Consider the following 126,491-nt stretch of genomic DNA (forward strand, 5'->3'; position numbering starts at 1 on the left):
ACAAAATTATCTTATGCTTCCATATAATTCGATCATCATGATACAATTGGCCTTGACCGTTTTAAATGTGTTAATTGTCGGGGCAACAAATATTTATATAGATTCTGCCTTTTTTCTTATTTTTTGCAGTGCCAGTAATGGCTACATCCTCAACCCCCAGCCTCTGAAATGTATGGCACATGCTATGCATGTATCACCATCATATGAGTCTACAAGCCACAAAAAGTTTGGGCCTGGATTCTGGTACATATTCTGCCGATTCCGGTGCCTCAGCTGCACACCGTGCAGATCCAATATTTTCAGCAGTCTCCTGGCCTGGTCGTCTCTTGAGTCACTACGTTGCCAGCCCGAATGCATTTCAAATGCATCATCTTGTATCCATGGAGCATGCTATGTCCAACTGATCCTGGAGAAACATTGCTGTGTCTAGGAGATCTGAATGGGCTTTCCTTCTGAACAAGCGCAAAGTCTTCAGGTGCCTGCGTAAAGTCTACAAACTGATAATAATACCAACTATATGACTTAAAGACAGTACTATCTCCCAGTGAAAACAATGAATTACTCAGAAAAAAACAGATTTTTTTTTTAAGTGAGTGCAATATGCTTCCGTAGGATGTAGATGCAAATTTTACAATTTTCAATTGTATCTTTAATCACTTTGTTGCTTGACAGCCTGTCACAAAGACACATAATCAGTTGCCATTTCTTTAGTCGAAAATACCAAAGACAATGCAGTTTAACAGGGATACGACTGTGCTTTTTGCACCCACAAAGTGATTCCCAGAGAACCGTTGGCTGAAAACTTGCTGTATCTTATTTGCATGGTGTGGGAACTGGAAATGAGGAGGACATAGAAGACAATTGGGAAAAAAAAATCTTGAGAGATGCATCTGATCCTTTAGTTGATTCATCTACTGTTTGCTGAAGCCCCGTCTGAAATGGTCTGTGGGCAGTACATGGACAAATATTCTAAAAGTTTGGTTGGGATTGTTGCACAGTTATAGGTAAACTGAATCGTGGGATGCAATATCATGAGTCCTGTACTGGAACAGAAAAAAAGCAGCACTGTGGGGGTACAGCAAATTGCAGCCTGTATCCTCTGCACAATGTTCTCAACACCCACTCTGATTCTGTGCATTCTGTCCACCTGTCTAATCTTAGTGAAAGGGGACTGACAGGCCAGTGTGTGATATGTGGAGTGAGATTGCCCTCTGGTGGTACTGGGTCGCAAAACAGGTCGTTCTGCACCACGCATGCGCGGGAACCTGGCAGGACCATTTGTGTTGGGAAGAACTCTCACTCCCTCTGGGAAATGAGTGACCAAATCCCAGCGCCCATGAATTTGTCATGATTTGCAACTTTTTTTTTTTACCTGCGCCCTCGGCACAGTGTCTGGATACGACAGTTTAGGAACTTTTAATTCTTTTTGACAAACAAATGTGCTTGTGAGACATGGCAAGGGGCCAGTGTGGGATCCCTTCCGGTGAACACTGGAGAAAGGTTAACATTCTGCTGTAGACATTCTGCTGTAGCCATCCATTGTACACCTAATTTCCATCAGATCAGTTTGTGATTGCCATCTATGTGCCATCTATAGTTTGGAAAGGGCCCTCTCCTCTGTATTGTTGTTGCTCTTCTGGACTCAACACCAGTAGCATCAACTTCTTTAGAAATTAAAGGATATTCATATTGAAAGGAAGGGAGAAGCCATTCACTAGACTCTAAAGGACACAAGTGAGAACATGAACACTCTGAACATGAAATGCTAAACAAGTTAATAATTTGGCTGTAATACATTTCTTTACTAATTCTGGTTGCTTATTGGTCCTCTAAATGTATTACTTTACTGCTAAATTGTTCCCCAACTTTAACATATTCAAGCTGTTACTTATACAGTTAAGAAGATCAGCTTATATACATGTCATTCATATTCCCATTTAAAGAGATTCTCAGTCTATAATGAAATGGCACAAACTAAAGTACAAAAGTTTGAATAATTATATAATGAATTCAAGAGATGAAATTTTGGTTCTATTGTGTTAAAACTAAGTCAGCCATTAAAAAAAGGTGTTCTTTCTTGACTTATTGATCTTGGTGATGAGACTGCGGTGAAAAACTGGGCTGTGCCTGTGGGAAGCACCTGTGGGTTTTACTGTGGTCTGGGGATGTGAAACAAAGCCCACTTTTCAACTGTGCAAATTTATTGGATATTAGCTTAGATATTAGATATGCCTATATAGCCCCTAGTTTCAAACTTTATGGCACAAGAGATCAGGTCACCCACACAATATGGGTTTCATGGGAAGTATGAAGAAAGCACTAAGAGAGAAGAGTTCTGACTTGGTTCTGAAGGAGTAGCTTCTGCTTTCTTTTTAAGGCCATCATTCATCATCACCAATAGCCTATATATATGTAATGTCATATGTAATAGTCATATGTAATGAATTCCACTCCTCTGTGACGGTAAAATACACCACAGTTTTGTCTTAAAAAACTAAACTATTTAAACTAAAGGACTGATTCCAAAGTAATCGAAAGGATTCATTCACAGGGAAAAATTAAGGTCGTACAAACTCTGTATTCACTACACCTTTTGTCTGTTTCTTATAAAAGTAAAACAATTCGGGACAATACAATAGTATCTTCCTCACTGGTGAAGAGCTCTCAGCACAGATTTAACATTTAGATTTAGATTTTTAATTAATATTTAGATATAGATTTAGATCTGAGGTTTATACATGTTGTTACAAGAAGGTTCACGGTGTCGTTTTAAGTTCATTTTCATCTTAAACGTGAGAAAAAACATGTTAACACTTGGCACCCCATAGATATGTTATGAAGCATTAATGTGTTTGCTGTATTTATGTTGTAGTTGCCCCAAGCTAAGATTATCTGACATTTTAAGTAATTTTCATATGTTGTTTCATATAATTTTGAGTGAGGAACAAAGACTTAAACATTTACCTCTGAAATGGTATCTAGTCAAACTAGATGACTATTAAGTGGCAGAGAAATAAATTACAACAAAAATATCTTGAAAATGTACAAGTGCTTAAGTAGATCTCCTATCCACCACTACTTCTAAGGGCCGAGGGCTGGTGTGTGTTGTTACTTTTCTGAATACTTATTTTCGGTAACCTGCGTCACTATGATGCGCTCGTATCATTTTCAGTCAGTTGGTGGCAGTGTGGTTTTATTATTTGGTCTGAATGCTCTGCTCACAGACCCATCATGAAAGTCTTTATTCAAACCAGACAAAGAAGACATGATGCACACATTCTGATTTTGATGAAATTATTAATTTGAACAGACTGAAAGACATAGAGATCTGATCCACAGATCAGATCAGATCACACACTGGACACATTCTCTGTGGTGGATTTTATCTTCTGGGAAAAATCCAGTCTGCAGCTGGGTGATGAAGAGAACTGATTCATCTTCTTCATCTCCTTTGTCTATTTATTGCTTCAGTCTCTTTTTTGTAAAATTAAACAAAGCATTTATCTTTTAATTGTTTAACAGTCAACTGACATACATCTGCCCACTTTTATTATTGTACTTACACAATACAATCATATTGTACAGTGTGGCGAGTACGATTTTAATGGAAAAAGTAACTCACCATGCTCGCTCCATTATGTCCTTACAAGACTGTATCGAATGCAACCCTGACTGAGTGGCAACACCAAGCAGCATCCGTACTAGAGGAAGGAAAATAAAAACAAGTCATAATTGAGGAAGACACAAAAGGGTTTGTACTGTTTTCTCAGTTATGTTCAGTCGTCTGTTCCTATGAATGTATTCTGAAGGACTTCTTGTTGTTGTTGTGCACCTGCAATGACTCAGTATCATTCCACTGGAACATGAGATCTCTAGCCTCCACCTACACTAAACATGGTTATTTTGAAGGCATTGTGGGTCTGTTTGTCCTAACTGAATAACCTCAGCAGTATGGAGTTGATTGTATTCTGTGAAATGTGGACTGTGGTTTCTACAGAATCATGCTCTGACTTTGATGAGTCTCTGACATTTCTTCTTGCGTCATTAGTCAGATGTTTCAACATGAGGGCTCAGACGTCAGAACTCTGGTCATGCCTTTGTCTTTCCTCTTGTAGCAGCAAAACTGCAGATTAATCTGAAATGTGTGTGGATTTTATGCAGCAATTTTATGCAGCAATCTTTGTCGCTCCTAAGTGGAAAGTCAAAATCACAATTCAGTCTCTGTTTCCAGGTTTGCTGTGTTGCTTTTCCGGATACAAAAATGTCAGCACAGCTTGTTGGTTCAGGTCAGGGTGCCGAAACCAAATCAGGTCTGTATCTTGCCAAAATTCAGTACACCACATTTGGTCTATAGTTGGTTTTATTTATTTAAAGATATTTAAATTCTCAGCACAAACTGGCCCAGATCTATACACCTAAACCTTGAAGACTGGCAACTGTTACTGGGCCAGAACAAGCTCACCAAAAGTGAGCCGATGCCAGAAATCAGCTGCGTTATCTGTTGTCAGTACTTCTAATTCTAAATAGCATCCATGTGACACAGAGTCAGACAAGTAATGACTGCATCAGAGCGCTGTGTTCTCCTTTCACACAACATCAATTTGGCTCTGTGGCTTCCTCTGCTGTCGGCTCAGAGGCGCATAAACATGACCCCCCATTCCTCTCCTGAACATTGCAAACAGGACAAGGAGGCACAATGTCTGCAGCAGACCCACACTTATTGTTGTCACGACAGAAAATAAACTGTTCATCTGTGTGTGATGCACACACACATCTTACACCCAGCAGCACAGAAGACTTATTTTAACCAGCAAGGTTTCTAGCTGAGCACCCAAGATTAATGCCATTAGTTCAGCCCCCTCATTCTGAATATGGTGGACCTCTTGGATCATCTGAAAACATTCAGACACCCCACTGAAAATGTAGGAAATATCAACAAATCAACATGTTATCTTCTTTCAAATCATATTTATTGATGAAAGTGGTGTAATCGCACCACCCATGCAAACAACAACAATAAATTTGCTTATCTGACTACAAAAATGAATAAATCAATGAGACATTTCCTGTAATCATCTTCCAGTCTCTGACAACAACTGGCAGAAAGTTTTCCCCACTCCTCAATGAAGGCTTCTTTCAGCTGTGTGAGGTTTCTTCCATAAACACCCCTTTTTAAATCACCGCACAGCATCTCAGTGGCATTCAGATACAGGCTGTCCTTTCTAAGATTGGTAATTTCAGTGGAGTGTTCTGGTTCATTGTCATGTTACATGGACCACCTCTGATATTTTGTTAGATGGTCTCATGTTTTCTGCAAGTTCCTTCTGTTACAAGGAAGAATTCATGACTGATTTTATGTTGGTGAGCTCTCCTGGCCACAGTAAAGCACAGCAGCTGCATATCATGAGATTCACTCACATATATTTCAAAGCGGTAGAAGATTCTTTGACTCAAATGCCATCTTTGGTTCATGGCAAACATGTTCTCGGTTACTGTGTCAAAATAATAACATCTCAATTTAGATTGCCTAAAGCACATTGTTGTAGAAAATAGACATATATAATTTGCTCTCTTGCTAACCTAAGTAAGCAACAGTTTAAAATATTCTCCAATTGTGAATTATATTCCAGACAGTGGAAAGCCTGATTTAAATTCTTTTGATCTTTTCTTTATCCCTTCCCAGACTCATATGCATTCAAAATCTCCTTTCTGGCGGCTTCAAAGAGTTTTTTTTGGACCTCACCATAGTTATACTACAATAAAGAGCAAATCAAACTAAATGTCTAAGGTTTCAATAAGACAGTTAAAGAGATATGTTAAAGAGAAGGAGATGGATGTATGTGCAGACAAAATAAACATTAATGCTTCTAGCTGCGACTGCTGCAGAGACATGAAAAGCAGAGATCAAGGAATGGGAATTTTGAAGTTTAACTTTTTTTTGTTGTTGTACTCAGAATGACAACTGTTATGTTTATCATAACTGACACATCTTAGTGGTTACTCTAATCTCTGGTGTTATGGCACTGTTGCGTTGTGCTGCAGATGAAAGAGCATGTCTAAGAAAACCAGTCCCAAACACACACTAGAGGAATCTTTGTTTTTAAGACTAAGCTCAAAACTGACCTGTTTGAAAAACTTTATATTTAATGATTTTACTGTTTTTTGCAAATTGTAAGCAAATTGTGGTCATTCCTTGCCTGCTTGCCTTATTACAGAGTAGCGTTTTGCTCGAAAATGTGCTCCATAAATAGAGATTGATTGATTGATTGATTGACAGACACAATGTTGGCATAAGCTAATCTGTCTGTATACCCCCCATCATCCATTGTCTGGAGCATATTTCCTCTCACTATCTGGTCATTTTCTTCTCCTCTTAAGAAACTCTTAAGCCTCTTGAAAGTCCTTCTTTCTACTCCTAACAATTTTTCACTTTTCTTTTCACTTTGACAGCCTTTTTACGGGTTAAGATGTACGCTTTCATTTTCAGGGGACTTTTCTAAGAGATGTTCTAGATTTTCATCATTAGGAGCAACTCTTTGCGCTAAGATTTTTTCTGAATACGGCCCTGATTATCAAGTGTCACTTGAACCAGAAATCTGAGAGAGAACCGTTTTTACAGCCTGTGTGAGAGAGTGTGAGACTGCAGATGTCTTACTGTCATGCTACACTTACCCCATTAACCTTAGGCCACATAATTCAGCCAGGTTGTAGATTAGTTGCTGTCACATCAAGTCTTTGCTTTAGATCAGCCCTTTCATCTTGGATGTGCTCTCCCCTTCCTGCTCCACCTTAAGTGTCTTCCCTCTCTTCCCATCTATCCTCCTGATTTCTGCATCTCTCTTTAGCGGCTGTCAGCGAGATGAGAGAAAAGGCAGAGCAAGAAGCAAGAGCTCTCTGCAGGGACTCTGCCTCTCAGAGTGATAGGGCGGCTGTGATCTTTTCCTGCAGAATCAACACTGTTTGTGTTACTCCTATCTACACTTACACCCGTGGCATTTTTTGCTTTTATTGGTGCCATGCTGCAGCTTCATTTTGGATTTCATGGGGTGTGAAATGTCAAAACAACAGAATGGGACCCCATGCGCTCCTCTAGTCCACCTGGCAGAAAGTGATTAGAGAAAACAAGAATTCCACTCATGTTTTATACGTGGCACTGAAGAGATGCAGCATAATAATGGATTTCCAAGTGAGGGAAAGTCAGATAGACAGAGGGAGGAAATTGAAATATTACAGGCGAATGTGCAGGCAAACAGAATGATTACCACAGTGCTCACCACTCCATTCACTCACTCCCCATTCATCCCTGAAGCAATTTGGTTGAGAAATAGTGTTTCTTGCTGCTGCAGCATGGAAGTAGTGACATAAATGTACCGCTGAAACTGGTAATGAGTCGTTAAAAAAGAGATTTTGAGCTTTACTGATCTGTTTCCATACCAACTGTCTTGGCTGCGGGGATTGGATCCTCTAAATGTTTTGGGGGAGGTGGGAAAGGATGTAATGGGATTTTAGGAAGTGCCTCTGGGTAGAACCTCAACACACACTCAATACATATTTGACTGTGTGTGTGAGTGATTGTTTTGAATCAATCTTCAAAGCTCTTGCATTTTGCAGAAATGATTAGTGACAGGCGGAGAACAGCCATTTTAATTTGTTGTGATTTTTGACTGATTCTCATCCTTTTTCTTTTTGCCTTTTGTTCTGGACGCGAACACAAAAACCAAGGATGGGAGATGTGCTCACACTGAGGGGAGCTGCTGTGTTGCCGTGACAACCAGGCGTTTGCAAAAACCATCGGGATGCCAACTCTCATCCAGGATCACATATGGGCTTGCGTTTGGGTGGAAATGAGGGTGAGAAGCAGGCAAGCACACATACTGAGTACTGTACATACTGTACTGTCTGGCAGATATTGCTTTTATATTGCACAGCTGTTGTTTACACAAATAGAATACAATAAACAGAAAATTAGGAACAAGTAAGAAGGGGGAAAGAGACACAAATAGGGGGGGGGGGAGATGGCGATGATGATAACAGAAATTGGATTTGTGTTATCACTGAACAGCAACATCAAAGGCTTCGTTGGCAGTGGAAACTATGAAACTTTAAAGAAAAAAAGTTAATTTCCAAAGTAATCTCCTACCCTGGGGCTCATGGGTAAAACAAAACTCTGTGAAGTAGATGAATTTAGCTAATCTCTCTCACACAGCTTCAGGGGATCACAGAGGCATAGGAACAAAAAAAATCACCCAAGTGCCTGGTTTGGTGTAGAAATCTTTTGAAACAGAGACATCTCATGCATTCAGTTCTGTGTGAAGAAGGTGTCTGACCCTGCAAAAACAAAATAAATGTCCATTTTCTTTTTAAACCAGGATCTAGTCCGGGAGAAAGACAGACAGCTGTATTCACAGGTTGAAAAAAGAAGGTCTGACGGCTGTCTCCTGTTCATCAGTTTCTTGGATTTTGTGGATGAAAAGCGACATGACTACACGCTGCACTGATAGCAGACATGATGGATGGTGTGCGACAGAAGATGTAGAAAAGCCTTTCAGACTGAGCTGAAATGCTTCACTGTATCAGTCAGTCAACCAGCAGAATATCTGACTGATTTCCATGAAATTTGGTAGCTGTTCTCAGAAGATTAACATCTTCATTTAGCTGACTAAATAATGATACAAATATTGTAATGAAAGATGATTAAGAAAAAACAAAAAACTAGCAAATGTACAACATTGTACGACATTAAACATCTCCGTAGATGACGTTTGAACTGATAATTTTCTAAAAGACACTTGGTGCGTTGTCATAAATTCAAAACAAGAGCTAAAAAAAACAGTCGTGTGCGTAAAAAGGAGGACGTTGTGTTGCTGAAATTTCCAATTCTATTATTTTGTTCTGAAAAAATGGTGACATCATAATACCATTTTTTTTGTCAGTTTAAGAGGAAAATACAACAATACTCTCATGAAAATATGATCAAAAACTACAAATAACACAGATGATTTGGGTGGAATTTCATCCAAATGATGTTTTATTTTCAATTAATTTCAATCATAATGAAAAATTCTCAACACTTTAGTGAAAAGACCAAACAATTTAATATAGAGTTAAAATATTCCTCCGATGGCTAATATATCATACTAAGATGCTAAAGTTAGCTTGTGAATTCAGTAAACACTATGAATTGCTGAATATGTTGTGTAAAAATTCTCTGTGATAGAATTTTGAGTTGTCTCCAACATTATGAATTTAATGTTAGTATTGTATGACAACATTTTATTTTATTGTTGTGAGTGATAGCACTTGTTGTTAGCATTTTCAGTTGAAATATTCCATTTAGCATTTTACCATAGTCTATGCTGGTATTTTATTTTAGTAGTTTCTGTGACAGAATTTTCTGTTTCAATTTACAGTTATATAGCTTTATGTCAGCCACGACTTTAATAGCAGTGTAAGCATGCATGTTAGTGTTGTCTCTGATAGCATTATCAGCAGGCTGGAACAAGCTTTACAGTCTCTCAGAGACACATGGTTTTACACTCTAAAACCTTAATGTAGCTTGTATTATCATAGACAAGACAAGGAGTCCATAAAAAAAAAGATTAAAAAAGAAAATACTGGGAAAGTATTGAGAACAACTAATATTTAAACAAAATAAACTGTCAAGATAAAAATGAAAAATTATCAATTAATAGCAGAAGGCTAAATGCACCAAAGGAACATACTGGTGAAACAGACAAAACTGAAGGGGACAAACAACACGATTCTGATAAGAAAATAATAAAAAGTCATTGAGATCAAAATATCAGTCAAATATGTTGATCAGTTATTGGCAAACTACAACTATCATCCAGCTAAATTGTATATTTTCTGGGGGACTTTTGCTTTGCATTTCTTGTGAACCGATTAAATAAAGTGTGCTCAAAAGCTGGAAAAAGCTGAGCTGACTATTTGTTTCCAGTGCAGTCCAGCTGCTGAGTGAAGACAAAGCATCCTGTCAGGTGGCTCTGTTTTTATCTGTACTGATGTCAAATGCTTCCTCCTGGATCAGCTTCAAATAAAGCATATTCAAACAACACTCTCTGGCTATTTGTCAACAGCTATGATAAAAATGCATATTTTTTGGAGGGGTCTTGTCACCATCAGTCAAGTCTTTGCAGAGCTTTTTCTGCTTCACTGCCGTTTCTGCTTTTGATGTTGTCTCACAAAGCTAATTATGTTTTATCAGATTTACTGGAAAGAGCTGCAGCACAAAGAAGAGAATACAGAGCGTCTGTGGTGTTTTCCCACCAGACTATAAATTATTTCACATGTATAATTTTCACGTTCAAACTGATTAAAACTGAACATTTTTAAATAGTTGATGCTGTGGTTAAGGAAGCAACCATGCTGATCCTGAATCTCCAGTATTGTGAGTGATTCACTGACCTCTTTAGTCCTGTACTGAATCTGTCATGTTTTACGTTTTGACATTCTTGTTTTCTAGTTCTTTGTTATGTTTTCAGGTTCTGGTCATGTTTTTTCCCCAGGCACTTGGTCTCACTCAAGTCACCTGTTTCTGTTTACAGCTGCATGTCATCACCAATCACCTCCCCACTGTATATAGTTTCCTGGTTCCCCTCATTCATGGCAAAATCCTCACTTTACTTAAGTCCATGTTTTATGCCACGGTTTGTCAAGTCAGGTTTTGCCTCACAGTTAATCATAGTCTTGTTATTATTCATAGTCTTGTTTATTTAAATTCATAGTTCCATAGTCTTGTTTTGTTTGTTAACCATAATCTTAGTCTTCGTTCTCATAGTCTTGTTTATTTCTTTTTCTCGTTAATTTTGCCACAGTTCAGGTTTTTGATTATCCGGCTCAGCCGCCCGCGCTTTCTGTTTTGCCTTTGGAATAAACCTTTTATTTTTATTTTGAGAAGTCTGCATCTGGGTCCTCACTTCTTGCACCATCGTTCATGACAGAATCAAGAAATGTACAATTGTTTATTATTTTTCTTTTATAAGTCTTTCTTTTATAAGTGCCTTCAAGTCCTCACTCAAGTTAAGATAATATAATTAAATTATGTTCTATTATAGTGTCAGTTCTTAACCTCAAGGTACTTTATTCAGAAAAAAACATGCAAGTTGCCTTCAAGCAACACTTGTCAACAACAGGGAGAAAAACACTACATTTCAACAGGAAGAAACTTCAACAAATAGACTAACAAAAGGCAGCAAACTGCTCTGGTACCTGAACTCAGGTGTGGCTCAGGTGGTACAGTAGTTGTCTTCCAGTTGGAAAAAACTCCTTTAGGTTCTCCAAGTGTCCTTGGGCAGGGCATTGCACCTCACATTCCACATTATATGCCAACTGGTGTGTGATTCTAGAGATATATATATTCTACATATATATATAATCAGAAACACGGTATAAGTGTTTTTGTTTATGGGTAAACGAGGAATGCATTGTAAAGATCTTTGTAGAACCTAGGTAAGGTTGAAAAGCACATATTATGGACCATTTACCATTTTGCTGGTAAAAACAGAAAAGAAAAAATATAACATATTGGTATAATTTATAATGGTTTAGAGATATCACACAGGACTTATGAATGTTCACCTTTGTGACACAAAAACTCCACTTGCACCAGAGTCTCAGTATTTGTCGTCCAATCACATAAGTATAGCAAATGAAAAATTAGATTATCTTCAACTGATTTATTTGAAATTTTGGTTAGAATTCATGCTGAATTTGGATGGAAACGCCACTTATTGTTGCATAACAACCACATATCCACATGGCAACAGCATTAACAGCCGCAGCCTGCTCTAACAGTATAATATAGCTTCCCATAGCACAAAAACTCCTCAGAAACAACATGAGAAACACAACCAGAAGCCTAAAGACTTTGAATTTTATTGGATGACTGAAGAAGCCTAATTTACAGGGAGTTCAATCCATAATTTACAAGATCCACAGACTCCGCCACAACATCCCTGTGCTACAGCACAGGAGACCAGAGATTGCTTGTCTGTGCCCGCAGGTGGTTTCAGGGCTGTGGCACTGTGGTATATTTACAAAACTATACCATATCTTTACCATATTTCCCAAATAATATCGATGCTCTGTTTGCAAGTCTGCATGTCTCTTTGTTTGGGACAGAGTTTTTTCTAATTTGAAAAATACACAAATGACCACATATTGGCTAAAGAAAATTGCAGATGATGTCCATGTTTGGACTAAACATTCTTTACTATTTGAGAAGTGAAGTAACCTGCAGGCAATGCATTCATTTTTATGCACCTTTCTATAGGCTATGATTAACATCCGTGCCCTAGGCCATTTGTTTCCCAATTCATCCATATGTAGGACTTGAATGGAGGAAAATGCATTCAATTCTAAACAGGAAATGCATTCGTTCACTGGTTAAAGATGTTTAATCAGATGTGCTTTTTTTCTTCATTTTTTTGTCTCTTTTAAAAATGTCCCCTGTCCTGTTGATATAATTTTGAGTAGTTTATGAGACAAAAGACATCAAACAATTTTTGCTTGCCACCCTACAAGCCTGTTAATAGTTGGCTCAAAGTCTGATCTGATAATGCAAATACTATGATGATTACTGTGTGACCAAACAACAATGTAGGACTAAATCTGTCAAGCATCTGTTATGGATGTTTGACCTGATCAACCAACCTGGACAGCTGACACATTTGGGACTAATCTGGGGTAGTTTTGGCACTTATAGCTCAGTTAGGGGACTGGTGGACCAAATGCTAGTGTTATATGGGCCAGAGGTCATGAGCTGGGCCGAATTTGGGTTACGGTATGAGTTCTATACCCTAAATGTGGCCAAAGATTAGATAAATTGTCCTTGACATGGGTTACAGCAAGGGTAGTGAGGGTCAGGTGTGGTCCAAAGAACATACAGGTTTGGCCATGTCTGGTATTTGTGGCTGGATTTTATCCTAAATCATTGACGTAATCAAGGCCAAATGTGGGCCAAAGAAAACTGCAGATGTAGTTTGAGCCAAACAGTCCTTGCTATCTGGGAAAAGAAATAGGTTACAAAACAGATATTCAGTTTCATGTGCCTGTCTGCAGGCTGTTCATAAAAGAATTCATAAAAGAAGAGTCCATTGACAGAATTTGAGCCAAACTGTCCGCAGTGAAGCAGGAGCGAAATGACTACCCGCAGAAACCATCCTGTGTGTCCGTGAGAGAGAAAAAAGAGCCAAAGGAAGAGGGAGAACGAGTGGTATCAGGTTTTTGCAGAGCTCAACACTATCGGATCGGTGTGTGTGTGTGTTTTCCATCCCGTTCACATTGCCGCACCCTGTCTTCTGTGCGTAAAACCTCCCACGTACATCATCACACACCACGTTTCATCCAGCAGCGGGAGGAGGGCTCGGAGGAGAACGGTTCACCTCACGGACAGGTTGGTCTCAGAGATGGGAGAGGAGCGGCGGCTGTTCTGTTTATGACACGGAAACTCCGGGCGCGAAGGATGGCTCTCACCAGCCGGGAAATGTTGTGCTTGATCGGAACCGCCTGCCTCTGGCTGCCGCTGCTGGCGGAGGTACGTACGGTATCCTGTGTGATGATGAGGATAATAAGGTTGATTATTTTTTTCAGTACGGCCTGCTTGATTTTTTTTTCAATAAGCTTTTCTTTTTCCTTGAATCCTGTCCTGTGACAGTCACGCTTTAATGACCTGCCCCGAATTTGACAAACCTTACCCTAATTGGGCCAATAATTAAACTGATAATCACATTGATAAGACCTACAGCTGCAAGAATTAAGGGCTATGAGTAACCTAGATTTAAGAAATGGCCGGTGGATGTTTTTAAGCTTTAAAATGAATCCGACGCTGTTTCATCCAGGGTGCATTTCCAACAAAGCAGGTGCAGGTTGGGGCGTCAACGAGCATCAGATCCGCATTTGAACCTATCAATGGTGGCATGTTCTCAGCATTTTCCAATTAAGTGGACTCTATATTGATTCACACGCACGCTGAAGAGCACACATGCTCGGCCCCAGGCGCAATCCCGCCAACCACCTCCTCCTTTCCTCCTCACCCATCAGCGGGGTATCATGAACAGAAGCCGTCGGTGGCTCCTCTGCCCCTGAGGTGTTGTGGGGACGAACCCTGCACGCGCGGTTGAAGCTTGTCACAGCAATTTGGTCAAACTTGGAAATGTTGAAACAGAAAGCCAAGGTAGCAGGTGGTGTTGTCAGGTGTAGGTCAGAGCATGCTGAGTGCCCGTTGGAAGCACGTGAAGTAATTTTAAGGGGAAACTGTGTCATGTCTGATCTGTGAGCCGAAACAGCCGGCGATTGATAAAATAATGAGTAGTACATTCTCTCATTTCTATTTCATCCTCTCTCTTTTAAAGCTACTGCATTGAGAGGGTTTGGTGTTAATGTGCCGTATATGAGCTATGTGGAGTCTGTGTTGAAGCTATTAGAATCGGCAGGATTTAATTAGCCCCATAACTCTGGAAGCAGCCGTGCGTGTAGGACAAATAACACACCGCTGATGAGTTCTCCACCTGAATATGAGCCTTTTCATCAGGTATTTCCTGATGGTGGTGCTCTTTCTTTTGTAGTTGACATCAAAATAAAACATCAAAGTTGTTCACAGGTAAACAAGAAGGAACCCAGCTGTTAACATTTCAACATCAGTTCTCTGACTCTACTTCACTCTGAGTCATTCTTAATATCTGGACACCCAAAGGCTTTAGATAGCTTTCCATTTCATGTTGCTGCTCGCAGAGAATAAGACGAAAAGGTATTATTTTTTAAATTGCATGGCAGAAAAAGCATAGTTCATAAATTGTCTACATGCAGTCAACAGTAGATGTAAGATGTTTTGCATTGAATTTTTATACAATTTTAAGATTATTTCAGGACTTTCCTTGAATGCAGATTAAAATGTTTTCAACAGTTACTGCAGGATAATAAAGCTGCAGCACCTATTTAACACTGTACTTTCCTTATATTTCTGTTTGACCTCCATTAATTTGGTTTTGACATGCAAATTACCACATTTTATTAGCTGTGACATGCTGATTTTAATAGGAATTATTTGGCCAAAAATGTATGTAAATCTTATGTAAAAGCTGTGGTACTGGCTATAAAAATTAAGCGTCAGCTCTGATATCTTTAAGAGCAAATTCGGCCTACAAATCTCTATTTGTCTTCCGCTGTTCTCAAACAGCTCATAAACAGCTCCAATCAGCAAGAAGACTTGATCAGGAACAATCTTTATCAATGAATTTCCAAACCGAACTGTGTGAGTGTTGAATAGGAGGCTTTTAGCACTGAAGATTCACACTTATGACTAAGCGCTTTACTGTCAGCTAGATCATAATCTGATATCTGATTCATAAATATTAGTCTGCAGAGCTACTAAGTGTATTAGAAACGGTTTGCATTGTTGTCACAGCTGAACTGAAAGGGACAGCTTGGTTTAGAGAAACCCTGAATGTACTGAACACAGAATCAGTGTTAAAGCCGTATTACACACGCTGATGAAATCTGTATCACAGAGTGAAACTTTTAAGCTCTGATATGCAGTTGGAAACTGTTCATTTCTGTGACTAGGGGCCAGCTGTTTTACAGTCTGGGGCTCAAAATGGAGGGAAATTGTCAGTAAAGTTTGATCATCATAGCTGTCGAATTTAATCACAAAATACCACAAGCTGATTGGTTCCAGTGCTTGTTTTTTCATCTCCTTCATCTCCTTCTCCTTTTCGATTTTGTTCCGTTGGTCCGACAAAAGAAGCTGTTTGATAAAGTCAGATTGGGCTTTAGGACATCATGGTTAAGGAGTTATGGTGTAAAAAACATGTTTAAAAAAGTGGTTGCAGACCAACTAGCATATTTACTTTAAAGCTGTTCTAACGCACTGATACAAACGAGCTGGTTTGCAGATAGGACTGATAATAAACTGGCACATCAGACCAACAAAAACAACCAGAAAAAGCCCCCTTAGAAACAAGCTACCAATATAAACAGAAGAATTCAGTCTATTATAACAATAAATGTGCTTTCATCACCAATTTCAGAAGACTAGATAGAATCCTAACCAGTCTTGGAGTAAGACAAAACACTTTGTTGCTTTTTAATCAACCAATCAACCGACTCATTAGAGGCAGTCTCTGCCACTGCATTTACCCAGTGTTCTAAGTCTGAAGATGTGGCCAAATCTTTCAGTTCTGACAGCTGTTATCGACCCAACTGTAATAACAGAAAATTAGTATTTGGCATCTGCTCCTAAAAAGCACAGAACTGGAGTCAAAGGAATTACTGAACCACAGCAGTGACTCAGGACCTCCACAATCTAAAGACAGAATAGATTTATAATGTAGATAAATTTATAATAGATGTAGCATAAAGTGCATTAAAAAAGTTTTTAAAAGCTGTATCTGAAAGCATCACTTCCCTGAGCTGAAATGGACCAGCTTATTTGTTTCTGCCTCCCTGTCTGTCTGCATCCTTCTCTGTGGTGTGTATGTGTGCTTGACTTTATATGCTTATAAGGTCCAAAAAAAATTGAAAAGCTCTTGGTTCTTATGTTTTGTTGGGACCAACTGTTAAAGAGATTTTTTTAGGGTCAAAAATAGATAGAGTTAGGGTTAGACATTCAGCTGTGATGGTTAAAGTTAGATTAAGGGGTTGGGAATCCTCACAAGGATATCAAAGTAAGTTGATGTGTGTGTGTGTGTGTGTGTGTTTGCATAGCTATGCAGGGGACGCAGCTGTGAGGGTGTCCTAACAGATTACTGTCGAAATGGAGCCGTGTGATTGACATGAATGGACATATCAGCACCGATGTTCACTAGCACAGGTCACCTGTTCCTGCTCTAACATCATTAGGCTGAGTGCTTTCCCCTGGGAGATGTTTGCTTGTTGGTTTCTTACTACATTTGTGCATTTTTCTGTGTGTGTGTGTGTGTGCAGTAGTTTCTGGACAGTGACAGTAACAAAAATAAGAGAACAGAAGTCACCTGTGTGAAGGTGAAATGTGTTGTATTTCAATGCCCTCACTGCTGTTTTTCCACAGAGATGTGTGTGTATTTGTGTGTGTCCTCTCCTCAACATGGAACATCTGATACTGTCTATGACTGTACGTATAGACCGTCCACTTCACTTGCGATATACAGGGAATAAACTCGTCCACAAGTGCATATAATCTTCAATACAAAGTAGGAACCTCTTACTGCAATAGAAAGCACCTAATTTTTCTTCCTTGCATGTGAATTTAGATAAAACTCAAATGTATGCAAAGCTTTTCTTGAAGAATGAGTCAACCCCCTCTTTTTAAAGAAGAATTATATTTGTGAGAATGATTTTAGTATAAATGTGAATGTTTTGTGTAAAAATAAAGGCAGCAACCCTTCGAGGAGCTCAGAGCAGAACAGAGACATGACAGCATAGATCATGTGAACAAAGACCTCAAGCTGCCAACATAAGGAGCCAAGGCTGACACTGTGCCAGTGCGTCATGTCCTTGATGGGAAGATAGAAGTGCCACAAAAACATAATACATCTGTAAAAGAGTAAGAAAATGAATTAAGAAAATATACACAGAAATAAAGGAATAAATCTAGCAATATGAAAACATTTAGATAAATAAATGAATACACCCAGGACATATAAAGACAAGTAGATATACTAAGTGCATCAAAATATGATGCCAAACGGTTCTGACTAAGAGTTAATATGGGTTGATATGTGTCGTCGAGATGATGCAGTATGATGCAGTGTTGGATGTGTGGGGGTTAAAACACTGTGTAGTGACATTATTTCCATTAAATTAGTTTCTAAAAACACTTGCTGGGTGGAGCTGTCTGTTCACACATGTAGCATACAACAGGAGATTGTATGTGTCAGATCTGTTGTCACTATTGGAAATGTTCTGCCCGAGTTATGTGGGGGGAGTGTCACTTAAACTTGCTCCAAAGGAAATCTCGCTAAAGCCCTTTTGACACAGCGGTCGCGCTATATCATCATGTAGTAGAGAGGTGTGTTTGGCCACGCTGGCTGTCCCTTATGCTCGTGTTGAGTCTACTATTGAATCTCATGAACTTCAACCCCCCGATTCCACATCTACACCTTACAAACAGGACTGTGATGCACAGCGAAACAGCATCACACTCACCTTGAATGTTCTGTGTGAAAGAGACTTATGTAAAGAGTCCTGAGGTGACCTTTTGTTGCACATTAAAGCTAGATACATTCAACTGAACTGATTCAAGTAGCATGCCGCAGTCATGCTGTGTGTTTTAATTTAGTCAAGGACAAGAACCAAACCGACCAACTCTCTTGCTGTTCTTTGATTATATCTGACGAGTATCCTGATGATAGACATATTCCCTATGAAAATTCCCTTCTTTACCATCCTCCAGTCTGAAGCCAGCAGCATGATAGAAACTTCATCAGCACGCCCACTCTCTTGCTGTGAAGATAATTACCTGCTCTGTTTTATACATTAACTCAACCTGAGAACCAGGCCGGCAGGGTAAAGCCTCTTTAATATCCGCTTCCAGTAAATCTTACATTTGCTTTCTCACTAAAAACTCTTTCAGGGAAGACGTTAGAAAATTTCAGGATTTTTGAGCACGTGTGAAACTAACTACATGGCTGTTGTATGACACCCGCATTTCTTTGTTTTTTATGGATTGCTGTTGGGCTTAAAGATATCGATACTGAAGATTTGCTACTGTTCACAAATAAGCGAAATCATAATTATCATGAGTTCAATATGATTCTGGTGTTCAAACTTTTCTCTTTGAGATTTATTTTAAAAGAACTGTTGTATATTTGTATTAGTTTGGGAAGGATCTGACAAACGATGAATCCTCTCATACTGGTTATTTCACCATGTCTGGGAAGTAGTTGTTTAGGCTTGAGTCAAAGTCCAGCCCAGTTTCATAACTACAAATACGTAGAAATGTAAGAATAAAGGAGCAGAAACCATGCATTTATTCATATGGAAGCCTAATGGGCTTTTTATGATATAACACTAACCAACTGTAACTGCCAGTGAAGTGGAAAAGGTAAAAGCTGTTGGACAACATGGGGTTGGATGGGATGACCTAATGGTCGTCCCTTCCTACCTCCAGATAAGGGTTAAAATTGTGAAATATAGAATTTGTGATCATGTAAGATGTTGTCACGTAACAATTTTATTGCCCAGAAAATATAGAAATTGTATAATTTCGTACTTTTTATTGAGAAACTGCTACATTTTTAACTGTCGTAAACAGACGTATGACTGGAAGCTCTGTGTGTAACGCTCCTCTGCTTGTTGTGGTGCTACTTCACAGGAAGCTGTTAGGGGCCGTATTTAAGGGTATGAATAATAACCTGTGTGGTTGTAACAATTGGGGAACTTATTAGAAGTTTCTGAATCAACATGCAACATCTCATTTGTTCGCATCTGTGACAAATGCAAGTTTATCGATGCACAAACCAGGTTTTGATAAAAGAATGAATAAATGATCATGGTTAGATAAACGCACCGGAACCTGAGATGTTGTGACAGATTTCTAAGCAGTTTCCTTTACGCTTTACACTCATCATAACAGAAAATTGTCAGACCTACTGCTGTCCACACCTTGTTTTGTGCTGACATGCTGACACAAGCAACAGAAAGCATATATTTTGTCCAAATAAAACTGTCAAATATAGGTAAAGTTGATGAAATTAGATTCCAGTCCTCTATCTAACTTTCTACATGTTTTCTCTTCCGTCTGCAGGTGGTGGCTCAGGACAGCTACTTAAACGAGGTGCAGAACTCAGGTAGGTGGGAGGTGATACTTTCATTTACTCTTCCTCCACCCATCCATCCTCTCCTCTTTTGCCATTTCTCCCCTCCGCTCGTCTTTTTCCTTCTCCAGTTTAGCCCACATTCTGGCTCAAACACTCACACAAATCCTGTCGCCCACCACCTCTTCTGTGCTACATCCCCTGGCTCCCACACTTAGTGCTCCTGCACCTCTCCTCGCCGGCACCCCTCCGCTTCTCATTGTCCCTTTTTCTTTTCTTTCTGTACATCCCTGAGAGGCCATGATGATGATGACGATGATGGGGGTTGGGTGAGGAACTCTTCTAGCTCAGGCTCCCTTCCAGCGCTGTAATATCGGCGCTTTTAAACGCACACACACGTTGACAAATGGGTTGAATTTAGGTGCAATGCAGTTAGAAACACGCCATCCATCAGCGACACCACCTCAAGGCTCTTTAGCAAAGATCAGCAACTGAATGCATTAGATTTTGCACATAGTATCTTTCTTTGTTGAACAAAATTTAATCAAAATCTGGTTAAACCATGTAAAAGCAATTTCTTTCCGATTCCATATTTCTTATGTTTGGTGTTTTGTAAAGAAGATGCAGTTGCCACGCAGCTACCCCCCATACAGCAAGCCTGCGAGTGTAAACCGTGTCAAATACTCATTGTGGCTGGGAAATGGATTATAGGAGCAGGGAGACTGAGCGTTCCCATGGCGATGGGCAGGGTATGGTTGTCGTGGTGATGAGGAGGGTGTGAGCGCTGCGGGTGTTGAGATGAATTACAGCGCCTGACTGAGACAAACAGGACGAGGGATGGAGTGTAATTTACAAGTAGTGGGAAAAATGAGGAGGACTTTAAAGATGAGGCAGGCAGAGTGATGATGAAACGGAAAGACAAATGGATTACATAATGCTTTCTTACTTTATTCAAATTTCATCAAGATAAACATAAAAGTTTTATTACCATTACTGAGCAATACCTCTGAAGCTTTCTACAACACAATGACACAAAATAAATATGTTACATGATTTAGATTACATAAATATATTGAATATATGTACAGGAATGATTTGTTTTAGTACATCACATCTTGTGACCAATGTCTAAATGCTTAAATTGTTGGAGAACAAAAACAAACATCGTCACTCAAAATCACATTTTTCAAACAGCTTCCATCCGACATATAAGTGAGTCCGATCAGTCTAAATTCCCATTTGGTGTAAAATGATTCGTTTTCTTCTCTTTCACAGTAAGAAACTTAAACATGTTGCAAACATCGATGGCTTTCTTCTGTGCCACCGTGACTTCTCTGGAGCTCAAGAAACAGGAACGTTCTTGTGGACTGAGAGTGCAACAAATCAGTGTTTGTTCTTTGCCATCAGTCACTTAGATAATGTCGCTGAATCCACCAAAAACCCTGAAACGGCGTCAGAGCTGCTGTGTGAAGCACGAAGCTGAAACATTTAATCGGTGGAGAACATACACTAATTAATAGGAAAAGATGTAATGATTGACTGATCATTTCATAACCCTTTCAATCAGAAATGGCAGCATTTAATGGATCCACTCTCTCTGATGTGAGTGTTTGCATAATGCTTCTTCTTAATGGATGCGATCATAGATACTACCTCGTTTAAATAAAAAGTCACACATTCTTCTCATGATTGCTTTCTTATTACAGCAGCTTTCCACCTAACTGAGCTCAGCTGTTTAATATTTAAAGCTCATCTTTGTTAACTCACCCCGTACCACTCTCTTAAACAGTGAAATAATTAATGAAGGCAAAGATGTTTGCAAACATTTGTGTCACACTGCCGTCATCTCATCTTCGAGCTCTTGATAAAAACTCCGCTTGAATCTAAAGGCGTACGGTGAAGAACAGCAGCAGTGGCAGATGGTAAACGTTTGAAACTTGGCTTGACTTAACACCTTTGGGGAGTCCTCACCAAGTTCATGGGCTCAGAAATTTGACTTCTTCTGCTGCTTTGACTTCAGGAGGTCAGACAAAGGTCAGACTCTGTACTTCCACACATGATGGCGTCCTGGACTGTAAAGGCACATGCTGTCTGTGACAGAGCAAGTAGGATTAATCAAAGAGCTGATTACTTTCCTATAAAGGCACCGAAAAAATGAAGAAAAAGCATTATTTAGCTGTCAGGTAAACCACTGAAAATAAGTAAAGAAGAAGGCTCCAAAAGGAACAAAATAAAGGCAGAAAGAACTGATAGAATTACATACAGCAGTACTGTTGAGTGGTAAGTGCACAAAAGTGTCTTATGTCTATGGTATAAAGTACATAACGGGAAGAAACCAATCCCAGTCAGTGAGGAAGAGACACGTGATCAATACTAGAACAGCTACAGACAATTTTTTACTGGATTAAGAGCTTGTTAATAGAACTCTTTACTATTCTGTCAAGACAGAATAATTGTTGGGGCGATGGCCAATAGTAGTTTAAAAATGGAGCTAAGCTATGTGAGGCAGTAGTAATATGTGGTTTTCAATACTTTTCAATAAGTGTTTTTTCTTTTCTTTTGAGGTATGAAAGATGGTGAATTATCATAATATTTTTATTGCTCTGTAGGCTGCTCGATATATGGGTTAGCTTGTGTTTAAAGATTGTATATTTATTTGTTGTTTTGGCATCGTTTTCCTGTGATATTAAAGTGAAAAACAGAAATACAAAAAAAAAAATAGTTAAAAAAAATCACAGTGGTTTTGTCAAGAATAAACACGAACACGTCCACACGACCCCATGGAAAGCTGCCACATCTACAGGGTTTATGTTAAAGTCCATTTTCTGCTGCATATGCGTGTTTGACCGCCATTTGAACTGAAAGCAGTGTTTTATGTCCTCGCACCTGCGTGCTGCCGTGGAGTTCTGCCTCGAGGCCGCAGCCTGAAAGCAGCAAAATAAGAAGAAGCAAGGAAAATACGAGAAACAAACACATACAGTTCTACTGGACTTTGATAGATAACGAGGAAGAATTACTCTACACTGTATGCCTTAATAGAAAAAAAGTGAAGTCAATTTTTTCCATTTTTCAGTCTCTGAATCCTCTGATCACTCCGTGCGACAAACAGGAACAATTACCATTGGATCCAAGTTTGAACCGTACTCGTTATCGCAGGGGTTAAAGTATGGATAGAGCTCCTCAGTGAAGACGCACTCTTTAAAAGAGTAAATGGGTGTTCCAGTGACCACATCAACGAACGATATCTGACCTCTGTCACAGTCCACAAACACCCCCACCCTCTCTACTTTCCCCATGTGCACAGGCATGTCCGGAGAACTGAAGGTTTCAAACTTATCCTCCAGGAACCAGATGGCCCAAAGCCCACAATGAGAACTCCGAACAAGCGCCCCCCTCCTCTGCACCGACGCTGTAGCGAGGCCCAGGCACCACTCGGTCTTCTGACCCACGTTCACCTCAAAGTAAAACTTGCCCGACGATAAGCCCCCCTGTCCCAGAACTGCCAGATGTTCAGTGAACATGTTGGGTTTCATGGCCTGGTTTGCCCACAAACCCGCACCCATGTTGTACCTCACTTGTTTCCTATCGTCAGATAAACTGAGCAGGGGGTGAGCGGTGTCAGGATCGAGCACGACGTTCACTTCGTACTGCTGCATGTATCTGAGCACCGCATCATTGGAGGCGTCGTCGCTGTTGGAGAATTTATGTATCTCCGTGTTAATTTTATTCAGCAGCGCTCGCAGCTGGGAAAATGAGTTTCGCAAAGATTTGCACATGTGCTGTATCTCCAGGTGTCTGTTAAAGCTGATTGTGGACAGGTCCGTGGTGTGGGGCAGGAGGGATAGGTGTGGGTAGCTCTGGAGGAAACTCAGCTGGTCTTTAGTCTGCTTTAGCTCACTTAGCTTTGTGGCTGCCACCTGCAGCTCAGAGATCTCTTGTTCCATATCTCTAATGAAACCCTCTGCTTGTTCCTCGGCTGTTTTTTGCTTCTTTTCAACCACCCCGATGAGCTCCACCTGGCTCTTCTTGATCTCGTACTCCAGCTCTGTTAAGTCCTGAACGCTGCTCGTTATCATCCCTTGCGTGTCTGCCTTGCTCTGTGTCACTGAGTCCCTCGTGTTTTGCACCTTCCGGAACCTGTCTTGGATCATTTGCTGCACTTTGTCCTCAGCTTTCGCCAGCAGATCCCTCATCTTGTCGTACGCCTGCGGCACAGGAACCACGTCGTGATTCACGCGGTGCGACATGGCGCAGACGTTGCACAGCACAGCCTTGTCCTTTATGCAAAACAGCATCAGGAGCCTGTTATGCTTCTTGCACATCCTACTCTCCAAGCTCGCCACTGGTTCAACCAGCGTGTGTCTCTTCAGTCCAGAAGCTCGACAATGAGGCTCCAGATGAACGTCACAGTATGAACTCAGGCACTCCAGACAGGATTTGACAGCCTCTCTTTGAGCGTCAGTGCAGATGTCACACAGAACCACAGAGCTGACCTGCTGTGGAGATGTGCTCTGGATGGGAGTGTCTGTCATATTAAGCGACATGAACTGTGACGCCAGCTCCGAAATGAAAGTGTTGACCTTCAGATCGGGCCGTCTTTGAAAGGGCTCCTTACAGACGGGACACTGGCTGACTGGTGTGTCGTCCCAGTAGGATGTGATGCAGGACATGCAGAAGTTGTGTCCACATGGAGTGGAAACTGGTCGAGTGAACACATCCAGACAGATGGGACAGAGAAACTGCTCCTCGGTGAACAGGCTGCTGCTGGTGGCCATTTCTAAACAGCAAACAGAAAAAAAAGATCATATTAACAACTTAGAGGCCAGTTATTCTGGCTTTCAGCGGCACCTCTCACTAAATGTTTGTGTTCAAAGATATGATTTACAGACAAGGTTTCTATTAACATTTTAACAAGCATAAAAGAAGTTTGAATGTGTTGCAAGGCATATCTGGAGGACAATCGGTCTTCAACAGAATGACTGAATCTGCAGAGCACCACCTACAGCCTCAGAAACAGCCCCATGTTCCAGGTGAAATAAAGGAGGAAACAATCCTGGTGACTTGTTGGGGGGGACGTTTTGCAGGTGCCATGAAGAGGTGATAAAGGAGCGAGCAAAAGCTAAAAGGACAAGACACAAAAAGCAAGACCGAGAGGAGCTAGGAGCGAGCTCAGAGCCACCGAGTGGCCAAAGGAGTGTGAAGCTACCTGACCAGCAAGTGTTGCATCTGTAACGTCATAGAAAACAATAGAAAGGGAATAAGTTACACTTTCTGCTTCTTTCACTGGCATTTAGCATCACTTTTCTCTCTGGTGTCATTCAATGACAGAGGAAAAAGATTTTGGGTCATACCACAAGACATTTTAAAGCCATTGGAGTTTAAGTAGTAATAACTATTTGAGTTTAAAAAGAAAAAAAAATTCAATTCAGGCCTGAGAGTTAGCAGGGATCAAACTCTAACCCAACCTACTTCTTATCACCCCCAGCAGCCAAGTGCAAGAGAAGAAGGAAAGTAGAAGAAGAGTCGGGGTTTAACGCCATCTGTCAGGCCCCTTCAGCCCCCTCATTTGGCTCTTTTGTCCTACTCAACAGTGGTTGATGTAAATTTTATCACGAGCATTAACGTCATCCCATTGCAACAGGTGTGGAAACTGAAAAAGGGAAATGTGGCAATGGTACTTTTGAGGCCTTATTGTGACATTGTAGGTATTTCAGGACCTGCCATGAGATCATGTAGCCCTCAACCATAAACTTCATCCTGGTATCTCGGCTCACTTCAGAGCCTACGATTGCCCCCCCCCCCCCCCCCCCCCCGGTCTCTCCATGCTGCTGGATTTGCTGATAACAGTGTGTTAGATAGACTTCAGAAACCAATTCAGTAATTAATTGTTAAATACCGTCGTGTTTGGATTGGTTAAAAATCACATACTAGTCACACAGTTCATCTCCAACTCTGAGCCTAAAGCCACCTTCTAAATGAGTCTGAAAAAATGCTGAGAAAAGAGGGTGAGTAGCAGAGACAGAGAAGTGCGAGACAGAGTTTGCTCAGTGCTGAAGACAGTCACACGACTTCCCTGACACAAAGGGGGCTTTTGAGAAGGAGGGGTTTTCCCAGAATCTCCCTGAAGGAGATACGGATGTGCTGGAGGACCATGGCCTTCCAGAGCTCCACCGATTTCGGCTTTTGGACGTCACTTTAACCAAAACCTTACATTTAAACCCTCATTTTGGATTTTGGTGGAAATGTTTATATAAAAACCAGAAGCGGCGCATTTCATCACTGCTCAGATAGTTTACGGCTGTTTAGGTGTTTAACTGTTAAACCAATTCCTTGATAGCGATTTCTATATTAATTACGCTTAAGTACATCTCAAAAAAGTATATCTCGTGTTAACATATAAACCACGGGTTTTTACCGCTAAAAAAAGGAAAGAAATGTATTAATACCTTGCTGATGCAGCTCTCCATCTTTTTAGGGGAAGAAGCTTGGTTTGGCTTTTTATTTTTCATAAACTTGGCAGCACATCCCGTGTCGAAGCCATTCTTTGTTTGACTTGGTCGTATATTTTGGGTTATTGCTGTGCCGTTAGGAAAAATCTCTCTTCATCTTCAGCTGCTCTGCAGATGGCCGAAGATCTTCTGCCAGATTTCACTGGTATTTGCAGCTTTTCAAGGCTTCCTCCGCCTCACTCGAGGCACCGGTTCAGCTTGACGCCGCCATAACCTCTTCTGTTCTTTTGGTGATTTGCTGTGCTGTTTTTTTTTTGTGTCAAATACATCTATTGTAATGATGGTAGTAAAAAAAAACTGATAGATTTTCCACTTGGAGGTCTGGTTTGGAGGCTCAATGTTGCACATCGGGTTAAAGAATGAAAGAAAAAGCTGAGTTTTGCTTAATTTTAGACATAAAGACTGTACAACTTGTCTACCAGGATGTGTAAGTTAGACCAGAAGAACAAAGAATACAGGAAATTGTCTTCTCACCAGTTTGAGGGGGTGTGTCTCATTCTTAGCAGCGTCACCCTGTACTCCATCTAATACCTCGGATGTTCTTTTCCAAAACTTTCCAAAACTGAGAAATGTTGTCGAAAAGATCCCGTTTGTGATCTTAAAGCTCTTTGTCAAACCCCAGAGGTTGTTACAAACTGCTTAAAAAAATGAATGTTGAGTGTAAACATCAAATTTATGCTCTTTAAGTACCACTAAGAAAAACCATTTGTATCGTTAGCAAGTTAAGAATAGACCAATAAGATCCACATGTTGATTGTCTCATCACTGCAACTCCAGAGTTGGGTATATAAAACATCACGAGAACGCAACTCTAAGCACATTTAACTACCAGTCAATACGAAACTGAATACGATTATGGTTAATTATTTGCCTTTTTAAGCCAATTCCTTAATTGGGAAAAGAATGAGCACAATATGTGCAGCTCTCCTCAGAAAGAGTAGGAACCAATGAGATTTTTAAAAAAAAGTTATGATATAATTTTAGAGTCAATCATTTGTAATTGTTTTCAGGTATAATGTAGCAGTTTGTAAGCAAAGAGTAAAAAGAAAAAGAAAAAAATTATTTTGTAAGTAATTAAGTAAGTAATTACTCCTATTTTAGGGTTTTATGCTTGATAGTGTTTGCTTTAATGTAATAAAAGCTACGTTTGTTTTTAGATTTTCCTTTTAATGAACTTAAAAGTCAGGCACAAGATTATTACGAAATCATTTTAAAAAGTGTGGATAACATTGAGAAAACGTATTCAAAATTTAAGTTGATGCACACTGAAGCTTCACAATGAAGCGCAACAAGACAAAATAACACATAAGTAGAAGAATACCTGTTGAACACCACAAAGCCAAAGGGCTGTCAGACCACGTGGCCGAGAATCCACCTTTATCACGCTTCTTTCACTAACAGCTGCTGCCTGAAAACACGCAAACCTGGCAACTCACACCCACCTCAATAGTTTACGTTTTCTCCGTTTTGGTCTTCATAAATATATACATATATAAAAAGAGGAGCTCAAATAAAGACACCCAAGTCCTATCTATGTTTAAACTACTGTTTTGTTTTTTTTACCTTTTCATCTACATTTGCTTAAAGGCTGAAGTTCAAAGTTCATTGTTGACCTCGAAAACAGCAACAGAAAAGTGACATAAACACGCGAACTCCGTTGTTTCAGCGGTACTTTCAGATGTAGCTGAGGATAACGTGTGATGGGCGTCAGCTCCCTGAGTGGACTGTGTGGTCAATTATTTTATAAAGCAGACATTATTATTTGTATCTGTGCAACTAGCAGCATTTCCTATCAGACAGTAGGATTAAATCGGAGCTTCAAACAACATTACAACTTCCGTTGTAAAGAGTTAAAGGGAGAGTCTGGCTCAGAAATAGCTACTTACGTGTGTTGGTGTGGGCCTGAAGAACAGAAAATGAGCACAAAAATGATTCATGAGCTTTCGCTGTTTCCCAAGAAGCCAGCCAGTTTACTTTCAGTTTCCTCCGTGTCTCTTAAAGGCACAGGCGCCCTTTTTGTGTGTGTGGTCAGTAGCTGTTTCATGCTTGGACTCCACCTTTGAAGGACAGCTTTTGGATTCAGTTTGAGCCACAATGCCTGAGTGTGCTCTGTATTATTTTTAGTTCGAGGATAGATTTATCTTTTATTGTGGTACATTTCTCTAGCCCTCATGCTTTTAAACTGGACCCAGCGTGTCTGTGGTTGTGTGTTTCCGTGTTGGTCACAGGGTTGGTCACACGGTGTGTGTTTGAGGAGATAATGTTGCTGGATGGTAGAACTGTGTGTGTGTGTGTGTGTGTGTGTGTGTCACAAAGATAAGGGAGTGTTGCTCTGTTGCAGGAACAACTCCATCATTAATCACCGTTTATCTGCTGGTTTACCTTGAAAGAGTGGGACAAGTTTCTTGAAAGAAAGAAAAAAAAAACACTGGGATTTTTAGACTTTCAAATCAGTTCACACAAAAAACAAGAAAGGATAAATAAAGAGGAAGCAATTAAAGGGAAAATACAGTATGCACATTTCTTTTTGTTTCCAGGACAATAGGAAGTATGTGTCATTTGGCATAGCTCAGCCTTTTCTCCCTGTTTCTCTTCCTTAAAAATGGCTTCTTGACAGGCGCCCTTCCATGGAGACCATTTCTGACGAGGCTTCAGTGAGCAGTAGATGGCTTTACTCTAAACCTCTCTGAGGTCCTTTTGCAGACTAGCTCAGCTAGCTCTTTGGGGATCACCTTGTTAGTGTTAAAGTGCTATTTTGTGTCTGTCAAAGTACATATTATGTGAGTTTGTGACAGGCTGCTAGCAACAAAGTGTATGGGTTCTTTGCAAAGTTATCTGTTGTATATAAATTCTATGCTTGATTAATTCATAGGTCAATGTTAAGTGGTTCACAGATAACATTTCTCTGAAAATCAGGGACAAAGACAGTACTGAAAATGAGTGAAAAGGCAGCCAATGTCTAAAGAAATCTGTTGCTCAAGACCACGTTAAAAGATTAGCAGAAAGTCTGGGTTCTTGGAAGCAAATTTTTAAGGAATGAAGGGCAGCTAATTTTGGCAAAATACTGTAGATGTCATGGGAGACCGTTGTTATGACTGCTGTGGTTTGTTTATTTCATTCTAAATGTAGTGTTCAGGTGCTGGGCTGAGATTGGTTGATACTCCAGCAGCTCATCCTGAAGTTGATTTAACTCCACTAAGACTTTGAGATCACTTACAACATTGAACATCTACAACTCGTGCTGTTAAATCTTATCAATGTCTCCGGGGCTGCTTTAGACCTGAGGAAGATGGATCATTTTTGTGTCGTGGTCTGGCCACCTGTAGACAGGGCGTAACACTGAATAAAACAATGAACAAATCCCTTTAGAGAAAGCTTTGAATACAGATGGACAAAGATCCAGTGGTACTCTGTCTGTTAAACTCACTTTTTTTTTTATAATACTTACATTACCTCTCTTCACTCAGACACTCTTAAGTGCACAGCCCAGCTTGCTTTGTCCGTTTCATTAAAGCTTATGTTGATTTTTAATAAGCTACACCACACAACCTGCTCTACATTTTTGGCCCAATTCCGCTGCACTTTGATGTCAGCAGTTTCACTCTCAGTCTGTCTAATCTTCACTCTCGTTTTCCTCCTTCTCAGAAAAGCTTACTCGAAGTATCTGGTCACCACCATGTAACACGAAGAGTGGTTTTATGTCATGCTTAGCGTGGATCAGTAGGGGTGAATGCATCCGGCAGGACCATGCTGCGGCACTGGACAGCATATGAGAATCATCCATGTCAGCCTTTATGTTCAGATGAAATACAGACACGGGTGTAATGTGATTTGAAGGCCTATTCCACTCCTTTTTCCTCTGTGCTCCTCACAAACTGTCCCTCTTATCCTTGCTGTCCTCTGTGACCCAAATCCTTCTCATTTCTTCCAAAACATCCTACTCTCTCATCTTCCTCTCTATCTATTTATTCACTCCCCCCTCCTCATCTTCCTCTGTGTGCAGTGCCTCTGTCCTGCTCTGAGGGATTCACAGAGTTGGGTTACTACAACGGCACGGTATCCCAGACAGACTCTGGCGCCCCCTGTCTGAAGTGGACTGAGTTCCCAGACTATGTCATGCAGTACCCGGGCCGCGGGCTGGGGGACCACAGCTACTGCAGGAACCCGGACCGTGAGTCCAACCCGTGGTGCTTCTTCAGACAAAACTCAGGAGCCATCGGCTGGGCCTACTGCGACTGCCACCAAGGTACATCTACGCATACGTGGTGACAGTACAGAAACGAACAATTATGAAAAACACAGATAAGAAACAAAAGGTGTCTTTCAGGTGCGGCCCGTTTGGTTGGCAGCTCGTCCTCTGGCAGCGGCAGGGTTGAGGTCTACCTGAATGGCCAGTGGGGGGCGGTGTGCAACTCTCACTGGACGGACAGGGATGCCGGTGTGATCTGCAGGCAGCTGGGTTTTGGGTAGGAGTGAAACAACAGCCCACACACCTCTGCAGTGACGTCTGACTGCTGTCAAGACTTCGGTCTTACTGATTTTCTTGTTTTGTTTTGTTTTTAGTGACATTGGCACCGCACTGCAGCACTCCCAGTTTGGCTCCGGCTCTGGCCTCTTCCACTACGAGCGTCTGGGTTGCCGCGGTGATGAAGAGACCCTGAGTAAGTGCCGGAGCAGGACGTTCGTCACCAGTGACTGTAGCCATGGAAACGAGGCAGCAGTGGTGTGTGCGCCACCAGAAGGTCAGTGTGACTTCCAAGGTGTCATGGCAACCACACCTGAATATTTCCATATGCAGAGATTCATCCTTAACTATTTTTAATCTATTGAAATCGGGTCTTTCAGTTGTTGTGTCTGATGTCTGTTCCTGTGATGCAAATGAAACTGCAGGTGTCTTTCCTTGTCCCCTGTCAGGTAGTGGCCCCCCGCTGCGACTGGTTGGAGGCGAGGAAGACTTCGAAGGGCGAGTGGAGGTGTTTCACGCAGGACGGTGGGGCTCTGTCTGCGACGACCAGTGGGACGACAGAGACGCTGAGGTGGTGTGCCGACAGCTTGGCTTTGGGTACGCTTACACCGTCACAACCACACTAACCTTAATAGTTTGGCTCCAGGGGCCCTTAGACAAGAAGTTCACACATTGAATCACATTTACTGCAAATTGAGGATAAGTTAAAGTTATTTAATATTCTTCGTACTGTCTTTTTACATCATAATGCCTCCTAAATTCTCCTCCTTGTCTGTTGCTCACAGCTAAAAGCCCACTGGTTCCTACTGAAGACATAAATCTCGAGGCTTTGGAAACAGTAGATTCCAGCAGTCAAACAGGAGTAGAAAGAGCGGCTGTTAGAGACTATTTTGAGCTGTGGATTAATACCCATTTGGGTATGAGTTAGTATTAACAGCATCAGAGGGGGGTGTATGTTTACCTCACGAAGCAGATGGATTCTCACAAGACTGGTGAGATCACTCTCACCAGAGAATCTGCCTTGCCAGGCTTTAAACAAAGTATTTGTAGAGACCAAAGAGTTTCATGAGCCAATCAGCTTTGTCCTGCTCTGACAGTTTTGAGCGGGTTTAGGTACGAAAACATTTAGTAACGATGACTTCTGAAAAGCTGACAGTAGATGCTTTAAGCATCAGTTAGATCAAGAATGCAAAGTATTTAATCACAGATCAACACTGGAGGCTTTTCTTATTTATTGTTCCCCTGACCGGCTTTGACTCCGCTTGTGGTGCCAAGTCGATCTCGTTGGCTGAAAATATTGATAGATTGATGGTTTGTCCAATCAACTGCAACCTTCTGTAGCATAAACCCTTTTACAACCCGTTTCCAGTTAGTTTCCAGTTAGAGTTAATCGTCTTTATCAATCACTGGGTAGCATAGATGCAATGTAAACCGTAGAGCACGCTCAGCTTATCAATTATGTTGTGTGTGGTTACCATTTGAATATTAAGTTAAATACAGTAGATTTTTTATCAAAACACCACCTTGAAAGATTTACTTTTCTATTTATTTTTTTCTACGGTGGAGGTCGAGATACAATATAGGAGGAGATATGATATAAATGAAGCCCTCAGTTTAATATCTTGTATTTAAAACTAAATGAACAGCTGCTGCAAAGGGCTACCAGTCTTTCGCTAAAGTCTGATTTGGATTAAAATTGAGTCCTTTATCACATGCTCTTCAGAGAATTAGAGAGCCTGAGCTGGAGATGTTCAGTGTGAAGGCTAACTAGGAGAGTGCAGGTCTGCTGTTGGAGAATTCACTGGAGACCCTTGTGATTGTGCAGATTAGGTTTGAATCTGAGCTGAATCCTCACACTGACTCTACACTCTGCACAGAAACATCTCCAAGTGTCAAGCAGAGATAAAGTTGTAACTGTGAGGTGAAAGAACTCCCTCTGCGTTTAACACAAGGTTTCATTTCATCTCCTGCACCCTCAGAGGGACACCTTACCATCTGTTTGTGCCTGTAAATAATGGAAAACCTGACAGTGATGCACACGTTCCCACAGCTGCACACAGACTGGCACTCGTGTGTTTTGACTTTTTTTTTTTTTCTTATTTTTTGACAAAATGAAGCTAAAATGATAAAATGATCTGCTGTGATGTGTTTTAGTTTACTCTCTCTGCGGTGAGTAAAAGTGTCAAACGTTGACCCACTTTTCATGTTGGCAGATTTTGGACATAATTCAACAGCAACAGAGCAGATTAAACACACTCTGCTGACATTCTGACATTCAGACACGTCATTTGCAATGCTTTCAAAATGTTATTTAGGTAGAAGTATGTAAATGTATTAATTAAATGTAATCCAATGTACTCTTGGTATTAAAAAGCACTTAGAGGAACAAATCTGACATGCATCATTGTAACTTATGTTTTACTGTGAAAGCAGGATTTTTTACAACTGATACCACTTATTATGTCTTAAGGGTCAATGTGATAATCATATTATTCTTTATATTCTTCAAAAACAGTCGAACTCATCACATTAGAGAGGCAGCAACTCTGAAATATTTGTTGGAGCCTTTTAGTGTGGAGTTTGAATGGTTCCCTCTGTGATAGAAGTTGAAGTGGGTGATAGAAAATGAATGGACGGTGTTGGCTTAATCTCGTGGTCCTTACAGCACAATAACATCTGGTTTAATTGTTTTTACGCTTTTATATGCTTTAAACAAACCCTGATTACTTTAACATTTAACATCGCTCAGCATAGTTACATGTTGAGTCAAGCTACGTCTGTAGTTTGACTTTGTCATTTAACTGGACCACCATCCTCGTCCCAGTATACCTGCAAGTAAGTGGGATTGAATTATTGACTAAAGTATGTTTGAAGAAGCAGCACTGTGTAACATAAAAGTGTTTTATGGCATTTTTAACATAAATAAATCATGACCACATAAACCAACAGCTTGCTTGTAGCAATTCATACCACAGGGAGAAAGCTTTTATGAAATATATTTTAGTTTTGTAAAAGCAGAGTAGCACGAGAGCTGCAGGGAGAACTGAAAATAAGCTGAAAAGCCCCAGTCCAGACCCCACAGCTAGCTTATCTCAGGAGTTGCTGGCTCCCCATGTCTTGTCCCGCCTTCTCAACCAGAGCCAAAAGCTTGTCTTCTTGGGTTCTTCGCAGAGTTCTCCCGTTGGCTCGGTGTAGCTCCCTGCCCTAGATCTTTCAGAAGGCGGGTTGTTGAGCTTTCCACGAATCCCCTTGATCTGGGTCTCACATCCGATTCGCTCTTCCTGTACTTCACGACCAAGTCAGAGTACTTTGCTCTCATCCTTACGTGGGGTTCCTCCATTCCCTCCTTCTGCGGCACAATCAGCTCAATCAGCAGTGCAAATCTTCTTGGCACAGCCCACAACACCATGTCTGGTCACAGTGTGGTGCTGCAGATTCTCCTTCCTTAAGAAAATAGATCCACTGATGGCTCCCCAACAGGCTCTCATGGCTCTCCTCTTGCCTTCTTCTCTCCACCAGTTTTCTGAGCACCTGATTGTGCCACCATTGGAACTGACCCTGGGTCAGTGCAGTCTTGTATCCTATCAAAGTGCGTTGGAGGGAAACGTTAGTGATTGTGGGGAGGGGATAATTTCGTCGGCTGCCCTGATAAGGACACTGAGTCTGACTCCACCAAACAGGACATAAGCTAGAGAAAGGAAAATACCAAAAGAGAAGGTGTTATTGGTGTAAACAAATGATAATATTAATAAAACCTAATGATGAGAGCGATAACTCAACCAGTCCAAAAACTTGTTTCTTCCCAAACAAATGTCCTCAACATCGCAGAACTTTTGATAAAGACCTTTTTTTTGCCAGAAAATTCAGCTTGTGTGTGTGTGTGTGTTGCAGAGGTGTAGCGAAGGCCTGGTCGTGGGCTCACTTCGGTCAGGGTTCAGGTCCCATCCTGCTGGATGCTGTGAAGTGCACAGGAAATGAGCTGTTCCTGGATCAGTGTCCCCATGGTGACTGGGAGCAGCACAACTGTGACCACATGGAGGACGCTGGGGTGTCCTGCAGTCCTTATACAGGTAGCACACACACACACACACACACACACACACACACACACACACACACACACACACACACACACACACACACACACACACACACACAGCTTCTGTAGACCCTGGTGAGCTTAAAGCTGCTATTTATATCTGCCGAACATCAATAAATAATTACTGCATGAAGCAGCAACATCCTGTTTGAGACAAGCAGGAACCGGATTTATGGGAGCAAATCAGTTCCTGTAACTAAACTCTGATCAGTAATTGATCTGAAAATTAGACTTTGAAATCAGTGCGGCATTTATGAAACTGGATCTTGCCTTGTGGCTGCATAAATTTAGATAATTTTGAAACCGTTTCAGATGGTGTGGTGCGTCTGGTTGGAGGAGACAGTCCGTGGGAAGGTCGAGTGGAAGTGTTTCACAACGGGGACTGGGGGACAGTGTGTGACGACCACTGGACCCAGCAGCATGCAGAGGTGGTCTGCAGACAGCTGGGTTACAGGTAAGAAGACAAGATGGCTGTAGACAAGTTTTTAGTTTAAACACATTGAGACCTGAGAGAAACTCTCTGGTTCCTGATAAACCCCAGTTTCACTGTGCAGCTCAACAAAAAGAATAAAAAAAATTAAGGATTGCTTAGAAGCACAAAGGATGTGTGATTGTATAATATTGTATGTTAAAGCCTCACACCAGAACGAGTTTCACATAAGAATATGTGAAACAATAACAGTTTCCAAAAGCATTACATGGCTACATTTTTCTTTGCAAGTTGTAACATGTTTACAGTAATTTAATAAGGACAACACATCTCTTTCAAAGGAAAAACTATCTCATGCTTACCAGGTTCTCTCACATCTTTGAAAAAATGTATGTTTCTTTGATTGTTTGAGGTTTGCGGTCATTTGTTTATGCAACTCTCTTAAAGTCCCACTGCAACATTTCAATCAGGTTGAGGTCGGGACTTTGACTGGACCATTGCAACACCTTGATTATTTTCTTTTTCAGGCATTCTTTTGTAGACTTGCTGCTGTGTTTGGGGTCATTGTCCTGTTGATGACCCAGTTTCAGCCAAGCTTTATCTGTCAGACAGATGGCCTCACATTTGACTCACATTTACAATACTTATACAGAGGTTACAATAGTATACAGAGGAGTTTATGGCGGACTCAAGCCATAATCATCAGTGCTTGACAGCTGTTATGAGGTGTTTGTGCTGATATGCTGTGTTTGGTTTTCTAGGAACAAGGACAGAAGTGTTGCTGTTTGTTTAGACACAAATGTGCAAACCCAGGCTGTGCTGCCATGTGCTGCCTTTTTAGATAGAAGAGGCGTTCTCCTGCAATACTTCCTAACAAGCCATACTTAGTTTTCTGAGAGGTCAGAGATGTTGCTCTTGTGTCTTTTGCATTTTCTCTGAGCATTAAAAGGTCTGACCTTGGGGTGAACTTGCTGGGAGGTAACCCGGGAACATTGACAGCTGATGGGCAGCAACAGCTGCTTTTCTAAGACCATTGTTTGTCTTTCATTCTAGATATTGTGTTAACACACACCTGAATGCTCCAGACCAGCAAACTGCCCAAACTTCTGCTTTTATTGAGGTGCTCACACTTGCTGATAATCAGTTGATTAAGTACATTTGATGAGCAGCACCCCACTGCTACCTACCCTCTTAATTCCAATGGAGTATGGCTGGATTTAGTTTTTCATACACTGCTCCTGCATTTTTACTTAGTTTTTATTAAATAAATAATGACACTGTAAAATATGTTCGTAAAGTAAAATAGCATGACTCCAACCCAGTTAACAGCATATACTATATGAATTAATAAACTTTTTCTCCTGTTTTCTTCTGCCTCTCCTTCCTGATGTTTTCCCCTTCTGTAGTTATTGAATGCACAAAGCAATGCTTCTACTTATGTTGTTAATTTCTATTAAATTATATTATTTTCACCCTAACTCTTCAGTTAAAATGCTTCCCTATTTGCTCTTATTGGGAGCTGCCAGACTTTAGACAAATGGGAAGTGATCCAGTTTTTAAGGCAGCAGCGCCAACAGTAAAACCAGTTGGAAATGCAATAGCAGGCATTTTATTTAACACAGATGGTCTGAAACAAATATCAAACGATTCCAAAAGTTTTTCACTTATTTCAAATGAGAATTGCTTTGTATTTTAGTATTTTTGTGGTTCTCTCACTGTTTTTTTTGTAGTCACTGGAACAGGAACCATTTCTGAGCTCCAATCTGGACGTGGTTGTTACCGCAGATTAGGCATGACTGCTAGTTTGTTTTGTTAAAGTGAAAAACTCTGATAAACACTCTATAAACTTTAAAGTAAACTAACCTGCTCAGAGCTAAACAGCAGATAGATTTCCAGATGTCTTACCTTCTCAAGTTGGTTGAGATCAAAACAGAGCAAAAAGTAGGTGTCATTGGAACTTACTTTATTAATCCCACACTGGGCAGTTATTTGTCTATTACTTTATATTCATAATCTTAGAAATCTTTCATCCAAAGTGTGTATGACATGATTCTGAAAAGACTGCTGTCCAACTCTTCTGCCCCCTCAGAGGTCACGCTGAGGTTGTAGCTGATGGGACGTTTGGTGAGGGCGTCGGTCTGATCCTCCTGGATGACGTCCAGTGTGAGGGATCTGAGACGTCCCTTCTGGACTGTAAACACGGGATCTGGGGAAGGACCGACTGCTCCCACAGCGAGGACGTCGGTGTTTGCTGCAGAGGAAGATCCAGCCAAGAGACCAACGAAGTGCCAGTGATTGCACCTTCCACAGGTAAGACGTGATGATGAGTCCACTGAAATGAGATCCCAACCAGGCTACTCCCAACCAACTCTTTCTATTAACTGTTATCATTTTCATAGAGATTTTAGCTGTTTTGGGGATTTTCTCTGATTCCTCAAACTCACCACCTTCCTGTAATGAGCTCTCCTCTCCAGCCTTTAGATCTGCGTTGGTGCCAATTTCTTTGGATAAAAGTAAACATCTGATCTTCATAACAATAATGTGCATATAGCTATAAATATAGCTATAAATATAGCATGTAGCTATAAAGAGCACATTTTTGTCACAAGAGTTTGCCATAAAAATGTTGATTCACGGAACTCCATTGTAGATAAACATGTGCAGCTAATGTTGGACTTTCAAGCAACAATCAGGACAACTGGCTGCGTAATTCACATTTTGCTTGGTTAACATATAGTTTTCTCAGTGTTAACACTTGTTAACATGTTAACAGCACAGGAAATGAAGCAAAGTTTACTGTCTCTGCACTCCAGAGGTTCTGCTTCTCCTGTCGACATGTTGAGGCCATCAGAATGAGAATAGCGACTGAATGAAAGCACACTAGATGACATTTAACAATGTCAGTGAACGTAAAACTCGCTCTGTCATTGTTGACTGGGCTGTGTGGATGCTCAGACATGAATATGAATGCGAGTCTTTTCTTCCTGGCAGGTCCCCTGGTGCGTCTTGTGGGTGGCAGCAGCAGGAAGGAAGGTCGAGTTGAGGTGTATCTCCATGGTGACTGGGGAAGTATTTGCGACTCGGGCTGGAACGACCTGAACGCAGCTGTTGTGTGCAGACAGCTTGGACACAGGTTGATGTCTGTGTGTGTGCATAACAGAACAGAGTTCAAGGGAAAAAAAGGAAAGTGTACTAAATGACATTTTCTCTTCCTCAGTGGTAGAGCGGCAGCAGTCCGAGGGTTCGGTCAGGGGAAAGGACCCATCCACCTGGACCAGGTGAGGTGCACGGGGAAGGAGGAGTTCCTGGGAGAGTGCCCGTCTCTGGGCCAGAACATTCAGGGATGCAAGCGCAGGGAGAATGCAGGGGTGAGGTGTGACGTCACGCCACCGGAGACAGCGGTAAAGGCCAAGCCTGAGGAGCTGAGCTGTGGGCTGAGGAAGCTGGTGGAGGAGGAGGGCAAGAGGGGGAACCAAGGAGAGGAAAACATGCTCAGGTACAGACAAACACAGATGATGAAAGACTAAAAAGAGTCAAAGGTATGATTAAATATTATGAAAAAAGGCTAAATGAGAATTCAAAAGTTATTTCATGTCCTTTTTTAGTCGTTTATCTCAGCTACGATGTCGATAACATCTGACTGAGGTGACGCTGCATGATGTAGATCATCAGGCACAGCCAAAACTGTTCTATTTCTCTCTCAGGACCACGTGGCCTTGGCAGGTGTCAGTATGGCTTCAGTCTCAAGACAAAGCCGGCGGCCCCCTCTGCAGCGCCACTCTGATCAGCCCCTGCTGGGTCCTGACGTCTGCTGTTTGTCTCAGCAGGTAAATCCTGCGCTTAACTCCAAAACAGGTCCTTTACTCAGGAGGCATCTTGAGCATGACACATAAGTGCTTTTTCCACCTTTGGCTCTTTCTGTCTCTGGTCTACAGGTTTGGTAGTGATCCATCCAGGTACGTGGTGCGTGTCGGAGTGTCGGAGCAGACTCTCACCCCGGAGCGGGTGGTGGTTCACAGGAAGTTCAAGGGTCAGAGCGGAGGCCATGACGTGGCTTTGCTGAAGCTGCCCAGCACTAAGGGCCACTGTCTGACCTTTGAGCCCAACACAAACGCAGCATGCCTCCCTGCTGCTGATGCCACAACAGGAGAAAAGACTCCATCTTCTTGTGTTGTCATGATTACAACAGGCTGGACAGGACCAGGTTTGTGTTTTGCTCTTTTGCTGTTTTTAATGCCAAACTGTGTCCACGATCTGTCTAAAAATATGTGAGCTGTGAAGACTATAAAGTAGGTCCCCAAACCCAAATGTAAAATATGTCAAAACTTTGCACAATGACGTGTCAAACAACCAACAAACAGACTCTTTCATTGTAAATTTCCTCATGTTTGTAGTGAAACTATGTTTCTAGAACTGGAAGTGACTCCTCCATATTGTTTGTTTCATCTGGCTCACTATGCCTCCCTGAAGATTAATCTGAGTGACTCTGATGAGCTCCTGACTGGAACTCTGGCGCCACCATGTGGATGACATTTCATATTTTTAGTTTTTATAAACCAACAGCTGCTGGATAGATTTCCATGAAATTTTGCTGTCACGTTCCCCACAAAACCCCCCCAAAACCTACAACTTTCACCTCACATTTTCATCTAGCACCTTAACCTTGTCCAAAAAGCTGTACTTTATTTTGAATGCTGTTGTAAAAGTTATTCTAAAACAGACCTACATACAACCTCACACTGTTGCAGACTATTATACACTTGATGTGTGACTTAGCCTATTAGTTCATCGTCTGAATTGTTGACCAATCACGTCAGCATTTCTGACATCACATTTTTATTTCTTCCTAGACTCTGTTATCGCTTCCTGGGTCCCCCTGATGTCGTCGTGGCAATGTAAGAAGCGCTACGGCAACAGCTTCTCCAGTCACGGCACGCTATGTGCCGGCAGTCCCCCGGACACCAGCCTCCTCCATGGTGACGGTTGCCAGGGCAACTCTGGAGGTGGGTTGTTGTGTCAGGAAGAGACGGGTCGATGGATTCTCACTGGGGTTGTTGCCGGGAGTTACGGCTGCGCTGACCCCTCCTCTCCTGTGCTGTACACACGAGTCAGCCGCCTCATGAGCTGGATTGACGAGGTCATCGACACGCCGGGACGTGCAGAGGAGGCGCACACACAAAAACACGCAAAAACACAAATTGGTCTGACACACCCTGACAATGACCTCACACACATGTACGAGGAGCACGCACACAGCGAGGGCAAAGATGAGCACGTTCACGTGCACGCCAAGCTCAAACACACACAAAATGACATCGGTGAGATTAAGCCAAAAGACACACACACTCATTCACACACTAAAAGCACACACTCGTACAACATAGAAGATGCCGACACATACAAAGAAGTTGTGGTCTGATTGAGGCCGTGCCATTGGTTACCACCTGTGCCATGTGACCGCCTGTGTAGAGAAGAAGGAAGAGGAACGCAAAGAAACGATGCTCCCAACTCAAAGATTCATTCAAATCTGAACTCAGTGTTGTGACTCCCAAGTGTATGCGGCTGCTGACCGTCCAGCGATGTGGGCAGGTTGCCAGAGCGTGACTGGGGCTTTAGTGAAGGTGTGGGACTGATGGGAAGTTTAGGATGAGCCCGGCAGTGTTATCAGCGTGCCGATCAGAGCCTTTTACTGCTACCAAACAGCCAAAACAATCAGAGCAGCATTTATTTGAAGGACAATAGTATTTGCATTAAATATCCGAGGCACATGTTGAAGAAGAAGTCACACAATAATGTATGCTAATTTCACCTATTTATGTGTCCTCCGTGTGAGTTATAGGAAAATCGCAAAAAAACCCCACTGACAAACAGAACTTGTAGTATTTAAGCTGGCTGCGCATCATCTCTGCCCCTCTAACACGACTGATGTAGATAAACTCCTGCTGCGGGTGAGGCTCGTCCTGAGTTAGTTTTTATAAACATGCGTGTGGGTTTCTTTTTCAAACAGGGCTCATCTCTTCTCTTATACCTTTACTGGTGAAAGTGCTGTAGTTTATTTAGGAACCACAAGTAAGCTACTTGACACAGGGCCATACCACTGATTTAGCCCGTTTCTATTAATCTTTCAGTATTATGTTTATGGATATGTTTATGCATTTAGCAGACGCTTATCCAAAGCGACTTACAGGTAGACAGATAGGGTAAGGGGGTCTCTTCAGGCTCTTGTGATAGGCCCCCTACTGGAGACAATACCTTCCATGCAGGGGATTTGAAACCAGATCTCCCACATGAAAGGTGGCAATCATACCACTACACTATCCAGTCACTACACTATTAACATGTCAACAACTTTCTTGATTTCATACTAAGTGTGGAGATCTTCTCAAGAGCATTCCCTGTAATCTGTAAAACCTCTGACAGGAACTGTTAAATGTGCAGTTAATTTTGCCATTAATTTTTCATAGCTGAGAGAAAAAGCAGTGTTGTATTCTGATCAGTTAAATAGCATCGCCTCACAGGAATAACAGAAAAAAAGACACACTGATGCGATGGGAACTCATTTCAAGGTGCAAAAACATGCAAAAGCAGTGGTATGGTCCTTTAAATCTGTACAGGATGATTTTCTCCTTTCAAAGCCATTTTAAGCTGCCTGTTGGGTCATAGATATCTTTTTGTACTGCTTTAGATAGACACAGTAGATATATTCTCAGATAGATGGATAGATAGATAAGTAGCTGCAACTCCTGAGTTTAGATAGTACGTGTTCTAGATAGCCAACCTGGTGAAGTTAATGTAGTCTGTTCTGTTGTTCTCTGAGCAGATGTGGGATCCAACCAGAAGATGGCGACCTTGCTCTATTTTCACGGGGTAGTCTTATCAAATGACGAGGCCCAGATGATTCTTTTTATACCATTGCCGTTAGTGTATGAATTTGTGCTCGATGTACTGTGAACCACTGTGTTGTGAAGCATCTCGTAACCTGCTACTGCCCGTTCCGAGCCTGTTGTTCTAACCCTGTAGATAAACTCAAGCCTGTTCCTTCGCCTTTCTTCCTCAGGCTTAATGTTCTCCCTTTACAACCCCTGGCTAAAATGATGGAATCACCACATCTGGAGGATGTTCATTCAGTTGTTGTATTTTTGTCTTTTATGACAGAATGAATTCTTTGAGGATTTTACGAGTGAAAAACAATGTTCTTCATTAGCCACATTCCAACTTTCTTGTACAGTAGTTGACTGATCAGCTTTGCAGGTTGGAGCTTTGGCCCCGACCATTTCTTTTTTTTCAACTTGCGCTATGAATTTTTGATCAGATTGCGAGCCAGACTGTTCACCGGTCATGTCATTGAGCTGTTTTAATGCTCTTTGCTCAGTGACGGCATGCAATATCATCCTGAACAATGACCTCAGCATCACCAAAACTCCTTTTAAACGATGGAATGTGTCCATCTGTACATTAGCTGGAGAGATAATGGCTGCCATCTCCTCTGGTCCTTCACCTGACATTAACCCCATTAACCATCAGTGACTGTGGAAATGTGCTTGTTTTCGTCATCTTTATACGTTTCATTTGACCTGCACCAAACTGAGGTTCCAGCCTCAGATGCAGATCAGTGATTCGTCTCTGAATATCCCTTTAATCTAATCGTCCACAGTCCATGAGTGCTTCTCTTTAGCCCACTGTAACCTTGTTTTGTTCCGTTTAGGTGTTAGTGATGGTTTACGTTAGACTTTTCTTGATGTAAATTCCATTTCTTTTAGCCGATTTCAAACAATTTGGTCACAAACACTGACTCCGGTTTCTGCCCATTTGTTTTTCCTTGAACTTCTTGAGCATTTTCTATTTTCAGACATATTGCTTTGAGTTTTCTGTCCTGACATTTTGACGTCTTATTTGGTTGACCTGTATCTTTCTCCTCTCTTCCTATTTTGTTCGTACTCCAAATTTTGGACACAGCTGACTGGAAACTACCTACATCTTTTGCCACACTCAGAGTTGAAATGCCTTCTTGAAGGAGTTTTATGATCCTTCCCACTGTTACCACTGACAGCTATCTGGCTGGGGCCATGTTTCCTTTCACTCAGCCAGGTGAAACAGCTCGTTTGCTCTGCCAGCGCTCTCTCTACTGTAGACTGCTTTGCCTAGATAGACTTGTGCAGGTGTTTCTTTTTGAAATGTGAATTAAAAGGTGATTCCATCATTTTCCCCTCTACTTGATGTGAAAGAAAAATTTGCCATCAATTCTAGTGTATGTCATGTCTGTGATTTGTTTGTGTGCATATTATTTTTTTCCTCCAGCAAAATAAAATCCTCCAAGAGTGGTGAAACAATCATTTTTGCTAGCGGTTCCTGTAGGTTCATGTAAATATTGTATGTCTTCAGGAAGGTTAGGTGAGGATGCAGACTAAATATACTTTACCTGTGTTGAACCTGTCAGTTGTCCCTCCTCCTCAGTGTACTGTGCTGGATCATGGTTGAGTATTAAAGCATAAACCTGCTGAGAACATCTCCCGTGTGTTGCAGTGATCTCTTTTCAGTTTCAGATGTTCAAGAATGAGCTTTAACGAACATGTTTGGAAAGCTGCATTTGTCTCCAAACTGTGTACCCTATTAAACAGATGGGATTATAAAGAAAGTGTTGGTGAGTGGACAAGTAAGTGAGGTAGATTAAAGGGAGCATATCTGACGAAAAGTCAATTTCCTCTGATACGAAAAGAAACTCGCACAAAACTCATGGATTGTATACATTTGGTAGAAAAACAAAAACAGCTTACAAGCTCTTTATTGCCTCAAAGTAATTGAAAAGTAAATCTGCTTAGCTGCTCTTCTCAGTCACCCATGAGCACTGTTAATCCTTTTCTTTTGTTTCCATCTGAAAACAGTGGGATCAGAGGAAACCCTCATTGGAACGGATTGGCCAGTCTTTACTGAAAACTGTGGAAATGATTACTTACGATGAGCATAATGAGGCAGCCTTTTGGGATGCAGCTGATTATTCAGAATGGTGACCAAAACCATGTTGATGATTTGTGTCAGACAGACTGTGGTTGTTGGAATAAAATATTGATGACAGGGTGTGATTTTATTACAAATGCTCCGCATGGAAAGCATCTGTTGCTCCCGCTGTCAGTGAGTGGTTTACTCATGTTAGGTGAAATGCAGTTCTTAAAGATGAATTATTGATTAAGGAAACATTAATGGGAGCTATTAGACCCGCTCCTCTTAAAGAATCTTCATGGTTTTTCTCCACTTATATCATAAAATAAATCATTTAACTGCCCTTTTTTCCCACCTGCTGACAGTTTTGGTTTCTTGTAAACTTTCCCCCATTTCAGAGATCGATGTAGCACAAGGTAGTAAAGTCATAAAGCGCAGAAATACTCCACAGATGTGTTGCTGTTTCATAAATGAAAACACACAAAGTGTCACAAGTAAAGTGCACATGGTGAGTTTAGAGCAACAAGAGGGATTTCAATCACTTCTACAAGCTGAGACTTAACACTTGCACAGAAGCCTTCAGATCCTATCAAATGTACACAAGTCAAGCTGGTTATTCTGACCTGCTGACTGCAGGCTCTGAGGTTTGGCCTCTTATGGATGAGCACTCAAACACAGACATATAGTATTGTAGAAAACTCTTGAGCGACACCTCATTTCTTGATACATTGTCAGGAAAACAAGAGATGGAAATACAGTGTATAAGGCAAAAACAATTCAATTGTTCAAACAATTTAAAGGTCGGTGGCTGAGCAAACAAACAAAAACATATGTATTTCTCTGACAAACTGACAGGTACAAGGACTGGGTGAAAAAGCAGGCCTTGTCTAAAGAAAAACTTTGAGAGACCTCCAGAAAACCTGGCGATTATTGCTTTTTTAACAAAAGGTCTGACTCAATGGAAACGGAATATAAAGAAAAGAGAGGAGGCTCAAGACTTTTGGACAATATTGTGCATAAACAAGTGAATCCTCCACCCGCAGGGAGCAGCTGATGGCTGCACCAAGATGATGCTTTACGTGTTCGCACGGATAACTGCTGAGTCATTTAGTAAAATAAGGTTGCAGAGCACATGGACCAACTGCATTCACACTCTCACGTGATCTCACATCTGTGCGGAGCAGCAAATACTGCATGTGTTCCTTCAGCATGACAACAGGCAATACATTTGTGCCCCTATATAACATAGAGTCTATAGTTGGATGATACTATACAATCAATCTGTCTTATTTAATATGATTTTGCACAAGACAAAATAACATAAAAGGTCACATATCTGTCGCAGAGATTTAAAATAAAAGCTAACATAATTTCCAGGAAGTAACTGCGGTTTCTGTAGTGCTGCAGGCATGGCTTCCTGCAGCAGCCCCTTGGCTGAAGAACAGTTTCATGTTCAATCTGGCTGCTTCAACCGCATGTGGCCACAACATCTGCAAGGCCTGTGTCACAGGATACTGGGACCGCAGAAACCAGTGCCCAATCTACACGGAGACGTTAACCTGTAGACCAACATGACAGTCCGGAAGGGGGTCTGATCACGTGAGGGGAGTTTTGTCTTGAATGCCTCACATCTTTCTGCACATTTCACCTGGAATCTCACCCAAGACCTGCAGGCATGAAGACAAACACTGCTCAATTCAGGGGGAAACCGTACAACAGAATGTGCAAGAAGCACAGCGTTGACAGAAAGAGAAGACAGACAAAACACTGTACCACTGGAGATATAGTGAGACGAGCTGAGGATTCATACAACGGATGATCCAGGAGAGCAGCAAGAAACTTCCAGGGGCTTAAACAGAGAGTCCAAGAGAGACATATTGGACAGCGTGCAGGTGTTCACTGATCTCTCACTACATCGACTGAAAGAGTCCAATCACTGCTCATTTGGGTTATTAAGAAGAAGCAAAGGGCAACTGAGAAGAGAGCCAAGGGCATCATTAAAGCTCTTGAGCAAGAAATTAGTGCATAGCAGGGAAGATGAACAGAGCCGGAGCAGGTCTCACACACTGAAGACTGATCATCTTCTCTCCACTTCCTTAAATGCACAAATGACGAGCAGGAGTTCATCCTCCACAGCAGTGAGGAAGAGCAGATCGTCAAGGTTACCACAAAGTGTATTCTGGAAAATTCAGAAGGCTGCAAGATGAGAACTTCACTCTGAACACAAGTGCAGCAAAGAAGAAGAAGGGCTGTGACGCTGCACATCGTGCCTGCACTCTGATGATGTGAGGGAGGTGAAGGAAGGCAACAAACAGGCAAAAGAGGCCTCCCAATTACAAGAGATTCAACTGCTTGGTTCATCGGCTTTTAGCAAAGAGAGACTCCTCCTCAGGGAGCTTTTACTTTGAGTTGCAGGTGGAGGGAAAGGAAAAATAGGCCACTGGAGTTGTTTCAGCGTCTGCCGAAAAGGTCTCCAATATAAACTGAACAACAGAGCTCAGAGATGGTTTTAAAGCCAACACCTCCATCCGTCTTCCTCCTCACACGCAAACCGTAGGTCCGGATGCTTGTGGACTATGAAGAAGAAGAGGTTTAGTTTGATGATGCAGAGTGCAAGTCTCATTCATTACCTACATTTTTACCCTAAACCTCTACCTGTACTTACACTGCTGCATCGACAAGAGCACTCCATCGATCTTCACACCTGCACATCCCAAAGGCCAAGATATGCTGGTGTCACCAAATCTCATTAAGAGTGCACCAGACTTTCTAAATCTGGCTGTAACTCTCAGTCTCAAGCTGATTAGTTGAAGTCAGTAGTTTTAAAGGCAGGAGTCTTTAAAAACACATCAAGCTGCTGGTACTGGTGACTTTAGGTGAAGAAACAAGTCTCCCATTTTAGCTTTGATGTTTTTCTGATGTCATGTTCCCTAAGACATCCTTTGCAGCTTTGCCCTCACGTATCACTCAGACTTTTAGATAATAAGTCCGTAATTAAACAAAACAACAGAAAAAGTACAGCCAGTAAGAATTCAACTGTGGAAAACATACTCTGATAAACGGTTATTTAGATCTGGGTGCAAACTGGCCTGTTTTCTCACACTGTGTAACCCTCAGACTCTAGAGTTGTGTACTGCTAATAAATGGATTATATGCAGACACATGGGCTTCGGTCTCAACACTGACCGAGGACACAACCATATCAATTAACCACATGGTGGAACAAAAGTTATGCCTCACAACACTAATTTTTATGCCTTATTCAAACTTGCTGCTGTAGCTGTGGTCAGCTCCATAACAGGTTAAACTAATACAGATAATAATGTTTGTTCTTATGCAACTCCTTTGCAAATACCTGCCTAATTAGGTACTTTCTTGTAATTTATCATGTCTGGCAAAAAACTAAACTTTCTCATTAAAAATATACTGGAACAATTTCTCTAAAGACATAATTTTCAGAACAATGTTCTGCACTGTTACCGTTTAATATTTGAATTTGAATTTGTGAAAACGGCATTCCCCAAGGCTCAACCCTGAGGCCCCCTTTTCTTTCTTTTGTATGGATATTATTTGTTCTGTAACTGGGATTTGCGTTTATCTCTATGCTGATGAAACTATTTTATATGGCAGTGCAGAGTGTACTTGTACCCCTGTTGCTGTGAACTTCAGGCCTTCAGGCAGCGCTGCATTAAAAACAGACACGACCTATAATGGAAATCATTGTCAGCTCACCGTGCCATCTGCAAATGTAGGTTAAAGCTTTGTCATGCAGAGATGAAGCCACATGTGAACAACATCCGGAAACTCACTTAAAAATTCACTCAGGCAAAGTGGAAACTCTTCTGTGGTCAGCTGAAACTAAATTCAAAATTGTTTTTGGAAATCAAGGATGCAGCGTCCATCCTGCTAGTCATCAGTTCTCTGCTCAGAAGTCTGCATCTCTGCTAGCATGGGGGTACATTAGTGTATATAGGGGTGGCAACGTGCACATCTGAAAAGGCACGGCTCAAAGGTACGACTTTAAAGCAACTTGTACTCCCAACTAGATGATGTCTTTTTCAGGGAAGGCCTTGCATACTTCTATGAGACAATGTTAAAACACATACTGCATCTATTCCAACAGTCCAGGTGCTGGACTGACCCGTGTCAGATGTCAAAGGAAGAGGGGATGCTGCACAGTGGTAAACATGGATCTGTCCCAACTTTATTAAGACTACTTGCTGCCATCAAATTTATGGTGAGCCATCCTTTATCAAATAGCAAACTTTTGATTTGTTTGTTTTATGCTCTACTGTGAATAAAACACTGGTTTATCAGATTTACAAATCTTTGCTGCCTGTTTTAATCTACATTTTACGGAGTCCCAACTTTTTTGGATTTGGGGTTGTACATGCATTCAGATTTGTTGCTGAAGGAAAAGCATGTGGCTTCATCCCTCTTAGGAGAGGTTAATTAATGGCTCGAGTGGATGAATTTCAAAAGCAGAGTACACAGCAGCACAGTCTCGTCAAGAGCCTATATTTTGAGAAACCATGCACAGCTACTCAGTGGCTGCAAAATGAGGACAGCTTGTTGGACAAGCCAATCCATCCTGTTCCTGCTGGTGCAGCCGAAAGACGTGAAATGATCAGATAAAAGACTACTGTGAGCTTTTATAAAATATAACAGAATTATGTTAAATCTGAAGGCTGATGATGAGGTGAAGCTTTGAATCACTGCAGACGTTTGGATGAGCTCTGAGACGACAGACGGGGAAGTTTCTTTAAAAAAAAATCCTCAGCAAAGTCAAAAGTAATTTAAATTCAGGAGGCTCGTTCCGGGTTTTCTCCTAATTTCTTTGACACTAAAGAGTCAGAGGTCAGACAGAGCTAACAAGACACATTCCCCTGTGAGTTTCTCCCTTCCATGTCTTTGATAAAGTAAGTGTGAGTGTCAAAGTTAACCAACTATAGAGCTCTCCTCATTACTCAGAGAAAGCAGAGGAACCAGGGGGAGCTGCCCTACATCCAAGACGCGCACACGCACATCCTTAAAATAACTAGAACCATCATAAATAACAGCACAAAACCTTTTCAAACAAGCCCGAAACATTACTCAACACTTCACTGTGCTCAGTGCAGCTAAAACAGGAGCACTGGAGGACAAAGGAGGAGACGGGACGATGCGCAAACTGCCCCAACAGACAGCACTGAGAGTTTCCTTCTGTATGTTAATGTCCCGAAGGCTGCGCATGTTATTCAGAGCTTAATTTGACTTTGTTACGTGATGACAGACGAGTACGGAGGGCAAATATTGTGCCAGCTGTTGGTGTTTCGAACATCAAGCTTACCACAGGCACACAATCGAGAGCTGTTTTGTTCAACTCCGCAGCGAGTGCCCTCTTCCTGAAAGTCAACTTATCAGTCTTAAACTTTACTTTCAACAGTCTAACCTGTTAAAATGCATTTTAAAGTTCTGGTTTTGGTCTGACTAACACAGAACCTCTTTGATTCACTCCTTCAAACAAATACCAAATCATATTCATACCACACCCAAGTATTGTTGCATTTGTGGTTCCTCTGAAAGTGTTCAGGTTGATGACTGGGTCCAAACACATCAGGAAGTGACACAGAAATCAATCTTGAACAGGAGTGGAACACCTCGTTTGGTAAAAGGAATTGGAACGACCAAAAGCTTTTATTTAAATTTGTTTCCTCCCTCTGTTCGATCCTTATTGGGTGATTTCAGGTTGAGTTTGCTGGTGCAAAATGCTAAATTCTAGGCAAAATAAAAATAGTAAAAAAAAGAACTGCAGGAGAAAGGCTCATTTGTGGAGAATCACTGAAGAAACATTGCATCAGAAAGTACCAGAACTGCAGTTTTAGCAGGTCCAGAGAGCACTGACACGCCCCTTCTCATGAAATGTGTGATGTGAAGAAGGGATGACAAACCTGAAGCAATGAACGACTCCGGAGAGACAAACCAGTGCTGAAATAGTATTTTTATTAAATACTTTCAAGATCCAAGTTTGAGGAATAACAAAGCTATGATGAAGACCAACTAACACTCAGACAAACACTTGATAGTTGTCAATTCATGGTTGTATTTCATTGTACATCATGATCATGCAAAAAAAATCCAGCATCCACGTGAAGGCTGGGGGAGAAAGCGCAGCCCAATAGTATATCATTACAACGCAGGGAAAACGCGAACATCGAGGGCCTCATACCAAGCTACGGCTCCTGAATCCTTTTTTTTTGTTGCTTTTTTCAATTTTCTTTTTTTTAAATATATTTTCATGTCACCTATTCAACATTCTGGACGGAGAAAAAATTCATATTTCAAAAGATGCAAATATCATATATTAACACTAGCTCCATCCTTAATCAGGTAGGTACATGGTAGAAATGTGTAACTGAAACATGCATATAACTAGGTGTCCCGCTCCGGTTCACAACAGTGTAGGTCACACAAACCTGCACGCACTCACGTCAACGCGTACTCTCAGGCTCTCAACTGAGCAGGCACAATTTAAAACCACCAAGGGTAGATTACACTGATAAATAATTTAGTCCTGATCAATATCTTTAATTTCGTGTTGTCTTTACTTCCTCCCTCTTTTCCCTTATTTTTTTCCTTTCCTCCTTCTTCTTCTTCCTGTCTGCGAGGGAGAGTGCAGAACTCAAGCTTGGCAGATCGGCAAATTACCAAACGACAAAAGTTAACAGCAACAGCGACGACAACAAAGAAACTCAAAACCAGTAACACGGGAACAACAGAGAGGTACAAATAAACATCTCAAGAGCAGGGACGCGATCGAACACGAGGAGGTGGGCGGAGATACTGGAGGGAGGGGGTCTGAAGATACGACTGTCTGCCGATGGAGACGATTAAGCAGCACAACAAGGGAGGCGCCGGTCACACAGCAGCGATGCAGATATGTTACAAAGCCTAAACACACTGCCAGGAGTGTGTGGGTGCATATGATATGAAAAGGCGGCTCACAGCATTGTGGGATCAGGAGTTAAGGACACTATGATGAAGGTTTTTATGTTTAATAACACATGTTGAGCTGTGGGGGGGTGAAACTACTTCCATCGTGTTTGTTTTCTTCCCCATCTTCAGAAACAGTCGTACGGCCATGGGACTAGAGACGGTCGCCTACAGAAGTGTGTATTCACGTCAGCCATGAATGATTAAGAGCTACCAATATCTTAAGGAAGTGTTTTAAGGTGGAGAATTGAAATGTTGAGGAAACTGTTTCTCTTAAACTAAAGTGGGAGTCACAGAGGCCATGAGGGGGTTTCCCCAAATGCACAGGATGAGTGTCTCTTAGATACATGTACATATATTACACTTTTCTACATATATCTATACATACACTGTATTTACACAGTGATTATAAACAAACCAGGCTCTTGCAGAAAGCAGAGAAACAGAGTGAGAGGAAAGGTCAAAAGAGAAAATGCTTGGGGAAGGGGGGGATTAATGAGGGAGAGGCAGTGGGCAAACATGCAAAACGCAGACGCCCTTCCCGGCCCACCCTCTCCCTCCACTGCATATACACAAACAACAGGACGAGTTAGCTTTAAATTTGCACAATAAAATCCCTCTTTTTTTTAAAAACTGAGCTGCTTTAAAAAGGAGCCTTGATTATAGAACGAGTCAGAGCAAAAAAAACAAAAATGAAATAAAACAATGTTTTTTTAAAAAAGACAAAAAAAACAAACAAACAAAAAAAACCTAAGAAGGCTCCGTTTTTTTTCGTTTTTTTTTTCCTCACAGGAACGCAAACAGATCAGGTCGCTAAAAACACAACAAAACATGTAACCTCAAGTCAGACGTGTCCCGCCCACCGGCACGATCCCACCACAACATAACTTCTGTTCTGTTGGAAAACAAGCACACAAACAAAAACACAAACACATAAAAAGCCTAAAGTTCTACACTTTGGTGCTTCATGTTTTTGATATCAAGTTTCTCTCATCATCAAGTTCTCTGACTGAGCAAACTTGACTGTTTTTCCCTCTTAAATTCAGTTGAGGAAAATCTCCCTTCATCTTAACATCCAGGTAGCGAGCGCAACACTTTCTACCCGGTAATCCCTAAATGTGTCCGAAATCTCAGCTGCTAACTTCACTCTCCTCTCAGCTCCTCCCTTATTAAATAGTGATAAATGCTTGGTTGGGTTTTGGTGGTTTCTGGTACATCTAGTCATAATTTACACAGTATATTCATAACTCATACTCATAAACTGTCACAAGTTCAACTGTAAATCCTCTCCTCCCCCAGGACGTCTCATCTTGCGCGGGCAGAAAAAAGATGGCTGCCAGGGGAGGGACAGAGGGCAAAGATGCGCCCTCCAATCAGGCGCCAGATGCATGCATCATCCTATGGGGGCGGGTTCTTGTGTTCAGCCGGCCCCCAGCAGGTCAAAGGAGGGACAGGATTGGTTGGTAACGTGGAGAGGGATGCGATCTCGCCCGGCCGGGCTCCTGGCACTAGCCAATCCACGCAGAGGACACACCTCTTAAACACGCTCGCTGAAAAAAGACTGCCCCCCAAAACACACACTCCAGTAGACTGGAGGCTCAGGACCACTGAGGGAGGAGAGGAGGAGAAACATTAATGTTTTGCTGGTACAATGCTTGAAACTTTCTCAATAATGAAAACAGTTTAAATAATAACCTGGATTTATAACTGGACCAAATTTAATACTTTTGACCATTTTTCCCATCAGTTACATGTCTGTACGCATCAATTCTTAAAGTGGAATTCCGTAATTTGACTAAGAAAACTTGGTTATTCTTCTACAGTTGCTGCGATCACTAGCCAGAGTGCCAGGGGTTTTGAAGGCAGAGAGCAGAGAGGGAAGAGAAAAGAGGGAATCTGCACACTGTTACCGTCTACAGTTTCAAAATCAAGTCCTCTTTTGTCTCAAGGCTGCCAAGTTCTGCTTTAAGACATGCGTTTACAGACATCAGATGGGGCAGATATATATATATATATATATATATATATATATATATTTATTAATGTACACTTAACTACAAATATGATTTTATTATAAAATTTGTTCTCAAACTTCAAATCTAGAACTGCAACAAACGTGATCAAAAATGACAGAATTAATGTTTAAACAGTCAAATGGGATGTGCTTTGATGAAGGTCACAGGTCACCGTATCTGAAGGTGATGCAACAGATAACGGTGCCCGCTTTAATCCGAAGCCAACGAATTATTCAGACAAACAAAGGTGTGTTCAGCTCAGATTGTCTGATGCAAAGTCTTCAGGGAGCAAAGTCTGGACTTCTAGATGCTCATTTTCCACGAGTATGAAATGGATACCTGATCACTGAAGTGGTGCAGCAGGCGCGCCTGAGCAGTGGAAGTGAACATTAAGCCACTTTCCATCGCGACGATGCCAAACCCTGGTCTCCTCTGATTGGCTGGAGCGAGGGCGGCCCGTGGAATCCACAAACTGCGTGAGCCGGATGTAGGCGATGCAGGCGGCGTCCTCGCCAATCAGGTGCACGTGGGGGTTGAGCAGGGTGGTGTGCACCGGCTTGCTGTTCTTGCTCAGCACTGGATGTAAAAACAAATGTGTTCAAAGTTACTGTTTTATAACAAAGAGACTAAAAGCTTTTAAAACACACACTTAATCTAAACCGAAGAAATATTTAATCACAAGAGCCATTCTTTCCACGTGACATTTTGACAACTTTAAGCAATGAACAGAAAGTGCTGCAGCATCGTCTTTTTAAAGCTGAGGCGCAGCACTTCTATAGATGAATAATTCAGCAATGTTAAACCCTGCCAGTTTAGTTCACAGACATTGTTCAAACTCATCAGTTTCTGGTAAATCTCTGTTTAAATCTGGTGTCTGTGGATATGCTCCTGAGCCAGCGCATCGGTTGTGATGCGTTTCAGGCCTTCCAGAGTTAATGAAAGACAGAACAGAGGGGATAAAGATGAAATGGACTACAGCAACAGGGATGATTTATGGCAAAGAAAGATAAAAGATGTTTTGATGCCCAGTGTAAAAAAAAAAAACAGCATTCCATGGTGGGTTTGTGGTCTATAAAAATCAAACTGATGGATATAAGGATACATGCGTTGTACACACTAACCAACACTGGTTTCTGTTTCTTTAGTGCAGCTTTACAGCAGCAAAATTAAACAATGAAGGGATCAATTGAATATGGTAAAAAGTTTATCCTCAGTCTTTCTTAAGGTATCTGTTGGTATTAAGCTAAATATATCATTGCTATTTGGCAGAATGATCAATAACGGAAATCGTCAGTTGCAGCCAAAAGTAAAGTGTAACTCTGGAGTTTAAACATATTCTTGGTGTTCTGCGTAAGGTCAACCTGCTCTTTGTGTCATATACCACACTGTAGAAGGTTTAGCAGGTACAGCAAACAGTACCGTAGTATGTTCTGTGTGTACAGGAGGAGACTCACAGTTTTCAAAGTAGAACTTGTGGAAGTCCATGCCCTCCACCAGATTTCCCAGGGCCTCCGGTTCAAAAGAGGTGAGTCCAGGATCACAAATCCTCCTGAAGAACAGCACAGAAGAAAAGGAGAAAAACCAAAAAGTAAACTTAAAAGACAACTCTAACAGATCCTGTTTGAACATCACCAATAGTTCACATTGTCCTGCATATAGCATGTGGACTCACGTGTAGGCCTCAAAATCTCCATTGTTGATCGCTTCGATCAGCTGCTCCGTTATCTTAATAATCTCCTGTTTACGAGCTGCAGAAACAATGTGAGAAAGAGAAAAAAAAAAAGAGAAGCTGGTGAGAAGCCAGAGGAGACAACTGTTAACTGACATTTTCTCTCATCTCATCGCTGCAGCTCCTGCCTTCCTTCACACTCTCCGACTCAACACTCTTGTTTAACCTCATCGCTCAGTCAAAAGCAGCAGCGGCGCTACAGCTCGACTCCATCTTCTCGACTCCATCTTCTCACCTTCTGTGTGACAACAACTGACACTACTCTCTGCTGTGAGCCACCAAACCACAAACAGTTCTGCCTGTAGATACCACAGGCAAAAAAAGGGCCAACTTACCAGCTTTCTTCCAACACCAACTAAAAGAAGTGACGAATGAGAAGGACATGATGATAACAGACACCGGTTTGCTCATTTAGCCACATCTACCCACTGTGGAAGACCGCAGGGTGAGACTCAAAGCCCAGAGACAAGATTGATAAGATTTCAGTCAGAAATTTGCATCCGTTTAAGCTAACTCATTTCTTAACTCAAGTCCCGTTAAAGTTTAAATGGCATATTTATATTGTGTTTTGTATCTTTTTTTTACCTCTTACTAATACCTTAAATTAACATTTTAAATAATGTGCAACTGTTCCGTTTTAAGCCTGTGGTTTAAGCCCGTGTGTCAGTACAAGTCATTTTCTGATGAATGAGATGTTCAGGTAACCTTTCCACATGTCACAGATACGTTTTCCAGCATCAATAACAACTAATAATGAGACGTTTCAGCCCCATTTAACTGTCCTTTCCACAAAAAGCCAGCCAAAGCCAGATTTAGGCATGCCATGTGTAACATTGATCAATCTGAAGGTGAGAACGTCCTGCCAGTGAGGGGGTCACGTTCCTCAGCTTCATTCAGACACCTCTTCTGCATGTTTACGCTCATCAACCAGGTTGAGGAATAAAGCTTGAAAAAATGTGAAATAAGTTGATTTCACTTCACCTACTTCCCTTGGATTTCACCACCATATCTGTCTGTGTACACGGAAGTGACAGCAGCTTTTTCAAGTTAGTTTCTGTTAGTGTCTGATGCTGTGTGGGTCAAAAATAAAAAAAGAGCTAATAACGTTAAGAGAAACAAGAGAGGTACAATTTTTAGACACTACTTCTTTACGGAAGGGATCCACCTTTACTGATACTACATTGAAAGAGGTCAATGTTGTAGCACTGTTATGGAAAAGTGACCTGGCTGCTCATTCAGACATGAAGCGGAACCATTTAGACAGCATCGGCTCAATTTAGGAACCCATTAGCTATATCATGACTGTGCCTCCTGGGGACAATATTTTCAGGCTTCTAGTGTATACAGATAAAAGATAAGTGATATCCAGGCTCATACTTCCTGTTCTGTGGGTCGGTCAGTGTTTGAATTCAGATACATTTAAAAATAAAAACTCTATTGTCACGATATGATAGCTGATGGCTTTGAGATTCCATTTCAGCCAATGCCTTTGCTCTCAAATGTGCATTCAACCAAAGCCTGGAAAACACAACCGCTGAGCTGAAGTCCAGATCTGATCCATGTTGAGAACTGGTTGATTCTTCACTGCAGAGATATGTCATTACACCACTTCTTTGAACATCCCTCTGATGTATTCTGAAATTCTGTAGTGGACCACAGAGCAGGGAGATCGCTCGTCTACTCCACGGATCACAGTGTCCTTCTCATTTCCCTGCAAATTGATGTCTTCATATCCCAAATATGCGGTTAGACTGGTTTCTCAAAGGGTAATTTCAAATGTTCTTCAGTACCAGTGTTGAAAATGGAGACTATGAACGTCGCTCCATGCATCATATCAGGCAGCTTTTACAAACGCCGAATGGCAACAGTAAAAACCTTAAATGGACAGAAAAAGAAGAACAATGACCTTGTGGGCTCACACTCCTGCTTTGATTTGATATTTATGCTGGTGTAAAGTTTTAAAAGGAGATTCCTTGGATTAGGCAGACGAGATGCGACACAGGCTCTTCACAAAGTTTGACAGGGTATAGTCGGTCATTATATAACATTGGCCCCAGGCCTCCTTTGCTCTAGACCAGTAAAGAATTAGTGAAATAGTGACAGAATCCGCTATCCTGTCTGTTGAAACACAAAGAACTGGTGAGTACTGGCCCCGACTTGTCTTAGTTGAAAAAGCTATCTTGGAAGGCAGCTGGACTCTCACGAGATCAGAAGAGTCCCTCTTGCCAGCATTTGTGTCAATACACACAAGAACAGATCCATTAGTGTCAATGTGTGGCAGATGGAAGCTTCTACTCATTGACTGGATCCACTTCTTTGATGTAATTAGCTTAGGTCTGCGCTCACCAGCCTGCGACAGACAGATACTCCACCCAGTCACATGACAGTATTTTCCTAAAGAGCATGCCCATTTTCAAACTGTGTCTGTGGAGGACTTCACCAACTTCTGACGAATCAGGTCAGAATTAGCAAACAACGAACACCATATACAAAAACACCTGTATCCTCCCTGAAGTCTCTTCTCTGACCTACAACTGTTTAAAGACATGACTATAAAACATTTGACTCAAAGATGTCCTGATCCAACTTATAGAAATAGCACTTAAGAGATGAAAGGTTGTGCTGATCAACAGCTGCAGGGAGTAGAAGGCAGGGAAAGCAGAGTTAGTCGGTTAGTGCAGATGTGCTCTTACTCGGCTTAGTGTTGCTTTTAGCAGTGACAGTGTTGCTCCCTAGTGGAGCGGCAGGAATGGAGGACTGTGAGTGGTCAGAGTCGGGGCAGGAGCTGTTGCCTGTGCTGTTCCAAGCCATGCGCTTTACGTCATGCGGTGGAACTGAAACACACAATGGATGGTCAACAAACATATGGATGGACAGCAGGAAAGATGACAGATGTGCCACACACAACATGCACACAGTTCATGCGGTAAAACAAAGCTGATGTGTTCAAGAGGAATTAGTAGGAAATAAATCCCACAGATGATGTGGGCTCATGGCACACATGCAGATGGGTAGCATGAGGGCATGACGATAGCTGAAAGCAGCATCCGTGCAGTACTGATCTCGATGATGTAAAACTCATCTCCCTGTCTGCTCATATCTCCTCAGCTCTTAATGCTTTTCATAGATTAAAAAGCTTTCTATGATGAACTGCAGCATCAAGCGCAAAAAAAAGAAAGAAAAAAAAAGAAGAAAATCGAAGCCACTGCTTGAAATTAGCTCATATTATGCCTGTGGGGAATCTTGGCATGTTCGGGAAGGAAGGTAGGAGTGGAAAACAGGAAAGGAGTGAAGAGGAGGAGAATTTACTGTCCTTTAGTGCAGGTGCGTGTCAACAGCAGGAAGATGACGATTAAGAGGAGGGAATGTTTGTGAATGGAGGGAACAATGGTCTATTATAAAGAATAAGAGATTAGAAAGAAGATTAAGGAAAGTCAAGAAAATAACAGAACAAGGCTTTGGAGGAGGAAGGAGGAAAAATGTGAGGACAAGGAGAAACGCGATGTTCTATGGTGTGCATGGTTCCAGGAAGGTCAAGATGGGCAGCAGGGCCTGCCAGACCAGAAGGCCGGTTTAGGACACTCAGCTGCAAGGTAAGCAAGGCTTGCTCCAGCTGGAGCCTTCACATCAGGAGGACAAGGGGATATATGCAGTGGTCACCAAAAAACAAAAAAAAACACACACACACGCACGCAAATACACACAGATTTCAGGGTTCCCACAGTGGCCCTGAGGAAAAATGCTACAACCTTCCTGAATTAGGTCTGTGACCTGAAAAATCCCTGAAGCTGATGTCTGGTGCTACTCTCAACTAGTAGGTGATGCACAATATAACAGATAAGCTAAGCTAAGCTAAGATACACCAATCATCATCTTGAGTTAACATGCTAAAATCAAAAAAGATGCCAAAAAGCATCCAATTTATTACAACTTCAGTTTGTGCTTATTAGTTATGACACTGCCCACAAAACAACTGCTTCCATCTAGGAAAGAGGTGACAAAGCTACAGTGAAGTCCAACGAGACCACAAAACTAACTAAATGACGAAAATGCTGACCCAAGTTACCTGAGCACAAAAAAAGAGTCATGTATTACTGCCTCTCCGAACCCGTTTTATAGAGCAGAGTAAATGAGATCTAAGTTGTGACAAACTGAAATCATTCTAAAAAAATCGATCAGGATCAAATTCTATGTTTCCTGAGTTTCGGGATTTTCCTCAATCTAGAGCACAAAGTGAAAAAACTAAAACATGAGAGATAAATCAATATGCCATGAATCTGAAACCAGTGGGAACCCTAAAAAAAAGAAGCTTGGTGGATCAGAGTGAAAGGGGAGCTCAAAGATGTCAAAAGTCATTGGCAGTGACTACAAGAAGCCAGGGTGGGAGTGGGGAGTGGGTGGGTGGGGGTGTTAGGTCCTTGCCAGGGGCGACCTTATAGCTTCTGGTTGCCATGGATAAACTTACTGGCAGGTGAGCTTTGAGGTGAGGGCAGAAGTGGGGGCATCTCCTCTGCGGCGCTGCTCTGACTCAGCGCCGAACTGTCCGCTAGAACACACACACAAAATGCAGCCAGACACACAATAAATACAAAACGCACAAACACACACGCGACAGGCACACAGTCAAGAGTGTGAGAGACACAGGTTGCATCTCAGCACACCTGCCAATCACTACAGTCAAATACACTCACTTCACTAGATGGGAGACAGAAAGAAGAGTGCGGATAAGAGCAGGAAAACGGGAAGAAAACACTTGAATACCTTTCCTACCTTTCATTTCTTCCTCATCGTTGGTGGCGTTGCTCTCTGTTGATCCCTAAGGTGTAGAAGGAAAAACAGAAATGTACTGAAACAAACACACACAGGATTCAGGATCAAGTCCATCAGGGCGGTGCGATGTTCTGCGTCAGACTTTCAGAAGGAACCGAACGCAAATCTCACCTTGACTCCATCTGGAGGGTTGTGCACCACTGTGCTCTGAGATTCCTGCAAAGCAGAACAGGACAGTTAGTCTGAGGTATCTTAGCTCTGAAACTGTGCTTCTCAACTGGCCCATTTATTTTACCTCAGCTAAAACATGACATAAAATTGTCTTAGCTGCAGTCGTGTCCCCTTGAGAGCGGCTTGGTTCGGGCTGAGAGATTAATCAATGTTTTGATTTATGGCTGTGACTGATTCTTATTTTCATTATCCAATAACGTGCGGTTTATTTCCCTGATTAGTACATTTTTAGTCTACTCTATTAAGGTAAGAAATTAATTCAATGCTGATCCTAATTTCCCCAAAGCGCAGGTGACATTTTAAAATGCTTATTTAGACTCTTGTTTCACTGACCAACAGTCGCATACTCAAAGATCCAAGCTTTCCACATGAAAGTGGGACACAGTTCGTTGAATGGCCGGTTTTAAAACATCCCGTGTAGTCGTACACAAAGCCTACTTTGGGGGACCTACATCACCAGTTGAGAAGCACTCCAAAGCAAACTGTGTAATCCAACCACAGCACTACAGAATGTAATTCAATGCATGCTAAAAAGCACCATAAAACCAAAACATGCTAAATTGGATGAAAGGACATGATTCAGTTTGGCAGTATAGTCAGGATGTCAGTGGGGATGTTAATAAAGATAAACAGGTTAGCGCGAGAGAAAAAAAAAATGCTGGATGGGCTAAAAACTTCAGATGACAACGAAAGATGTTAGGATGGATGGTTGCAAGATGGTAAAAGGATAAAAGCACAGCTGGTTAGGTATAGGGTGTTAAGGATTATATGCAGATATAAAAACAGGGGTCATTACAGTATAAGACCAAATGCTGCTTGATACCAACAATTTTAGTTCTCTAAAGAACTTTACAGCTGCCTGTGCCAGGCATATGATCCTAACTGGCAGGTTCATGCTCCTTAAATATCTACGCAGGTGCACATGTACAGCCTGAGATTCAAAGTAATGACAATGAATTTGAATAATGTGAAAAAGTATCTGAAGTACTGGATGAATAACCAACTCAGGAGCACATGTGCACCTTGGGAGGGGTAAAATGTCGTGAGGATGGGACTGCCGGTAAGGGGAATGACAGTGCAACACCTCCTTGATGGTAGATGAAGGATGAAAAGCAGCTATGATGATGGAGAATGAGGCACATCGGGCTACTATGCAACAACTTGGAGGAGGGGGGGGGGTTAAGAGGCAGGAACTGACACTGCGGCGGCCTACTGTACCATCTGGGCGTTGGTTGCCATGTTGGTGTCTTTCAGGGCATTGATGGCGCTCACTATACTGTTCTTACTGTTGTTGGTAGAAGGCTGGGACGAGAACGCAAACACTCAAAGTGAACACAAAAGCGACACAAACATACACACAGATGCATTCGAATTACACGCCTTTTCGGGAATGGGGCTAATGTTGGTCGAGGCTCCCGGGGTGTTGAGAGCTAACAGGATAAATGAGAGGGTGAGTGCCACAGAATGGCCTCTAGATCATCCTTTTTACTGCCTCACTAACTCTCTATGCCTGTGCCACTTAACTGCACAGAGAGACCCCTGGGGCAGAGAAGACAGACAGGGAGGCGGGAGGAGGAGGAGAGAGCAGAGGCTGATGGGATACTGCTCGGAAAGTGAGCAGCAGATGTCTGACTGACACGGACGGAGGTTGAAAGAACAGAAACCACTGCAGATGAACTGACCGGAATTGGAAAAAGTTTGTTAAAACAGGAGTTTCTCAATTTTGTGGAGGGATTACGAGAACTCTGGGATCTAAAAACAAGCCACAGATAGTTGAGAAACCCTGAAGTAAGGCACAGAGGTAAACAACAGGGAACCTGACATAATTAAGAATGAAAAAAATATTACTTGGAATAAAAGGAAGAGAAAGTGAGCTAAACAGAGATGACGAGAGATAGATTGGTAGAAAAAAAAAAAAAGGGATACAATGGACAGAGGTGACAGGACAACCTTACCTTAGCAGAATCCGACTTCTTGTTGAGTAAACTTTTGCACGCTGTGAAAATACAGGGGATAGAGGGACAGAAACAGGTACAAAATTGAGTTTTACTGTTGACAACAGCTTCCATATTATCCTACCCAGCTCTTAGCTTCTATTGAAACCTGGATCTACAATTTATTATATCTATGAAACCCCATTAACTCCGCCTTTGTGACAAAGTAAGCAGAGATGTTTCCAGAGAAGAACATGCATTTAATCGATTTCTTGTGCAATTTTCCCTCGACTGAACAGGTTGCTACGCTCTGCAAGACCCATTCACATCTTAATCCATTCACTGCCTTTTGGGGATAAAAGAGAAACCTGAGAGCAAAGTAAACTTCCTCAATCCATTTCCTGTCTGGAAGACCCCAGCAGATCTAGAAAGAGTGTGATGGTCAGACTCAAACTGCCGCCAGGATTGGCGGTGATGAGCTAGGTTAATGTAAATCATTGATTTCCTTTAAGGGCTCCAGTCAGTTTCCTCTAAGTCTAAAGCTCTCAACTCTCTCTTGCTTCCTTTACTCGTTTTCTACCGACACACACACAGGTTCCAAAAATCTTATCTTGTGTTTCTTACCTTTCAAAATGAAATGGGAGAGGGGAAGAGGGGGTAGAGGGGGAGGGTTGTAAGAGAGGCCTTAGAATTTCACTACAAGAGGGTAGAGATAAGGGGCACAGCATTTACAGCAGCAAACAATACACAAGTGACAACTCATGCTCCTAAATCTTGGCTGATATGCAGCTTCTAGATTGGCCTGGCCATGCAGCATCCAGAGAGAAAAATATACATGATAAAAGAAAAGTTTTCATTCCATAACCCGGGAAGGTAGAGCTGATTGGTCACAGCACAAACGTCTGCTTTTGATATGGCTACATCTTCTATTATACAGCCATCAGGATCTGTGACATTCTCGTTCATATGCTCTCTAAATAAGGCCTCCCAATGGTTGAAGTCAAAATGATCGACTGTAGGAAGGCTGCACCACGCAAGCAACATACCAGCGTGGTGTTGAACAGGGGAGATTGTAATTAGAGAGCATCTGAAGGAGCATCTACTGAGAACATTTTGTAGGATTTAAACCACACAGGACACCCACATGCGAAAGGCAGCAAGGCAAACGACTTTCTAGAAACAAAACAAATGCTTCAAAACGCGCACACCTGTCGCAGTGTAACAGAAACAAGTCATTCAAGGAAACATCATGAGCAAACTGCCAAACCTCGACTCGGTCATACTTTACAAAGAAATGCAAGGAAGCAGTCATAGTAAAAGAGTGCTTGGATTTTGCGGTGATGAGTAACATCATCAGAGGGCCAAAAGAGGGCAAAAAAAATAAATAAAAAAGGATCTAGATGATTAAAAAGGAGAAGAGATGAGGAGTCCAATCTGGAGTGATGATGTCACACATTATTTGAACAGAAACTTACAAACAGGCAACTTGGTCCAGTCTCAGTGAGGAAGCCCGCATTCGGTGGGCTTTAGCTGACAATCAAAGCACCACAAACATCCCAAATCTCAGCACACCAATCACACACACACTAAGGACAACACCTGACTCCCTGTAGGTTTCTTTCTTCTGCCTACACACTGATCCTATGGAGAAATGTATGCACACTGTAGAGCAGAGCAGATTCTCTTGTCTGAAAGTGTGAGAGAATCCAGGCTGCTCTACACTGTCTTCTTCTTATGTATTCAATCCATGGAGCCACCATTGGAATCGCCAACCTTCACCATCCGTCTCCACCCAGCAAGATGAGAGAAGAGCCTGATTTTAGTACTTTCAGGACTGAGGGCATCACACTGGCTCGCTGCATCCTTGCCTCCAGTAGAAACTTTTGTGAAAGTACTGAAACAGGCTCCGAGAGGGGAAAATGAGACGTGGGATGCCTTTATTATCAAGAGATTAATAAGTGAGGCTGTGTAACAGTGATGGTTTCAACAATTGGCTTGCACAGCATCACTGACAAACAGCTTTCTCATCCTTTGTCTCAGTGCAAACCTCTCCCCCCTCCTCAACATCTGCCTCCATTGTCTTCCCCACCAGACCCAGGTCTGACGATGGCAGCACGCCAACCCAGCTCTTGCCGGCCCCCTGCAGTGTCAGTTCCCGCCCCCAGGATACATGCCCCTCCTCATCCCCTGCCCCAATCTGCCCTGCGCCCAGCCTTACGGGTGGCTGGGAGAGAGCACAGGGGCTTAGGGGGTCAGCTGGAATTCAGGATGGAGCTCGCTAGAAGTGACAGCTTAACTAATTTGGAGGATGTGATGGGGGTTATGAGGTGACGGCTGAGTGGTGGTGAGGTGTGAATGTGAAAAGCACTTTGGAGTGCAAGCTGAACTAAATTAATTAACATTTAGTAATGCTGATATTCATGACAGCACTCAGAACATCTGATGTCTTTGCAATACAGCAAAAACACATCCATGTTACCCTGAATAAGCAAAACCTGTGTGAGTATGCATGCATATATGTGTGTGAATGTTGATGAGGATGCTGGCAAAGGTTGCATGCAGGAGTTGAGGAATGGTGATGAGGGCCCACCCTACACTATGGACCAAAGATGTAGCTGTGTGTGTAGAGAGGAAGTGGATGGGCGTGTCTCTGGGACGTACCTTCCTGAGCCAGTGAGGCCGTGGAGGAGGCGGCAGCAGCAGAGTTGGTATGCTGCCGGCCCACTATTGGACAGAAATGCTACAGTTGGGAGGGGCTATACAAAATAGGCAGGTCTATCTCATGACGTTCAGTCATGGGCCCAGAAAGCTACTGGGTGTGCTGGCTGCAGCCCACATACATCCAACACTTTTATAGAAATGGGCTAAAGCAAAGATGTGCACCCCTGTCGATTTCTAGGCCCAGGGCTGAAATCATTAGCCATCGGCTGACCAATTACTTTGAGGCTGAGAACAAGGCTTCAGCGAAATCAAGTCACTCTCAGCAGACTGAGAGAAAAAGACAGAATCTTAGTTGGCACCTGTTTATCATACCCATAAAAAATCTAATAAAAGCCTAGGCTTCCTTCTCTCACACATGCAAACGCTCCGTGAGCAGCAGAAAAGAAGGACACATACGCACACACAGACACACAGAGACACACACACACACACAGACACAAGGAGAGATACATTAGCATTGACAAGGACGTAACTGGCACTCACATGTAAGAATATAACATTGTGGCCTGCTAACATACATCAGGATGCAGTGCTCTCGTAATGATTCAGAAATACATTATTTGTACTGTAACACGAATAAACTTTAACTTTCAATTCTGTTTAATGTAAGCAAGCAATCTGTTGTGCACACACAAAAATATATTGTTATTTTGAGGACGAGTGGGTGAGTGTGCATGTAGTGGGGGGGGTTAAAAGAGGTGCAGAGGACTCTATCCACTCTCCTTCCTCCTCTCCCTCTGCATGTGCTGCGTGGGAGGCTGAGGGCGAAGGGCACACCCACCTGAGAAGTTTCTGGACACCAGCATGGTGGTGAGAATGGCTCCCTAGGGTAGGAGAGAAAGGAGGAACGAGATGTGAAGGCGGAAGAACAAGGTTCGTCTTATTTAACAGGATTTCAGTTTTTCTTGGTGTTAATCTCAAACAGGACAACAGCATCTTTATCTTTCTGCGTTTTCATCAGCTGCAAAGTCTTTTGCAACAGTCAAATTCCATCGAGACTGAATCTTTTTCAATTGTCAAACACAAATCATGTTGCAAATCATTATAAACAAAGTTGAACGCAACTGTATCGCATCTCCAAGTCCTGTTACATATTCCTCAATGCAAATTAATTTAAATGATGTGAAGAAGAAACAGAACAGTTGCTACTAGATAGTAACATTAGTTTGCATGTGCAGCAGTGAATGCAAACTACAGCAACTACAGCCGATTGTCATTAAATGTTTTAATACTACTTCCCATAGAGGAAGAAATTGAGCTTCTCACAGGTTAAATGGCTCAAGAGATATGCAGACCCCTATAACTCCCAGTATTAGCCTAAAATATGTAGAACTTGTGTCTAAATCAGGAAACAATAGACCAGATGCCAGCTTCTCTTCAGTTTTTCTATCCTTTTCTTTAAAAGTGTTCCACTGAATTCATGTCAGACATAATCTGCCATCTCATGGTTTATTCTTCTAATCAAACTATGTGTCGTGGATTGTTATCATTCTGGAATATTCCTTCTCTGTCAGTCCTCTGCAGACAGGGAGTCATCTACTCAGTCGTTATTAAGGTTTATCCATTGGCACTCGCCTACAAATGTCATCTCCCTGACTTTGCCGTCACCTAGTATTGCATCATCACACTCGTGCACATCACGTCAGGACTATGCCTTCACTGTGGTAGTCCTGGATCAAGAGACGTCACCCCAAACATGATGGAACCCAACTGAGCAGCACACAATTAGTATGCACTCATCAGAGCCAAGTAAGTGCTCCAAACATGCCAAAAATAAAAAGGTTTTGATGCGGCAAAATAAAGGAAATAGTGGTTGATATTATGTAACTTACTTCACACTGAACTGTCACTCTGATTCAGCTCATGTATTCACTTTTCTTGCACTGAGTTTCTATAACAAGGCCTTTATTTTTAATACAGAACATAAGCATTTCTTCCATTTTTCTTTCTAAGAAACACTGCAAGTCTAAGAAATAATGCAATCATTCAGAGGTGAAACATTTTTTAAATCATATGACATTTAAGTGGTACGACACGGGGAAGCACTCAACTCTGTTGTGTTGTGTAAAAAGGCTCATTTATCCCAATGGGAGAGTTACCACATACAAATATTTTGGATGTGAGCGGAAAGTGAAGCCTCACATAAACAACGAATTTTCAAGACAAATGGGTGGCACATCAAAATTTCGGATGGCTACCTTGAGTTTTCGGCGAGCGTTGAACTTGCGGAGGCATTCGACAGTTTCCTGTCTGTGCATCATAGACGCCACTGTAGAACGGTGCTGTAGGAAGAGAGAACCACAACCCGTTAACAAACATCACAACACAATACAAATCTGTATAACATTCAACAAGTAGACCCTGGGAACTTCTTATTTGATCAAATATTTTAAGGCTATAATATGGTCATTTCGAGGTTGAGCTGTGAGGGAGTTATTTCGTGTTTAGATGCATTTCACCATAATGTTTGATGCCAGATGTTCTCTGAGCTGAGTGAGTGAATACTTACGCAGACCCATGGGTGTTTGAGGGCTTGTTCAGCAGTGATTCTCTTGGCTGGGTTGATGGTCAGCATCTGGTTGATCAGGTTCTTTGCTTCTGGAGTCACTGTGTCCCACTCCGGGGATGGGAACTGAGGTGAATCAAGTAACAAGAAGGCAGGGATGGAGGGAAAGGATTAGGGCAAATCCTTCAATGTTGGGTACTTACAAGAACAACATTTTATATATTTTCAAATTTGCAGAGCACATGTTTATGTTCCAGGTGTAGAAGAAATTAAAATTCACACAAACAGGCTGCAATGTGACTTGATTAAGCAGTGACTGCGAGAGGAGTGTACACCCTCTCATTCTCTCTCCATCTCACACACACCCCTCTGCAATGCGTCAGAAAGGCCCTGATAGGATCAATAGCTTTGGAACAGATCTCAATTGGACACTATTAAACATTCAAAAACTGCTTAGCAAACCCCTGCACTGCAGCCGCCACAAATATACACTAAAGACACACACAAAGCGCACTTACATCGTATGCCCCAGCTTTGATCTGCTGATAGAGTTTGTGTTGATCCTCATCCCAGAAAGGAGGATATCCAACTAACAAGATATAGAGAATAACACCTGGCAGAAAACAAAGAGGGAAGAGAGGGATCATGTTACAAACCTGTCTCATGTGCTTTACAATGAAGAGCATTCAGCAACAAGTGATATGAGCCAAAGCCGAACATAATACAAATTAAATAATAAGAACTATGTGAGCTTAGTTACTCCGACACTTTTAGCAAGATGCTGTTCGTTTTAGGCAGAAGTCAGCTCTTTAAAATTGGCTGCAAGGTTTTCAAAATCATTACAATTTCATCACTATTTGGCAGAAAATAATTGATACTCGTTGTATTTGGCTGTAAAATGGGTTAAACAAACAGTGACAGTGTCTAGTGTTTGTTTCCCAAGATTAGATAATATAAGTAATACAATAAATAGATAAACCAACTGGTTGCAACAGGTTAACTGTCCAGATGTGAAGCACCAACTCACCACAAGCCCATATGTCCACAGGCTTGCCATAGGGATCCTTCCTCAAGACCTCAGGGGAGAGATAACCAGGAGTGCCCGCAAACCCTGCCCAAGAAATAATTCAGAGGTGGTGGGTTTGATAAAAATCCTGATGAAAGATTCTTTTGTGCAGTTACATGAATGCTTCAAATGATAGTGACCTGTTGGAGTATTATGCAAGACCAGATTATGATAGTGCAGAGTCAAAAGCAACTGTCCATAAATCCTCTCATCTCTGTTGGAGAGTCAGCCAAATACTGGCAGCTCGGCTCTTAGCCGAGACAAAAATGACCTAAGCACGAACCAGAAAGTGGCGGCGAGTCTTTTGAGCAAGACCCTCCACAAATATTCTTTTGGCTTCTATGTGGCAGCAGGTGTGTTTCTTTGCAGACTTGTTGTGTGAAAGAAGTGCATTCCAGTGCATGGTCCAACACTCAGATAGAATATCAGATCAGGTAATTGTCCCACACATTTGATATGAGTGTGTCACTGCATGTGTTTTCTTACCAAACCAAGCCTGCTGGTCTCCTTGCACCTCAATAGCAAGACCAAAGTCTGCCAGCTTCACTGCGGCTCCCTTCATCTTACTGGCCAACAACAGGTTCTCAGGCTGACACACACAAACACACAAATTGTGAAGCAGAATGTAGGACAAGAGATCAAGACAGTGAGAGACAGATAATTCCGACCCTCTTCAGTAATGCTCTTTCTTAGAAACATTTATTTTTGATGTCTTTGACACAGCTTGTGTGGGGGTGGGGTAAAGGTGTGAGAAAACGATTGAAGAGAAAGAAGAGGTAGGGAGAGGATGGTTAGTTGAGAATCTCCACAACACCTTATATGGACATGGGTTTGTAGCCATAGAAACCACTCGGGAGTCATTTAGGCAGTGCTGTAGACTGCATGCTAAATGGAAACTGTACTTAGTGAGAGGCGGGGTGTGTGGTAGTGTTCTAAATGGCAGTTGTTTGGGCAGCGGGACATAAAAGGACGCAGTAAAAAGCCCACTCAGGATAAAAGGCCAACAAATCAGACGGGCAGTGCTCGGGGTAATAGCGTTATTCTGCAACACAGAGCAGGCACACAAATGCAAGAGCCGCCCACACGTCTCAGACATCCCTTAAGACTGTCCCCACACACGGTGCACTTTCTACATGAAATTGTATAATTTAATACATATTATCATTATTGTTCTTCCTTTCAAGATGACGATCATCACCTTAAACTGGGTTAAGTAGAAAAATGGAGGTCGCACTGAAGCTCTCTTCCTGTACTCTTTGTATCTGAGCCAATCAGCAATTCAGAACAAGTAAAGCCCCTCCCATGTTGCTTGACGGGTGGTGTGATGTCACATGGGTTGTCCTGGCAACTCCTGTGGCTATACCCTCACAAAAGCCCCCCCTCACATTAGTACAAAGTGTGTGCGTGCGTGTATTAATGTATGTTTGTGTTGTGCGAGTCCTTGTCTTTTCCTTGCCATAGGTGAGAGACAAACGCCCTTCCACGTGATCATGACTCAACATCTCTTTGCTCATGAACACACGAATGCGTGTGCATGTGCACATACACAGAGCTGCCGCACACAGAGTCCTGGTCAAGGACAGACAGGATGACAGATGTGACAACAGATAGAGGAACAGAGGGGGGAGTAAACGATAGAGGGATGCAGAGGAGAAAAAAAAAAGAAGAAAGAAATGGAAGCAAAACTGCAGAGAGGAAGAGAAATGGAGACGAGGCAACTGAGAGCCATCTGTGTGTTGCCATGGCCACGAGCAGAGGTGTGCGAGAGTGTGTGGTTGTTACGGTAACGGGCAGCCACTCACCTTGAGGTCTCTGTGCACAATATCATGCTGGTGGATATGATTGACACTCTCCAAGATCTGACTAATGCAGTGACTGCAGAGAGAAAAAGAGGACAAACAGAGAGATGTGTCAGCCACTGACCTTCACTGCAAAAACATCACATACTGTGCACATGATTTGTCTGTCATGTGTTTCGTAAAGCCTGTGGGATTACGGTGCGAATACAAAACTGATGCATTTCATTACAACACAGTTTAGAAATCAAAGAGAAAAAACAAACTGATATCAGTTGTGATCACCGTAAAGTTAAAACTAGATCAGTTCTACATTTGAAAGTAGCTGAAGTAAGATGTTTAGATCATTTGTGTGTGGGGGAGGTCTCTGAAGTTAGGAATGTAGAGATTAAACATTCAGTGAATTCAAGCACTATTCTGGTAGCTGTCATACTTTAAATGTTTTCCAGTCAAATGTTTCACAGCGTGAAATTTAAATGTTGGGTTTTTTTTAGACTGTATGCAAAGCCAGTGGGTATTCAAGTTAAAAATTGACAGTGCACTATATATGTACCGTAGCAGGGTTTCTGATGCGAAACACAAGATGAATTTAATGGAGCACCTTGATTAAATGAACACAAAAAGGGAACATTTTTTTATAGTTCCATTACTTTTAAGAGAGCATCGGCCCAAATAACAGGGGAGCGGACTACCCACCTGTGTCTTCATATATTGGTTATGAATCATGAGTCTTTGAACGTTCAGCAGCACAAACCGTGTTTAACACAGCCCACAGTTAACCTGAAGGAGTGTGTGAATGCTCCAGCTCTGCAATTTGTTGTCAAAGAGGACATATTTATGATGAGGATGTAAGAAAAAAAAAAAAAAAAAGGGCTTTTCCTGGATGATGAACTCAGACAAAAAAAATCTACGTGAAAATGCTGATGGAAACCCTTCACTTGCAGCTCTATAGTCCTTCACAAACCTAAGGACAGTTCTGTGTAGGGCTGTTGAAGGAAAGGAATTCACTCAGCTTGTGTAACACACCCTGCTCAGTCACAGACAAAAGCTTGCTGTGTTGGATGCAGAAGATGAAAAAGAGAGAAAGGAGGCGGTTGACACATGCGTACTTCGACAGACGCTGCACTGAACCGATGGAGACCTACAGAGCGTGGACAGGAGTCTTGGCTCGAGCCAAGGCAAACAACTGCCCCAACAAACAGGTTGGGAGAGGTCATTACCGGCGTTTCTTAAGTACAACCCAGCAAGCTACCTTTGCCACTGATGTTCAATCTCAAAACTGAATCATACTGTTTTTCTTGAGCATTAATCAAACATTCATTGCAAACAAAATGAGGCAAAATTAAGCGGGTAACTTTCGTTTTGAGATGGTGTTTTGTACGCAGTTTGTCAGTCAAGAACAGTGTTGTGAAACTGAGTTAGCACCTACAGAGCAGACTTCCTTAAGGCTAAAGTTACTGAACAATCGCCAACTGGTACTGGCAAAAAGGTTTGATGTGAGTCATTTCCTGTGTAGAGACAGCTAAACTTAAAAAATCATACAGTGCATAGACACTTAATGACTCAGTTCAGCCTTATTTTTACATTCATAGATCAGATATATGCTCTCATGCTCAATGTAGCGAGTTTCACTGACTATTAGGAAAGCACAGCCTCTGCCAGAGCAGTCAGTCCACATAAAATACATATTCAACACGGTCAAATTACGTCTAATCTTTATAATGAACACAAATCTCCACACGGTTGGGAAACATGAGCTGCACTTACTGCGAGCAACCACAAAGGTAGCTGGTAACAATAAATGTTTTAAACCGATTTTTTGAGTCTGAAAGGAGTAAAAAATGTAAGTAACTTTTTTTTTTTTTAAACTTTAAGGTCATGTCATTTCGGTGGCTACTAATATCATTGCCAGTATTTTCTAAATTGTTCAGACTAGTCTAATAAACAGGCTGACTCATTTTTAAGACTTTTTGTAATAAAAACAGGCAGGAGGACAGAGTGTGCTAAATAGGAGCTGAGAGACAAGTATATCACGGCACTTGTTGACAGGAGGATGCATTTCCTGACAAGAATACAAACAAATCAATTATGAGTGTGAGCACACAGGGACTCAGTAGTCCAAATAGGATGAGTGTGAGTACACACATATTCAATGGGATTAGACTGCATGCTTGCAACAATGTGTGTGCATGTTTTTGATGGAGCAGATCCACAGGAGATGCTTACCTGGCATCAGCCTCACTGTAGTACTCCCTGGCTACAATGTCCTCAAAAAGCTCTCCCCCTGTCACACTGGGAGGGGGAGGGAGAAAGGGGACAGACAGAGATGGGGGAGGCAAAAGAGAGAGAAGTTGTTAGCATACACAAACAAACCGCAGTCACATGCATGGATAAAATGTCACCATGTGTGCGTGCATAGAATATACTCACAGGTCAAAGACTAGGTAATGAAAGCCTTCCTCTGAAATGCTGTCATGCAGTCGCACTGCAAGAGAGGGGGGGGGGGGAGAGTGAGGCCAAGGCATAAAGACAGCAGCTGGATAAAAGCACTACGTTTTTCAGCATTGTTTGACAGTTAAATCTCTTCAGAAACTAAAGGTAAAATGAAAAAAAAACAAGAGGAGAAATAGATATCAAGTACGATCGTGTAGTTTTACTTTCTTTACAGTCACAGAGATACGGGAACGAGCAACGGCTGAGCATATAGCCATTTAATTCAGCAACAACTAAAAACTCACAATTGGGCTTCATTGTGCATGAAATGGATGTTTTTTTTTTTTTTTTTTACAGGCTTCACCGGCAGCACACATAAAGCGCAGGGTTAACTGAGGTCAAACGAAACGGGTAACTTTCGTTTTAATATGGTGTTTTGTACGCCGTTTGTCAGTCAAGAACAGTGCTGTGAAACCGAGTTAGCACCTACAGAGCAGACTTCCTTAAGGCTAAAGTTACTGAACAATCGCCAAGTGGTACTGGCAAAACAGTTTGATGAGAGTCTTTTCCTCTGTACAGGCAGCTAAACTTAAAAAAAAAACCTTAATGACTCAGTTCTGTGTGTAAAGCCACTGTACAACTTGAAAATATAAATAGAAGACTGGCCTATTTTTACATTCACAGAACAGATGCATTCTGCTCTCATGGTCAATGTAGCGAGTTTCACTGACTACTGTGGAAGCATAATACAGCTGCAGCTGCTGTGAGAGCAGTCCACATACAATACATATTCAACACGGCGTGAGGGACATTCAAATTACATGTCATCTTTATAATGAACACACATCTCCACACGGTTGGGATACATGAGCTGTACCTACTGCGTGCAACCACAAAGGTAGCTTGTGACAAAGCGTGTTTTAAACCTATGTGATGGTTGGCGGTTTGATGTTATCCAAATGATTACATTCACACCTTCATCACAGTAAATGGTTCTCATCTTTTTAACCTCTTTCTAGGTTCTACGAAGCGCTTTACACAGACACTCACACAGCATTTCATAACATATAAATGCACTTTTTCCTCTACGATCACACAAAGAGATGAACATATCAGAGACAATGTTGGGTTCAGTGCCTTGCCCGAGGACACTCCAACACATGGATGGACTGGGCATCAAAACGCAGACGTTCTGGTTGGAGGACAGCCACCCTACCAGCTGATCCACGACTGCACCAGTCATCCTAACAATATTTCAAATATACGTGGAGATAAAATTGACTCAAGTCACCTTTTGATTTCGATTTGATAGTTGACTTTAGACAGGAAGCATACTGAGGGATGGAGAATGGTCTGACATGCAACAAAAGGTTTACAGCTAGTGGAGAATCAGGATCTGTGTTTACATGATTTATGCAATCTCATGTTGCTTAACCAGACAGTAGCTGGCATCATTTTGTTTAGCAGCAGATGCATCACTACATGTATGAGACAAGCTGAAATCTGGGACCAAGTTTTGAAATGTTATTTTTGTGGAAAAACAAACAAAACAAGTCGGCTCTATGATTCCTGAATTACTGATATGGAGGTAAGTGAGAGCTTGGTAAGGAGGAGAGCTGTTGAATACCGTAATGAGCTCATACTGCCATGATACTGCGGTAACCACCCCAACCCTCCTGTCAACTTAACTAAACAGCAGCAGAATGACAAAGCAAGATGCAGGCAGCAGCAGCAGCAGCCAGGCGTCGGGTATGGGTCTGAGATACAGTTCAAGTCTAGTGACAGCAGAGAAACAGTTATCGTTATGTAAAGTGAATATCAGTTGTATAATAAGATGAAGTAGGATGTCCCTGCAGCAAGAAACGAGAGCGACTGCTCTTTCCTCCTCCTCCCATCTTTTCGCTCTCTCCATCTGTCTTCTACTCCTCCTGCTTTCGTGTCTCCATCTGTCTCTTTTTGTGCCCTCTTTTGTCCAAAGTTTGAATTCAGACGATGCCAAGATATGGCAAAAAGAGCAGAAAGGACAAGACAGGGAGGAAAATCTATACAGAAACTGGAAGATAACAGAAAGATCGGGCAAGGGGGCGAATGTGTGCCTGAGGCGCTGCAAGAAAACTAGGACACAAGGAAAAAAAGAAACGAGGAGAGCGGTGGGAAAGGTGTCACTGGCTTTATCATTTCACCCTCTCTGGACATCTTTATTAAAGCTCCATATTGCATTTAAGTTTCTATCTTATTCTTTTATTATATCTATCTTTTATTAAAAAGGTAAAGAAAAGACGACCAAAAATTAAAAACATCATACGCCTTAAGAAGCAGAAAAGAGATCGGCTCTTGACACAGACAGCAAGAAGAGGTCTTAAGATGCATTTTAATATAAAACGGTCAGCACAGCAAAAAGACAGCAGATTTAAACAAGCCTGTATCATTATTAAAAGTAATAATAATCACAATAAATACACCAAAAGAACAACAAATTACTCTCTGGCTCACTTACTACCCTATACCATCGTTTCATTACCGTCGGGTGCGGAGAGGCTCTAGCGTAATTTCACAACGACCCATTGCATTGTGGGAATGCAATTGGGAAGCACAACGCATGGCATGGAGAAAGCCTTTTCTGAGAGTGTGTGGAGATGGATGCATTTCCACTTTCCTCTTGAAACACAGTCAGTAAGTACCGTGTAGGATAAAGCAAACTGTTATTTCAGACAAAGCCAACAACTAACAAAATTCACAAGGTCTCAGTTGCAGCAAGTTAGCACAAAATAATGGTTTACAACCTACCAATGCCAGTCCATTGTGTCCAATAAACACCACAACATTTCTTAGCCCTGTGGAGTTACAGCAGTAACTACAAACAACCTGCTTATTGAACAGATTATTGGAAAATGAAGCCACCAGTAGAGTTTGGACATGGGCAAAGGTACTGCAGCACATGTGGACTGTCTATAAATCAATGGACTTACTCTGCTAACCACAATTCATTTTGCACTCAGTGTTTCATACAAGGCCTCATAAAGCTAGTCTATCATATTAAAACCATAATGAATTGTTGGTACAACTCCATATTAATTGAAAGAACCTTCCAAGCAGGACTCTTAAGACAGAGTGTTCATGAAGGACTTTCTCCAATGAGGAGAGATGGTGTGTGGCTGCCTGAAGAAAAAGTGTGTGCACCTAGTATCTTTTTTCTGTTCGATCTGTCTGAACATTTTTAGCTGAAAAATATCAGAACTTTTATGAGACGGTTCTGGTGTCACTTCTTTTCAGACAATTATGCAAAATGGCCACCCTGTTAATCAAGAAAACACATTTGGTTCGTCTGACCTGTAGTTTTATAATACATTAGGACAGAAATGATTACAACAGGGAAAGAAAACCCGGGACGCTGAGTTTTCTACCTGTTATTTATCTTTGTCAACTCTGGTTTGAATGTGGAAATGCAATTTGATGAGGCACTGTGACAAAGTGGTCAAATTAGCAAACTTTGTGGATATTAAATCTTTCTAAATTAATTGAAAACCAAACATTGTTGCTAGACTGCCACAGCTAGCACTGGGATGGATTCTGATAATCAGATTGTTTCGTATCTAATACAGACTTCCTTTATGTTATAATACTTGTAGCTGAATAGGAAAGTCAGCAGTAGATAACCTGCCAGGTTTTTCTTCTTTTTTTCTTCTGCCTTCTTTTTAAATCCCCATTTAAGTTGAAAATTCAGGTTCTTGGCATCCTCGTCAGTCCCTTTAATATCTGCACTGATAGTTCCAACCTCTGTCTACATGCTCCATATTACTTTTAGAAATAAGAGATGCATCCTAATAGGCAGCAGCATGTAGAACATCAAAATCATCCACTATCATGAGGTCAAATTTTCTGAATTAACCATGAGGTCACACAAGTTTAAGCTGCAGCTGGAGGGGAGCATTTGGAGGGGCTGTCAGGAACATTTGGAGCTCTCGTCTCTTCAGTGTGTAACACACCATCTTCACTGTCAGACCCAATCATTATTACATTATTCTCAGTAGATTTAGCATGTTGAATCAGCGTCTGGTCCATCAGTAAGAAACATCCTTCTGACAGGCTGTTCAGCTCAGATGGAGAATCTATGATTTCACCAGCTTAGAGCAGGTACTCGTTTCTTTTTTGTCACTGCTATTTTCTATCTGCTTCCACAGCAGACAGGCTGATAATGGTATAGATGGTACATCCCAGCTGGCAATAGGATGTGGTATTTCTGGTGTGTTCAAGTGCAGTTGTTTTCCTCAGACACTGGTGAAGTAAGGACATCCAGCTGGACGCCATTTTGTTGCTGCTAGTTATTAACATCAGTTTGGCGTTCAAGAGCCCGAAGGCCGCACACACGCTTTCTGTTTCCAGAAGCTGATTGGGACTCGGCAAACATGCATATGTTTCTATTCAGATCCATCTTTTGGGTAATCCGTTCCAGTGCTTCCAATACATTGGCTAACAGACATGTAATCAGTCAAGAGTAGAGGTGTGAATAAGAGCTAACTATCCTCCTATTCTGTTTCTTTTCCTGGTACATTTGCCCCGCCCCCTAGTAGATATTGATCCAGGCTCATACTTAGCTGGCGCACACGATGCAAAGTTAAATATATTTGGGCTGCATGCGGCTGGTCACAGAGGGAATTGGCAGACCCTCTCAGACTGATCCAGCGGATTAAGTGTTCGTCACAATCTGACAACAGAGCCAGAGGTTTCTTTCTTCCTTTTTTTAAAAATGTTTTAAATATCCTAATCCAATAGCATATTAGCAGTTCCAATATGAATTCTCTGTCGCACACACTTGGTAAAAGGATGAGCAAAATCACACATCTGGTCAGGAGCACAGAAACTCACCGATATTGGGGTGCTTCAGGAGACGGCAGATTCGGGCCTCTCTCTCGAGCTTCTGATGGTCTGAGCAGAAAAACAAAGAGAAATCACAGTTTAGATGAGTTGAATATTATTTTTGGCTTGACTGAAAATAATAATATTATACTACTTTTATGGAATTAGGTGGATTCAGGTGATGATAACCTTTCTATTTTTCATTTGAAAAATTTGAAGAAGAAAAAAGAGAAACACTTAATAACTCAGCATTACTGTAGGATAGATATACATAAGAAGTTAACCACTAAAACTGGTGCTGTACACCAATCTCACAGTTTGATGAGTGACAGCAAAGGCAGGAAGAGGAAACAGGAAAGTAAGTGTGCACCAAAAAGTATGTTTCTGTCAGAGAAGAAGGGTCACCCGTCACTTAACAACACTTTTACGAAGCCTTCAGTGCGGTATGATGAGTCCCATCAGCCAATTATTGGTAATTAGTGAGACTGAGAGCAGATATTTGAAACCAACAGTGCATGGCAGCATTACTGCTAACTGAAATTTCTTTTAGAAATCAATGTGCCCGTTTTTTGCACAGTAGACCATTACCTGTGATGTGTAACCAGTGAGACCAGTGAGAAAGCTTTGGGTGACAGAGATCAAAGCGCCACAACCCCACAGTGGTAATTAGACAGAAGCCATTTTAACACAAACACCAGATAATGTTTGGACTTTGTCCACAGTTGCCCTTTCACACATGCGTCGCACAGCAGGAGCTTCACTGAGCGGGATGTGTTTTCGCAACTTTCACAACTCTTCGTTGGCGCCTGTAAAAGCTCAGAGGAGGCAGGATATGATGCATACATCTGTGGGAATCGCAGTGTTTTGTTTAAAGAACATTGTGGACGGTAGACAAGGCTTCCTACTTATCTCTAACAAGGATAGTTTTTGCGTTAATGTCGATACTAAGTTAATGGGTATCCACATCGTCGATGGACAGATGGAAACACAAAAAACTATATGAAGCTGCACCCACTATCAGCATACAAACTCATTCGCTGGGAACTCTCTGGAATTTGCCCGTCCTATTCACACACAGATTTTGAGAGTTTGAGTTTGAATTATTTTATCTGGACTGGGTAAACCAAAAAGGAGAGAAGCAGTCACAGAAAGCATATCTAGAACAAGGCTGGATTAAAAAAACTGTTTCATTCTTGGAGCTAGATTTGATTGTTATCAATCACTTCAAGAGTGCTGCATTTGCCTCTAAACAGTAACCTGAGTAGAGTTTACTTAAGCATTCATGTAATTACGTGCTAAAGTGTACCGAGTACCTGAGTACTCATAGGTTGGAACGTCAACATGCATCATAGTCGAGTTATTGGCTTAAGTATGCCAGACACCACAAGCTGTGGACAATGTGAAAAAACATTGAAGACATACTGTTGCTTATAACTTTTTCTGTGGGAGACCATCATACATGTAAGTATAGCCAATGCACTGCACAGATGCTATCTTTACATTACCTGACCAACTTCAATCGTTGCAAAATCAGGATTTTATTAGAGCAGAGCAACAGTCTGGAAACGCTTTAGGTGACAGCGAGTAGACACAAAGTCAAAATGGGCCAATTTTCAGTCACAGATTCTCAAGTCTAGCTGTCTGAGAAAAGAAACTAAAAATGTTAATGGGAGCGACTCTATTGGGAATTTGACTGTATTAATTAACACATACACTTTATTGCTTTTATAAAAAGGTGCAAAAATTTCAGAGAAAGTGCGGATGCGCCTTGGCCCATTTACGTTGGATGTGTACATACAAGTAATTTGATCCTCAACGGCATATCTGAGTGCGTTAAAACAACTTTGAGACCCTCAATTTAATCTGATTTTGGTTGGAGTATAAAAAATGAGCTATTTTCTAGTGTCATATAAACATGTTCATAAAGACTAGCATCTTGGCTGGTGTGATCTCATTACAAGATGGTCTGTTGTGGAAACTATTGATTCTGTGTGTGGTATACTTGCATCCATGTGCAAGCATTTGCACATGGATGTTGGTGCATAGGACACCTAATATTTTTAAATGATCTGGTCAGTGCGGGATGCAGCAGCCACAAAAACATCCCGCAGTCATGCATGCAGCTGAGGTTGGAGGGCAGGTGGCGTAACCGTAAAAAAAGATCCAGCATGACTCAGTGTGTGGACGTGTGTTATCACTGTGGTTAAGCCAACTAACGCCACGGCTCTGTGGCGATTACATGACACAGTGACAAGCTAGCTAAGATTTGCATTAATTTCCCCAAAGCAGCAACAACCAAGATAAAATGCTCATGCTGTTCCTGAGCCATCAACTATCACCTTATTCAACTGATCTTTTTCAGCCGGTACAGGCATAACGCCAACAGCACATTATTATAATAAGAGCAGCATCCCTCTCCGCGTGTTACTAGACTGTCTCCGGCCGTCACGTCTACCCTTTCCTGGGCACGTTTTCTTTAGCTTGTTGCTGATCTGGGTGAGTTTTAAAGCTGCAGACAAGTGTTTTGAAGCAGTGCCCCTTCCTGGTCTTGCAGGTGTAGTTTTCATTCATCTTAGATAAAGCAAGCGAATACGAGAGAGACCTGAACCTCCTTCTAATTACACTGGTGACGCAGGATGGAGGGACAGTCAGAGACGGAGGGAGGATTACATGGAACGTCCATTTGCTAGAAGAGGATCACAGCTCCCCTGTGCGTGCGTGTGTGTGTTTTTGTACAACTGCCTACCCTGGTGCAGTGTCACTGCAGCACTCACTAATTCATTCAATCTCCTTATTTGTTGGTGTGAGTGTGTGTGGTAGTGGAAGACAGGAAAGAGAAGGCTGGAGGGTAATTACTGGCACTTCCTGCTGTTCTCTAATTGGCCATCTGCTTTGCCATGGGGCGGGCCTACAGCCATCTTACATCAGCTGAGAAGGATGGAGAGTACCCGACACACACAAACACATACACACCCCTCTATCTGCCACACAAAGCTGACACCCTAACTGAAGACTTGAGGTTTCAGTTCAATCTGTTTCAGGCAAATTTACAATCTCAACTGTGAGGATCGATGAAATCAGCCATTGTCAATACTGACAATGTATTTTAGGGATGTTGTTTGGCATTTTAAGGCCGACTTTAACTGAAGATCCCAATAAAGGTTCTCCTGTAGTGCCACTTTAATACTGCTCTGCTTTAATACTTGTACATGCACCTAAAGATACCGATCAGATGAGTCACTGAGGAATACAATATTGTTTTGTTAAGATGAGGAAATACCACAATGAATGCTCTTATAAGATGAAATGCAGCCCTTCTGTTTAACTATACAAACAACAAAAAAGGTTTCTATGACTTTCTTCTTTCACCTTTGTAATTTTACTGAGTCATACAGAAAAACTGCAACATGCAGGTATTACCTCAAGATTGAACTACTGTAATTCTTTATTATTGGGCTGTCCCAAACATTCTCTGCAAAGCCTCCAGCTGATCCAAAATGCTGCAGCCAGAGTTCTGATGAGAACTAACAGGAGAGATCAGATTTTTTACAGTTTTAGCTTCTCTTCATTGGCTCCCTGTTAAATGTAGAACAGAATTTAAAAAAAAAAATCTTCTCCTCACATATAAAGCTCTTTATCACCAAGCCCCATCATATTTCCTAATAGAGCACTTTGCTCTCAGACTTCAGGTTTACTTGAGGTTTCTAAAAGTAAAATGTGAGGCGGAGCCTTCAGTTATCAGGCTCCACTCTTGTGGAACCAACTGCAAATTTGAGTTCAGGAAGCAGACACCGTCTCTACCTTTAAGATTAGGCTTAAAATCTTCCTTTTGATTAAGCCTATAGTTAGAAGGGGGGCTCAGGTGACCCCCAAAACATCCATGACCTCAAATGTTGAAAATACGTTTGTATGCGAAGCAAATTATTTTGGATTTTAATGAATTTTAATTATGATTGTAATTCAATGAACTGGATTATAATATTGCATCTTTGAAGTGCCTTAAGATGACATTTACTGCTATATAAATGTACCAAGCAACACTTTTTTTGTACAATCTCAGCAAAGATTCGGAGTAAGTCCCACTGATATCACACAGTGATGTGGAAACATTAGAGACGGCTGATGGTCAGAGAAGATCTTCACCTGTGGGCTTAAACAACCACGTTTCTGCAGCAGCACTGAGGCCCTGTTCTTTTTAAAATCAAGTCATTTATTCTGGCACACATTTTAAAACAGATCACATATCTAATTTGTGCAAACAGATTCCATACTGTGTGCGTTACCAATGACTAATGAGTCCAGGAATGTGTTTATTATGGATTGTTGCGCTCTGTAGTGCTCAATCATTAGGATCAACCTAAAAGTTATCCCAACCCATTTGTATTAAATCCCTGCTGCAACTTAATTAATTGTAATAACCACTCTGTACTCCTGACTTGTATTTGATTTGGATAAAAGCATCGGTTTAATCAGTGTAATGTCATAAATTCGCACAGAAGTCTTCTTGTCTCTGTATTGCTGCAACTTTGCACACACTGTAATGATAAAAAGCTGATCCATGTCCAGGAGATACCATCAGCAGCGGAAAATGACGCAGGGGACAGTCGTGCCGTGCTGATTTAATGGGAAAACTGCAACAATGTGTTATTTTAGGGTGTCTTTGTCACGAGTTTATATTCCAATCTTTTCTTTTCAGTTTCCACTGCATTAGTAAAAAGCTTGACAGATGTGACTCCAGCATCCCTAATATTCACTGTCGAATATTTCCCAAAATGGGAATCTATAGTTTGGATACGGTTATGATATAACCTACCACTCAGATACTGCTATCAAGCTAGTAATAGAAAAACAAAATGAACCAAAGATCAATAACAGGTCATATTTAAGCTATGTAATGATACACCACACACAATCAATCTTGCACCTAACGCCATGTCAGTTGTTTTTCCTCCTTCTGTTAGCCAATCATGCTACAGACCCAGGTGGCGGTCGTAAAGGCATCTTCAGAAAAAAAAACCTCAGCTGCATTACGTTGCTACAATCTGCCTCCTCAAGTCAGAACTGAAATTTTATGTGAATGCACAAGTGATGGTCGGTTTAGTTGCCATAGTAACCGCAACACACAATATCAACATCAGTGGCCTGTCGGAGAGCGACTTTGAACATCGTTCATGTCTGCATGAAAACATTATGAAACAAGCAGATTGTTTTGTTTATTCTTTTATGAATTAATTGCAAGTTAGCTTACAACAACAACAACTTTCACAGCTGCATTCATCTCACAGCAATTTTGTAACCATTTTTCTTTCCCAGCTTTTCGTGGCTACGGCAACACTGCTCTGTAAATAGCTGCAAAGGAAGATGAGGTCTATATTCTTGAATGCTGCGGCAACGCAGAGTGGTCTCTTGAACTGGGGAAAATGACAAAAGGAGCAGTACACCAGCACTATTCACCTAGACATGTGGGCACTGATTCAGAGGCTTGGAACTAGGCTGCATGCAGTGCTTTGCTGCGAATATTAATAACAGTAATAAAGAGCCTTTGGCTACGAGAGATGAACAGTTAACCAACTGGATTGAGGTGTAAATGTGAGAAACTGCTGAGCAATAAGCACAACTGAACTGATTTTCAATGAGGCCATTATTCAGCCTAAAAGCAGTAACTGTAGGACACCAACAAAAAGTATTGAAGTAGTGCATTAAAGTGGATGGTCTATCTCACTCTGACTCTCGCAAACAAACGCACACACACCCACCCACCCACATGTACACATACACGGTGTTGCAGCAGACAATGCAGCAGCCCTCCAGTTTCCAGTGTCACTTCAGCAAGAAAACAGAGCATTCTTTCTGCACAGATAAACTCAAATTACTCCTACGCAGCATTTTATGCACTGCCATGTAAAACTAATATGTTGTGCATGCATGTACATGACATATTAAGACACATCACCTACTGATGGTGATGAGCCAGCATTGGCAGAAATCTGCATAACGCCTGCAGCTCCAGACTCTCAATCCTAAGACCCTCCCACGAGATGAACTGGGACATATGCACAGGCTTCATATACCGAATTAGCCAAAGCCTCAGCCTTTGGTCACAGTTAATAACAGGTTTAACTATCAAGAACATCCAAAGCCCCTCATCTGTTTTCATGTTATCTTACATACAACCTAAGAAACCACTTGGATTGTCCTGAACAGCGTCAGCGTTGGTATCTTATTGTAACCGTAACTTTCCAAGGCAAAAGTGAACATCAAGCAAAGACGATGCCTGTGCTGTAATTTTGAGAGATAGAACCGCTTCTTGATTTTTCTCTACCATAGTGCGCACCCTTTGTCTGAGAAAAACTACCTACGACAACAGCAACACACATGTGCAAACAAGCCACTCGTCTTGGCATTGCTTTCTCCTCGCCGCCATGACAACACAAAAAGGCAAGAGAAGACCTATTCCCTTTTAGGATCCGGTACTGATTTCAACACCAGCTTACCTGAAAAAACCTATTTGGTGTCAGCATCAATTTTTTGGGCCCTGGAAAAGAATGGCACGCTTGTCTATTGGTATCTGCTGGATGCATTCTCAAATCTATGAGTATGCTTTGCTGATGCTGACACGTGTTCAAACTCATTTATTGTCAGAATGTCTTTTATTTCTTTTGAAAGTCTGTCCTTCTGCTTTTGGGTTACTTTACAGTGTAAGCAGTGACTGCAGTAGCAATCTTTTCTGGAATTGAATTAGGCTTTTAAATATCTGAAAGGTTGTGCAGAGACATCTGCATTTGTGGAGAAAAAAAAAAAAGAGAAAAAGTTACTCTATACTGCTCTGGCTCAATGACACGTGGAGAGCTCATAAACGTTTAGCCACCATAACTTTTGCTGAACTTGTTAGGAGGTGATGACCACTGAACCAAATGACTATACTCACGGAGCTTAGTTCACACCGTGCTGAACACAGCATGTCCGGGGTTCTTTATCCTTCACTGGAACATGTCTTCCATCATCGATTCATATTCCACTGATTCAGTAATATATGTGGAAAATACATGCTGGATCCACATTAACAATGGCATGCCGAGAAATGTCTTAAATAATATCATTTGTATTGATATTCTAATTTGTCTGATGTTAATTACCCTACACTAAACAATTGTTGTGGCTGATGTAAAAAACACAGATCAGGAGATGAGGTGGTATCAGTGATACCAATAAAAAAAATGCCTTGATCAGGACCCTGATCTGTTACTTGAGATCAGACCAGGAAAGCTTCATATTTATATATTTTCCCAAGCTGCTTATAGTCAAAATCTGCAGTGCAAACACATACCACAGGGACCAACCACAGCTGCTGAGGTATGTGTCGGAGTAAAAATTCATTACATTTCTGGGGCGGGTACATCAGGCTGCAGGGAAGACAGGCGTTGGCTATGATGTACAGTGTGCACTCAATGCTGTATGCTATGCAACGATCTGACCTTTTAGCAAAAACTGCCTTAAAAAAACTGATTGGCTAAAGTCTAATCAGGTGCCTGATTTTTTTTTCTCCTATGATGTCAAACAAATTACAGCTCTGTTTTTAAAGATATTTTGATTGAATTAGCTTGTTCTTGGGGTCATTTTAATATTCAACTGTCATTCTTGTCTTTTGCCAAACAAAGAAGCCCCTAACATATCATTTCAGCCTAGACCTCCTGAACTGAGAATCTGATGTATGATTTTTTTTTTTATTCATTTATCCATTCCTTATCTAAGCACCTACTGTGAATTTTGCTGCCCACTTGCATTTATCTGACTATACCACGTCCAAGTGACTATACTGAGGCAAAATACCTACATCTATCCAACATCATATCCTCCCTCACATCCTTCCCTCTTTGGTTTCCTTACTTCCTTCCTTTCCCCTCCCCCCTCCTCAGATTACTGCAGTGTTTACCAGAGCTTTGAGAGACTTACCCACCAGGCCACGCGTGAGGCCACACTCACCCCGTCAGGCTAAAAAAAAACCTACCCAAATCCTACCGGGCAGCCTGCCTGCTCACGCAGTGGCTGCCTAGTGTAGATGGTGTGTTTTAGTTTGCATGTCTGTGCATGGTTTGTCAGCAAAGCCGCATTTTGTCATTTTTTTTTCTTAGCACAAAATTCCCTCCTTCCTTTCCTCTATAGTGTGCCCTTCCGTCTCATTTCATCATTTCACCTCACTTCCCAGGGTGTCACTGTGCTCTTTGCAAGACTATACTGCTCAACATCATCATCCTCTCATGGCAAACACACATATATACACATGCCTACACTGTTCTTCCTGCCTCTGCGAAGAGCCCACAGCTTTCTGCTGAGCACTTACTTTTCCTCGATAGGACATTAACACTAGAAGCTGCCCTATGTGGACACTTGATGGCAGGGATAGAACAATAATAGCATTACAACACACTCGCACAAAACAGACATGCTCTATTAGTAATACTCCCTGCTCCCTCTGTCTCTCTTTCACACACACACAAATGCCATCAGACAGACAACAACAGGGCAAACAGGGAGGCGCCTATGGAATCTGTGGGGTCTTAGTGGTTGATGAGATACATTTAGCATAAGTGGATTAGCCTCAATACAAACCAATCCCCCTTCACAGAAAAATGAGAGACGGGCAATGAGGGAGCGAGGCGCAAAGGTAACAGGAGGGTGGAGGAAAGGAGAACAAAGGAAGACAGGTGCGTGTGAACTCCAGAAAGGAGTCAGCACGTCTAATTTGCCAGGTACAGAGAGGAGAAAGCAATTAAGTGTGCCAGTCTAAGCCAAGGGAGGTCCTGACACAAAGACATGGGCTCACGTCATTGTTACAACAAGTCACACCAGGCATGTAGACGTCAGTGCTGACCTCTGCATGGAAGTGCACGAGCAAAGCAACAAATTAAATTCGATGCTGAGCAGCAGGAATATGACATATTCACAGAGGGAAGAATAAGAAAAAATTTCATGTGTCTATTAACCTCCTTTTAAAAGACCCTGCCTCCTTATACGAGGACGCTGGATGTTAATTGTACAGCGGCTGACCAACCCCACCACAGAGCAGACTCTGAGAATTTTTCTATACAACGATAAAGAAGTTGCTGATAAGAACTATCAACAGACCCAAAAACTGGGAAAATTTGGGAATTCTGTCTGTTGGCCAATAAAAGGATATATGTGGTACAACGATGTGGATCAGTGGACATTTTGCTAAGCAATAGCTATAACTTAACTATCTCTCCCTGGACATGAAAGGCAGAGTTGAAAATCAATGAGTTAAACTGCTTTGCAGCAATATTCAATTCCCAGGATTTGGCCAACTGTACGATTAGGTTTTTAATCACTAAAGTAGCCACAAAACTGCTGTTATGCTTCTTATTTTCAACAATAAATGACTTTTTATAATAATATCCAGAAACTCAATTGTCGGACAAAATAAAGAAATATTCATATTTACTGCAAACAAAGCGAGCATGTTTGTAACAGTGTGTGTTAGTGTGTGTGTGGTGTTACCATACCTCTTGCAGACAGCTTCTTAGTGTTGATAATTTTTGCAGCATATTCCTGTCCTGATGACTTCTTTACACACCTACGCACCACTGAAAAAGCTCCCCTAAGAACAAACAACCAAAAATTAGTTCCATTTCACATGCTTTATATCTCAGATGCAGAAAGTGTGACATTTGCTGCTGCAATCCACTCATGTGGCAGTGGCCCGTTTGTGTATGCATGCCAACAACTCAGCTCTGTCTTCTCTGTCACACCTTTTTTGGGGGGGAGGTGTACCATAACAGCATCAGTGTAGACGATATGAAAAGGTGAGGTAATCGACCAGTAGCAACATAACATCGGAGAAGATCTTGGATTCGAAATTAATGCTAAGCTGTAATGTGCACACAGTACAATGCAACTTATCGGCACAGAGTAAATTCAATGTGCAAACGCCAGCTCAAAGACTGGGCTCCATCGGGTCACATCAGTCAACACTTAATAAATTCACCTTTATAAATGTACTCAGATTCCAAAGGGGGGACCAAATATTGCTACTCTGAAGAGTTTCACATTGATCTATAGCAACACTATACTGCTAATGTTCAATTTTGAGCATTACACAAGAAGTTATCATGCTTTATTTTTGCATCAGCCTGTACACCCAGAACATTTCTAGTTCTACAGGTTTTTCTGACAGAGGAAGGCTGCTTTCTACTTCTCCCAATGATACACGGAGCACTGCTGCACTCTGGTCCTAGTTTCAATTATTCAACAGAAACGAGAGGTGACAGGTGACACAAGTACAAGCCGGTGCCGAGACGTTAATAACCTATGACAGCACAAAATGCGCTAACACACGGATGCAGAAACAAAAGTGACGGTAAGTGCTACGTCTCGGGAAGAATCATGGGTAGTGGAGGCCAGATCCACTTTGGAGGATGTGTAGGTGTGTACGTGTGTGGGCACACTGGCTGTGCAATCAGTGCCATCGATTACTGTCAATTATAAGGGACAGAGTGGAAATGGCAGCTGGATATTAAGGCCAGTGTATCTTTATAAGACCGATGCTGCCCTGCTGCTGATGATTTGGGTACAAGAAAGGGAGGAAAAAAGCTTTCAGGGGCCAAGAGCTGCAGATGATGCTGCTGAAGCAGAAGAGGCAGTGGTCTGGTTCACTTGCTGCTGGGACTGACCAGATTTTGGGGTCTGATAAGGATTAACAGTTATAAAAAAATTACACTTTATACATAGTATTTACATAGGTCCACTGATTCTTATACCTGCAATCTGTGGAAATCCTGCTTGGATTTTTTTTACGTAAAAATTAAGCACAAAAAATGGTGTTGAGATGCTGTCAAGGGAGCTGTTAGTGCTATGCAGGCGACCATTAAAGCCTCAGTTATAATACCTTTTAACATTTGTGATCGTCTCTATGTATATAAATATTGTATTACATTTTTCTGTGAACAGCTCTATTTCTTTCCTTTGGTTGAAGCCCATAATTATGTATGCGTCACAACACGATGAAACACTTACTCGATGGCAATAAAACTACAAAATCTTTATATACTTAGTCACAGAATTTGGAGTTACAGTCATCAAAATGTGGAGAAAACACACCCCTCCCTCCTACACAGTAAAACCTACATTGTAATAACAACTGCCAGCAAGTGACGATCACCTTTGTGTAAGATTCATAACGAGAAAGCACTTATTGATAACTTGATGGTGGGAACAGCTGGTGTGTGGGGCGTATCGGCGTTACAGCGCAAACCATAAACTAGCGCAGCCAAGACCGAATAACTTCCTCATTAAGTGATCTAGGGGTACGTAGCGTTGCTCAACACGGTTACACAAATCATCTACAGCTGCTAGGGAAAAAAGTGGTCGGCCTAGTTAGCTAGCGACCACAGCCGCAGGTATACCGAGCCCGCACGGAGCTGTCAGACCCGTGGGCCGGCGAAATGTCAGAGGGCTACGTCTCCGGCGTCTCTCGGGGCCCCGCTGACGGGTCCAACAGACCAGAAAACACCGGTTGGCAAACATTAAAGGGCGAACAGCTGTTAATGAACCAACCTCTGTGCAATTTATTCATCACCACTCGCGACTAAAAGGCGCAGTGGTAGCGTGCTAACTCGGCTAGTTTATCAATATCAGCATGGTAGCTCGTTGGCTAGTAACTGAACGTTAGTGCGCCGTCTCCCGTTATTGCGGGAGCAGCTAGTTAGCCAATAGCAGCGGTTATTTAGCCTAACTGCAGCACGACTACAACTGCTCCAGTTGATATATATATATACATACATATATATATATACATATATATTTTATGCACGGACAAATCACTAAAGTAGTCAACATGACTAGTCAATAAGCAATTTGTTCTAAATATCACCTGCTAGCTGGCTAAGCAGAAATAATGTGAGGCGAGGTTGCGGGGGTGGGGGACAAAAACGACAAGACAAACACGATGCACACTGCTGCTTACTTCCCGAGCTCTTCGTACAGCTGGTACTCGTCGGTAAACCGGGTGGAAGTAGCGGTGGTTGCCATGGTTGGAGCCGTGAGGGGGGAGCCCGAGCCTTAGGGTACGACGGCGGCTGGCTCTCGTACGGGGTCCGAGAGGGGGGTAGCCTAGCCTCCAACACTGGAGTACCTTTCTGACAGGCAAACAAGACTGAAGAGGAGAGAGTCGAGCTGAGACGGAAAGGGAGGGGCTGGGGAGACGAGGAGGAGTGGTGATGATGATGGTGGTGTGTGTGTAACCCGTGTATGTGTGCGCGTGTGAATGTGTGTGTAGTAAATGGGAGAAACCTCGCGAGAATTGGCTCGTGCAGCATGAGACCTGTCCGCTCAGCTCAGTGAAGTCATTGAAAATGTGGGGAGATGAGGCTGCTGAATGATTTTCCCCATTTAGACGAAATCAGCCATCTTTTGGAGGATAATAGATCTGCGTGAAATGACGTGCTGCTGAAAGGTGCACGACTCCGTGATGGTGGTGCAGATGACTGGCTAAGAAACAGCGTTCACACCAAGCTTCTGTCTGCTCTCATACAGTCATGTGATAAATTAAAATGTTAAGGTTTTACATATCCATACATAATGATGAAGCATCTGGTCGATACCACGTCCTGAAATTAGACAAATCAAACCTCAGAACAACAATGACAATACAAAATACATCCTTACAGTCTCCATAGGAATTCAGAGGGAAAGTAGCATCCAGATGCTGATACTGCACCTGGTTAACAGTTTTTCAGTAAGTGTGAGCAGCAATAAAAGCAAAAGTTTTGGTGGTTTGCTGGTCTGGAGCAATCAAGTATGTATGTAGAATCACAATGCAGAGGAAGAAAGACATCAGCAATGATCTTAAAGAAGCAAATGTTGCTCCACATCAATCTGGGAAAGGTTAAAAAGCCATTTCCAAAGATTTTTCACAAGTGGAAAAACATTCAAGACAGTTGTCAATCTTCCAAGAAGTGGATGTCCCAGCAAGTTCACCCCAAGGTCAGACCGTGCCATGGTCAGAGAAACTGTAAATAAAGCCAAGAGCTACATCTCAGACTCTACAGGCCTCAGTTTGCATGTTAAATATTTAGGTTTAGATCACAGGAGAAAACACACTCTCTCTAAGAAAGAACATGGCAGCATGGCTTACATTTGTAAAGTTGCATTTAAACAAAATGACACCCTGGAAAAATGTCCTTTCAACAGACCAAACCAAACTGGAGATGTCTGGTCATAATGCACTATGCTATACTGGAAAAAAAAATCAGTCACATTAGCACAAACACCTCAAACCATCTGTCAAGTAAAGCAGCAAATTTACAACAGAAAGGCTGAAGAAAGAAAAAACATAAAGGTGTTGCAGTAGTCCAGTCAAAGTCCAGACCTCAATCTGATTAATATTCTGTGGTGTGACCTTAAGAGAGCTGTGCATAAATGAATCCTGCAAACCTCAATGAACTGATGCAACACCGTGAAAAAGAATGGGCCAAAATTACTCCACAATGATGTGAGAGACTAATAACGTCATACAGAAAATGATTACTTTAAGTTTAGCTTCTAAATGTGGTTCTTCAAGCTGCTGAATCATGGGGTAGACTTTCACACTCTGCTGTATTTTTGCTTTGATTTTGTACAGTAGCTATAGACGGTGAAATATATGATGTGTAACTGTTAATCTGAGGTTAGATTGATCTAATCTTAAAACCTTGTGTGGAGTTTTTTTAAAAATAATTTCCACAAACATAAAACCTCAAAACTGGAAGAGAATATGCTTATTTTTCTAGATACGACTCTATCTTTCAAATATTGCAGGGAACATCCCAGCAGCATTTTACTGCACTGGTTGGGATACACCCAACCTCTGGGTCACAGTACACTGCAGCAGAGGCGAAGTCACAGACTGATTATGAAACAACAGGCTCCTGGGCAGAGAGGAGCACAAAAGCCCCCGCTTGTCCTTCAGAGAAGTAAAACACCCAAACTAAAAGAGACATATACCACAGACAACACAGAAATGATTCAGCATTGATTATTTCTTTATTTGACGTATAATTTATGAATCATTTTTGGACTGTATATCTGTGGTAATTTCATACTGATTTTTAAAATCTTTTCATAATTTGTCATAAAATAATTGTGGATTAAGTTCTTCATTGGTTTACGTTGTTTATAACGAGGAATTTGACATCTATTCACTGTCATTTTATGTCTCATTTCATGTCCAGTTTTAGTCACTTTGTGTCTGTACAATCGTTCTGTCTTTTAAGGGTTGTTTTAAGTTGAAACTTTATTGGCATGTAGATTTACACAAAATTACTCCTCCGCATTTGACCCATCCAGGTTGGCACCTGTTGAACACACACATGCACAGGGTCACACACTCATAGAGACAGATGCCATATTCACTGGAGCAGTGGGCAGACATTCACAGTGCCCGGGGAGCAGATTTTGGGGGCGTGGGGGGTTATGGTACCGCACCAGCTGTCAGTTCACCAATCTCTGAGCAGTGAGAGTCCAACCGCCAACCTTCAGGTTATTGGACGACCCACTCCTACCACTGACCGCCCAGTTTACATCTCTTTGTGGTAACTTCATCTAAGATTTTGTTCTTTTTTTTTTATGAGTGGTCATTTTCTTTTTCTCTCATTTCAGTCATTTTTTTTGTTTCTAATTTTTATCTTTTACTTCTTTTGTTCCCATTTGATCTTTTTGCTTCTCTTAGAATGCATTCTGTAAGAACACATAGTTATTTTGCATCTCTTCATGTTGTTTGGGTCTCATTTTAGTTGTTTTACATCTTTGTTGTCATTTGTACAAGAACTTGTCTCATTTTGGAAATTCTGTGACAATACTGCATCTAATTTGAAATTGTTTTGTATCTTTTGTGACATTTTGGGGCATTTATGAATATCTTCTCAACAATTCTATTTGTTTGGGGTTATTGTGCATCCCTTTACGATAGTTTTGTCTCATTTTGGTTGCTTTACATCTCTTTGTGGTCCTGTTTCAGATATTGATTTGTTTGCATCTCTTTCTTGTCTCACTCAAGCCCTTTTACAACAACTTGCTTTAATTCTCTTCGTTTAAGTCTCTTATTTGTTTAATTTAGTTCATTTTGTTTTTCTTTTTTGAGATGTATTATATTTCTGGAGTGACATCTTGGGCAGCCTGACTCCTTGAGCTTGTGGGATGTTCAGTATTTTGTTCATGGACAAACTATAACACAAACATACACAATGCATAAGTGCAGATCAATGCTGGTCTTGCTCTCAACACAGGCTTCTCTGAACAAATGATTTTTTCTTATAAATGAGGACATGCACTTTTCTGTGCATAAGAGAGATGGGGATAGGCAGTGGGAATAGTGTGACTGCTGTATCATGTTTCTACTGAAGAGTATGCACCTATGTTTTTCCACAGTGTGAGGGCTGTTAGCTTGGCGGCGCTAAAAGATGGTGTCACACAGCTCCAGAGTGCCTCACTAAATGTTTAATGTGGCATGAGTGGGAGGCCATCAGAGGACAGGCGGGTGGGGCTGCAGGGAGCTACAGAGCTTGAGAGTTACAGTTAGAGGCCCTTTATATGTGTGTGTGTGTGTGTGTGTGTGCAGCTGCCTGCTCAGCACTCAGCTCTCAGCTCAGAGGTGGGACAGCAAACAGCACTGACAAAAAGAAAGAGAGCAAAATTGTGATTTCACTTGAAAATCTCAATGCGTGGTTGTCAGCGTGGGAAGGCAAAACACTGAAAAGTTCAAATATTGTGAGGCCATATCTGCAAGTGCAGCCTGCTGAATCTGATGGAGAGCAGGGAAAGGAGGCCAGCATGTGCGTGTGTGTATGCTCGTGTGTTATGTGCAAGACAAATGAGCACTGCAACGCAGGATACTGGCAGGATACTGGCTCCCTCCTGCCCTCCTTTTCCTACGTGCTAACCCTACTGCCTCTCCTCCTCTTCCTCCACCTCCTCAGCCTCCACTGGAGTTACATAATGGTGAACTCCTCAGCCTTTGTTATCTCACACCAACCACACACTTCGCCTTGCCCACTTCATAAAAGACAGAAGAGCAAAGAAGGGAAGAGGAGTGAGAGGACGTAGGATGAATTCAGTTGCAATCAACACTTGAAGAAAAGAAAGTCTGTGATTTTTCAGATGTCCGTATTCTTACTGTCACGTTATTACTGTCAGACTTATTACTATCCTCATCTCTTGAGTAATTCATGGTCATTACACCGCACGCCATCACACTGTGATGTCAAACCACCAGCTGACTGAGGCTTCCCTCTCGATTTTGTAATGGAAAAGGTGACATGCTTATGTTGCCATCACTTACTGTTCCCATGCCACCTTGCAATCAAAAACAAAACAGTTGTCTGTAAAATGTCAGTGTCATTGATGTCCCTCTGAACCAGGACACTCAACGACTAGATAAATATGCTCATATACATTTCTGTCATGTTTAATGTGAGCTGTGATTGAATGGACATGCTGTGCAATGGGATAGGTGCATGTTTTACACTATCAAGATCAATTCAGACTTCTCAAAGTGAATCTAGAGCAGGAAGTTGAAATTTTTGTCTTTTTTTTGTAAAAAGTGCAGATCCAAAATATCTCATCTCTGTCTGCCACAGACTCTGTTTACATCAAGAAAAGATAAATAGTGCAATTGAAGCTTCAGTACCTTTAGTACGTTTTGGCCCGACTTTTCCTTTGTTGTGACTAATGAGGTTGAATACGCCATCTGTTACATCATCACAACAGAGAGGGCGGATGGGGCCAAGAGCTGAGTCATGACACTCCCATTCTCCAGTGCTTTGGAGAAATGATCTGACTGGGGGGAAGTGAATGAGTAACACTTTTTCTTCCTCCAGCTCATACTGTCGTGATGCCCAGGAACAACAAGCCTCTGACCCCAAGCTGCTGAGCGAGTTTGACGTTGACGGTCGGGGCTTTCTGGCACAGCACTTGGGTGTCTGTGTGTGTAGTGACTTGGACAAAAAAGAAGGCTGTGACTGATTAAATGTCAGCATGCTCAGCCAGCTCGGACATAATAAATAAATAATGTTACGTTTTTTTTAACATCAGCAGAAATCCCATTTACTTAGCCCCTGTTCTTAATGAGTATGGAGTTCCTCCATTCTAGCAGCACCGCTTGAAGGTTCACATCTTAATCAAGTTGAAGCTCACATCTGATTACTCTAATTTGACCATACGTAAATCTGCTTAATCTAAGTCTAAACCCATCTCCTACAGACTCGTCAATAACAGTGCTTCTGAACTGGCTGAAACACCTCCTTCGTGGTCCAAACTTCTATTCTTTTAGGTAATGACAACATCATGTAACACATTTGCATAATGTCTTTCTGTTGACTTGTTTGGGAAACATCCAACAAAGCTGGCAAATAACACAAGACTGGACCTCTTAAAGGGACAGGAAATAAGATGGAGCGTTAAAATCATGGTGAAAATAGATGCTTCAGTAATTCATACTATGAAAAGAATTATATGTGTCCAGTGCAGAATGTTTGAATGAACATTATAAAGGACTCTTTAAAAAAAAAGTCAGGTGCTCATACATACACTAAAGTGGTTTTTGCTTCCACCTGTTCATACTTAATGTATAAATACTTACTGTCATGTACTTCAAAGTTAGTGATGGATGACTGGAAACTCCAGTTAGGAACAACAATACAAAAACAAACGCTGAATCTCCTGTTTTAGGGTAATAGTCCTAAGTTTCTGCACAATGTGAAAGATATTGTGTGGAGGAGAAAAGAAGGGATTTCTCACTAGAATTACATTAACATTAAAGAGTACACTCCCTTCTCAGAGCATAAATATTAAGGATAAATTTAAAAATATAAATATAAAGGACAAATCTGAAAATATTTCTTTGCACCGAACAAAAATCATCACTTTCACCGATATTTGGACATATTTGATTGAAACAGGGCTTACAGATGAGAGGGATGCTCCTGAACACAATCATGACGTTTCCAGCGATGTGTTGAACAAAACTATAAATGGATGGAAAATTCCAATCTAGAAAATTCGGCTCTATCTTCTAGTTTAATTATCTAGCTTCTGAGGCTGGCCCTGTTTAGCAGAAATAACTTCTTGTAGGTGTTTTTTATATTTGTCTGTCAGTCTCTGACAGGTGCTTGCTGAAGCTTTTGACCACTCTCCATGCAAGATTCCTCCAGCTGTAAGATGTTTCTTGCTTGAATTTCCTGTCTCAAATACCACAGAACAGGATGGAAATATAGACTTTGACTTTGCCATTCCATAACACATTTATTTTTCTGAACCAATTCATAGTGAATTTGCTTGCATGCTTGGGATCATCATCCCTTAAAAGGTAACGTTCTGGTTCAGTTTTCAGACAGATGGTCTCACACTGTCTGCCAGCACTCTTTTAAATGATGCAGAATTCATACCCAGCCAACATTTGTAAATGTAACCCATGTTGGGAGTTAATGTAAAGAAAAAATGTCCCTATATGATGGTCCCAATTTCAGTTTGTCATTTTGTGCCCAAGCACACATTTCCCATGCACACATCTCCCTCCCTAAGTAGATCTTTCTCATGTTTGCCTTTAGTGGGCAGAAACAAGGTTCCGGTTTTGGGCGCATGTCTGCTCCATACACGTGTATAATCCATATCCAACCGACATACAGTTGGGCAGCTGAGACAGTGACAGCAAAAACAGCAAAAACAGCTTCTGGGGAAGCAAAACAGCACTTCTCAGCAGTTCTCTCTCTATATGATTTTTATCACCAGAGCACATTACTCCAAATGATCTGGTCTTTGCCAGTGTGGTCTTTGGCAAACAATAGTTTTGCTAAGTTTCTTAGACAGCAAGGGGCTCTCCCTCCCCTCATTTGGGCCTTCAGGCAGCGCTGCAGGAAAAATAAGCATGATTCTGTCATGGAAATCCCTGCACAGGAACACTTGCAGAAAAAAAATTCAGGAAGTGTTATCAGCTTGTTTTCAGCACTCAGTTCAAAATCTCTGATGGTATGAGGGTGCATTAGTGCCTATGTAACTGATAACTTGCACTAGGCCCCATCAATGCTGAAAGATGTAAACAGGTTTTAAAGCAACCTATGCTCTCATCCTGATGATGTCGTTTTCAGGAAAGGTCTTGCATATTTTAGCAAGACAATGCTAAACCGCAGACTGGATCTATTAAAACCAGTCTGTGGTTTAACATGGCTTCGTAGTGGAAGAGTGCGTCTGTGTGTGTGTGTGTTTTTTTTCTTCTTTATACAGTGTGAGCTCATTTTTTCCTTTACACTACTGTTAGCAGTGGCATTACAATGAATGTGACCAAATGTGTAAGGATAACATGAGGCAGTTCACAGGTTTCACCACTAGAGGTCATATGATTGCAGCGTCGGGGAGCGACTGCAGGTGTGAAAGTGAACACTTCCCACCTGAACATCTCCTTATTTATCACGATTAGTTGATAAATTGGAGTTGGATAAAAGATGAAGGGTGAGCTACAATTAAGGCTGAAGAAATTAAAAATGTAGCTTGCTTTAGAATCACTAATACATAAAATATGTCCTTCACTGTTTCATGTTATTAATGCAGTAGTTTTTTTCCAGTTCAGTGTCTTCTTTGGTGTTTCTGTAGTTTTGTGTGCATGTGTGTTTTTTTTCATATATTCAGTTTGTTTTTAATTTGTATTCAGGATCATCTCAAGCACATTCAGTTGGGTCATCAAACAAAATAGCGAGAAATGTTTAGATTAATATTTTATCTTTAACTGTGTGCTTTTTTGTTCTCCCTGTACGTGTAACATGTATGTAAGATTAACTGTTGATCCTAAATTAACCCTATGAGTGAGTGTGAGTGTCGTGGCTGTCTGTTTCTGTGTGGCCCTGTGATGGACTGGTGACCCATCCAGGGTGCACCCTGCCTCTCGGCCAATGGCAGCTGGGATAATCTCCAGTCCCCTGCAACCCTGAATTGGATCAAGAGGGTTTTGAAAATGGATGGATGTCTGCCTACAGGAGATCAGTGTATCCTCTTCTCAGTTGATTATTTCTAGTAGTAGAGACCTAACAATAGCACACAACAGTATATTTCTATGTTCTGTGTATTTCTCTCCATCGCGCAAGATATTATTTTACTTATATTACTGTTATAGTCATTATACTCTTCATGATACTGACATGACATCGTTATCTAATTAAGCCTGAAATGGTGTATGCTGTTATTTGCTGTTATGAGCCAGAATGCATTGAACTGAATTAATTCAGTCGCATGCTATGAGCATGTAGTAGAACCAGTAAAAACTGGGACTTTGCTTCCACCATGTGTTCAACTGACACAACTGCAGCATGCTAGACCAAAAATGTCAACTCTGACCTGATATCTCTATTCAACATGCACAGTGTCACACTTATGAGAGAAGATTCACTGTTTACATCTGATATTTTCAAAGGCAGTCCACAGTTTTGAAATTGTTCATCAAACGGCTGCTTTCTCTCATATTAGTTGACTTGTAGAGTGAGAGTGAACAATGACTACATCTGAGCAAATCATCGAAAGTGCACATGAACCAGCTGAATCAAGGATAGTGGAAGATGTTTCAGTGATGTGTGGCTCTGAAACAAGGAAGATGGATCTTGACACATTCCCAGATCCCAGCTTGAGAATGCTGCCAGAGAGGAGGCTGTTGATAAGCTCAAAGTTGGTTCAAGGTAAAATGCTGTAAAAAAGCAATTTGTAAAGCATCCTCTTCTACCAGTGACTACAAGACTTAAAGCTTAATCTGAATCTTAGTTGTCCGATCACTGCAGCTGTGTCGTTGCAGTGTGGCCACAGCTTCTCTTAGAGTGAGCACAAACACTGGAAAGGAAAAAAAAACTTGGAAATGCCCATTTTGGCAGTGTGTCACTCATGACCACAAGCCTTAAATTGTTTTCTCTCTGAAGAATTTGAGTGAGGACAACACAAAGGCGAGTTGGGTTTATGTTCCTGAAGAACACAAAAATGTAGATTTAGAATCATATCAGTTGAGCACTCATTTACTTTGCGCATGAGAACATCATATTGTCAGTTTTGTCGGCATTAGATTTCATGTCTCAAGTTAGTCATTAATAGCAAGGAAGGATGCTTCCTTTATAAATTGGCTCAGCGAGCTGGTGTGCTGAAGCGCAGTCTCATGACTGCTAAAATTATCCTGTCATTATATTTAACTACATCATTTTACTTTTATATTGTATAGGCCATTTGCTCTTCATGTCCACTTGGCAAGGTATAACATGTGAAAATTAGAAGTCCAAACTGCAAAGCTGCTGTCTTCTTCTTCTTGACATGGTCACATGCATGCTGTTTCAAACCTCCCAAGAATGTCCAAGAAATGCAGGTAGCTTTTGAAAAAGTTAAGCAAATTTTCTAAATCATTGATTGAACACATTGAGCTGCACTTGTCTATAACACCTTCAGAAAGGAAGAGGGTAAGTGCTTGTTTTTCTTGTAACCCACAGAGTCAGAGCTGCAACACAGAGAGGCGCATTAAGGAGGACTTTCAGGAGTTACATCTCTTATATCCTCAGGTCCAGAGCTGTGAGGGCATCGGCTCAGGACACCACCGGGGAGAAGTGGCAGTAGGATATAACACCAGATGGATGCTGGGAGTTGCTGAGGAGGTCATAGAAAAGAAGGAGGAGAAAGAAGGAAAGGACATAATCAAAAACAGAAGATGTAAAGATGTGAAAAGAAACACCTTAACACTCCTGCAAATACCAAACAGAACCAGAATAAATGGATCATCTTAATATACCTGTAAGTGGACATTTACTCAGAAGCTGTTCCGATCTTTTGCTTTTGTTGAGATTGATGAAGATCACAATGAAGATGATGATGACAGTGAATGGGAGGAAGAGGAGGAAAAGGAGGAAAATATCAGTGGAGGCTTTAAACAGATCGATGAGTCAAAGGTTTGTCATACAGTGACATTATAGTTTCACTGTGATCCCAGCATCATAAAGCAGATTTTTGTCTTTCTATAAATTGTGATGAATTCAAGAGCAGAGATCCACATTCCTTTCTGAATGATTGTATTTACCTTTACCTTACCTTAACTTTTGATCTGCCATATTTGTTCAATTTTTAATTTCCTCTTTACAGTATAAAACAAGGCCTGTCAATTCATTGTAAAACATCGGTTTGAGATATTTTTGGAACTTTTTGGATTTACATTTGAACATTTAAAATATCTGATCTAATTGTCAGAAACTGAGAAAGTTTCATGTATTACTTGAATAATGCATGCAGTATGGTAACTGTTTTTGATCAATACCAAATGATTCTATTTAGAAGATTGATGGATAATTTTCAGGGATGGGATGTAAGCAGGTACATTTACAGCTTAATTAATTATTTAATTACTGTGCAGTAATTAAATAATTAAAGCGTTTGTTTTTTTTTCTTTCGAGCATTTACATTTTATTCTACTTTAAACGTTCACTAAAATACAGTGCAGTGAGAAATATTGGCATTTCTTGTCCAATTAATTATTCAGCTGCTTTATGTAAAGATTTTACTCAAGAATACATAAATCTTTTGATGTTTAAATCAGAGCTTTCCTTCTTTAATTTCTATTTCCAATGTGTTTTTTGTTTTTACTTCTGATGAACCTGTATAACACAGTTGTTGTCTGGGTCACATTTCAGATGTCACAACTAATTTCAGTTTCATTTTCACATTGAAACTTTTGCCCCCTCAGCTTTATGATATGTTTCCATTTGAATAAATGTTCAATGATCCAATGCTCCTGAAAACAATAAATGGAAAATAAATCTCCTCCAAAGCACATTTCAGCTTTTAAATTCAGACAAAACTGAAGAGGTTGTCTTTGGACCTGTAGACCTGAGTCCTTCAGGATGAAAATGTTTAGCTGTATAATTAGTCTAGATGACATTTCCTCGACTTTCAGTACCACAATGAATACTTTGAACTTTCCAGTTAGGCGGGGTCTTAGGTGACCCCTTAAAAACATCTCTTAGTTTTGCTGCTATGGGCCGAGACTGCTGGGGGGCTTCCCATGATGCACCTCTCTTCACTCTGGTCTTTTTACTCTCCATGAACACAAAACATTATTGAGTCATTAACTTGCGTTTCTCTTTCTCTGCCGGTATCCCTGACCTGGTGTTATGGTGCTTGTTGTCCCTTCTTTCCTGTCCTCTCAACCCCCAACCAGTCAAGGCAGATGGCCGCCCTTCCAGAGTCTGGTTCTGCTGGAGTTTTTTCTGTCGCCTCGTGCACGCTCAGGATTGGATCGAAGAGAAGTTTAAACAGGTTTAGAAAATGGATGGATGGAAATTGAAATGAATCATTTTAAAACATTTCACTTTTATCTGGATACAATTTAGAATTACTCTAATGGAGTAATTATAAATGGTTGTATTGATACTTTCACATAAATAATCTGAATTCTTCTTCAATCACAGATCATTTTTCAATACCAATCAAAATCAACATAGATTACAGCTGTTTTTGTCAAACTCAATTCATTTAGCTGGAAATGAAACTTATGTGGTTTGTTCACTCAGCCTTTTAAATACTGCAGACAGGAAACATTGCTTCTTCTTGTTTTTATAATCACTCAAACAGGAAACAGGCGCCTTACAGTCAAACAGCAGCGTGAACACAACAGTGTGAATCAGACTGATGTCTCAGCTGTAGTAGTAAGTAAGTGTTTCTTTAAATTGTTGATGTGTTAGATCTTACTGCCCAAGACAGCTGTATTAACATTTTGTAAAAATGCTGTTTGTTATTTGAAGTAGTTTGCATGACTGTCCACATGGAGAGGCTGAGATGACGAACACCTGCGATGGCATGTGTCAGTTGAAATAATGAACGTGAGGATGATGAAAGAGTTGGACAAAAATAGAGCAAAAGATTGTTGCCGATAACATGGATAACGTTTCTGGGGGTGAGAATGACATTTATCATCTTTTGAGTAAAGAACTTCATATCACTGAGGAAAATGTTTCCAAACAAAACTGTAAAAATAAGAGTTAGCCTCACATTCACATTTTCACTCTGCCTTATTTTTGGTAACAAACAAATGAAGCTGAGTTTTGTGTTTTTTTCTCAGTGTCGGTTCCTTCAATTCAGGCTGAGGTGCATAATTTCCAGGCCAACTTCAAAGCAAAGAATGGGGGCTGCGTGGTTGCTCCCTCCATCATTGGTTCTTGCATCGACACCATCAACATCATTATCAAATCAACAAGCCAAGGTACAAGTATTGAAATACAAATAACCGACTGAAATGAGCACATCCCTGTGCATTAATTAAATGAATATCAAATCACTCCAATTTGTATCACATCTCAACAGCTGAATAACTTTCGAGTTGCAAGTAATTATGAAAGTAGTTGATTTTACTGTGTTCAGATCCATTTTTCTGTGCTGCATGGTGGTGTGGTGGTTAGCACCGTCACCTTAGAGCTTTACAGGTTCCTGGTTTAAACTCCAGCTGGGTCCTTTCTAAGTGGAATTTGCATGTTCTCCCTGTATATATGTGGATTCTCTCCAGGTACTGTGTTCTTTTACTTTAGCTTTCTATTTGAAATACCCCAAAAAGTATTCTACTGGATTCAAGTCATGCAGCATATTAGTCTTGTATGATTTCGACAGTGTGTTTAGGAGCAAGATTAGATATTTGTTTTTCTGCCATGCTGTCAGCCAGTATTTTGATAAATTCAGGCATTCACGGTGCCCTCTTCAAATATCATCCTCCAAACATCTTTCGCACTTATACGGACACATCATGACACTCCCACCTCATGCTTCACTGTCAGCAATATGGTCAAGTTTACCCCAAGTATGATCCACGTCATTTATATGCAATTTCATCATGGTCAGAATGTGCAGGGAGCAATTTTTTTCTCTTTTTCTTTTGGATGCACCCATAAAGGTTGACACTGTGCCATTTCTGTCGTATAGTCTGAGGTGCCACAGATACTTCAGTATCTATAGAAAATCCTGTTCTCCACCCTGTCTCTGGTTCGTTTTCTTGTGTTGCAATGAGTTTCAACTTTGAGGACTGTGTTTTCACTGTGGTCTTTGTAAAGTACTTGTTTTCAACTGTTCACAAGTGGAAAAATCTACTTACAATTATTCGTATGTGATACAATTTGGAGAAATTTGACCCAAAGGCAGATATTGTTTTGAAGTGTACCTGCTTCTGTTGTTAACAAATTAAGCTGGACTTTGGGCTCTACTGATCTTTCTCCTTTTTTTGCAGGGAATAATGATCAATCTAAAGAAGAACTGGATCGAGACAAAAACGGCAACTTTGGTTCTCTTCACTCACAAAGTGAGGTCTTCTTACTTTCAGCAATTTAACAGAAAAAAACACAGATTGCTCAATATAAGGAAAACCTAAATAATAACTTTTGATTGCACTATTATTTCCCTTAGATAATAAGATTGCAGAATGTCAGCGGAAACTGAAAGCTTCTCTGATAAGGAAGTTCAGTCACTTGCATGAGGGTATGGTGACAGATACAAAGAAAATAGCTCTCAACCGAATCTACACAGAACTCTACATCACTGAAGGGGGATGTGGTGAAGTCAACAATGAGCATGAAGTGAAACAGATTGAGACAGCTTCCAAAATATGTGTGACACAAGAGAAATCGATCCACTGCAACCACCTCTTTGCTCCTCTTACCGGACGAGACTTCCCCATCAGAACTGTGGTCACAAGGGGAGTCGCTGGTATCGGAAAAACTGTATCAACCAATAAATTCACTCTTGACTGGGCAGAGGGGAAGGCAAATAAAGACCTAGAGTTTGTATTTCCCCTCTCTTTTCGAGAGCTGAATTTGATGAAGGAGAAAACCTTGAGTCTGGCGGAGCTTCTCTGCACCTTTTTCCCTGAAATAAAAGACACAGAAATCTTTACTAACATTGACAACAAAATGCTCTTCATTTTGGACGGTCTGGACGAGAGTCGCCTCTCTATGAACTTTCACAAAAGTGAAATAGTGTCAGACGAGAGGCAGGCAACCACAATTGCGCTGATTATGACCAACCTCATCAGGGGAAAACTGCTTCCTTTGGCTCTTGTTTGGGTCACATCTCGCCCGGTGGCCTCCAGTCAGATCCCAGTGGAGTTCATTGATCTGGTGACTGAGGTGCGAGGGTTCAATGACCCGCAAAAAGATGAATACTTCAGGAAAAAAATTGATGACGAGGGATTAGCAAACCGGGTAATCGCATATGTGAAATCCTGCAGGAGCCTCCACATCATGTGCCACATACCAGTCTTCTGCTTTATGGCAGCAAGTGTTCTCGAGAAGAAGTTGGCAACAAAAGACAGTAAAGACACTCCAAAGACTCTGACTCAAATGTACATCCACTTCTTGTTTTTGTATGTTGAGAACATGAAGAAAAGGTTGCTTAGAAGAGGAGAGTCCAATGCTGACTGTGTGAGAGCGAACCTCCTTGCTCTTGGTAAACTGGCTTTTAAAGAGCTCGAGAAAGGTCACCTGATCTTCTATGAGAAAGACCTCTCCTTGAATGGCATCAAAGTCACACAGGCGTCCATGTTCTCTGGAATCTACACACAGATCTTCAAGGAAGAGATGATGATGTGTAAGGAGAAGATGTTCTGCTTTGTGCATCTGAGTGTTCAGGAATTCTTTGCTGCGTTGTATGTCTTCCTGATGTTCAACAATGAAAACATCAACGTCCTGGTCAAGAAGTCGTCTGCTTCACGCTTCTTTGTCCCCAGAAACTCATCAGAGCTCATCCTCTACAAGGAAGCAGTAAAAAAGTCTTTGGAAAGTGAAAATGGGCATTTTGACATCTTTCTGCGCTTCCTTTTGGGCTTGTCTCAGGAGTCAAACCAGACTCTGCTGGGATTTCTAATGAACGATAATAGAACACACCAAAGGACAAGAAGTGAGATCATTAAACACATAAAGGAGAAGATTAAGGCCAGCCAGTCCCCAGACAGATGCCTCAACCTCTTTCACTGTCTGAATGAGCTCAACGACCACTCTCTTGTAGAGGAGATCCAGAGCTACTTAAGCTCAGGCAGCCTTAGCAAAGCCAGCCTTTCACCTTGTCAGTGGAACACTCTGGTCTTTGTATTACTGACCTCAGAAGAGGAGCTGAGCGAGTTTAAACTGTGTAACTATGCCAGGTCAGAGGAGGGTCTTCTGAGGCTGCTGCCTGTCGTGAAGACAGCCCAAGTGGCAAAGTAAGTCCTATACAGTGATTATTATTTTTGGTATGATTAAAAATCCAACAAACTTCAAAGAGCGACTTAATGCTTAGCGAATGTGTTGTATTCATAATTTATGACCACACCGGTGGTGATAACTTTATATTTGCTTTGTCTTATTGCAAAGGATGTTCACTTCCAATTCTGATATTTCGAGCAAAAGTGGATGACAGTCAGAATAAATACATGTCTCACACTACCTTTCTTTTACAGTCTAAGTGCATGTTACCTCACTGCGGCCTGCTGTGTAAGCCTGATCAGTGTCATCAGCTCATCCCAAATTAGAGAGCTGGACCTTAGCAACAACAACCTGACAGATGCAGGACTGATGCAGCTCTCTGCAGGGCTGAAGAAGAGCAAACTGCAGACACTCAGGTAACACATTATCCAACCATTTCCCACCAAAAGTCAAGTCAAGAAATTCTTTTGGTAATTTCTTTGTTTGTTTAGACTGAGGAGCTGCAACCTAACAGAGGACAGCTCTGATGACCTGGCATCAGTCATCAGCTCTGCCTCTGGCCAGCTGAGAGTCCTGGACCTCACAGACAACGACCTTCAGGATGAAGGAGTGAAAAAGTTTTCTGTGGGACTGGGGAGTCCCCACTGTAAACTGGAGCAACTCATGTGAGTCCTCTAAGTGCAATTCTATTCCAGTACAGAAAGCAAGCGGACAAGCAAACTCATTTGGTACTTTCACTGTTGTGGAGATGAGCTACACTGATGATACACCCTGGTGTCTTTTTGAAGGTTGTCCTGGTGCAGAGTGACAGAAGAAGGCTGCACTTTCTTAGCTTCTGCGCTGAATTCTTCCTGGCTGAGAGAGCTTGACCTGAGCTACAACCATCCGGGAAACTCTGGCCTGATGCTGCTGTCGGCTTTAGTGGAGGACCCACACTGCAGTCTGGAGAAACTCAGGTAGTGATGCTGTCAGCTTGAGCTTCAGTGACACATCAGTTAAACATCAGCTCACGAGGGATGAATAGATATCTGATATGTAACATTTAAAGACTGTAGGTATGTTGAGAAAATTTGAGACATGTACCAGCGCATGCAGCATTTTTTATGGCCAAACTTAAAGCATTTTAAATTTTACTTAACATTGTTCTATGAATCATTCAATCATGAAAATACATGCTTCCAAGTGCTGTTTCTACACAAAAGAGATTTAAATTGTATCTTTATTTCCTTTGATATCAGCCGCCTGTCAAAAAAACACACCATTCGTTCCCATTTATTTCTTTGCATCGACAACAAACATAAAATAACATATTTGCACCAACAAGGTGATTCCCAAAGAGCTTTTTGCTGAAAACTTGGAATTTCTCTGCATGGTGTGTTCTTAAAAAAATGAGGAAACTGGAAAAGTGTTGGACAAAAGAAGAAACTATCTACAGCAGTAAAACATCCATCAAAGACCTGGAAAGAACCTCAATACATTCAACGCAATGTCATGAAAGACATTTGCACAATAAGGTATATCAAACAGTACAAGCATCAGAAAACGTGTGGCCTTTTGTTTTGTTTTAGTGTGGAGCAGTGTGGCGAGTCCAGAATCCAGCCTGGTCCAAAAAAATGTGAGTAACCAGCATAGTGGACTCTGAGACTTGAAGTGATTATTTGATACTAACATTTCTTTATATCTGATTTATCAGACACCATCAGTCTAACCCTGGATCCAAACACAGCACACAGAGACCTTTCTCTGTCTGAGGGAAACAGGAAAGCAACGCGTTGGACCAAGCAGTCGTATCCTGATCACCCGGAGAGGTTTGACTACTGGACGCAGGTGCTGTGCAGGGAGGGACTGACAGAGCGCTGCTACTGGGAGACAGAGTGGAGCGGAAGAGTCTGCATAGGGGTGGCCTACAGAGGGATGCGCAGGAAGGGAGAGGGTCACGACTGCTGGTTAGGCCGGAATGACTCCTCCTGGGGCCTGAGCTGCACCAAAGATGGCTTCAGGACCTTGCACAGCAGCGAGAACACTGCGTTAACTGCCACACCCAGCTCCAAGAAAGTAGGCGTCTTCCTGGACTGGTCAGCAGGGATGCTGTCCTTTTACAGGGTTTCCTGCGACGCACTCACCCTCCTTCACACCTTCAGAACCACCTTCACTGAACCCGTGTACCCCGGGTTTCACCTTGGCTGGGTGGACTCCGTAGTGCTATTGTGCAAATGTTAATATGCATGTTTGCTTATATTTTCCTGGGTCTGGAGAGATCAGGTTCTTCTACGTCTCCCTGAAGCTTTAACATTAGCACACAACATACACAAATTTTGTATGTATAGGATGATTTGAAGCTATTTGTGGCCATGCCAGAAAGGAATTGTATTTGGATTGTATTTATTACCATGAAATTCTGCACAAATTTCACACCCATACATTTGCTCACATCCGGCCAAGCACAACACAGTCATTTCTCTATTTCTGCATTAAAGCCCTCAGCAAATGTCTCAAATTTAACGGTAATCTAACGGTATTGTTTTGCAATCTTAACAAAATGTCAATCCTTTGAAAAGCAGGACTCTGCTGATGTTGAGATGACAGCTTTTCCTAATGTCTCCGCATCACGCCCACACGCCTCCCATCTTAGAATTGAGGGACCAGTAGATCATAATCTACGGTAGTTATTCATCATTGAAAGCATGTATGATTTTGATAAGAATTTAGTTCAATTAAGCGCTTGTGGATCAAAGGCACTTTGTGAAACATACCCTAGCAATGTTAATCCTCACATTTTATGCTGAGAGCGTACTAAGGGTTAGGTTTAAGCGAGGGTAAGGGGATGTATCATATAACTTGTGATTGGCAGTAAACCTGCATATACAACAGCATTTCCTCATCTAAGTGGAATTCCATTGTTATGGCTTCTCCTGTTATGAAATGTCCAATATGAGCATGTTAGCTCATAGCTCACTGCAACAATACACAGCTTAACAGTGCAAGCTATATTGAAAGTTGTTCACTTCTCTTTTTTTTAAAAAAATTGTGACTGATTTAGGTCTGTCTGGATATCTTTTAAGTGGAAAAATAAACTACAGTTGTATCTGGGACAGGATAGCACTTTTCATGGAAGTTAATCAACATACAGTCATCAGAATAAGAAGGTAAAACCTTTCTCAAGTCTAAGGTTTATTTACATATCACATGTGGAAGGAGTCCAAACTCTGTACAGATGGTTCTGAAATCTTTTACAGTCTGAAGAGCAACAACAGCTCTTTTTAAATCAGGTTCTCAGAAGTCTAATGTTGACAGCTAAAAAGTCATTCGGCTGTCAACATTATACTTTGGCTTTCCTTTAATCTTAAAATGAACAGCCAATATTAGAAGTTCCATCTTTCGTATAACATTTGTGCAGGGTGTAACATTTTGTCTTATTGTGTAACTTGATTTCTGCAACATCTGCAAAAAAATATATAAAATTCTAAAGGGTTCGTGAAATCAGCTTTGGGAGCAGCGTCAGCTTCAGCAGAGGAGAGAAATTTAAGGTGTAATTTCTCAATGCTGTGCTCCACAAAACTGCCCTCAAACTGAACAGAGTACTTTCCCAAATCCAATTTAAAACATAATCCGTCAGCAGAACTACTAACAAGAGGAAGTTAAAAAAAAAAAACGGGTTAAAACTGGATGCGTGGAGCAATATGAACAGAACGTGTTTTTTTGTGGTTAGAAATTCTGCAATGAGGACAAAAAGCTTCATGAAAGTGAGAATAAAGATTCAGTTACTTCATTTTTAACAATCATTTTATTAGCAGTCCCAGAAGGCAATGAAAAAAAAAAGAAGAATCAAAGAAAAAGGAACAGAAAATAAGGTTACAGTCCAGACGGTGGGTCAATCAGAATCAGCAAACATAAAGACGGAACAGAGGGCTGCGCACACACACACACACACACACCGAACACAAAGTCACATAGTTAAAAAAAAAAAAAAAAAAAAAAAAAAAAAAAAAGAACAGAAAGTGATAAATGAAGACCGAACCTAACCTCAAAACCTAATGTGTGTGTTGGCTGATCCCTCTGTTCCCCGGGAGAAATTCACCAGGACCGACCCCACATTCACACACACGCCTCACACACACACACACACACACACACACAAACATATCAAAAAGCCCATCATTCCCTCTTCAGTGAAAGCCATGATTTTTAGATCTGTGACAGCGAAACCTTCAAATGACCACAGCTGCTCAGGCAGGTCTTTAAAATTCTTATCTATTACTTCTGTACAGATTATAGATTTTTTATTTACACACTGAACAGCTTTTCAGCTCTTCAGTGCGGAGACTTTTCAAACCTTCACTCCTCTAGCTGTCGTTCTGTGCTCATGTCGGACATCAACTCCTCCGATTAATATAAAGTCTGCAGCACTACACATCATCGACATTTGTTCACATAAACTCATCAGGAGAGGAATTTCCATCACTGTGGTATTGAAGAGAAAAGCTCCAATGCCTCAGACTTTTAAATTAATCCGACTCTTTCTCATGACGGTAATCTGAGATGCACGTGGTTAGTCAGAATCCAAAAAGAAACCCGATTCAAACCACTCTGACGCGTGCAATTACTAATCGCTCTTATGCAGCAGACTCATTTTCAGTTGAGTGCACACTGAAAACAGATTTTTCATCTTACGATACTCACTTGATAAGCTATCTAAATGTTTTCTGCATTAAAGAGGTCATCCCAGTCCAGTCTGAGATGGACTTTAAATCACACGTTTGCACCTGGAGACACAGAGGGAGATTTAAAAAAAAAAAACGGGGCAAATGGCCGCTAATCCTTACATGTGAAAACAAACACACACGCACATTATGGATGATTGGAGCAGCATGGGGAGCGGGTACTAAGGCCAAGATTAAAGTGGATAAGAGACAGAACAGCATTTATTTAATTCCATTTTCATACATAGATGTTCGTCACTTTATCGGGATTCAATCTTATAAAAAGTGTTTGCTATTCGAGTCGTTAATGAATCCAAAAAAAAAAAAAAAAAAAACTTTCAGTGCTAGTAAGTACAGACAGTACAAGAACTACAGTTAACATCAGCAGTCTCTCAGTCTGTTGCATACATAATGGTTCACTTGTGTATATACATTACCCTTCCTCGTCAGTTATTCTGCTCCTGCTGTGCGGGAGCAGGTCTGAGGCAGAGTAAAGCTTAACTAACATCACATCCACAATCTCTTTTTCTCTCTCACACACACTCACACACACACACACACACACACACTCTCACATGCTGTCACACGTGATGTGATCTGCCAGCTGGTCTCTGGTGCTCAGCTGACAGACAGCAAGGAGAGATTTAGTTTGTTAGGTTTGGGGGGATAAAGCGCCTTCTTTCACAAGGGAGGGTCAAAGGTGACCAGGGTGGGTGTAGGTGTGTGTATATGGTGGTGCTCATAAGTGAAGGTGGGATATCTCGAGGCCTAGCTGAGAAGCTGGCGGATCTCCTTGTGCATGTGACACAAGAAGTCTACATATGACGCTCCCCCGCTGGCGCTCTTATCCTCCACTAAGAAGTGCTTGAATATCAGCTCGGCTCGGTCTTCCTGTTTCACCACCATCAGCTGCAAGACAGAGGGGAGAGGAGGTGAGCAGGGTTTGGCACCACATCTGAAGACGCAACACCTGCATGTGTCCACAGAACGGGAATCAAAAGGATATCCAAGTAGAACAACTTTTCACCAAAGTCACTGACTGACGAGGTTGTTCAATTATCATCTACGGACTGAGATGAAGTCTCACTTGGGTCAGAACATGCACATGGAGAACAGGAAAAAAATAAGTGCATCAGAATAAATGCCAATAGTTCCACGCCAACATTGATGCAGAATTATCTCGGCCAGTGTCACCTGCTTCACTAAATCGTGCCACAGCTGTTGCTCGCCATCTCCAATCATCTCTTATAGAGACCGTCCACTTAGAGGGAAACAAGATCAGTGCCCCACTAATTCATCGATATTAGTGCGTTGCCACGGTTATGTTCATGTGAGGGAAACACATATTGTGTGTAAACCAGTCAGTTGTGGAAGAAAAAGTACCGAAGCCCATTCCAGTAGATAAGAACCTACAGAAACAGGTATGCTACATTGTTTTTGCTACAATAAACTGAATCAACACAAAAACTTATGAGAGCATCACCTGATAACCTGAGAGACGTCCTCAGGTTACAGAGTCAGAGACTTGCAAGGAGGCCCTTGCAAGGTATGTACTACCTTCGAGGTTATTTTGTGTGGTACAGCGAGCCAATGGCAGGATTTAATTAGCAAAGTAATATGCTCCAATGCTGGCTTCTGCATTTTGAATGAGCTTGTGCCATCTGACAGATCGTTTGATAAACCTGAACACAGAGTTCGAGACATCAAACCTGATCGAAATGAACGCTTGAACCAAGTTCTCAGAGCTCATATAAGATTCAAAAATACTTGTATTTCTTTTACTCGTTAGGGGAAAAAAAAAACATTTTCAGTACATTTCTGTTAAAGTAAGAGAAGTTTTTGTGGATTTCTAAAAATATGTATCTAGATACATTTTCAGTCGATCTAAGTTGATCGGAAATGAATGAACAGAAATCAAGACGCCCAGCCCTGGAGAGAACATATAACAGGGCTGGACTAAAAGCGTAGAAAGGCCTCAGAGAGGTGATAAGGACAACAGAAAGCTTGCCTTCATGTATCGCGACCGCTGTGCTCTGAAGGAGTCAATGATCTCTCGAAGTCTCTGAGAGAAGGGGTTGTCCAGAACGGGCAGACTTGTCTGAAACACAGAGAAGCAACACTCAGGGACAAATCTCTGCCAAGGGTGCTGATCAAATCTGGGACAAAGCGATCAATATTTCATTAGAAGAAAAAGAATAAAACTACTAAGACAGCATGATAGAAACATTTCTTGTTCATATAACTATAAATTAGAAACATTTCTAAACAGATTTAAAGTGTTTCAGCCACTAAAAATCATGTCAAGTCATAAAATAATCGAGAACCAGCACTCATTTGGCCTCTTTCAACTCTGCCCATTTAACCCAAAGCTAAAGTTTTTGTTCTACAGTGAAGTCGCTGCTGGAGAGACGAAGGTGATTCAATTTGTCTTCCCTCAGACACAATCCAGCTTTAAACCACCAGCAGTGGCTCAGTGGGCTAAGCGGAACAAACCATCTGTGGGGCGGATATGTTTTCCCTCACCAGATTTGAATCGATCTGGCTGAAGCTCGGTGTGCCAAAGACGTTGAGGAGCAGCTCCTGCTGAACGCTAGCTCCCACCCACAGGAAGAGGTGGAGACCCGTCTCCAGGAGGTAAACTCCGCCCTTTGACAACCTCTCCTCAGAGTCCCTCACTGCCACAGGCAACGAACCGCTCTCCAGCTTCATCTAAAAAGGTTGAGGAGAAATCATGAATTCAACGTGATGCCATCTACTGATCAAACGGCACATTTAAGCCCAACATATTCTTCTAGTTAATGAAGACCAATCAAATTTCAGGTGAGTATATGGATAAACAGTGTGGTCATTTTATGTTAGGACCACAATTCCTCTTCAAGGGGAAAAAAAAAATCATAAAAACTTGTTGAAAAGTTGCTGAGACTGACATTTACAATCATTTTAATGATTTTTAAAGAGAATATGTCTTTTTTTCCAGCTCTTTGGCTCCACTGTCATAAACAGTGATGCGTGTTCATTTTCTAAGTGCCGCTGATTAATGAGCGAGTTTTGCTTTCATTGAAGGCGTCGCTCAACAACAAAGCAGTGAGATTACCATGACTCCGTTTTTTTTGCAGCGTACACAAGCAGGCACCCAAGAGCTTCGATTCCCACTGGACACGCCTCTATCTCCAAGCACTGAATGAATGGCATCATTTCCCAGACAAGCCTTAGTTGCAGTCAGTCTTTTTTCTTAACATTTACCGCCGCCCATACCTCGATTATCACAACAAGCATGCATTTCTTTTTTAAACAGATGTTTTGAAAGGTTTTTGTATACGAGACCTCGCCAAATTCTTAATAAAACACTGTTGACAAATGAATATTAAAATATGAAAGTGTCCTTTGGGTGTGACAGCGTGTTCCTATGAACTGTTTTCACTCTGGTTTGATGGATCTTTTCTATGAGGACATAAGTTTGGGTAGAACAGCTTTATTTCAGAATCTTTAATCATAAATCAACTATTTAATTCCACCAGTCTATGACATTATAATGGTTCTCAAATTAATCTCATGGTTTGTTACACCTGCTAAAATGATCACATTTGACAGATATTCATGCTCTTTTTGCATCTCTTTCGCTAAAGGCTTTTAATTAAATCAGCGTGCTTGTTCCCTCTTTTATCACATCTCAAATTGCTCCTTACTCAGCCTGAAGCAGACCTGGAAGCAGTCACTGTACAGGTGCAACTAATGAATGAGACTAAACTCTCTGAACTCCTGTTTTGCACCTACATCATCATAGCTACTGCTCATCTCCTCTTCAGTGACAGTAATGCCAGGGCTTTACTCTGACAGACACATTACGCATTCTGGTTTGCAGCTCTTTTAGGTCTATCCGCAACTGGACCCGAACTTGGACGTGACTCTCCAGCGTGAACCATCTCCCTATGTCTGTGCAACCCCCACATGGCTCGCTACAATGGCTGCTAATCTTCAATAAACGGCCGAAGATATACACCGAGCCTTGTGCTCGGACGTTTTTTCCCCATGTGAGAGGTTTAGTTCACTGCTGGAGGACAGATTGCTCAAAAATTGGAGGACTAATGCTGTTTACTTGTATAATTTTTGTTTTTTTATTCTCTTTAATCAAGATTTTAATCAGTAAACAGCTGGTTTAAATTAATGTGTGCAAAGAAAACTGAAGGAATTATAAATATATGCTTTGAGTCTGCTCAAAAGAATTTCTGTCAGTGAAAATCTGATATGAGTCTCATCTCTGTAAAATCATTTTATACGGGCAAAGTGTGTCCTCATTACAAGCACAGCAATATGGACCCTTTTGTTTGTTCTGGGATTCAGGGCTCATCTAAAAAATTAACCACGAGTTGATTCCACCATTAGATTCCTCCAAGGTTTTATCAGCTTTTTGTGACCGAAGGGTCCGCAGGAGAACACCATGAGACAAAGTCTTTGTGGTCTCACCAGCGGCAGCAGGCGAGGGTAGAAAAAGACGTGGGTCTCGGAGACGTCCATGCAGCTGATCAGCTGCCTGAGGTAGGCCCTGTCGTCCAACGAGACGTCGGCTCCTGGCAGCAGCACGTCACTTTTCAGCACACAGTTCAGATAAACGGGGAGCAGCTTCATGCATTCTGGGAGAATCAGCTGGAAAAACAAGATGCCAAAAATAACCTTTCCAAACAACATGCAAATAGGGATAAAGTTAAACTTGTCAACCGAGTCTGACTTGTGACTCTTATGAAGATCTCTGTCAACAAAAGGAGTCAGAAATCTTATAGCAATAACAATTATTATTAATTAACATATAATTGACATTTTTTATGTAAACTACATGCACTTTTGGTGGTCTTGGTAGTATATGGGCTGATTCTTCCAGTACCTGACCAGCAGATGAAGGACTAGCACAGTTCTTTCTATAGCAAGCCAGAATCTGAGCACACTGGTTAACCAGAGTGTCTCTCACTGCCTTTGTGGGGTTGGTTAAGATGCCACGGAAAGCTGCAAGACATGAACATATGAACACAATTACTCAGAGAACTTTGAACAATTCATGAACAAACTAATAAACCAATAACTGGATAAAATAAGCAGTTGTTTGCATTGCAAACAAACGATCAAGTGCGACCACAGCTTTCTATTGCTCTAATTTCCTCGTTTAATTCTCCACTCACACCTAGTTGGAGTTCCGTTTGTCTTTGAGCCATGATTTAAACCAACACTGCTGACGGTGAACCAAAAAACTCACCGTATTTGGAGAGGAAGTTGATGATTGTGTCTGTCTCGCAGTTGCGGTAAAGGTCAGCCAGCTGAGAGCAGCAGTTGACCGACATGTTGTGAATGCGGAGACGCCGCTGACCGCTGCAGCTCGTGTACAGAACGGCACACTGCAGAAACAGGGAAACGAACATTAACAAATAAACATCTGCTGCGTTTAAGTTTTGCTTCTATAGTTCCGGTTCAGAGTCCTTCAAATCCTGCTGGCTGCCATTCCATCTTTCTACAAACGATTCAATTTAGCACCAATTACCTGAGTGACCTTAAGTCAGATCAGGTGACTTTTCAGCACTAAAGTTCCCCTAAAAAAACTGATTTGAAAGCATGAAGAAGATTTCTACTCAATAAGCGCACCTGCATGAGCGCCCCCGTCTCCTCGCTGAGCTTGTCATCGTGTTTGAACTCAACAGTGATGACCTTGTCACAGTCCAAACCTGCCAGCTCCACGTCGGTGGTGTTACTCATGTAAAACGAGCCGAAGAAGTCTGTCGCTCGGATACCTGAGGGATGGAAAAGGGGGACTCGTTTGTCTCAAGCTGCATCTCTCAGCCTGGATTAAATATGTTTTGCTTTGCGCTGCTGGAATCTTACCTGTGCTGGTTCGGACCCTCATAACGGCATCAAAGCCGACTGGTTTCTGAATGTCTCGTCTGAGGTCCATCAGGAATCGCTCCTGATCTGACTGAGCCTGGGATGGAGAGAACACATTGCTATTTCAGAGCATCAAAAGCTACACAATAGCATTATATAGTAAATAAAACTCCATAAACTGCGAACAATAATCTCCTTGATAAGACTGCCTACATATAAATGGTGCAGATGTGCACTGAGTGTGAGAGAGGAGGAGGGAGACTTTTGCTCACCTGGAAGTAGGTGTATTTGTAGATTGACCCTCCAGTGGAGACAGGAACCACTCCTAATGTCGCAACATCCACATACTGATTAGGGAAGAGGAAAAGATCCACACAACAGCCCTGTGCGACACACTCCTTAGCCAGGCTGTTGTAGAAACCAACCTGCGGCTGAAACAGAGACTGTGGAAGACAGAAGAAGAGGAGTGAGTGTGGAATAACAACAACAGCCGGAGCACAAAATTACCCCTGGCTGCGCTCGTGTTTACCTTCTCTTTGTCTGTCCCAATCAATTTCTTGTCTTCTCTGTTCTTTAGTTTCCCAGGAGCCTCCGCGATGGGCAGAGAGGTGTGAAACACAAACAGCTTCCCTGCACAGTCAGCAGCCTGCGGACATGAGAGAAAGCAACATCAGATCAGCTGCCACATGAGCAACACTACAAACATCCTGCTGTGCATTCAGATGGAAGAACATCTACCCATGCCATCTCAACTGCATTTCTAAGTAAATTCACTTAAAAAAAAAAAAACATTGGTTACGGTTTTATTTATCCTCAAACTAACCCAACACCCTCTTTACCTTCAGTGCCTCCAGGCCTGCCTGGATGACGGGTCCAAAGACCGTCTCAGTCTCCCTCGTGTCTGCAAACATCTCTGGGATCTGATCCAGCAAACTGAGTAACATAAATAATGTGTCATGAAACCAAATCAACGTGTCTCGTTTATATGTGAACGCCTGCTTCACGTCTACCTACCTCTCGATAACTTGCCGGCTTTCGTTTACGTTGACCAGAAAGCCGTCAAGCAGGGGCACAAACATATCCGAAACGTCCGACACCACCAGCATCTGGGGCTGCGCCAGGCTCGCCTTCACATTGTAGAAGTGCAAAACCTTGTTGTAGGTGACAAAACCCACCCGCACCACAGAGTCCATTTCTGGGTTTTCCCTGAATTCAGAAGAGGGGAGAAAAAGAAGGAGAAACGTAAATATTGCAGAGCATGAGGTCAGCAGATAAAACCTTGGGTGAGGAAATGTTTTGAATCATCTTTTCATTCTCCCCCGTATTTTCCTTTTCTCTCCAGAATGCTCTTTTCCCCCCCTGCTTCTTACCGATCATTCATTCAGTCTTGTTCATATAGGTGTTTGAGTACCTTGGCAGGTGGTCCAGCAGGCTTTTGAGTTCCTGGCACACTATGCTGACCATGCCGCTCTTCACAGCATTGTAGGATACATCGATCAGGAAGATGAAGGCTGGAGGTTGTGGAAGCTTGTTGTTCTGTTCGTGGCAAGAACAGGCATAAAAAGTGTAAAAAACTGGAACATACGATCCACACATATAAACTTTTCCTATCTAACTGTAACCGAATTCCAACCCTAACCATAAACCCATCTTAATGTGTATCTTATAGATATGACTTAAGACACAGCCACAGTTTAGTAATCAGGTTCCCAAAGCATTAATATGTCACCGGACGTGCTCTTTTTGTTCATAGGTACACAAACAGTCTTCTATAAGACCACAACAACACCAAAACACAGCTTATGAAATAATTTTGGCAGTCGTTGACTCTGAGCCCAATCGAGATAAAGGTGGTTTCAAACCACTTCCATCTGACATCTTACCTTACAATAGTCGACGGTGGCCAGGAACTCATAGCTGCCCATCGACAGCTCCGGCCGATCGTAGCAGTCCACCCTCTTACCAGTGTGGTCCAAATGCTGGAAGTAATGTGGAGGCACTGTGGGGAAAAAAGGACAATAGCATAACATCAATACAGTGAGCTTGTCTGAATGTTTTCACATCAACACAGCCACACACTCACCCTCTGTGACACAGCTGCAGAACCCACACTGGAAGCGGCGACCTCCCTCTATGAACTGCATGTACGGACACATGTAGGCCTTGCATCTGTTGCAGCGGATCGGACCAGACTCGCCGTGGTCCACGAGGTATGGTGGGGTCTGACAAGAGGTTCAGTCAACATCTTATACTCATCTGGAAATCTCAGGCTTACAAACGTGATTCAAATATGCTATAAACAAGTGTGGCTTCATCTAAAAGAATGGAAGAATTACGAAAATATACACCCACTTCCCCCCATAACTGCCAAATGATGCAACAAAAAAAACCCAGTCCAGTTCAGATGGATACTTGTTAGGATTGAGAAAAGCATGAGGCAACATCCCACAGACAAAAACTACGAGAGAAAACTGTCCAGCTGTTACAGCAGAGGAGACTGCTGCACTGTGAAACAGACCTTCCTTATGTCATACTGCAACAGCAGCAGATGAGAGAAGACCAGCCACGTCCAACCAGACTTTACAACATAAAGGAGACAGTGGAAAGGAGTGGGGGGGGCGTCACTCACCTCATCGAGCGGCAGCGTGGCGAGGGGCTTGATGACAGCAGCCAGCGGCACCTGAGACTGCTTGGCCATATCGGCTGTGCAAGGCACATTGTAGGCCGTACAGCGAATAAAGCTGGGACTGGCATTCCCTACACACAGACACAATCACTCCATTAATGTTACCGCACAAACAGGATACCTTATTCAGATTAAAGGCAAGCCCTTCACTCTTTTCAATTATCACTAACTAAATGTTTCAACAAAGTCATCTTATGCTCTGATATCCGTTGAGCTCATGTGAGAAAAGTGCCAGCTTTGGATGTTAAGAAGAAGAACAGACCTTGATCTTTGACCTGAAAGTTGGTGGTGACCAGTGGTGGGGCTTGACCCCTGACCCCTGTGGTGAATGGCTCGCTGGTCTTAGCCTTGTCATCCTCTATTACCTGGATCTAAATAAAGTGAAGGGATGAAGAATTAGCCTACTTAGCCCACAGTCTCAAGCATATGTTACATATTGTCCCAGCCCAGTTCTTAAAGTCTACAGGAACATTTAACATCCATGCAGCACAAAACTTTGCACATGCAGACTAAGAACGTCAACATCTGTAGGCTAAAGTTTCACAGTGAAGGTGATGCATGGCACAGATTCATGCTTGAGATGTTTTCAAACGCACGACAAAAAGTGTTAACAAAACCAAGTGAAAACCTAAAGAAATGAGGCAGGATTTTAAGAGACATGCCTTCACATATGAAAACAAGGGCAGGTCAAATGCTGTAAGCAAGCATGCAGGGCAAGGGGAGAGAATTAAAGAGAGCGAAGGCTGCCAAAGCTTTCTGATGACTGACTGAAGTTCTCAGAAGCTAACAAAAGCTGCACTAAAATGTGGGCGAGAGTTACGACATCTAGCTCATGTTGAGGTGGTTATTGAATTCACTTGAAAAATACATTTTGGGAAGTCCTTTCTTGCCAAGAGTGAGAAGACAGACAACACAAGATCATTCGCCAGGAGGCCGGTGGAGACTTAAACCGTCCGAGTCATTTTCCAATCAGTTGCTTTACAACTCAGATCTTGCGGTGATAAGACAGAGCTAGAACATGTTCCTTAATGACTTCAAGAGGTACAAGAAGGCAGACATGCATGTAAATGCCAGAATGCAGCTTTTCCCTGTTAAAAATGTCCGTGCCACGAAATGAGCAGAGTTACTTGTTTCACCTGTCCGTGGTTTTCATGTTTTGGCTAATCGGTGTATATTTCAGTCCTATGGCCAATCCATTTTGAAAAGGAGCTTAACTTTAACAGCGGCCATTTTCACATAGTTTTGCTATGTCGATGCAAAATACACATCCTGTATTCCGCCACATCGGCTCTTCCCTACATATACACAAAGACGTAATTTCAGCTCGCGAATGCAACTTAACAAGACGGGTATGTGAAACAAAGGAGCAATAATTCCACCTTAAATGGGCATTGTGAAAAGGGATATTATGCTGGCTTTGAGGGGTGAGGAGGAGGAGGAGTTAGTGCAATCAGGCAGAGAGGACAGGATGAGACAGAGACAGGCACACAGGAAACTTACTGGGCTGGGGATAGCATCTGGATCTATTCTATGTCTCGACTTCTGCACTGCCGGCATGTCAGATGCTTGCTTTACATTCAACAGTTTGTCCAGCAAATCAAGACAAAATAAATAAATACAAAGAATGAAAAGATTAAAAAAAAAAAAGGAGCGAGAGAAGACAAAACCACAGCTAGACTGCTGAGCAGTAGGCAGAACTGTTGTTGTTAAGGCAGAAACTGCTCAGTAGTATCGGTTAAAGGTTAGTGGTGTTGTAGAGTTTGACAGTCAAGTGCAAGTAGCTTTAAACTGAGCAGCAGCCCAACAAACATGCTAAATATTTCCATTTGAAAACGACGACTATAAAAAGGTTCCAACAGCACGGGAATATACACCATTAGTGGGGGATGTAATGTGATGTCCCAAGCTGAGTAAACGAATACTTGTTGCAGTTATTTTTAATATTTGAACAGGTAAGTGTGAGAAAGTGTGGATAAGACTACAGAGATGATTCACTTGCAAATATTCACTCTTACTACTCTTATTAAACTGCAACGTGAACTAAACAACAAAACTGACCTAAAACCTATAACAATTACCTTTCTATATGGCTTTAGTTATGTGATAATGTTACACATGAGATTTGTCATAAGCAGAGACAGACTCAGATGATGACACATGTTACTGAAATCAGAAATAAGCAACTTCAATACCATATTTTCATCAACTACGCCATAGTTAAAGGTGCTTTTATTCTGGACAACAAAGTATTGAGAGATATTTTTAATTTTCTATCCTCCACAAACACGAGGAGGACAGGTACACCTCTCAATATAATGAAGCTCAGTGTCACAAACTCGTTTCTGTATAAAAGTGATCAGAGGTCAGCGGGAGTTATGAAAGAAACCAAAACATTTTCAGAGGAACAGTATATGCATTCAACTTGCTTACCGGGCTCGGAATGGCATCTGGGTCAAGTCTTTTCTGTGCAGCTGGAGCAGGAGCTGGTGCCGGTGCTCCATAGTTTGGTTGTCCGGGATAAGGACCTGCATAACCCGGCTGAGGGCTTCTTACCTGCCCGAACGCACCTGGAGAAGACAAAAAAAACAGCTGAGCAGTGGAGAAAATAAACTGTTGTTTCTTTAGCTCGAATTTATAGATACAGTCTTCTCACCATTCTGTTGAGGGGGGTATCCTGCTTGCATCCCAGGCTGAGGAGGCAGCTGCTGCATGGGCCCAGGGGGGCCTGGTGGGCCTGGTGGGCCCTGTGGTCCTGGAGGCAGGTGATTGCTCTGAGCCATGGACGTAGGGGGCATCTGAGCTCTGGGAGGAGGTGGCCCTGAGTGGTAGGGGGATGGTTGGGATGGAGGGGGTTGCTGTTGTGGTGCCATGGGGCCAGAGTACTGGCCGGAGGCGGCTGAGGTGGGAGGAGGCCCAAGAGGTGGAAAAGACCCAGGCTGAGAGGATGGTGGAGATGCCTGAGGTTGGAAGGAGCCTTGGGCAGGCGGAGGTGGGCCTGTGGCGAAGGGAGGTTGGCTAACAGGTGGAGGTGCGGAGGAGAAAGGGGGCTGAGATGGAGGGAAAGACTGCTGTGCCTGGGAAACTGGGGGAGCAGTCATTTGACCGGGTGGGGGCACAGAACCAGCGTAGGAGGAGGGAGGAAAGGTTTGCTGAGAAGGAGGTGGTGGAACAGAAGAGGTGAACTGCTGCTGAGAGGTAGGGGGAAGAGAAGAGTTGAATGGCAGTTGGGAAGGAGGAGGTGGGCCTCCATAGTATTGCTGAGAAGCAGCAGGACCACTGGGAGGTGGTGGCTGGGTAGGAGCAGAGGACATCGGAGGAGGGGCCTGGGTATAGGAGTTCTGAGGTGGAGCCGAGTACGCAGTACTGATGGGAGGCTGTGAGCTGTGAGGTGGAGCTGCACAGAGAGCAAACAGTGTGATTCAGAGCCCTACAGTTAATGACAGAGCGCAAAAAAACTACAAACATCAAAACCTTTGCTAAGATGTGTGTATGTTGCAGGTTATTGTCAATTCACACAAATAATTTACATATCAGATGATAAATGCATCCAAATTTACCATATCCTGGCCCTGCAGGTGTTGGTGGTCCAGACGTGATCTGCATCCCAGTCATCTGGTTTGTGACCTGCTGCATTGTGGGTGTCGGGCCGTAGTGTTGTGGATAAGAGGGGTGCTGTCCTGACACGTTCATACCTCCCTGGCTGTACGGCTGAGACACAGGAGGTCTGCAAACACACATGTCACGTAAATAATTACCATCATTTCTGGATTCAGAGCTCAGGATGAAGAAAACTTCATTTCCAAAGCTGAAATTTTCCTGGTGAACAATTTCTTGGCCATGTATGCGGGAAACATTTTATATGAATACATATGTGGGGCAATGACATCATACAGTGAAAGTGATACAGCAGCTGGACGAAAGATGAAACCAAACTGTGGGAAACAGTTGAGGCAACGCAGTGCCACGTCGTCTCACGACTCTGTGACACCTTTCATCAGTAATAGATGGCCAAGCTTTCAAAATAACACTATCCTGCTGCATGTGGCCATTCCTCTACCAGTAACCTGGTTAAATGCATGCAGAACACACAGATCAACGGGACAGTAATCACAAAGCTATCTCAGAATTAACATTTGAAATAAGTAGCTAATATGTTAAATAGTGTCGCTAACTTTTTCTTCTTGACATCAACTGTCTTCTGGAGCAGTTCCAGACAGGGGAATAATATTCCAGCCCAATGAGCTCATCTGGCTGTTTCACAGTACATAACCCAGAAAACAAAGAGAAACAACTCGAAATATCAGCAGCAATTGGATTTTGGATTACAAGCCAGAGCAACAGGCGTCTATAAAGGGAGGACACTCAGCCCAGCATTGGTATGTGCTTACATCAAGCCGGTGTAATGGACTCAGCTGAGTGATGACAGTGTCGTTGGTTAGAGCAGCGACTTCTGCAACGCAGGCTTGCACTTACACACAGACAATTTTGCCTCTGTTACTGCAACCCTTACCGCCTAAGAGCTGTTTAAGCAGCAGATGAGCTTCCACCTTCTAATTTTTTAAGTAAAGGCTTAAGAATCTGGATAAATTGTACAACAAAAAAAACCCAGATATATATATAAAAAAAGATGAATCAACCAACAAATGTTACCTGGGTGGTGCCTGTGTCATAGGTGGGGGTCCATTTTGGATGTCCCCTGGACTGTGACTGTACTGATTATACTGTTGAGGTGCGGTGACGGGAGGGGGTCCAGAGGTGGGAGGACCTCTGACAGGACCTGCAGAAAAGCAAAAGAGATGACTTTTCCAAAAGATAACAGTTAATAGAGTCAAGAACCCTGCATCAGTCTATGTGATGTGGCTAGATCAGTGCAGTATAGCCGACAGCTGTGGCCAAACATATTTTTAGACTGAACTGATAACATTTCAAGGTTTTGTCCCTGGGGCAAGAACCACAGACCACATCATGCAACCAGGACAGCCAGAACATGGTAGTCAGTCAGTTTCATGACACAAATGTCCCCATTAAGGCTAAAAGTGACCACAAGACATGAGACACTTTCATGAGTCGTTACTGGTAAGTCAGTAAAAAAGCAGCTAGGAATCTATCACAGTTCGTGTGTAAAAATGCATAAAACCACAGGATATAAAATTCTAATTTGGAAGACTCATCATGTAAAGAGCAGTTTGTGTTTCTGTCAAATCAAAATGCCAGATAGTAACACGATTAAAATTCTTGTTGGCTGCTAAAGTTAATGTTGGTGTTAAGGCTCAAAAGGTGTTTTGTTGCACATTGTGAGAAAGAAACAAGGCATCGAGAATAATGCCTCCAGATATGTAGATGATTAGATCATTGCAGGGCAAATGAAGTGTGAAATGAGCAAGAAACAGAGGTGAGGCAGTTACCTAAGTCAAGAGGAGAGGAGAGGTCAGAGACTGGGTTGGCTGCCACAGCCTTAGAGGGAAAGCTTGTGAAAGGAGAATAACCTGGAATACAAGAAAAGAGGGAAAGAGGGCATATACAAAGATGAAGTGTAATGCCTGAAGTTTAATGAAGGAATGAAAGGGCAGCTGAGATTTAGATTAGTATGCACAGGTGCTGCGTGGTCGTCACACGTGTGCGATCACATGGTGGGAAGCAGGTAGGGACGCTCCACGGTTACGGGCTTTGTCACTCGCATGTACTCCTATTTTGGAGCTGTCGTTTACCTTGTGGTGGAGCCCCGGGCTGATAGGCTGAAGCAGGGCCGTTGTAGGGTGCATACGGAGCAGGGTATCCTCCATCCAGGGGAGCATAGCTGGGCTGACCATAGCCAGGCGGGGGCTGGCCGTACGGAGAGGCCATGGGAGTGTGCTGGTTTACATTCATCCTCAGTTCATCCCTAAATCTGAATTAAAAAAATATGACACAATCAAAACTCAATTGTTAATAGATTTCACCATTTCAAACTAAGCTTGTTTAGCCTGTTTACTGCTTCAGAGCAACATAGCACTAACAGGACACGTGCAGAGTGAAAGTCTTTGAGACAAAGATGCTAGTATAGATAAAGGCTGTTGGGTTTCCTTGAGTCTGAGTGGATGGTCGGTATTTCCAGGAAGTCTTCCTTCATTTGCTTGTGTCATGACCAAAATATGGACAGCAGACAAAATGCAATAACAACTCTGCTTGGAAAAGACAATTACTACCATCTTGTACTGGAAGAAGTTTTGTCCAGTGCAGTTTATTTTGGCTTCAAGATAAGTATTTTCTCTTTGCAAATATAAAACACATGGAGACCCAACACAACCATTTCTGAGGAGGGTTTGTCACCTGAACAAACAAACCAGAGAGTTAAGAACAACTCTTTGAGACCGAAGGCTTTAAGCTCCCGCAGTCACACAAGCCACACAGCCCTGTGACGGCTGAAGCTTTCCTGGTTCAGTGGTGGCACTATTATTATGGCATTATTGGCTTTTTGTGGTTTCACTTGGTCACACCCACAGGTTTCATATTAGTCCTTACTTTTAAGTTTACACAGGTGGACAACAACAAATGCTTAATATGAAAAGGAACAAACAAAGACACTCTACCAGACTGGGCTCAACCAAACCTGAAGCCAAATTACCCCAAGAATAAGGAAGCAAACAGACATTTAAAATCCTTGCATGCAGCACTTTCCCAGGTCTGAAGGAGGGGGTTATATACCTGATAATGTGTTATTGCCTGGGTACAGAGTTTACAAGCTTTAACTGTGACAGAACCACAAATGGTAACTTTTGACAAACCAATCAACTCCAGTATATCACATGTCAACAGTAACCTTGCTAACAGATGTGCACCTGCGGTGTTATTTATAGGCTTGGTTTCCGGAGAGTGGCCTTATCTATATGATAGAGAGATGAGTATCATCTAACAGACAAACATGGGCTAAACGAGCGGGTCCCTGAATAATTCAGCAGTGTAGGTGCCACAACGAGAAATACAATCGCAAGAGCTGTACAGCTATTTAGTAAGTCAGGCCTGCTAAATGACCGACATCGACTGTTCTGCCTCGGCTGCACGATACAGAAACCGGGTTATAGTCAGACAAGAAAGAACTACTAAAAAAAGGATAATATTTGAGAGGTAGAAACACATAGGACGACAGAAAGTGAGGCACCAAACACACGGAAGTCAAGTGTGACCGAGGAAAGGCTGTGAGCGTAGCAGTGCCGCAGTATAATTAGCTGGCTAGCCGGCTAACATTAGCAAGATAACATGTCAATCAAAGACAAAAAACAACCTGGTTCAAACACGGTGTTGTTAACTGTCGGGAGTTTAACAAGTGGGAAAACACAGCAGGGTTTCTTTAATCTATCCTTCTCTAATTACACGAGGACTAACTTAGCATGCTAACGTTAGCAACCTGAATCATGATGACAGCAGCAGTGGTTGAATCAGCTGTGATCTTCATAACCAGAGCTAGCAGATGTTAGCCGACTGGCTAAGCTATTAACCTCAAGCTACTTCTCCGAGAGCTAATAGCCGTGCTTTTTAGCATTCGCTAGCATTAGCAGACGCAGCGAAATCCGACAACCACCGTCGAGCCGGGCAAGGATGTCACATATGAAGCCGCCTCAAATTGAAACATACCTCCGAAGATGTGTAAATAGTAAGACTATCCTTTGTCGTGGCAAACGGTGAAACCCAGTGACCGACTAACTAAGAAGCCGATGTCGTCCCGGGGTGTTGCTCACTAATCCCTTCTCGGTAGCAGAAGCGGACATTCAGCGGAACTGCTGCAACGCTGTGCCACGTCCACATCCGGACACCGCACAGCGACTTCCTCCATGCTCTCCTCCACTGCCGAGCACTGGTTGAAGAAAGCAGTTCAACTGCATTTGAGCTGTACAATTGAACTGTCTTATATCTGAAGTTTCCAAAACATTCACACTTAGCGAAACTATGCATAGATGGACATATTAGTCAATGAGCCTGCCAGGCATTTGCTCAGGTGGCCTGGCTGCCTTATCCCATAAATATTACACATATAGATAAGTAACACAGTGATGAAGAGACAAGGCCACAAATGGTCAACAAAGACATGGAAGTGACCAAAAGATGACACCAACAAAGGCCTGTGATAGGTGTCAAATGAAACACTCAATAAGTCAAATGATCACAAGATATACAAAATAAGAAATAAACAACTATGAAGAGTAACAAACTGACCCATGTGAGACAAAATAATTACACTTTTAATTTAATATTAGGAGCACAAAATGGGGGAAAAAACACTAAAACATAAAGGATGTTAAATGACAACACATAAATGTCCAAATGAGAAGCTAAACAACCATAAAGACACCCAAAAGGATGCAGGACATCTGCAGGTTTAACAAGTGGAAACAATAACAAATTGTATCCTCTTTGTTTAAATTTTTTATATTTGTGTGTCAGCCTGTGTGTCTTCGCCTCAGTGGGAAACATTTGAGACCTTGAGTGTGTCTGCGTCCAGGGGCCCATTGTTTCAGAATCCCTCCATGTAGGGAAGACTGGGACCAATTGTGACATATTTTCCTTCATTACTCAAAAATTGTTTGAGGTATGCTAGTCAAATTTTAAGAAAAGGCCCAAATACATATGAACTGATTAATTATACTGTCAATATAGTCCCACCCTCAAAGATAGGACTAGCTTAAATTCATTGTACTTTATTTCTACATCAACATGGAAACATGAGGGTCTTAGATGGGTGCTTACAGTGGACCATGTGGTTCAGGTGTAATCCTCACACCAGCCATTTTGCATGAAATAGTGTCGAAAAACAGTAACAACTTAAGTTAACC

At 41.8% G+C, this 126,491-nt stretch overlaps 5 protein-coding genes across 23 annotated transcripts; 2 read left to right on the forward strand and 3 right to left on the reverse strand.

The window, feature by feature from the left end:
• Window positions 1-13,199: 13,199 nt before the first annotated feature.
• On the forward strand, window positions 13,200-43,760 carry LOC140277964 (neurotrypsin). Its single transcript, XM_072372827.1, has 14 exons — window positions 13,200-13,555; window positions 19,742-19,784; window positions 30,264-30,506; window positions 30,588-30,726; window positions 30,824-31,002; window positions 31,175-31,322; window positions 34,617-34,795; window positions 35,137-35,278; window positions 37,344-37,564; window positions 38,246-38,387; window positions 38,472-38,750; window positions 38,959-39,081; window positions 39,190-39,458; window positions 40,105-43,760. The coding sequence occupies exons 1-14, from the start codon at window positions 13,457-13,459 to the stop codon at window positions 40,671-40,673; spliced, it is 2,775 nt and encodes a 924-aa protein (XP_072228928.1). The 5' UTR covers window positions 13,200-13,456; the 3' UTR covers window positions 40,674-43,760.
• LOC140277965 (E3 ubiquitin-protein ligase TRIM21-like) lies at window positions 20,675-28,241 on the reverse strand. 2 transcript variants are annotated; one of them, XM_072372828.1, is made up of 2 exons: window positions 28,147-28,241; window positions 20,675-24,528 (listed from the first exon to the last, which is right to left on the reverse strand). In XM_072372828.1, exon 2 carries the CDS (start codon window positions 24,524-24,526, stop codon window positions 22,841-22,843), a length of 1,686 nt encoding a protein of 561 aa, XP_072228929.1. In that variant the 5' UTR covers window positions 24,527-24,528; window positions 28,147-28,241; the 3' UTR covers window positions 20,675-22,840. The 2 variants fall into 2 exon arrangements, with proteins under 2 accessions (XP_072228929.1, XP_072228930.1); XM_072372829.1 differs by lacking the exon at window positions 28,147-28,241 and adding an exon at window positions 26,198-26,487.
• Window positions 43,761-50,153: 6,393 nt separating the features above from the next.
• On the reverse strand, window positions 50,154-89,473 carry LOC140278111 (calcium/calmodulin-dependent protein kinase type II subunit gamma). 15 transcript variants are annotated; one of them, XM_072373027.1, is made up of 23 exons: window positions 89,202-89,473; window positions 86,743-86,837; window positions 77,231-77,290; window positions 72,362-72,416; window positions 72,158-72,223; window positions 69,938-70,010; window positions 68,622-68,724; window positions 68,097-68,180; window positions 67,588-67,682; window positions 67,073-67,195; window positions 66,762-66,845; window positions 65,345-65,387; window positions 64,504-64,566; window positions 61,864-61,904; window positions 61,127-61,210; window positions 59,849-59,893; window positions 59,669-59,723; window positions 59,373-59,453; window positions 57,601-57,741; window positions 54,851-54,926; window positions 54,633-54,727; window positions 53,518-53,754; window positions 50,154-52,770 (listed from the first exon to the last, which is right to left on the reverse strand). In XM_072373027.1, the coding sequence occupies exons 1-22, from the start codon at window positions 89,264-89,266 to the stop codon at window positions 53,522-53,524; spliced, it is 1,860 nt and encodes a 619-aa protein (XP_072229128.1). In that variant the 5' UTR covers window positions 89,267-89,473; the 3' UTR covers window positions 50,154-52,770; window positions 53,518-53,521. The 15 variants fall into 15 exon arrangements, with proteins under 15 accessions (XP_072229128.1, XP_072229129.1, XP_072229130.1 ...); XM_072373028.1 differs by having other exon boundaries at window positions 59,678-59,723; window positions 89,202-89,472; XM_072373029.1 differs by lacking the exon at window positions 64,504-64,566 and having other exon boundaries at window positions 89,202-89,472.
• Window positions 89,474-100,837: 11,364 nt separating this feature from the next.
• LOC140278667 (NACHT, LRR and PYD domains-containing protein 3-like) lies at window positions 100,838-106,947 on the forward strand. The gene is made up of 10 exons (XM_072373728.1): window positions 100,838-100,917; window positions 101,017-101,168; window positions 101,334-101,480; window positions 102,486-102,557; window positions 102,662-104,450; window positions 104,688-104,849; window positions 104,925-105,098; window positions 105,222-105,389; window positions 106,002-106,048; window positions 106,127-106,947. Exons 2-10 carry the CDS (start codon window positions 101,150-101,152, stop codon window positions 106,651-106,653), a joined length of 3,105 nt encoding a protein of 1,034 aa, XP_072229829.1. The 5' UTR covers window positions 100,838-100,917; window positions 101,017-101,149; the 3' UTR covers window positions 106,654-106,947.
• Window positions 106,948-109,337: 2,390 nt separating this feature from the next.
• On the reverse strand, window positions 109,338-125,450 carry sec24c (SEC24 homolog C, COPII coat complex component). 4 transcript variants are annotated; one of them, XM_072373724.1, is made up of 25 exons: window positions 125,296-125,450; window positions 123,393-123,571; window positions 123,090-123,170; window positions 122,335-122,461; window positions 121,242-121,408; window positions 120,338-121,078; window positions 120,115-120,251; window positions 119,185-119,253; window positions 117,947-118,055; window positions 117,628-117,755; window positions 117,082-117,220; window positions 116,882-116,997; window positions 116,410-116,534; window positions 116,013-116,204; window positions 115,838-115,931; window positions 115,528-115,644; window positions 115,271-115,441; window positions 114,999-115,095; window positions 114,762-114,907; window positions 114,379-114,517; window positions 114,013-114,131; window positions 113,598-113,777; window positions 111,657-111,842; window positions 111,142-111,231; window positions 109,338-110,042 (listed from the first exon to the last, which is right to left on the reverse strand). In XM_072373724.1, the coding sequence occupies exons 2-25, from the start codon at window positions 123,550-123,552 to the stop codon at window positions 109,902-109,904; spliced, it is 3,771 nt and encodes a 1,256-aa protein (XP_072229825.1). In that variant the 5' UTR covers window positions 123,553-123,571; window positions 125,296-125,450; the 3' UTR covers window positions 109,338-109,901. The 4 variants fall into 4 exon arrangements, with proteins under 4 accessions (XP_072229825.1, XP_072229827.1, XP_072229826.1 ...); XM_072373726.1 differs by lacking the exon at window positions 123,090-123,170; XM_072373725.1 differs by lacking the exon at window positions 119,185-119,253.
• Window positions 125,451-126,491: the final 1,041 nt, after the last annotated feature.

This window comes from Leuresthes tenuis, unplaced genomic scaffold (assembly GCF_036924035.1).
Source record: "Leuresthes tenuis unplaced genomic scaffold, fLeuTen1.0.hap1 SCAF_20, whole genome shotgun sequence".
In the NCBI taxonomy this organism is placed as follows: domain Eukaryota; kingdom Metazoa; phylum Chordata; class Actinopteri; order Atheriniformes; family Atherinopsidae; genus Leuresthes; species Leuresthes tenuis.

Excerpts from the sequence above, each read along its gene's own strand:
- LOC140277964 (XM_072372827.1), top strand. The coding sequence starts at position 13,457 with ATGACACGGAAACTCCGGGCGCGAAGGATGGCTCTCACCAGCCGGGAA. Across the intron at positions 30,507-30,587 it reads CTACTGCGACTGCCACCAAG|GTGCGGCCCGTTTGGTTGGC; the intron begins GTACATCTACGC and ends GGTGTCTTTCAG. Across the intron at positions 34,796-35,136 it reads GTCCTGCAGTCCTTATACAG|ATGGTGTGGTGCGTCTGGTT; the intron begins GTAGCACACACA and ends AAACCGTTTCAG.
- LOC140277965 (XM_072372828.1), bottom strand. The coding sequence starts at position 24,526 with ATGGCCACCAGCAGCAGCCTGTTCACCGAGGAGCAGTTTCTCTGTCCC.
- LOC140278111 (XM_072373027.1), bottom strand. The coding sequence starts at position 89,266 with ATGGCAACCACCGCTACTTCCACCCGGTTTACCGACGAGTACCAGCTG. Across the intron at positions 68,725-69,937 it reads TTGTGCACAGAGACCTCAAG|CCTGAGAACCTGTTGTTGGC; the intron begins GTGAGTGGCTGC and ends TGTGTGTGTCAG. Across the intron at positions 66,846-67,072 it reads TCAAACACCCATGGGTCTGC|CACCGTTCTACAGTGGCGTC; the intron begins GTAAGTATTCAC and ends CTCTTCCTACAG.
- LOC140278667 (XM_072373728.1), top strand. Across the intron at positions 104,451-104,687 it reads AAGACAGCCCAAGTGGCAAA|TCTAAGTGCATGTTACCTCA; the intron begins GTAAGTCCTATA and ends TTTCTTTTACAG. Across the intron at positions 106,049-106,126 it reads CCAGCCTGGTCCAAAAAAAT|ACACCATCAGTCTAACCCTG; the intron begins GTGAGTAACCAG and ends CTGATTTATCAG.
- sec24c (XM_072373724.1), bottom strand. The coding sequence starts at position 123,552 with ATGAATGTAAACCAGCACACTCCCATGGCCTCTCCGTACGGCCAGCCC. Across the intron at positions 116,998-117,081 it reads CTGCAGCTGTGTCACAGAGG|TGCCTCCACATTACTTCCAG; the intron begins GTGAGTGTGTGG and ends TTTTCCCCACAG. Across the intron at positions 110,043-111,141 it reads AGCGGTCGCGATACATGAAG|CTGATGGTGGTGAAACAGGA; the intron begins GCAAGCTTTCTG and ends TCTGTCTTGCAG.